Source organism: Zalophus californianus, chromosome 3, assembly GCF_009762305.2.
Source record: "Zalophus californianus isolate mZalCal1 chromosome 3, mZalCal1.pri.v2, whole genome shotgun sequence".
Classification (NCBI taxonomy): Eukaryota; Metazoa; Chordata; class Mammalia; order Carnivora; family Otariidae; genus Zalophus; species Zalophus californianus.
In genome coordinates, this window is record NC_045597.1 from 185,960,733 (window position 1) to 186,102,048 (window position 141,316).

At 44.3% G+C, this 141,316-nt stretch overlaps 3 protein-coding genes and 1 pseudogene across 7 annotated transcripts in view; 1 reads left to right on the plus strand and 3 right to left on the minus strand.

The window, feature by feature from the left end:
* Positions 1–297: 297 nt before the first annotated feature.
* SLC16A14 (solute carrier family 16 member 14) lies at positions 298–29,135 on the minus strand. Its single transcript, XM_027589312.1, has 5 exons — positions 29,006–29,135; positions 22,518–22,789; positions 15,404–15,547; positions 9,108–10,085; positions 298–2,831 (listed from the first exon to the last, which is right to left on the minus strand). Exons 2-5 carry the CDS (start codon positions 22,774–22,776, stop codon positions 2,680–2,682), a joined length of 1,533 nt encoding a protein of 510 aa, XP_027445113.1. The 5' UTR covers positions 22,777–22,789; positions 29,006–29,135; the 3' UTR covers positions 298–2,679.
* LOC113919718 (probable G-protein coupled receptor 148) lies at positions 27,881–82,409 on the plus strand. Of its 5 annotated transcripts, none has more exons than XM_027589314.2 (4): positions 27,881–28,339; positions 74,139–74,381; positions 75,328–75,416; positions 81,051–82,409. In XM_027589314.2, the coding sequence occupies exon 4, from the start codon at positions 81,074–81,076 to the stop codon at positions 81,962–81,964; it is 891 nt and encodes a 296-aa protein (XP_027445115.2). In that variant the 5' UTR covers positions 27,881–28,339; positions 74,139–74,381; positions 75,328–75,416; positions 81,051–81,073; the 3' UTR covers positions 81,965–82,409. The 5 variants fall into 5 exon arrangements, with proteins under 5 accessions (XP_027445115.2, XP_027445114.2, XP_027445116.2 ...); XM_027589313.2 differs by lacking the exon at positions 27,881–28,339 and adding an exon at positions 66,150–66,377; XM_027589315.2 differs by lacking the exons at positions 27,881–28,339; positions 75,328–75,416 and adding an exon at positions 66,150–66,377.
* A 22,784-nt stretch (positions 82,410–105,193) lies between these two features.
* Positions 105,194–141,316, minus strand: part of SP110 (SP110 nuclear body protein) — a 39,033-nt gene continuing 2,910 nt past the window's right edge. Inside the window, 20 exon segments of the mRNA XM_027589262.2 lie at positions 105,194–106,415; positions 107,506–107,646; positions 108,210–108,233; positions 108,235–108,282; positions 108,593–108,701; positions 109,405–109,517; positions 115,049–115,093; positions 115,937–116,079; positions 116,545–116,643; positions 120,501–120,569; positions 123,072–123,215; positions 124,894–124,959; positions 127,116–127,169; positions 128,273–128,353; positions 130,704–130,853; positions 132,757–132,825; positions 134,892–134,969; positions 137,192–137,236; positions 137,597–137,851; positions 139,690–139,858. Coding sequence (XP_027445063.1) covers positions 106,305–106,415; positions 107,506–107,646; positions 108,210–108,233; positions 108,235–108,282; positions 108,593–108,701; positions 109,405–109,517; positions 115,049–115,093; positions 115,937–116,079; positions 116,545–116,643; positions 120,501–120,569; positions 123,072–123,215; positions 124,894–124,959; positions 127,116–127,169; positions 128,273–128,353; positions 130,704–130,853; positions 132,757–132,825; positions 134,892–134,969; positions 137,192–137,236; positions 137,597–137,851; positions 139,690–139,858 — 2,013 coding nt within the window. The 3' untranslated portion in view covers positions 105,194–106,304.
* On the minus strand, positions 121,729–121,855 carry LOC113921066 (annotated as a pseudogene).

Below are 141,316 nucleotides of genomic sequence, written 5' to 3' on the forward strand. Positions count from 1 at the left end.
CTAAAAATCTTTGTTCATTTGTCTCTGTTCATATGCAGGGGAAAATTTTAGAAATGCAGTTGTTGGATGAAAAAGCGTGTACATTTCAAACTTAACAGCTGGACTTAGCACTTCTAACAGCCACCCTACGTGATTCTCTCCAGGTGGTTCAATGACCACATCTGGAAAGAAACTGTTGCAGGGGAAAGAACCACACAGCTAAACATCAGTTATGTCTTAGGACTTTCCCCCCTTAAGGCCAAGAAAATAGAGATTTTACACAAAAACACACTGGCCATCTTTAAAGAGGACAAAATTTATTTCATCATCTATAAATAAAAATGACTTAGATATGCGAGGGGAACACTATAAAGCACATGGTATAAATATACAATTAACCCTTTACAAGACTGCCAAAGAACTGTAAAGAATAACATCGTTTAAACAGAAAGGATTCATATATTTGCTGTAATTCCTCATAGCATTCTCTTTTATTCTATTGTCCACATAAATATTGCAAGCAGGTTTTACTGTTTTTTTTGTTTGTTTGTTTGTTTGTTTTTGTAAAATAGGAACTTCTGATTGGGTAGAAATCACCATTCCGTCAACACAGAGAGTCAACGAACACCTGTATAAACCGCAGATCTACCTTGGGTATAAGGGGAAAAAGTTCCCATTGATGATGCACAGCCAACAGCGTGAGCATCAAAACGCATTGGCTCTATAGCACCGTTCAAAAAATACTTAATTTGATGTTGTCTGAAAATGAGTCATGGAAGTCATGTAGTCAGTTTCAAAACACACATGTTTCCTTGGTCTAAGTCTCTGACTTTACAGTAAACAGAGAGAGAGAGAGAGAGAGAGAGAGAGCACTGCCGCAGGATTTAAGAGTACCTTTATCAAAATAGACATCTGGATTATTAAACAGCCGCCAAAGCTGTAATGATAACAAACAGGTTGTTGTGTTGAACCAAAAGGAGGCTGACATGAAATTTATTATCTATAACAATCTATAGGCGATTCTCGAGTCATTAGAGGTAATATTAGAGTGTGTATACTAACCAGGCTTTTGTTTTTCCTTTCCATTAGCTGCCTTTTATTATTATTGTGATTTTGGTGGCCCCTTTGATTATCTAACCCCTCCCACTAGGCATTAGAGCAGGAAATAATGGAGATGGAAGAAAATGGAGGCTTGTCCTTGTAACCCCTTGTTAACAGCTCCGAAGCATTTGGTGGAGGAGAAGACTGAAACTGTTGGCTAAAACAACGCTTGGGGTAACACTCTGTGATTCCGATCATTAGGACTATTCCTGCCTCTAATTACCAAGGATAATTAAGAATGGTCTGTGCTCACTTTAGATAAATTTGACCCAAGACGTTGGCAATGATATGAAAGGATTTGTGTGCGTGTGATGAACAAATTGTGAGTGGAAATTGAAATAGTTCTAAAATATGTGTAAACAAGTGAGGCAACCAGGAATTTCCAAACGACTCTGGGGAGGAACATTCTGCAGGCTGAAAACTGTTTGGCTTAGAAAAATAGAGATCTCAGATAAAGGAGGAGCATCATTTGATGTCATGGATTACAGTTATCTTGTGGATGAAATCAATCAGGAGACCAATTTTTAAAACTGTGTCAAGCTCCGGCAAACGAGTGGTCTATATAACAAGAGGCCCTGGAGAAGGGCTACCAGTTACCACGTACTCCAACATCAGGTGCCCAGACGTCTAGACTGAGGGCATTCCGTTCCTTATGCTTGCAACTTGATAGTCTCACGTTTTGGATCAGTAACACACTTGACAGATGATTTAACTGCCAACTTTGCACACCAACCAGCAGTTCCTTCTCTGTTTTATTTATTGGGCAGGAGAAACTCAGAAAAAAATTTTATAAACCCCAGATCATGCTCATAAATGAAGAGGCTAATGATATGAATAAAAGGGCTTAAATCATAGCCCTTGATTCAATGTTTTGTGACAAATACGACTTTTTGCTAAGGAAATCAATATTATTTATCTAGGTTTTGAATTAAGATTCAGTTTATAACTAAATAATACTAAATTAGGATTGATGACAGATGCTTTTCTTAGAGGGAGATTGAAAAACTGTACCGCCCAGCTGCAGAATTCTTCCATAAAAATATAAACTGTGTTTCTTTCATTGTACTAAACGTATTACCTTTGAAATCAGAGTCTGCATTTACTTTTTCCACTAGTAGATCAACAGCCCCCTGTAACAAGTTCCGAAGGCTAATGAGATTTTTGTGCTTGAAACCCATTTATCTATAAGCTTTCCAGAAGCATTTAGATAAATTATTTTCACCATACAAAGAGTAGATGAGTTTAAAAGATTTTATTCCTCGTCTTTGTTTCAAAAGCTGTATCTAAAACCTTAGTCCCAGTGGATGACGAGAGAGAGTGGTTTTCATAAGGGCATTTCTACCAATTATTTAACAGGCCGTCTCTGAAGGACATTGTCATCTCTGAAATGTATGGAGTCTTTCATTCCTTCCGGCATTGCTTCTCCCCAAACGGAAAGACAGTGCTGCTTTCAAATGCAGTCATGACCACGGCATTTACAAATGACAGTACAGGTTACCATACAAAGCGCTTCCCCACAATGTCACAGGCTCCTCACAGCAACCATGTGAGGTAGGCATGGGTACCCCACAGAAATCTTACAGGAAACAGAACATGACGCTAAACGTGTGCACCGTCCATGTATTTTTTTCTGGATTGTTCTATCATTTGAATACACGGCTGAATGAGTAAAAAGAGTATCCCTACCATGTAAAGTAAGCCACATATATAGAAGGAAAAATCGTATTTTTCTGTGATGTCATAGATCCAGCCTGCAAAACAAAAAGGAATACATTCAGTGTAACCTAGCTGATAAAAGTCAAGAACACAATTACTGTGAGTGTAAATATTTCTATGAGAATTTATTTACATGTCATGTCATGACCCAAATATTTCAGTTCGCCATTTTTAAGCCCAGGCTATATAAGCCAGAGTTTCTCAGTGCCTGAGAATGGCAGGCATTTATCTTCCAAGCTGCGAGGGTACCTCACAAAGTGCTTAAGGCATGGATAGAGTAGCTGGCCGACCCTTGGGAGGATGTGGCTCCCAGCCCTCAGAGTCTCTCAGGCTGACACAAAGCCAACAGTGAAAAGGGAACCTAATGATTTTCTTTTTTCACAAATATAACCACAAATCTTTTCTAAAAACCTTCATAACTCTTCTGAAGAAGTTTCTAGGGTATATCAAAAGAGGCTGAGCAGAAACCATTTGAACTTTCATTCACTGTGGAATATTTGAGAGTAAACATCTGTTCTAGAAAGAATAAAATTTCCCATGTTTTATAAAATTCACATTTACAGCTATAAAACTTTAATATTTCTATATACAAAGAACTTTAAATTGCCAAGGATATAGCCTTCAATACTGACTAAATTATTAGTTTTTAATACTATAATCTAAAACTTTCATATAGTAATCTTACTAGGCACTCTGGAAGATACTACTATATTTCATGGATTCTAAGATATCATGAATTGCATGATGCCTCATTATCCTATGTAGCAATAAGAAAGAAATATCCTTGTCAATTAAAATATGACTCATTGTTTTCCTGGGGCTTTGTAAAATGCATTCCAATTTCAGAGATGTTAAAATGTGAAAGAAAAGCCTCAGAGACTATGAAATGGATTAGACTTCAGTGATTAAATCTAAGCATCAGTCACACGTCAAGGTCCCCACGTAGCCAAACCATGTGAACTGGGAGGATTAAGCCGTCCACAGGCATTTCATTTATGGTGAAAACACAAATTTTGAACATTCCCTTTTTTTTCATATCAACAAGTACATTCATTAGCAAAGACATAAGGAAAATAGGAATGATTTAAGGACCAACCATAGTTTTTGTGACCACTTTTCAAAAAACATCTTTTTAAAAAATATCTAACTGGTAAACGAATAATGTACAAGCACGACTCAACCTTCTCCCACCAACAAATAGCTACACAAAAGTCAGCACTTTTGTCAAGCAGTACCTCTGACTTCCTGGCAATTGTCTGTCTTCTGCATTTGTGTCTCATGCATAATTAACGCACCTGGGTGAGTCAAAGGTCAACATAAAGAAAAACAAACACTTGACAGCAGGAAACATTTATATATTGTAACCACTCAAAAGCTGGAGACTCCAGATAGCCTTTAAAATTTCACCAACATTTTTGAGTTTGTTTATTGTTTGATACACACAAAAGAAGAAAGCACAGGACTCCTGAGATGTAGCTTTAGTAAAATGCTCTATCAGTTTTTCCCAATCTCCAATTTGAGACAAGAGGAACAAGGGAGATGAATCGTCTAATCCAAAAAACAAAGACTCGGCTTCAGAAATGAAACAGAAAGGTGCTGTGACACTGACATATGAACAAGAACGCACCCAACTTGGCTCAGAGTCACCACGTAACCACTGCACGCCTACCTCTTTCCCCTGCAGCCCCAAGCTTAACCATGAGCACACGCCACAAGTTTTTGGAGTTTCAAACACATTTTCTCTTGGCTCCTTGTCTGCACATATACAGGTCCTCCTTCTGCGGGGGACAGTAATAAACACCATCCCCCTTAGTACACCCTTGCAACCCCTCCCCTCCACCCCATCCCCCCTCTTGCCTCTGCAGACTTTGGAACCTGCTAAGTATATTATACATTGTTACGGTCGTTAGCTGAGTTCATTATATTTTAAAATAGTTTCTTTCCTCTAAAAGTATGTTTGTAAAAGGGTGTCTGTCCTCTCACTCCAGTCTTTAAAAGTAACTCAGGAACTCATGTGTCCATTTTTTAAAAAGTGCCCCCAACTTGACCAATTTCATAGGAAAGAATTGGGGGAAGTAATCTTAAATTTTATGTTAAATTAACCCCATAGGTTTCTCTAGTCTATCTTTCAGATTTATTTTTAAAAGACTCTGGATCCTGCCCCTTTTTCTTTTGGCGCCCGTTTTTAACATTTCTGCCAGTTTGAATTGAATCCATTCCTGCATCAGAGGCAAAGCGGGTCAGGAGAGACAGGACTTCACTCTGTGCTTTGATCCTCAGCGCACATGGATATAACTCTTCAGACAAATGATGTTTCTGACGAGCTACCCACCTCATGCATCTTTCACCACCTCTCCCTACAGATCTGATCTCGGTTCCTTGGTTCAGAGCCTGGCATCCTTGGCAACCCTGATCCAACCATCAATTCAAATCAACAGCTTCCAAATAAAATCTGATTCCCTATTAAATTGCATTCACTTTTCCTTTGAGTCTGTCAAATGAGGAATGATGTCTGTTTTTCTTATTTATTAAATAGGTATTCCCAGCTTTTGATGAAAAACCCTGCAAATTGTTGCTAGGGTGTTATATTTTAGGCAAAGAGAGGAGGTAGGTGTGGATTCTTAGTCAAATCTGGTGGCCACGTTTTGCTATATTTTACACTGGAAACGTCTAGAAAAGTTTGCACCATCATTACATCTTTATAGGAGAAGAACTGAATGCCCAACAATATTACAAATGAACTAGATCAAGAAGTTCATGTTGCTAAATGACACAGCTGCAATATCTGTTCGCTATCTGATTGTATATTCTTCTCCTAAATGGAACTGTGTGATTGTCTAACACGCTAGTAAATGGCACCAGATTTCTTAATGCCAGTAGAAGCCACTTTGAAAAATGGAAAATACATTCATTTCTGAACCCACTAAAAAAGAAAAAGGTAATGTGAACAATAATTTTCCCCGTAGCAAACCCTGCAAGTAATAATTCCTAGACCACCTCGAATTTCTAGCAAGAATGTAATGTGGTAATTCGGTCACTCGTACTGCCCGTCACTTCCGAACTATGAGGCGTAAAAGGCCGGGCCTGTATCTCATTGCAATGTTGGCTCTTTGGCCTGGAAAGTCAATGAATTAAATGCAACGCAGTTAGCCAATAGTGCCGTTCAGCGTTCTTCTGGTGCATGACTTCAGTGCAAGGAGAAGAAACAAACAAACAGAAGGAGAGTCCCCTGAGGTTGCTGGCCTAGAGACGCACAGCACAACATTGATTTTCTAGTCCCCGTGACACCCATTCATAGACGGTTCCTAACTGTTAATACAACGGCATCTACCATCCACGGTGGATGACATTCAGCTCTAGACCCGCTTCGAGGGAGGAAGCTTGAAGCAGGCAGGGGTAACCCCTGATGACTGAGGGCCAGGGATAACTCCCTGCTTCTCGTTCTAATTCCCTTCTCTTCCACTCCAAAACGTGCACTGGAATGCTATCCTGTGAGAAGGATGTGACATGTGAATGAGATAGAGAAGCCATGCTGGCCAACTTTGGTGCCTAACGAACATTGATCGTGAATTGCTTAAGCCGCACCTCACAGCTGTGTTATGATGCTGCTACCGAAATCTGGTAGATCAGTGTAAAAATAACCCCAGGCGGACCATTAGAAGGAGAAAGTACGCCTGGATCACAGAAAGAACCAACAAGGACAGATTCCATTCCCACAGACGATACCTTCAACAAGAACCTTCAACAAGAGAGTGGATGAGCCACTGATAATGTCCGCATCCTCGTAATGGATGTTTCAGTTTAACATCTCTGGAAGGTACCATTGGTTGCCTGACCCAACCCCCAATCTCCATTCTTTTCTCTTTTCCTTCATCTAGTACAGGGGCTAGGAAGCAAAATACAGTTCCCCCTGAAGCTTGAACTAGCTGTGTGACACTGTTCTGGCCAATCAGATGAAAATGGAAGTCGGCTGAAACTGAGCCTTTCTTCCCATTTTCCTTCTTGGTATAAATGAGGATGTAGGGCTGGAGCAGCAGCAGCCATTGTGTGGCCATGAGGCAACTAGCCTGAGGGAAAGGCCAGGAGGATCTTGAAGACACTGTCCCAATACCATCTGGTATCTCTGAATTACAGATTTTGGACTATGTGACACTATTAAATCTCTGCTTAAGCTACCATTGGTGGGGTGTTCTCCTACAGCCAAATGGATCCCTGAGAGAGAATTCTACACGAGACTACTGAGTTCCAACTTTACAGCTGCCAATATAGTTTGCTGCACTGCGATAGTTATTCACTGTCACCTAGAAATGCTGTGCCTGCCTCTCTGTGCACAGGCAGAGAATAGGAGCAGCTTGGCCCAGGAGGGGCCCCATAGGTGACCACTGGGTTTCCTAAAGTGAGTCTTAGTTCTTAATCCTTTAGTCAGCCAACTGCCAGTGTTGTCAGCTGTATAGGCAAAAAACCATGATGTCTTGAACTTCAAATTCTGTGGGGGACTTCAAAGTAAATGTGTTGAAACAAGCCTTCTGTCAGTGGGGTCTTAGGATGGGAGATGATGCTATGATCCCTAGAGAGACCAGGAAGAAAGGGGCGGGGAGGGCTTTGTCCTGCACCCATGGGGTTGCCTAGAGGAGGTATTCCTGCAGAGGATATGAGAGTAAAGGGCCAGGAGGAGCCAGACGAGCAGGGAGTGCGGGCATCTGAACAGATGAGGCTCTGCCGGGTCAGCTTACAACACTGCACAAAACCTGCGTCAGCTGTGACAACAGCCACTGGTCCTGGCCCGGTAGCCCGAATGGCCACCTCGGGACAGCACCTTTGTGTTGATGTTTGGCCCCAGCCCTGGCCACACTATGTGGACTCCTGCCTCCAGTCTTTGGACAGAGGGGGGACCTTGTCACCTTCGCCCAGCACCTGGCCTCTTGGAGATTAAGTCTACCTGCCGATCCTGATGTGTTCTTCCACAAACACCAGGTTCAGAAAGGTTCTGGCTTCCACAGGACGCCTCGGTGCCTGGGATTTCTGGTATGTCCATTGCAAGAAGCAAGTTCTCCACTGAACCGAGGTGAACACTTGTGAGAGAGCTTGCCTGGGATGTTGTCACCTGGTGGGCTCTGGGCCTCTGGTGTGCCGAACGCCCCAACCCTCCCCAGCTGCTCACATCCTAATCCCCAGAACCTGTGAATGTTATGTTACGTGGCAAAGGAGACTCTGCAGGTGTGATTGAGTTAAGGACCTTGCGATGGGGGGTTATCATGGATTGTCCCGCAGACTGAATGTAACCCAGATATCTTTATCAGTGAAAGAAGAAGGTGGGAGTGTCAGAATCAGAGAGGTCTGTGACCACTGCTGTGTCACTGGCTTAGGAGATGCCAGAAGGGGCTAGGAACCACAGAGGCAGGCAGTCTCTAGAAGCTGTAAAAGGCAAATTAATAAACAAACAAACAAACAAATAAAATAAAAAATAATAAATAATAAATAAAAATAATAAATAAATAAATAAATAAATAAATAAATAAGGGATTCCTTCATAGAGCCTCCAGAAAGAACGCAGTTCTGCTGACACCTCGCTTTTAGCCTTTTGTGATCCAATTTAGCCTCCTGACCTCTAGAACTATAAGATTATAAATCTGTATTGTTTTAAGCCACTGCATTTGTGGCAATTACTATAGCAGGGACAAGACATTGCTATGGGGCTAGATCCAGCTCATAGATGTGTTGTGTGGGACCTACACACAGTGTTTTAAAGGTCTGGAAATGTCACGGTTATCAGGGTGAGCAATTCATTATGTACATAATTGTTGAACCACTGTGTTGTACACCTGAAACTAATGTAATGTATGTCAACTATAGTCAATTAAAATTAAATTAAATTAAAAAAAATCTGGAAATGTCCCCGAAGAGCCCAGAGTTCCTGGGTTTTTCGTGGGGGGAAAAAAAAACCCTAATAATAGAAGATCTGGTAAAAATTTTCCATGTTTCTTGGTGACAGAAATCAGTTGGAGGTGGGTAGAAGCTGCCTCCTCCCGATGGGGTAGGGGTTCTGCACTATTCCATTACCCACTTTGCTAACTTCGCCAACTTACCTTGCAGATAGAGATGCAAGGTTCACCTACATTCTGCTTGAAAGAATGACCATTACGTTGCTAACATTTACAAATGAGAGGTTGGGGGGAACAGAATGGGAAGAAAAGGAGCATGTACACGAATGGGAACTTGTTTCTTATTTATCTTGGACTTCAAAATATAAATGAGAACACTACCTCACTCTCCATATGTACTCTAAGCTCTTAAAACCTTGTATGGTTTACCTGCAAAAGGTGGTCCCAGCAGCGCGGAGATGCCATTGGCACAGATGATGATCCCGTAGGCGTTGGCCAGGTGCTCAATCCCCACCAAGTCTTCGGTCACTACGGGCATGAGGGAGAAATAACCGCTAGAAAAGCCTATCAGTGCGCAGATGACCGCCAGGCCAGCATAGGTGTGCATCAGTGGGAGAATAAAAATACTGAGGACAAGGGTGAAGTTGGCCATCAGGAAGACATTCCAAACGCTGATGCAAGGTAAGTCGGCCACAATGCCCAGGATCACTTTTGCAAAGATATGCACTATTGCTATAATCGAAGTCAGAGGGAAAACATCGTTTTGCTCCGATAAATTATACAAATTGACGATTTCCGGGAGGTGGATGAAAGGGATGACAAAGCTGCTGTATGCAAACAGAGCCCAGAAAATAAAGGCGACAAACATTCGATTGGTAAAGAGCGAGGCTGTGCCAAAGTAGCCCGAGTACCAGTCCCGGAAGCCCCTCCTGACTCTCACGGTCAGCTGGCTGGCGGTCTTCAGAACCCGGAGGGCGCACAGGTTCTGTGTGTGCTCGGCCTTCTCCGGGCCCGCCTGGGCGGGGAGGTCACCCACCGGCTCCTCCTCGTTCCCGGGCCCCGCACCCTTCTCTTCTGCTCCGCCCGGCGGCCCACTTGACTTCGAGCCAGGGGAGGGACCCAGCACGACCTGCGGATCTTTCTCTCCCGCGTCGTTCCGGTCCTTCCCAGGAGAGAGGGGCCTCATGAGCGCCCCGCAGACACACAGGTTTAAGGACACGGCGCCTTGGATGAACATCGCATTCCGCCATCCGTACTCCGCGCACAGGTACTTGAGCAACACGGTCATGAGGAAGGTGCCGAACCCCGTCCCAGTGGTGCTGAGGCCCTGGGCAAGGGCGCGTCTCTTCTGGAAGTACCTCCCCACCATGACCACGGCCGGCAGGTAGGCCATGCCGCTTCCAAAGCCTGCGCGAGTTGGATGGGAAGAAAAAGCCCACGGCACAACATAAATGGCCATATCCAGAATTTGCAGCACGTAAAGGTCATCGGCATTTCATTATATTCGTTTCTATGGTTTTTTAAATTTTTATTGTTGTTGTTTTTAACACAAAGAAATAACGTTTGTGAAAAAGCAGCTCGGTGGGTAAGCACCGTCAGGGTTATCCACGGAAGCTTCCAGCCCATCATTTCCCTCCAGCACCGGCTACCGCCAATAATAAAATAAGCCAGTATCCTTACATCATAATATCAGAATGAATGAATGGATGAGAAGGTAGATGAATGGAAGAATGAATGGATGTTGGGGCCCTGCTGTCAGTGCTAATTGCATCGAGTGCCCAGGAAAGTTATTTTTCTACCAGCGGATGGAGAGCAATTCCAGGCAATTTGCAGAAGCCTCAGGAACAAGTCCATTTGTTCACAAATTAATAGGAAGAATAAAAGAAAGGTACCCATAAATATACCCAGCGACTGGATGTCAAAACCACCTAATACTAATTTGTAGCTCTGATTTTCACTTGTATTTTTCTTAGAAAATTGGAACAGTTTGTGATTTCCATCGACAAAATTAAAATGCTGGTGGGGTAGACGGTGTGCGTTGCGGGCAGGGGGCATAACTGAACTCTCTGTACTTGTTCTCAATTTTGCTGTGAACCTAAAACTGCTCTAAAAAACAGGAAACCTATTTTTTAAAAAAGACATGAAATAAAATAAAATAAAAAGCTGCCCAAGAGGTTGTGGGTTGCATTCTCAACTTCTAGGTACAGACAGAGGGAAACCATAAGACCCACTTTAATGATCATGGGGCCCCATATGGTTCTAATACTTAAGACTTCCTGACATTAGGACGGCAGCATGATAGTACAAAAGAGACTTTGACCAATGGTGTTTCCCAGAGCCGAGGCCTCCTTATTTCAGCATCATTGAATAGTTTCAGAAATACTTGATTTTGAAAGGAGACCGGAGTAATCATACATACAATTATAATACTAATTACCATTAATCGAGTACCACTGATGGGCCAGTTGCTTTATAGGCTTTATGTGATTGGGTTTTTCACAGTAACCCGGAAGTTAGCTGTGGCTCTACCTTTTTTTTTTTTAAGTTTTATTTATTTAAATAATCTCTACACCCGACATGGGGCTTGAACTGACAACTCGGGAGATCAAGAGTCGCACGCTCTTCGGACTGAGACAGCCAGGCATCCCTCTGCCTTTTCTCTGAACCTCGTGAAGAGTTAAGTAACTTTCCCAAGACCCTGTTGCAGGACTGGAGAATCCGGGGTGGAACTCAGACCCAACTGCACAGCCTGGGCCTTTTCCACTGCCCACTGCCTCTCACCCTAAACCGCTCATCCCCCTGGCTGCTGGCAGGTAGGATTTTGAAGAAGGATTTTGCTTCAGCCCGGGCTTCTAAAAGAAGCCTCCAGAAGCAACCCGCCTCCTTTATTTACCTGAGAGCAGTGATATTTACAGCAACTGTCAGAAGTCAATGATCCTCAACCAGTCTTCAGGTGGATGCCCTTGTTTTAAGAACAATTAAGCTGGCTTCTAAGTGATTCCCAGCAGAAGTGGGGGCAGGTCCCCAAGCCCCTTTGCAAGCCTCACTGAGGGTAATAATTATTTGCATTAGGGAGAAATGAGCATGAAGAAAACAGCTACCCTTAATTTTGAACTAAACTCTGGCTTAATCTTTATGACGTTTAAGTCCACAAAAAAACAGAATTTCTCATTTCCTAATATTCAAAGAGGCAGAGAAAAATATTTAATAGCCCATAAACACACTCCCTCCTCCCTCTAACTGTAAAGCAGATCTCCTGTACATCATTTCAAGTGCAAATATTTTAGTATAAATCTCTAATAGAAGAATTCTTTAAACAGCATAATGATGATTATATCTTAACTGATAAAATAAACAATTCCTTGATATCATGAAATATCCAGAAGGTGTTCACATTTCTAATTGTCTCATAAATGACTATATTTTTTAAAAACTGTCTCTTTAATCAGGCTCCAAATAAGGCCCACACAGTGCTACTTGTGGATATGAATCTTAAGCTTCTTTAAATTTGTTTTTTTTCCTTGAAATTTCTCTTTTTTTCTTGAAATTTATTTGTTGAGGAAACTGGGTCATTCGTCCTGTGAAATTTGTCATTGTCTGGATTTTGCTGAGAGCACAAGTTTATTTTTTGATTTGTGACTCACAATAACCAACATCCTAAATTTAATGTAGTTATAGATTTCTAAACAACAGCAGAATAAAATGATTAGTAGGAACAGAACCGAGGTACCTAAGCCTAAGAGCAGCACTAATTCTAACTTAGTGTGAATAATAAACAATCCCATGTGTGAGGAAAAAAGAAAGCCATGCCCAATGGTACAAGTATCTATTTCCCTGTTACACTTAGCCATGCCCTTAACAGCATCCCCTCCTTCCTCACATGGCTTTGCTGTCTGTTATAGGCACAATTACTCCACGAGCTTGTAGGACAGGCCTTGGGGATATGTGGTTCGAGCCCAGTGGTCAGTCAAGGCCCTGCTAATGTCCAGCCCTGGGCAGGGCCCTGGAATAATTCTTCACCACATGCCGGTTCAGATGAGGGTTTACAACCCTCCCAACCAGGTGGAGGAAAGAGGCCCCAGATGGGTAGAGGAAATCCGGTGATCCTGGGTCAGTGTGGGTGGGGGAAAAGGTGTCGTCAGGAGACAGGCTTAAGAAAATGCAGCTCTGGTAAGGCTGAAGAAATTTGGTCCAGACTCCCCTGGCTAAGTAAGTTTGCTCAAACAGACATTATTTTTCTGCCTCGTAGGAGGATACTCCTACACAGTTTTAATTGTCTAGGTGTTTAAAAAAAAAAGAGAGAGAGACAGATACAAATAAATCTGTCTCAAATGCTTTTTGGAAGGAAGAAGAATATCAATAAAGTTTTTTTCCAAATGTACATTGTACAGTGAAATGTATCTCTCAAGTGCTTGCTTTTTAGATTTTCCCATCTTTCTTTTCTGTTAAATAAGGGCTAGATTGCAATCAGCTTCCACATGCCTCCGTGATGACAGCCCAGGATTTTGCCTCTATAAGCTAACTGACTTAGCTGGATTTTCCAGTTACATATAGTTGGATATATGTTTGTGGGGGATGTGATACATTTATTTTCCAAGACTTTCTTTGGGTTTTTCCTGTATAAAAAGTGGGAGCAATAAAGTGTCTCAAGACACACTTCCCTTCAGCAGCACCCTGATCTTCCTCCTACTTTCTTGGGTCCAGAAATATTTGTTAAATAAGTGAATGAATATGGAAATAATAAAATGGGGCGCCTGGGTGGCCCAGTCAGTTAAGCATCTGCCTTCAGCTCAGGTTATGATCCCAGAGTTCTGGGATCTAGGCCCGCATCGGGCTCCCTGCTCAGCGGGGAGTCGGCTTCTCCCTCTCCCTCTGCCCCTCCCCCCTGCTTGTGCTCTCTTTCTCTCTCTCTGACAAATAAATAAATAAAATCTTTTTAAAAAAATATGGGAACAATATTAATGGCAGGTCAATAAGCAATTAACTGCAAGAAATAAAGCTCATGTAAACAAAGAATCTAATCACAGAGATCTCTAAATGACGAGAATTAATCTCAAGTCCCAGTTTGTAGGATCAAGTCAGTCTGTATAATCAACCACCACCACATCCAGTTCACAGGTGTGCCACATGTCTGCCTGGGGACCCCAGTGTGGCTCCCTAGGCTTAGTGGGAGTATTTCCTCACCTATAATATAAAAACCCCAGTGCTGGCTCTCTTCATTGGAGTGTTTGGGGGAAAGCTTCTAAAATACTCAGGGGAAACATCTTAAGTTATTCTTGAAGAACTGTTACCAAGTCCTTCAGATCAATGGTTTTCAAACTATGCTTCAAAGGACATAGAAGTGCTTTATGTGTAGATGTGGATCGATGTAAATTACAGAGAACCAACTTGCCAACTTTTTGGAGAGTAGGTGTTTGTGTTCACAGTCTCCTGCTATCATAAAGCATGCACTTAAGCTCATAATAAGAATGTTACATTAATATAACAATTATATATTAGCTAACACGAAGGACTCTATTTTGTGATAAGCATCATGCTAAGTGCTTTATACAGATGATCTCCTAATCATTTCAACAACCCTCTAAACCAAGCATTCTTCATGACCCCATTTTGCAGATAGGGAAACTGAGGCATAAGTAGGTTAAGTAACTTGCCCAAAGTCACACAGATAATAAGTGAAAAAAAAAAAAGGCAAGATTTCCAAATTCTTTTACTTCTTATATCAACACTTCTGTCAATGTGTCATTTATTAGGATGGTAGCTCTGTACTCAAAAAGAAAGTCAGGCTGGATCTGGTTTACTGCAATACAATTGTACAAGTAAGAAACTACTTATCTGTGTGAATTCTGCTTCCTGTTGATAAAGGAAATTATAGCTGGGAATGTATTTTGCAGACTGGATATGTAAACCATGCTGCCTGGTAGCCAATTTTTACTTACTCGCTGGGGGAGTGACATTCTCTGCTCTAGATTTGCTTCTTAAGAGTCTCTCTCTCTCTATATATATGTGTGTGTGTGTGTGTGTGTGTGTGTGTGTGTGTGTGTGTGTGTGTGTGTGTGTGTGTGTGTGTGTGTGGATTTTGCTGCTATTACATTCATTTGAATAGGGCTGAAGGAGAAAATTATTATTCTATGATTCATGCTCCATTCTGCAGTTATTAAATGAGAGAATGTTCTTAGTTTTCTTAATATTCAATCTATTCACCTATGTCTGTATTATTACTTTCCTTTTCCTGTTCTTCATAAGAGAGAAGACTAGCACTTGGAACCAATCATAAAAAATTTAATTAAATTCTAATAGGAAGGCCAAGTACACTTGTTTGTTTTTCCACACTTAAGGCATATATAATATCTTATATTAAAAAGTATTTCCTGGAGTATATGGTGGTGTGGGGTGGAGGAAAAGAAGGACAAACTATGGGGCGCCTGGGTGGCTCCATGGGTTAAGCGTCTGCCTTTAGCTCAGGTCATGATCCCAGGTTCCTGGGATCAGGGCCCGCAGCACTGGGCTCCATGTTCAGCAGGGAGTCTGCTTCTCCCTCTCCCTCTGCACCTCCCTCCCCAAGCCCCCCGCGGCTCGTGCTCTCTCGCACGCTCTCTCAAAAAGAAAATCTTTTAAAAAAAGGACAAAATATTTTAATGGGTTTCTTTTCTCCACAATTACTCATTGTCAAAATGCCCAACAAATACATTTAAAATTAAGATTAAAAAAATCAATATGCTTACCAGCTGTCACTCCAAAGGTAATAAAGAGATAATGCACGTTTGCGGCATAGGCGCTCAGTACCCAGCCGAGCGAGTTCACCAGCCCTCCGATTATTGCGGTTCGGCGACACCCACAGGTGTTAATAAACAAGCCGATGAAAGGTCCTGTCACGGGACATTGAAAAGGGAATTGACTGATGGTGTTTTATTTTCATGCTTTCTTCGCAAATCCTCACATGAAGACAAAGAATAAAACGTTACTAGGGCTATTAAATAAAATGAACCCAAACCCCCATTGCTTTATATGCAAAAAGCTTTTAGCATGCAAAAATGGGTTTCAGTAATTTCACTGGAGAGCACAAAGTTCTAGGTTTTCAAGAAAAGCAGACCTGAAATAAATAGACAAATGAGTTAGTTCGTTCTCTTGTCTACAACACAGGTAGGTCCTGTTTAAACTAGTGGTCTACGGGCTTACTCAGCCTGTGGATGCATTTTGTTTATCCAGAACATAGTTTAAAAGATGTTTTGGGGGGCCAGGGTGGCGCAGTTGGTTGGGTGTCTGCCTTCAGCTCAGGTCATGATCCCGGGGTCTTGGGATGGAGCCCTGTTCAGCAGGGAGCCTGCTTCCCCCTCTCCCTCTGCCTGCCACTCCCCACCATTCCTGCTCTCTCTCCCTCTTTCTGAAATAAATAAATAAAATCTTTAAAAGATGTTTTGAATCAGTTGCCAGCTTTTAAAAATTAAGAGCATTCACAAGAAATCCAATGGCAACACAGAATCCAGCAGCTTCCCACACAGCCACGATGGGCTGGAGCTGTGCTGCGGCTCATTTACATTACTTGTTATTTGAGTTTTTGACTCCAGACCTAAGGGGAGTAAAGAAGGGGGTTCTCAGGACTGCCATGCTTCCAAAGAACTGATAGCTTATTTTCATGAGGACACCTGCATGCAAACCGTGTTGAAAAGAACTTCTCATCACTTCTTATGTACTTCAGCCCCTGCCAACTCTCAGTCCCAAGCCGGCCCCACCAGGCTATGCATTTTATTGACACTGTGGAGATTCAGGAATACGCTCTGGTCTGCAGCGGGTGCCATGCTCACAGCAACATAGTATCATATGACATACATCCTGGCTACTTAACTTTCCTACGACGCTCTGGTTTTTGTCAAACCTCTTTGTTTTCTTCCTGATTATTTATTTATTTATTTATTCTTGCATGCATTCATTCATTCATTCTTTATTTTTTTAGTAGGCTCCATGTCCAGCATGGAGCCCAATGCGGGGACCACCCTGAGATTAAGACCTGAGCTGAGATCAAGAGCAGGATGCTGAACCAGCTGAGCCACCCAGGCGCCCCGCGGTAACTTCTGATGTCAGAGAAGCTTAATGCTTGCCTTGTGATTCCTGATTTCCTGTGCAAAAAGCAATCTGTATTTAGCAGTACAGTAGGAGGCTGTCGTCAATATTCAGTAAGATGGCACATTTTAAAAATCATCTTATTTTTGATCATTGTTACTTTTCATAGTTATGAAACCCTATATTCTGGTGAGACTATTTCAGGTTAAAAATCTGTTAAACTCTAAGGAGCTTCCCCTTTTAGTTCAAACTGAAATTAAAATTTCCTTTAAAGTTCTAACTATATTCATGTACATATTTGGATGTACAGTTTGCTAATGAACTTTCTTCCTTGTCTAATGAATTTGAGCAGGCCTAATCCTAAAAGTTATGAAGTTAATGATTTATTAATTTAACCCTGGTGCATTACAGAAAAGAACTCAGCAGATAAACCTCTTAGAATAGACAATATAGTAAATATATTTTACATAAATATACTGTTATATATTATAAAATAAGCACATGATATAAATAATACACAAACCAAACACATTGATATAAACATCTGAGGGAATTATTGGGGGCAACTGAAATTCTGAAACCGTAAGTTGAAGATGTGTCTTTGATTTCTTCACAAATATTTATTTATTTTTCTTTTATTTATTTATTTTAAAGATTTTATGTATTTATTTGTCAGAGAGAAAGAGAGAGAGAGAGAGAGCATAAGCGGGGGGAGTGGGAGAGGGAGAAGCAGACTCCCCGCCGAGCAGGGAGCCTGATGCGGGGCTCGATCCCAGGACCCTGAGATCATGACGTGAGCTGAAGGCAGACACTTAACTGACTGAGTCACCTAGGTGTCCCACAAATATTTTTTTAAAAAGATTGATTTATTTATTTGATATAGAGAGAGGGCATGTGTGTGAGTGCGGGGAGGGGCAGAGAGAGAGAGAGAGACTCTCAAGCAGACTCCCTGCTGAGCCTGGAGCCTGAGGCTGGGCTCAATCCCAGGACCCTGAGATCATGACCTGAGCCCAAATCAAGAGTCAGATACTTGGGCACCTGGGTGGCTCAGTTGGTTAAGCGACTGCCTTCGGCTCAGGTCATGATCCTGGAGTCCCGGGATCGAGTCCCACATCGGGCTCCCTGCTCAGCGGGGAGTCTGCTTCTCCCTCTGATCCTCCCCCCTCTCATGCTCTCTCTCTCTCTCTCTCTCTCTCAAATAAATAAATAAAATCTTAAAAAAAAAAAGAGTCAGATACTTAACCAACTGAGCCACCCGGGCACCCCGCAAAGATTTTTATTTTCCTAAACCCATAGTCACTTCACTAATCGAATCTCGGATGAGTGGATAAAAAAAGAGTAAAAGGCACGACTCATCGGTCCGCTGTTAATTGGCCCTTTAAGCTATGACAGGTCACCAGATCGCAGTTCAGGAGCATGATCATGTTTTCCATGTAACAAAAAGGGCCCAGAAGCAAGTGTTTCTGTGATACTGTGTATTTCGGAAACACCGCATTCAGGAAACATTTGGGGAGAAAGGAGGGAGGTGGATTTCCCACGAAGAAGCAGATATTCCTGTCTGGAGGGACGCTGTATATCAAAGAGAAAGGATGAATTGCTTTACTGATAGGAAGGTAAGTTGATAACAGTGTCTGGCTTTTCAGTTCATCATCTCTCACGTGGTAGAGCTGCCATCCTTTACGACTCGCAGGTGGGCAAAGCCAGCCCGGGAAATGCTGTGACCCCTCCATGGCCACAAAACACGGATAGGTCAAAATAAAGAAGTCGGACCCAAGCGTTCTGATTCCGCTCCATTTTCTCATCATTGCTGATGTTCAGCTGGCATCTCTGAGACCAAGTTCGCGTTTCGCCAAAATGAAACGAACTCCCCACATGGTCTAAGGACAAGGGGTGAAGGAGGTGAAGGAGGGACAGTTGTCTGGCGATATGATTCCCACTTTTGTGGAGGAATTCAGTGTTCTGGGATGAGACGCACACTTTCTCCTCTGCAGAAGGGATCTGACTCTGGCCCATTTCCCACATAATAAAGGAGTAATAATTTCTTGCCGGTTGCCGCATCTCATTGGTTCACAAAAGCTCAGGTGAGGAGAGAAACTATCTGAGGCGACCTTGGCACACAGTCAAGGATGAAAGAAGGTTCGTTGAACTCCTGGCCTCCTGGGCTAACCCTTCACTGCAATAAGGAGTTCAGAGCCTCTAAATCAATGACTCACTGCCTTGGCTGAGCACTGGAGTCACTTAGGAGCTTAAAAAAAAAAAAAAAATCCTGATGCTCGGATCTCATCCCAAGAGATTTTGATTTGATGGTCTAGGTGCAGCATGAGCAACAGGGTTTTTAAAAGCTCCCCAGGTGGATCTGATGTGTACCCAGGATTGTCAACCACTGTTCTAACTCTACTTAGCAAGACAGTGACCTTTTGCAGCCCGCAGATTCCCCTAACGTAGCTTCCACCAAGAATTTTTCCGAGGGCCGTCACCAAGGCTGCCGTAAATACGACTGAGGCGATTACGTTTTGTTAAAAATTGGGACCTTTGACAGGTAACTGGCAAAGTCCATGCTAGCAAAGAATGAAATTATTGAGTTTCCTACATGCAAGCCACTGCCCAAGAGAGGGATGGCTTTCCACTCTGTAACGTAATTCACGGATTTTTTTTTTTAATTTAAAAGAGAAAACCCAAATAGACTCACAATGATTGGAAAATGAGAACAATTTCTATTTATTCACTTCACACATATTTTCAGTTCTCATCTGAGGTAGTGGCAGGCAGTATGGTACAGTAGACACAATTTTGAGTCCAGTGGACCAGCTTTGAAGCCTCTCTCATGCTTATTGGCTGTTCAACCTCCAACAAGTTACTTAAACTCTGTGAGCATTGCATCCTCTTCCTCAGACAGACAGAGTTCTCCCTGGTGCTAGTGTTGTTGCAGGATCTAAATGAGACTGTGTACATAACATGGCATATAGTAAGTGGCAAATAAAGGAGAGCTGTTCTTGCAGCCTTCTGGCTTGGAAAACACCCAACAGACCTGCAGCCGCCCTGTATCAGGCAGCTTAAGATAATGAACAGCAATTTAGGGTCACGATAAGATAAAAGACCTTTTATTTATATAACTATGAGCCTTGCTGTGTTATGATTCCCAAGACACAAGATATTTAACTAGCAGGTGCCTTTCCTGTTGAAAGGTTAGTCTACAAGCTGAAATGACACTGTCTGGGATTCATGGACTCTGAAACAGAATTCTGAATGTATAGTTACCTCCCAACTAAATTAAAGAGGACACGGGCGCCTGGGTGGCTCAGTTGGTTAAGCGACTGCCTTCGGCTCAGTAAATGGAGTCTCGGGATCGAGTCCCACATCGGGCTCCCTGCTCAGCAGGGAGTCGGCTTCTCCCTCTGACCCTCTTCCCTCTCGTGCTCTCTGTCTCTCATTCTCTCTCTCTCAAATAATAAAATAAATAAAATCTTAAAAACAAATAAAGAGGACAATCACATTTCACCATTGCTATGAGTTAGGTGTTATTTTGGGGGTCATATTCAAAAATCATTGCCAATAATTTCAGGACTGCTTCCCACTGCTTATTTTTGTAGAGCTTGTGAGACACAAAATAACATCTAAGACAACCTCACTGGATGATTTGGAAAGTAATGGGACATTTCCTAACCTGGCCTTTCGCTGAGTCTTTTTTGTGGTAGACACATACTTCCTAGATTGAATCTGTAAGTATTTCGTTCTACCCCTTAAAGATTTTTTTTTTAAGATTTTATTTGTAAGTAATCCCTATACCCCATGTGGGGCTTAAACTCATAACCCCAAGATCAAGAGTTGCATGATCCACGGACTGAACCAGCCAGGCTCCCCTTAAAGATTTGTTTTTAAAAAAGTAAAAATCGGATGCCTGGGTGATTCAGTTGGTTAAGCGTCTGGCTTCCGGCTTGGGTGGTGTTCAACAGAGTCCTGGAGTCGGCTCCTCCCTCTCCCTCCGCCCCTCCCCTGACTTGTGCTCTGCTCTCTCTTGCTCACTCTCTCAAATAAATGAATCAATCTTTAAAAAAAAGGTAAAAACCCTGGATGTTAGGTATTCTAGAAGCACAGTTTTCCTTCACTGACTTATTGAGAAGGTTGAATCACATCCACCATGAAACTAGCACATTGCCTACGCTGAAGTAAACCTTCCTGTGTTTTAACTATGATATCCTAGTTTTAACAAGGCCAATGTAGGGTTGAAGGAGTCAGTTGTTAAATGTTGCAGGGAAGATGATTTACCAGCAGTTCCCTCACACACGCAGTGGTGTCCTTATGGAATTTTAAAACCGATTACTATTAATTCCCTTTGATAAACACACATACTCCACACACATCTTGAGAAATAATACTTTGTCCTTATTTTCGATCATTAGCGCCACCACCATTATTAATGTTGTTTGTATTATCCAAAATAACATTGACTGAATGCCAGCCAAGATCAACAAATCTTGGAATTGGATTCAAGGAGTTAACTGCCAATGTGGAAATCACTGAAAAGGGAGAGACTCCCATCAAACGTACAGATGCCTGTCATACTTAAATTCTCACAGAACTGGAAAAAGATTTGAGGCAATTTATGTTTCCAGTGTAATTTCCTGAATACTTGAAATTTAAAAAAAATTTGATGTAGGGGTGCCTATTTGGCTCAGCCAGTTAGGCGTTGGACTCTTGGTTTTGGCTCAGGTCATGATTTCAGGGTTCTGAGATCCAGCCCTGAGTGGGGCTCTGTGCTGGGCGTGGAGCCTGCTTAAGATTCTCTCTGCCCCTCCCCCACCCCCTGCTTGTGCACGCGCTCTCTCTAAAATAATAAATAAAAATAAATGTAAAAAAAATTCGATGTAAAAGTATGGCTTTTACTTTCAAGACATAATGTGAGGGAAAACACCTGGTGTATAATAGATGCCTATTAAATATTAGTTGACAGTAAAAATTGTTTAGTTCCCAAAAGGAAAAACATAGGCCATATTATGTTTATGATAACTTTATAGCTTGGCATTTCCAACTGCACGAGAACTACTTTCACAGATTGGTGTGTGGTTAGGTTTAACTAGAAAATACATTATTATTCCTTCCTGCTGCTATATCAGTAACTTTTCTAAAAGCAGTTTAATAGATTTTTCAACAGCATATGATCAGTATTTCAAATTAAATCACTGGAACTCTGAAATAAGATTGTTACTTGCCTTTTTGTGGTGTTTTCTCTAATATTTTTATCTTTTACAAATATTCACAAATATTAAATAAACAGATCTGTAATGATAATGATGTATAATGAATTAGAGCAGTCAAGAAAACAGAGTTTGGGGCAAAAGAGAGTTTTTTTTAAATGATCAATTTTTAAGACACTCCAAATTTTTTATAATATTCAAATAGTAATACCACACAAAAGGACACATATTGTATGATTGCACTTATATGAGGTACTTTCATAGAGACTGAAGATAGAGTGGTAGTGGTCAGGGGCGAAGGGGAGGTGGGAACGGAGAGTTATTTCATGGGTGCAGAGTTTCAGTTTGGGATGATGAAAAGGTTCTGGATGGTGGAGATGAATGCACTCAGTGGCAATTAACTGTATACCTGAAAATGGTTAAAATGGTAAATTTGCTCTTACATATATTGTACCATGATAAAAAAAAATAGTACCATCATTAATATCTAGAATCTGTTTCAACAATATAAAACCTTACTTAGAGGAGGGGAATTGTCAACTTATAATAATTCAGTTTTACAACAGGTCACATGCAAACATACCCACAATCAAGGTGATGCCCATGCTGAGGGAGCTGACCCATGCAGTCAGGCCGCGGCTCTGATGGAATTCCTCAAGCCATTCCACGTTGAGGACTCCCAGGGCCATCTGGGAGCCCATGATGAGGATGTGCACAAAGAAGGAGGAAAGAACCACCATCCAAGCCCATCCACTGTCAATGTTTGGGTGGGGCTTAAGTGTCTTCTTATCTTTGGGGTCATCTTCAAAATCATACCCAATATCTTCATGACTTGTATACATTTTCCAAGATTTTCTGAAATACACATGACAAATAATTTCCTTGAATGTCAAACCAAAAGTAGCTTTCTCTTCTTTGGACAGCTCTACCTCCCCATCATAACCAAACTGGCCTTCAGAATCATCTTGTCATCATGCAGATTTGGGAACACTCCTGACTCCTTTACTGCCAAGTGCTTTTGTGAAACCTGTTTCATCTCTACAGGTTTCACATCTGTACATATATACAATCCTATATATGAGTATTATTATTCACATTTTAAAGAAATGGAAATAGACTCAAAGAAAGAAGTGCCTTTCCCAAGTTCTCATGGTCGGGAAGTATGGCTGCCCAGGAGCCTAAGAAATCAAACCCAGCTATTCCTGACTCCAAAGCCCATGCCTTGTGTCCGTTATTGAGATGGATACTGACAGGTGACAACAAAGATGTCACAGAAGGAAGACAGTTGGCTCTAAACAGTCTTTTGGGGTAGCTTTGCCTTGGTAGAGCTCTTTACAGAGCATCTGGTCCTCATTTTGTGGGTCCAAGCATTGAGCTGTTCAGTACAGCAGAGTGGATTTGCCTCAGAAGACCAACTCATATGAACCCAACTCCCAAGAGACTGGTAAACTAGACGGCCAATTTATTTATTTATTTATTTATTTACAATGGGAGCTAGAGCTTTCTAATAATGGTGATACTCAGGTCTGATACACAAGACCACAAAAAAGAGGCTTGGGGGCTGGATGGAGCTGGAGGGGGGTGGTGATGCCAGGTCAGGCGAGGACTCTGGTTTCATTTTTATTTCTTAGGATGAGAATTAAGTACACGTATAAGAACTGAGGATAAGGAGTAAAAGAAGGACAGACAGAGACAGAGACAGTAATCCTGGAGGTGGTGGGACAGGAAGATTGGTCTTGATCAGGAGGAGCAAAGCAGAAGGTGCATGGAGATGATGATGCCAAGGAGTGGGATGAGAAGTTACACCCGATGGTCTAATTCTTGCATGAAGTAGGAAGTGAGGTCACTGGCTGAGAACGAAGAGGGTGGTGGTTATGAAGGGCCCTCAACATTCAGGAAAATGGAAGAGACTGTTGCCCACAATGAGTGGAAATGATTGCCAGGCAGTTCTGAAGGTGGAGCTGAGCCCTGCAAGACAGCACCACAGAGCCACGGGAGTGCAGCACCAAGGACAGAGCGCTGGGAGCCCGAGCATCATCAGCGGAAGAGAACGTTAAAGCAACAAACGACTACAAGTTGGTCTGCTTTTTATTATGATCACTATGTGCCAGCAAATCTAGACAACGTCACTGATAAAATACTCTTCTTCTGAAAAAATCTTTTGCTGCTCTAAGTTGCAGACAATGATGTTTTAATTTCTATCTGTAAGCTTCAAACCAGCGTGGTGCTATCACTTACCCTCTCGTAAACACTGTATTATCCGTGGGAGTTATTGCAGAGAACTCCCGGTTCTACACTTGACCCCGACACCCATGAGGCCCCAGCAACACACATGTGCTTTGAGAGTAAGTTCCCAGGAGTTGAGAATTATTGGAGGTCTCTGTGGCACAATCTGGTCCACAGCCCCCAGGGTGTCACAGGTCCCCACCTTCAGCAGGACGTTCGAGATGGAAGAACAGCATAGTTACTGTAGAGAAGAAGAACCAGAACTTGACTTCTTCCCTTCTGTCACTCTGTATGCCTACCTGGAGATTTTATTTTGTTTAAAATGTAAAACAGCGAAACAGTGCAAGACCGTGAGGTGAAAACATTTCGTTTGGAAAGTGAAGTGTGCAGTTAATACAGGCAATGTTTTACGCAACTGGAATAATGTCTTCAAAATAGAAATCTGTTCTTTTTTCAATTAATTATTTTAAAACAGAAGAAAAAACAAGAAAATACTGATTATTATGAACCCACTACATGGTTGTTACTGAAAATCATGTTGTTGCAATGGAGGAAGGAGGTCTAAAAAATAATCCCAAATACATGAGGACCCCCTCCAATGGTGGGGTTTTTCTCAGAAGTGTTTTGGTGTGGACAGGTTGGGGGATGGGCAGAGAAGCGGATTGTGGTGGACTGCACAGTGCCCACAGCCTCTTTCTGTACCCCCCCCCCGAGCTAAGAATTGTTTTTACCTTTTTTAAAGGCTATGTGGTCCATGAAACTTAAAATGCTTACTCTCTGACCCTTCATAGGAAAAGCTGGCTGATCCCTGGACTGTGCCATTGGTTCTGGTTACGAATTTGTTGGGAAGAAATGGGCACCTGGGACCCAAGGATGCCAGTGGAAGAGCGGTTTAATGGATCTGTCCTGGGGCTCATCCTGACTTTCCCCTTCTCTCATACCTTGTCCTCGTTATTATTTTTATCTTTTAAATGGTTTTATGTCCTAAAGAGCCATCCAGTTCTCAACCACTACACCTCCCGCCCATGTCGCTCCTCTCTGCCTCGGTCCTTTGCCACCTCCCTGTTCTGCAGTCATTTGGGAGGGATAAAATGCTATCTTGCCATGTGATTTATCCACACTGTCAAGATATCTTTAGGATCAAGCCCAAACTCCCCTTTGCCACTGCCAGGTTCTCCACAGATTATCTGCCCCCCTGGTCCCTGTGCTCCAGCCCTGCTAAAGCACTTACAGCTCCTTGACCTTGGCACAGTGTCTTAAGCTTTGGGGCATGACCTTCTCTTCTTCTCTCTTTTGGGAACACACTTCTCTCCTTCTACCCCCCTCCTGCTCTTCCTTCAAGATTCAGCTAAATATAGTAGTGAAACCTTGACACGGTGAGAACCCTCCACACCTGTAAACATCTCTAATCTCCAACAGTAGAGTATGTGTTCAATCAGTCAATCATTGTACAAGGTTGTTTGAACACATGGAAAGAAGGTGTGAATTATGCACGAGAGTGCTACAAAATTAGGTGTGTGCAATCATCCCTTCATTGTTTTTGTTAAAAATAGGTATCCATTCACTCCAAGATGGAAGTGACACAAAAATTGTAAGGGAGATTATTCTTTGGATGATGGTCTTAAAGTAGTTTTCCTCCTTTTAATCTACCTTGTTCATAAAAAAAATCGTAACAAATACGTATTAACTTTATAATAACAAAATAAAACTCCCTCTATCTTTTAAACATCATCTGGATCAGCTTTTTGCCTCTGGTAGATGAGTGGCTGACTTATAAAAAAGAAGGAAGATGATTCAAGAGCCACTTCCCGGAGTAAGTCTAGCCTGCCACTACCCTGCTCTTCCCCAGCAAGAGGACAGCCTGCCTGGGGACAGGAAGTGATGGGGCAGCCCTTGATTTCCAGAGCTCGAAGCCCAGAAAAGAGCCGCACTGGCAGAAGGCCCAGAGGATAAACCTACAGGGAGATCAGAAAGGGTGTTCAGTGGCTGTCTTCCTTCTGTCTCTGCTTCTTGTATGCAGAATTCCAAGAAGCCAGAAAGCGAAGAATCAGGGGAGTGACTGGCCTATATGAGTAATAATAACATCATTTTATTTTATTTTTATTATTTTAAATTAAAAATTTTTTTATTAGTTTCAGAGATTGAATTTAGTGATTCATCAGTTGCATATAATACCCAGTGCAATTGGGTGATGGGCATTAAGGAAGGCACTTGATGTAATAACATCATGCATATTAAATCTGTGGGATAATGCTCAGCTCCGTTTAGTAAGACAACACAACACAACTTGGCGTTTTCCTAAAGCCCACTTACATCAAGGGAAAAGTGAAATAATAATATCAAAAAAGTTACAGTTTTTCAACTCACGATTGAAATAGTGAGCATTTTCCTAAGCAATGTTAAGAACTTGATATTCTCACTGAATTATTTATTTTATGGGTTAAGAGATGCAGGTGTCACTGAACTGCTCTCAACATTTGCATTTTATTTGTTCATAAATAAATGACATCAAATAGCATTTAATTGCCAAGCTTTATCCAAGAGGCGCAAGGGTGCGCGTAACGTACGGTAGCCAATGCAGAGACTGGTGGAGGGTGAGGGTGGCTAAAACGAAGTTCTGTCGCGTCCTCAGGAGGTCCCTGAAGACACACCTGTTAATAGAGCTATCTGCATTTCATACCTAAATCTCTCTATAAGCAATTCACGTTTTGACTAATCACAGTTAACTTACTGCCCAATCAGGTCAACTAAAACAAACAAAAGACAACAGAAAAATGAATTTCTACCCCTTCCACCCCCAAGTTTGCTTTTAGCATTTACATAACCATAAGATACAAAATAACCATTTGAGTATTAAAATCCTAGTCTACACAGCATGAGCAGAGAGAGAGAGAGAGAGAGAGAGAGCACGCAAGTGAACCAGTGATGGTTCTGGACCATCCTGTCCCCAGGCTGTCTTTCTCCACCACATGGCCTTCAAGCTTTCTCACCTTCTCCACATCCTGACACAAGTGTAGAATATTAACACGCATGGGGTACACTGAGGGTAGATGGAGGCACTGAGTGTGGGGCTTCCTCTAAGATCAATATGTAAGAGGGAACCCATTCGAGGCTGGCCTGCTGGAAGCTCAGCATATAACATTAGGGCCTTGCACAGAAGAAGGTGAAGGAAAACGACGGGAAGTTTATGGGACCAACAGTCAACCTTCCATTTGCCCCAAATGTGGGTTCATAAATGGTGGAAGAACCATCATAAATGGAGGGAAATGAAGTAATCCCTGAAAGCTATGAGGTGGAGGCCAGCCACATATTTATGTGCTACCAGTTTGAGGCGAAAATAATTTAGAGCCAGCTGGAGTGTATCAGAGATTAAAACTAAATTAATATTCCACAGCTCTGTTCCCAGAGTAAGTTTTATAAACAAGTCATTCACTTTTAATTTGGCTACTATGATTATGTCGGCATGCGGTGAGTTCTTTATAAATGACAAGCAAAGGGGAAAGCGCCCGGTTAAAACTAAAATTACAACCTTCCCGAAAGGTGGACAAAGTAGGACGGTCACTGGTTCTTCATAAGACGCAGGGGAGTGGTGCGTCCGCCTCCAACTGGGCCGTGGGTTCTTTCGCCCTCTAGACCTGGTGTGCAAGGCAATCTTGGGCCTTAGGGGGCGCACTTGAGCCCAACAGGCTGAAGAGGTTAGAGCCGCGATGGTTGGGGAGCTTAGGGAGTGCGGAGAGGCCAGCGCAGGGGAATCGGAAACTTCCCCTGGGTTCACGCTGTACCGGGGAGAACTAAACATACAAATGCCTTCTATGGGTCAGGGGCTGTGATGAGTGGCTTCTCCACACCTATCCTGTCCAGTTGGCATTAATGTCCCATTTCACAGGCGAGGAAGCTGAGGCTATTGTCGAATGAGGACAGTGAAGCTTGGAGGTCAAACTAGCAGGGAGTGGAGCCAGGCCTGAGGGATTCCAAAGCCTACTTTATCCACCCTCCCCCCATCTCTCTCTCTCTCTCTCTCTCTCACAGACACACACACACACACACACACACACACACACACACACACACGCCAGACAAGGCGAAAAAGGAATCTTTCTAATCCTCAATAATAATCCTCACTCATCCTTGCTAATTAGGCTGAATCAACTTTCCCGCGGAAAGAAAACGACTTAATTGGTAAGCAGAATTCAGTTTCTTTAAAACCTCGCCAATGGCCTTGGCGGCCTCTGGCCGGGTAATGGCCGCCCCGCGTCCCTCGCCCCCGTTAGTTTCCCTTTCCTCCCCCCGGGAGGTGCGGGGGAACCAGCACCTGCATGCCCTGGGCTTGCGCGCGCCCCACTGCCGGGCTCCGCGTTCTGCCCGCTTCCCCGGCACCCCGAGAGCCCCATCCCGCGCACCCGCGTCTCCGGCGGACTCGAAACCCGCCAGCTCCGCAGGGAAGCGGGCCGAGCGCAGTCCCGGCCGCCTGCGCGGGGAGGCTTCCGCACCCCGGAACGTCCCCTAACCGCAGCCCCTGGTCTCCCCCTCTCCGCTCCGCCACTGCGTGGTTCGAGTTTCAAACTGGACTCGCGGAGGCGGGAGCGCGGCCCGGCCGGGGTGCCGCCGGGGGAGCGAGGCGCGCGTCCCCACGCTCCGCCCTGGCCCGAGGTTCCCCGCCCGCCCCGCGGTGGCCTCGCCCGCAGCTGGCGACCCCCGCGCCTCGGGGCGGCCCTGCCCGCCACCGCCCGGCAGCCTTCCCGGCCCTGCCTCCGGCCTGCGCCGCGCCTCGCCGAGGTCCCCGGAGAGCAGCGGCCACCCGCGGTCCAGGGTGCCTCCGGGGCCGCACGGCCTCGGGAGACTCACCGCTCGCGCGCTGCGCGGGGCTTCGGCCTCACTCGGCTCCGGGCCCCGATCCCCGAACTTGCTGTTTGCCTCGGAGCCCCCTGAGCGGCTGGGCGTAGAGAGCTGTTGCAATGTCGCCCAGCATCCTGGATGGAGATGCCGGTGGCTGCGGCTCGGCTCTCCTGCCGCCTCTGTGCGCTCGGTGCGCGGCGCCCGGGCTCCTCTCCGCCGCTCGCTGCCAGGCCAGGTGAGCGTTTCGTGGAGCTTCGAGCTCCAGGCCTCAGTCCGTGTGGCTTTAAAAAGGGTACGTTTGGAGGTGCCCGAACCTAACCTGGGCTTTCTTCCAATTGGTGCAATTTCAAATCTCCACGCTCCTTCATTCCTATACCGGCTAATTCTGGTTTGGCAGGAAAAAATTGCAGTCATCCCACGTGCACACTCTTGTGGCCGGTTGAAGTTTATAGCTTTGGCTGAGGCTCGCTAATGCTCTGCACATTTATAACCGCAGGAAAGGGTTTGAAACCTCGCCCCACATGCGCGTGAGAGAAGTAGCTTCCATTTCACTGAGCTAGCAGGGAAGAGAGGAACCAAACCCTCACCCAAGTCTGGGCCGCCAAATATGGCACCTGGTAGATGGAGGAGAAGGGCGGGGCCTGCAGTCTTCTTGGCCAAAGAGGACTGAGCATCCCTAATTCCTCTTCCCATTCTGGGTCCCACCTCTCATTGCTCTTTTTCCAGTCAGTATCTGCCCGTTGGCTCTTACACATTCAAGGGCACCGGGCACAAATTTCATTTCATGTGTGTGTACCCTGTTCCCAACAAAATTCTTTGCCCATGGAAAGTTCTCAATATTTGTTAAGGCGGGAAGCCTGCTTCTCCCTCTCCCACTCCCCCTGCTTGTGTTCCCTCTCTCGCTGTCTCTCTGTCAAAAAATAAATAAAATCTTAAAAAAAAAATTGTTAAGGGAATGGGCATAAATGAAGCCAGTGCTATTTCACCTCACCCGAAGGCATTTATAGTAGTTTTCTATGGCTGTTGTAGTAAGTTACCACACATTTAGTGGCTGAAAACACAAATTTAGTATCTTCCAGTTCTGGAGGTCAGAGGTCTGGAATGGGTCTTACTGTGCCGAAGTCCAGGTGTTGGTGGGTTGTGTTCCCTCTGGCAGCTCCAGGGAAGAGCCACCAGGTTGAGAGGGTGCCTACGCTCCTTGGCTTGTGGCCACTGCTCCTGTCTTCACAGCTAAGAGCATTGCATCATTCCATGCCTTTCTCTTTGGCTCACATCACCCTCTGTCTCCCTCCTCCACTTTTAAGGGCCCTTGGGATTACATTGGTTTACCCATTGGTAATGGGATTATTGGATAATCAAAACAATCTCCCTGTTTTGAGGTCAGATGATTAATAATCTTAAAGCCACTTGCAACCTTAGTTCTTTTGCCGTGTGACCTATTATATTCACAGGTTCCAGGGCTTAGGATGTGGACATCTCTGGGGGACCATTATGCTCTCTACCACAGATTGCCTTCTTCTTTCCTTGTTTCATTTTCTTTTTTGCAAGAAAGAATATTTACATGGATTTCACATGGCCATTTTTTATATTAGACCCTGATTGAAAAATAATTGAGAACATTGTGAGAAATTATGGCTAACTGAGGACATTTTGATGAGGCACTAGGCTTATGTGTTCCAGATGTTTTAATTTGCTGATCAGAAACATGAGCAAATCGATGGTTAGTAGTCCCTTCTCGGCTGTCCTCAGATATCACTCACTTCAAGCAGGCTTTGACAGCACGTCAAGATTGGGGCAGTGCCTCAAGTGCAGATAGCCCATCTTGTTTGAAAAGAGGTCTGTGAGATTTTTACATTTGTTTTTCCCCTCAGAAACCTTGTACATTTATTGAGGTATAAGTGATGTAGTATGAACCATAAATATTTAAATGTGCATGTTTAAATTTGATGAGTTTTAGCATAAGTCAGGGGAACTGTCACCTCAATCAAATAACTCCAGAATTTTCATGGTACCCTTGGTAATCCATGCCTCACCCCATCCCAAATCCCCATGAAACCTCTCATCTGCTTTCTGAGAAGCTTCTACTCTGGACCATGTGTAATTCACATCTGGAAGGCCCAAAGGGGGTTTTCTTTTCCTTCCCTTTCCAGCTTTATTGAAGTAAATTTGACAAATAAAACTGTATCTATTTAAAGTATACAATGCGATGACTTGATACACAAGTACATTGTGAAATGATTGCCACAATCAAGTTAATTCACAGACTCATCACCTCATACAGTTACCTTTTCCTTTGTGGTGAGAACACTTACGATCTACTCTTTTAGCAAACTTCAGGTATACAATCCAGTATTGTTAACCATAATTACCACACTGTACATTACAGCCTCGGAACATAATCAACTTATAACTGAAAGTTTGTGCCCTTTGACCAGCACCTCCTCACTTCTGCCATCCCCCAGTCCCTGGCAACCAAGCAACCATTCTATCCTGTGTTTCTGTACATTCAATCTTTTTTTTTTTTTTTTTTTTTTAAAGAATCTACCTATGAGTGGGATCATACATTTGTCTTTCTCTGTCTGGCTTATTTCATTTAATATGACGTCTTCCGGGGGCGCCTGGGTGGCTCCGTTGGTTAGGTAACTGCCTTTGGCTCAGGTCATGATCCCAGAGTCCCGGGATCGAGTTCCGCATCGGGCTCCCTGCTCAGCGGGGAGTCTGCTTCTCCCTCTCACCCTGCCCCCTCTTGTGCTCTCTCTCTCTCAAATAAATAAAATAAAATCTTAAAAAATAATGATGTCTTCCAGGTCGGTCTCTGTTGTCACAAATAGCAGGATGTCCTTCTTTTGTTATAGCTGAATAATATTCCATCTTCTTTATCCATTCATCCATCAACAGACACCTAGGCTGTTTCCCTAGCCTGACTACGTGAATAACGTCACAGTGAACACGGACGTGAAGACACCTCTTCAAGATACTGATTTCATTTCCCATAGAAGGCTTTCTGGTAAATTAGTCTCCTTCACAAGTGTCACTGCTCTTACCTGCCTAGGGGTCTCTCGCTGACACAGGTACCTGGAGAGCAGGCCCAGAGCAAAGGGCCTAACTGTGATCCAAGGGTTGGTACATCCAGTTAGAGGACTAGAAATCCACTCTAAATTAGAATGTAAAAGACAAACACTAAACTCTTCTCATGGATCTTCAGTAGAGAAACCTAATGTTATCTCTTGATTTTCAGGCAAATTACACACGGTTCCCATAGTAGTCTTACTTTTCATTGAATTATATCAGGTAATAACCTTGTCCCTTAAGAAAATGAAACATTTCAAGAGCTGCTTCTAGAAGCTGTTTCTCTTAGTGTTATTTATTCATTTATTATTATTTTTATCTCTTAGTTTTAGTCATGCATTCAACTGATTTCATAACTGGAGTTGGGGTGGAACTAAGAATTTGGACAATCTGTGCCTTAATTTTGGGGGTTTAACGGTGTGGATTAGGCATAGATTGGGATAAAATCAGCTTTTGAGGAAGCTGCTAGCACAGAATATTGAAAGGTTTTTTTTTTAAGATTTATTTATTTATTTGAGAGAGAGAGAGAGAGAGAGAGAGAGACTGTGAATGGGGGGAGGGGCAGAGGGAGCTACTCTTCAAGCCGACTCCCTGCTGAGTATGGAGCCCAGCTTGGGGTCAGTCTCACCACCCATGGGACCATGACCTGAGCCAAAACCAAGTGGCAGCTGCTTAACTGACTGAACCACCCAGGCATCTCAGATATTGAAGGTTTTTGAGGAATACCTTAATGTGTTGCCTCGACTACCTCATTTGAGCAGAACCTCTAGGAAGTGAGTCCGGACCCGAAGATGACTCAAAAACTCCATCGTTGTCCCACGGACGCTGTTCTGTCTGTCCCTCAGTGTAGACGGCAGGCCCCGCCAACACCCCTCCATGTTTACTGCAAAGACACTGTGACGGTCAATTCTGTGTCAACCTGACCAATAAGTGTCGGTGAGGATGTGGAGAAATGAGAACCCTCGTGTCCCATTGGCGGGCATGCAAAAGAGCACAGTTGCTGTGGAAAAGTTTGTGGCCCCTCAAAAGATGCAACAAGGAACTACCAAATAACCCTGCAATTCCACTCCTCCGGGTATACCCCTGAGTAAGGAGAACATGAGTCCACACACCAACTTGGCCATGAATGTTCACAGCAACATTATTCATAATAGTCAACAGTGGAAACAACGCAGATGGCGATCACCTGATGAATGGCCGCATGGAATGGGGTCGATCTGTCAGATGGAATGTGGTTCAGTGACAGGAAGAAATGAAGTCCTGGTACATGCTACAACACAGATGAGTCTTGAAAACGTTATGTTAAGTAAAAGAGTTTGGTCACAAAACGTCACATATTGTATGATTGCACTTAGAGGGGACCTCCTGAGTAGGCACAGCTGTAGAGACAGAAAGTGGATTAGTGGTTGCCTAGGGCTGGGGATGTTGGGGAGGCAGGAGAGAGTATCTGCTAATGGGTACAGGGATCCTTGAGGGTCATGAAGACGTTCTAAAAGTGATTTCGGTGATGGTTGTGCAAGATTGTGTATAAACTGGAAACCACTGAATGGCAAAAACACAACAAAACCCAAAACCAATAAAAAAAAAAAATCCCCCCTCCCAAAATTGACTAGAGTGGACCACATATAAATCAGTGTTGCGGAAGGTCATGGAAAAGACGGGACCGTTAGTTGCCCTGAGAGCTGGACCTGGGCACTTGGAGGCTCTTCACCCCTGCCCCTGTCTTTCCCATTCCCAGAAGCTGTTCCAAGGACAGATCCTGGAGATGGTGATGCCGTGTTGAGAACACCTGCATGGTGTATGTGACTGACCCTAGTTAAGGCCTCTATCTAAACTTTTAAGATGCGGTGGATGGTGTGGGGATCCACTCACCATGCTGGTGCCCAAGACAAGCCTCCTCTCTAAGTTCCCTTGCTTATTAAAGCTGCCACCTCCCAACCTGGAGTGGCTTGCCTCTTTGTTTGGTCTCTCTCTGGCCTCCATGCTTTTAGGGGCCAGTTTCAGATTACAGAAAAGCTCTCAGGAGGTTGACTGACCCATAAGCTGTGCTGAGAATGGGTTATGATCTAAGCGTGATGGTGAATCCACTTCTATGTACCTGAAGTCCAAGATACAATTAATTACACAACTCTGTTCTTTCATTTAAATACCTTCCTGGGGCGCCTGGGTGGCTCAGTCATTAAGCATCTGCCTTCGGCTCAGGTCATGATCCCAGGGTCCCGGGATCGAGCCCCGCATCGGGCTCCCTGCTCCGCGAGAGGCCTGCTTCTCCCTTTCCCACTCCCCCTGCTTGTGTTCCCTCTCTCGCTGTGTCTCTCTCTGTCAAATAAATAAATAAAATCTTAAAAAAAAATAAATTCCTTCCTTAGTCTCATCTTAAGCAATAATATCCATAAAATCATGGTCACGATGTACTACTTACATACTTGTCTAACGCATACCAATAGAAAAGCCTAATTATTTTAGAGTTCATCAGCCTGTGTCCTGCTTTGTGGTTCCTGCACCAGCCCCTTTCTCTCACTGCCTGCACACAGCTGTCTGACACACGAGCTGTGACAGAGCCCCAGTGTTTGCCCACAGGTCTGGTTTGTGAGTGAGAGGCCATTTGCTTTTCCTAAGGGGTGTTAGAAGCAACGACATGAAGAGAAATCCCAAGCATTCAGGCTGGAATTTTCTTCCTGGTGTAGGACCTCCTCAGACTTCATCTCAAAGCACCAACAAAACTTTTCCTGCCCCAGGTGGTTGCAAGCTTACATTTTCTATGGATTCAAATTCAAGGACAGATCAAGGGTGAAATACAGCAAAGTCAGCAACATGTTTGCATCTTTACCTTAGTCTTCCAAGTGTCTTACATTTTCCTTTCTGATAGAAATAATCAATATCCTCATGGAGTAGCATGTGACTTCATAAGAGTAGAAGTTCTAAAAATGCCAGTGCTGTCACTAACTTGGAAATTAAAAATTTCCTCATGCATGTGTCTTAAAAGAAGTAATGCTCATTTCGTGGCCATTGTATGATAATTTTGTTGGTTAATATTAAACATGATTTTTAAGGACTTTAAGGAAATCAGTGATGATAGTAAGCAAATCATTAAATATTTTTCTTGCAGCTATAGGTGTTTCTTCTTTTATTCAATACCCATTTTCCCAAGAAGTTGCTTGTAGATCAAATGTTATTTTAAATGCTCTCAGTGTATTCACTAATGGAAATGCCTAATCAATCCTTCTGAGGCCAGAAGAATACCCACATGCCAATATATTTATACACCAACTTCATTATACAACCAAACCTTCATATAGGTTTAGATTTAAATTTTATCACACCCTCTAAAGCACAGTACCCTTGTAACTTACACTATTTTTAAAATATTTTGAGTGTCCAGAAATGGATCGTCGACATGAAAACATTCATGCTCTATGTTCAAAAGTCAACTCCACATCATATTCTTTGAGAAGGTCACTAATGAAGAAGACGAAGTCTGGGGGGGGGGGGGCAAAAGACTAAGTCTGGGACTCCATGAACCGGTTTGAGAAAGATCCAGCGTTTTCTCTGCTCAGTCATGACCTCAGTCTTTATTTGCAGAAGCAAATGTTTCTGATGAATCCAGTTGAAGAGATGAGATGTGGATGCTGTGAACATAAGAGGCAAGGAGTTTGGATGGGGCCCCTTGAGCCAGTCTCTTCTTGTGGGACAAGTGTGCTCTCCAGGAAAATGAATGCAAGCTATTGTAGGACAATGTATCGTTTAAGGGAGAATCAGTAGACAGGCTCTTTTACTTTACATAGGGGGTGGATGGTTCTCTTTTCTATGACTCTGTTTTCTATGATCACTTTTGGTGGAATTCTTATGCTTCTACCCTGTACCTTCTAGTTGGACAGACACCTAGGAAACCGATTAGCAAGAGGTGACAGTGGGCTGCAGCTCTTCAGCCCGTGGCGGCGGTGTTCTTGGGCCTCTTTGTTCTACCCTGCTCTTGGGCCTTCCTCCACTCTGTTTTCTGCCTGACTCTTGCTCATGTTGACTTGACCTTGTGTCTGCGGTTTCCAGTTTTCCTCTTTGTCTTGATGGCAAGTTGGACGCCCAGTGCTCTTTCTGGGACACCAGTGGCTCGTCCAGCCCCAGACGGTTTCTGTAACCTTCCTCACCAGGCAGGTTCCCCAGCCGGGCCTACGTAGGTTCCTCTGCAAGAGAAGATCAGTTGATTTCAATATATTGTGAAGGCCAAAGGCCAGCCTTAAGAAACTCCTAGGACGATGTAAACCAGTGATTATGAAAACCAAAGAGCTGTCCTCTTCCTGGATGCAAAGCAGCAGAGAATGTGTGGCAGAAGCCAAGAGAACACAGTGCTTAGGTATTTAGGTTGTGAGGTCAGTCAGGCCTGAGCTGGACTCCAGTCCTCTCCTCTGTGTTTATGTAGCCTGGGCATTAGCCCTGGAGTAGATGTGATGGAGCAGGACCACATCAAAGGGTTATTGTGAGGGTTAAGTAGGATAATGCACGCAACGCACATGCCTGGCATGTAAGCAGGGGACTTCTTTCTCACGTAGTGAAAATGGTGTCATCTCAACCCATTCTAGTTCAGAGAAAAGATGGCCTGATAGCAGCCCTTTTGAGAGGCAGCACAAATTAGTGGTTAGGAGTATAAACCATGGAGCCTCATCACCTGGATTCAAATCTCAATGTTCACTACTTTTTTCTCCTCTTAATGAGGTTACTTACCTTCTTGACATCTCGGCGTTAACTTCCCTGTACTCTTCAAGAAGGTGTGTGTCAGGGCAACTGGGTGGCTCAGTCAGGTAAGAGTCTGACTTCAGCCCAGGTCATGATCTCCGGGTCCTGGGATCGAGACTCGCATCGGGCTCCCTGCTCAGTGCAGAGTCTGCTTCTCCCTCTGCCCCTCCCCCCCCCGCTCATGTGTGCTCTCTCTCTTCGCTCACTCTCGAATAAATAAATAAAATCTTAAAAAAAAAGGCAAGGGTCATGAAAGACAGACAAAGATCCAGGAACATTCCAGATTAAAAGAGAAGAGAGAGACGTGACATGTAATGCAATGTGGGATCCCAGGTTGTTTTTACCAGTCGTAGTGCTAAATCTGATTCAGTTCCGGAGATTAGGTAACAGTGTTATAACTTTGTTAAATTTTTAATTTTGGAAATTGTGCTTTGGTTACATGAGAGGATGTCCTTGTTTTTAGGAAATGCTCACTGAAGTATTTAGGAGTAAAGAAGAATTTTTAAAGTATGTAAAGTCCTTAGAACAATGCCTGGCACTTAGCAGGACATGAGTGATCCCTGTTATTTGCTAACTGAATTTTTTCCGGTGCCAAATTCCATTTCGTATCAAACAGTGCTATTGTGGCCTTCATTAACAATGTTGCAGGAAACTGGCTAATCTCACTGCTTTTTCTTTTCCTGTTTCTCTGCCTTTGGGTTTTGGATTTTAGGCAGTCCCAGAAAATTCAGAAAAGCTACAAGGAGTTTCCTTTGCAGACTTAACATCTCTCCATTCTTGTTGCCCTCTGTATGGAAATTGGCTTAGGAATGGACTCATGACCCAAACCAAGCTAATCACCCCAATCCCAGAACTTTGGCTTAACTATTGGAAAAGAGGCATTCTCTGTTGGCCTCACTAAGGTTGTGAAACCCAAGCTTCAAACTGCTGGGGGGAGCTTTTGCTACCACATCGGACATGGGGGTGGTGCACAATCGAAGATTAGAGAGAACAGAACCATTAGTTGGAAACACAAAGTAATGATGCCCTCATTTGAGCATCTGGGCCCAGCCATGCTTTCCAGAATCTGTGCTTTTTGTTACATGGACCAATGTGTGCGCTTGAGTCAATTTGGGTTAAGATCCATCCCTTGCAAGGATGAGGATCCTGAATGACATGGGGCCTGGGTGCCTTGTATTTCTGTTGATTCCGTGGCTCCCATGTGATTGATTCTGGATGGCAGGCCCCAGTGCCCTGTGTAACTAGCACTTGGAATGCTTGCATGGGTGACACTTCTTGCCACTGGGTGGGTCGGAGGTCCTACTCTGTTCCTACTGGCCTTGTGGAGAATCCTCTGGTTCACTGCTCTTGTCCTGATAAGGAAAATCTGTGTTCTAAGATGGCCAACCGAGCCGGTGGGAGAGTCCCAGTCCTTGCCCCGGGACTCTTCTGGGTTCTTGTCCCCACTCTGCTTCCCACTCACACCGATTGGGTTCTTCTCCCTGCCCTGCTTCGCGCATGTGCCAAAAGTGCCAAGTATGCAGAAGTAGAAGTGTATAAATTACCCCCTTTGTTTGTGCTTGGGGCTCAGACCTTTGGAGACTCCTCTGAGCCTGCTGGCGTTAAATAAACCTCTTATCCTCCAAGATCTCCGAGCACTGCTTGGTTCTTCCATCGGGCCATCTAGTCCAGGTTCCCTAACATTTGGTTCCCTGACCAGGAAACACAACCGCGCTGGCCCATTGTTGCCCCCGGTTTGGGGGCAACGGCAGGGTGGTGACAGAACGAGGGATTGTAACAGAGAAGGCGCGCCCTGCCTCATTTTCAGCAATCTCCCACCCCGGTCGCCTCGGGCTGGCCCCGCTCCGCTGTTCCCACCGGACTTGAGGAGACTTGGCAGATGAGGACCTGGTCCCGATGTTGGATTCCGGTAAGGCCTGGGGCCCCAGGACCCAGACAGGCCCACCCCCACTGGGGTGGAAGGGGAGCCTGATCACCTCCCAGAGACCTCTTAGAGGTCTCACAGGTAGGGATTCCCAGGGAGGGAATGTAATAACTTCTGGATTGTGAATGTGTGAATGAATGCACTGTCCGACTTGGCTTACTCAAGCAGACTGATTCTGTGACTCCGCAGCGGGCACCCTTAAGTCCCCAGAAGCCTGTGGAGTCTGTGTGGGCCCATCTGCGGTTCCATGGTGAACGGCATACGGTCTATGGTGGCATCGGAATAGTTTCTGACTATAAGTCACAATGCTGAGACTGCTAAGGCTAAGCCTCACCTGAGCTTCTTCAGGACACGGCCGGACGGGCATCTGATTGGTCTCCTCATCTCAGGAGGCACGGCCCCCCCTTCCTCAGGACTCTGTGCCACCACACACGGGGACATCATGCGGTCAGGACAGAGTAAACCTACGGTTCTAGAGACCATGATCAAAAATTTCAAGAAGGTCTGGCCAAAATGCCTAAGCCCGGTCGTGTGTGAAATGCTTCAGAACATTTGATGGAGACAAAGCGGAGCAACCAAAATTGAGATCATGAGACAGGCCTGGGGGTCTGGAATTTGCAGAGGTCAGAGGACCTGGGAGTCAAGTTGGCCTTCTCTAACAAGGCAAGAGCTCCAGCTGTTTAGGTTCTTTAGCTTCACAGAGCACCTTTCCCTGTCATCTCTGGGTGGTGGGAGGTTGGGGCGAGCATCCCCCAGGGATGGGACAGGTTTCAGGTAGGGAGAGGCAAGGAACACTGGCTCTTCTGGAGAAGACTGGGGCAAGGAAGTCAGGGGGAGGAACCGTACTAGAACGAAAACAGAGAAGAGGTCAGATCAAAAGCCAAGCCACTACACTGTTCAAAGGCAGATTCCAGTTGTCTGTCTGGGGTAGGGCTGACATTGGCGATTTAAACAAGACACTCCAGGCCATACAGATCCTGCTGGTCCACTGGCTGCACTCTGAACAGCAAAGCTTAGACATTGTTTCCAAACCTCCTTTGTAAGAGTCACCTGGGAGGACCTTGTTAAAAAGGCAACTATTTGGGGGCTGGGGTAGCCAGGTGATGGGTATTAGGGAGGGCACGTGTTGTGATGAGCACTGGGTGTAATACAATCCCTCCTATGCAAACCCACTGAATCAAAATGGGTGGGATGGGGGTACTATCCCAGAAGCTGTGTGTTTGAAAAAGCAACCCCTGGGATGGGGGGAATATCCCAGAAGCTGTGTGTTATCCCAGAAGCTGTGTGTTTAAAAATCAACCCCCAGGGGCACCTAAGTGGCTCAGAAAAAAAACAAAACCTGTCAGACTCGGGATACCGAGCCTCATGGAAGAAGGCACAAATCTGCCAACAACAGGTCCGATACCTTGGTTTCCTCCTCGCCCAAGGGAAGAGAGAACTAGGGCTGGAGAGGAAAGGGGTCATCATCTCCCTGGGGGAGAATTCCTGGGGGCCCCCAGGAATTCTCGTAGGCCCCCTTTTTGTCTGGGGCGGGCTGTGGCAGGGAGATGATGGCCCTTTTCCTTACCGGAATCCACACGCAGGATTCTGCCGCATCTGTATCCCTGGGCTCTCGGCAATAGCAAGACCCCTTTATGATCTCTTAGGAAGACCAGATCGAGAACCCCCTGCCTGGACTGAAAAGGAAAAAATAGCACTCGGGGTACTCACCCAGACTGTTGGATTCTGGCAACGGCCAGTGGCTTACCTGTCAAAGAAGCTGGGTCCCGTGGCAGCCAGATGGCCACCGTGCCTCAGGGTGCTGGCAGTCACAATCCTACTCATCAAGGAGGTAGACAAACCTACCCTGGGGCAAGAACTTAATGTCAAGGTCCCTCATGCAGCTGTGTTCCTCCTGAACACATAGGGACACCGTTTTCTTCCCCACTCTCGGCTAGCGCAATACCAAGGGCGCCTCTGCAAAAACCTGCAGGTCACCCTTGAAACAGTAAGGACATTAAACCAGCAACCTTTCTCCCCACAGAAGAGGGGGAATCAGACCATGACTGCTCCGAGGTGACTGATGAAATCTACACGAGCCATCCAGATCTGCGGGATCAAACCATAAAGAATCCAGAGCTCACGCTGTTCAGCAATGACAGCAGTTACCTACAAGAGGGTGCCTGGAAAGAGGGTTATGCAGTAACCACAACCACTGAAGTCCTAGAAGCTAAGGCATTACCAGCTGGATGGTCAGCTCAACGGGCTGAATTACATGCCTTAGTCCGACCCCTCACCCTCAGTGAGGGCAAGCGAGTCAACATCTATACTGACTCCCGGTACGCCTTTGCTACTGTACGTATACATGGAGCCATCTACAAGGAAAGGGGCCTCCTAGCCGCAGCAGGAAAATCTATCAAGAACAAGGAGGAGATACTGAGTCTCCTTGAAGCCATCTGGTATCCAAAGGAAGTAGCAATCCTGCACTGTAAGGGACACCAGAAAGGAGTTGACCCCATAGTGCGGGGAAATTGTCTGGCAGATAAGGCAGCCAAGACCGCAGCCAGTGAGGACACAGACAGAGCCCCTTCCCTCACCATGTCCCTGACACTCCCGGAAGAAGTCCCTCCTCCCAGTTACACTAAAAAGGAAAAGGAATGGGCCATGGCTGAGGGAGCCACCTTGACTGAAAAGGGTTGGTGGATGATGCCAGATGGGTACATCTTTGTTCCAACAGCAACTGGAGGGCAACTAGTCAAGGAACACCACCGACTCACTCATCTGGGAAAAACTGCATTAGAGGCCCTTCTCAAGAAGCACTACTACATCAGTCAGCTGCTGGTACTATGCTGAGCAATGAGTGAACGATGTATATAACATGTGCTAAAAACAATGCTCGGTCTGCACCACAGTCCCTGCCGGGTGTCCAGAGGATGGGAGCAACCCCCTTCGAAGATCTAGAGGTAGACTTCACAGATGTGCGGCCGAGCAGGGGGTTCATATATCTCCTAGTAATAGTATGCACATACTCTGGGTGGGTCAAAGCCCTCCCAAGCAGGACGGAGCAAAGCTGGGAAGTAGCTAAAGTCCTCTTGCAGGAGATCGTGCCCTGTTTCGGCCTGCCATTAAAAATCCATAGTGACAATGGACCTGCATTTGTGGCAGACATTGTACGGATCTTGAACAAATCTCTCAACTTCACCTGGAGACTCCACACTACTCACCAGCCCCAAAGTTCAGGGAAAAGGGTTTTCGAGAGACTATGGAGTCAGGATGAACCCCGGCAAGTTGAGAACCCTATGTGAATTGGAATGGCCCACCTTTGATGTCGGGTGGCCTTCAGAAGGGACATTGGATGTCCCAACGATGGTGAGTCGTAACAGGAGAACCAGTGACAAGTCTCACGTGTACATAACACCCCATCCTACTCTGAGAAACCACAGGCCACGGTAGACCTCATAGAATCCCTCTTCCAGACTCATTGGCAAACCTGGGAAGACTGCCAACAGTTACTCCTCACCCTGTTTAACACAGAGGAAAGGAGGAGAATAATGAAAGATGCATGGCAGTACCTGGAAGAACACGCACCAGCGGGAGTCATCAACCCTGCTGCCTGGGCTAATACAGCCGCACCCGAAGAGCGCCCAGCATGGGACTTCATCACAACTGAGGGACAGGCCCACATCTGGGGAATCCGGGTAGGAGCTGAGAAACCCATGAACACAGGATATACACTCCAGTTGACCCCGAGGCACAGGAAAGCCAACGGATGGTAAACACCTCCTTTGTGGCTCAGGCCACCCCAAACATCAGAAAAAAACTTCAGAAACTAGAGCGTTTTGCTGGGATGAAATCACCTAACTAATAGAGATTGCCAATAAGGTCTACATGAACAGGGAGGTCGCAGCCGAACGGGAAGCCGACAAAAAGATGAAAAAGAAAGTCAGCCTCTTTGCCGCCGCCCTGAAAGAAAAGGACAACACAAAGACGGGGAGACCCCAACCACCGAAAGGGGGGAAGCCCAGAACCCCCTTGGCAAAGGATCAATGTGCCTATTGTAGAGAGAAAGGGCACTGGAAAAACGAATGCCCAGCCGCCACGAGGAAGCACCCCGAGAGGAGGACCTCAAAGGCCTTTTGGGAATGGACTCAGACTGAGGGGGACCGGGCTCTTTCCTCCTTGGCCCCCATGAGCCCACGGTCAGAATGAAGGTGGGGGGCCAACCAGTGAATTTTATGGTTGATGCTGGGGCCAAGCACTCTGTTGTCACCTCCCCAGGGGCCCCTTTCGGCAAAAGGACTGCGGCCATCCTTGGGGTCGCCAGGACGTGGGTGATACAACAGCCCTTGTGCCAGGCTCGCCAGTGTGACCTCGGGGGCCACAGGGTCTGACGTGAATTCCTTTATCTGCCTGATTGCCCCATCCCTCTCCTGGGCCGAGACGTACTCTCTAAGTTTAAGGGCCCAGATAACCTTTGAGCCCACTGGACACACTAGGCTCCGATCGAACCAAGGCAAGAGGAGACGGGGTCTCTGAACAGTAGAGTGAGTGAATTGCACCCTCAAGGGAACCTTAGCAAAGTTTTGTCAGGAGACTAACTTTCATGGCCAGATCTGCTACCCCTAGCTCTCCTGCGTGCTCGCTGCACGCCCGGGACATCAGGTTTCTAATTAACATATGGACAGCTTCCCCAGTGCTTGGGAAACTTTCCAGGAAACTTGCACCAGGTTGGAGATAAAGGGATAAAGGAGCAGCTTCAGGCCCTGGGGGCCACCCTATAAAAGTACACCTTTGAGAGGGCCCCAATCTCCTTAGGGTCTCAGGTACACTTCTTCCAGACAGGGGACTCAGTTTGGGTCAAAGATTGGAAGAAAGAAGAAAGCTCATCATTTGGACGAGGAGCTGTGCCAGTGGAGCGTCCAGCCAGACTTCACGAACCCGCTCCAGCTTCACCTTCGACGAGACCCAACTGACTGATGGACATCTGCTCACCGTGGTCCCTGGCTCTCATCGGCGTGATTTCTCTCATCTTGGGAGTTGGACTCTGCACTGTTGCCCCTCCTGACTGGACTGTCCCCCAGAGGCTTCTACCTAAGGTCATAGATCCCACTTTTACTGGCCCTCTGCTGTCTACTCCTGAGCGCATTTCACCACGGTTTTCCTGGCCCCAATCAGTCCTGGTCTTCTGCTACCTGGTGTGCTGTTAAGTTTATGATTAAGTCTGTGTTCGCCCCAAGCCTTGCTGTCAACCTTCAGAGTCAAACAGAATGATGCCCTCTAAACTAGGTGTTTAAAGGGGCATCAAAGGGGGGAATGATAAGGAAAATCTGTGTCCTAGGATGGCTGACCAAGCCAGCAAGAGAGTCCCAGTCCTTGCCCCGGGGCTCTTCCGGGTTCTTCTCCCTGCTCTGCTTCCCACGCACCAATCCGGGTTCTTCTCCCTGCTCTGCTTCCCACGCACCAATCCGGGTTCTTCTCCCTGCCCCGCTTCACGCACGCGCCAAAAGTGCCAAGTATGTGGAAGTAGAAATATATAAATTGCCCCCTTTGTTTGTGTGGGGCTTAGACCTTTGGAGACCACTCTCCTCTGAGCCCGCCGGCCTTAAATAAACCTCCTATCCTCCAAGATCTCCGAGTGCCGCTTGGTTCTTCCATGGGGCCATCCAGTCCAGGTGCCGTAACAAGCCTACTTCCCCCTCTGGATGTCAACTTTCTCTAATTGCCGACAGCAAAATAGTTGCTGTGCGTAAACATCTTTTCCTTTGTTCAGTCCAGGACCATGGCTCATCTGCTCCCTTTTCCTTACAAGAACTCCATTTTGGGGATTAGAAGGGTGCATTCCTGGCTTGAAATTTATTTTGCTTCAGGGCATTTTGTTTATTTTATTTTATTTTATTTTTTGTTTTTAAAGATTTTTATGATATTTATTTGTCAGAGAGAGTGTGAGAGAGAGAGACTGAGCAAGCAGGGGGAGTGGGAGAGGGAGAAGCAGGCTTCCCGGCTGTGCAAGGAGCCCAATGCGGGACTTGATCCCAGGACCCTGGATCATGACCTGAGCCAAAGGCAGATGCTTAACCAACTGAACCACCCACGCATCCTAGCCTCAGGGCATTTTAAATAACACCACAGATCAGCGGTAGATACTCCATGTTTTGTTTAAATTTAACAGAAAACCCAGAGGCCTGAGAGGATCCAAAAGGATGAGATTTGCAGGGAGCTCTTCATGAACTGGGAGGAAGGGGAAAAGAAAGAAAGTCTCAGCACGAAGGCCTGAGGTTCAGGATTTAAATGACATCTATGAACAGGGACGGGCCAGAGCAAAGTTGTCAAACACATTGTCTTTGGAGCCCAACCTGTCCCCAGTTCAGTGGTGCATCTCTCCACTCCACACTGTTCCCTCCAGGTGCCTTCTTGCTCATCAAGCCTCTGACATCGACTGGTCCTCTGATCATTTCCAAGTGGGTTCCCCCCCCACCCTCCCCCCCCCCCCGCCGCCCCGCACCACCTTGACTGCTGGGAATGACATTCTTCATCCTCGGGCCAAATTGCCCACCTCCTGGGTCTCCAGTGTCTTAGTGACCATTATTCCTGGTCGCCAGGCTAGAACAGATAGGCATTTCAAAGGTAAGTTTCAGATCATGTCACCCCCGCTTCCACATGAAGTGCCCACACCCCTCTTCGCCCCCAACGCAGCCTCAGCTTCCACCACTCCGTTCTCTGCCCCTGCAGTCCTGGGCTCCATCTGGACAAACTCCTTTTCTTCCTCGCACCAGTCTCTGAACGTGGCTTCATATTTTTTACTTCTGTGACTTTTGTCATACTATTCCCTTTTTCTGGGATACTTTTCTCCCCATCTTTTCCTGGCAGTCCTCTCCATAACTCAAGGGCACCTGGATCCTATTCTGCCACTCAGTAAGGATATTCTTTTTTTTTTTTTTTTTAAGACTTTATTTATTTGAGGGAGAGAGGGAGGGAAGGAACACAAGCAGGGGGAGCAGGCAGAGGGAGAGGGAGAGGGAGAAGCAGGCTCCGTGCTGAGCAGGGAGCCTGACGTGGGGCTCCATCCCAAGACCCTGAGATCAGGACCTGAGCCAAAGGTAGACCCTTAACTGACTGAACCACCCAGGCATCCCTCAGAAAGGATATTCTTGAGACCCCTTGAACTAACCCATCACCTAGTCTATGGCCTCTCACTGCATTTATCACATTCTAGCTTGTGGGATGACCATTCATCTCCTGTTTCAAGTTCCCCACTAGAATTTTCTCTAAGGGACCAGGTCTGTCTTGCTTCTCTTTGCAGAGCAGTGCAGTGAAGTGGTTATGATCATGGGCTCTGGAGCCAGGTTGCCTGGGCTTGAGGTGTGGTTCTGTCATTCACTAACTGTGTGACCTTGGGCATTTTACTTAACATTTCTGGTTTCAATTTTCTGAGTAAATGGGAATAATAACAGCACCTGCCTCATTGGATTGTGAGGATTAAATAAAATAATATACGTAGAGAAACCAGAACAGCGTGTTGCACAGCATAGCTACTTCCAGGATTGGCTATCATCACCATCATTGTCTCACTCTGATTCATTCAACAAAATACTCACACTGTGCTATTACATGCAGACACTGTTCTAGGCAGTGGGGTTACAGTGATGGGCCAGGTCAGGTCTCTTCTCTTGTGAGGTACATGTTGGGGAAGGTCGGAAAGGATGCAAACAGACAAGTGGACAAATAGATGGCCTAACTTCAGATAGTGATAAAGGCAGATAAGTGATAATTGAAAAGATGACATGATAGAGACTTGGAGGCTTTGGGATGTATTTTTGATCACTGTTAAATGATACAACTGTAGATGTCTTGCATATTCGCAGTGCTCAAAAATGTTTGGGAAAGATGAATAGATGAATAAACACTGAATTATAGTATTTCCCAGGGGCTGTGTTTATTCTCATCAATACTAGAATCTTGAGAAGCTCTTATGATTCAATGGATTGTAGGCATGACAGAAGGTGGGTGTGAAAAAGATTCTGAGACAAGGGCCTGTTCTCTCTCTCCCTCCTCCCATTTCACACACTGTAGCTCCCTTGATCTCAGTCTGATCTAGTCTAATTTATGATGAGGTGGTCCTCAAGTTTAGACCCTTGGCTCTGGCTGAGTCACAGCTCCAGCCAACTGGCTTAGATCTCACAGTTGGGGAGCTAGGGGTGGTAAGGTGCTGCTCTGTGAGTTGTGGAAGGGTCATGGCCAGAGAGAAGCCCTTCTTGTTTATTTACTTAGTTCAACAGAGCATGGTAAGGATGTGTTCCTGGAAATCAGGGCGAACATTATGTAGAATGGATAGAACCAGCCTCCTTCCCCAATTGTGTAGCATACTTTCAACCATCGGCAACTGAATGCAGATGGGTTTCTCAGTTTCTGAGAGAGCAGAGAGCTGAGGGAAAAAGACACAGGGCAGGGCATTTTGATATCGGATGAATGTATCAAGAGCATGAAATGCTCTGGGAGCGTTGGCGGCATGTCAGATAGGGAACATCAGATAGAGCACCCAGGGGTGAAGGAGGCCAAGGCCAGGAAAGAGCAGGTGTGCAAGGAAGGGGGAGATAAAGGAGCAGCTGAGGCAAGCTTAGTTTTTGTCACATCTGGCTTAAGGTTGCCCATGCTGTGAATGCAAGCCCTGAAGTCCCTGTGCTTAGAAGCTCTGTGTGAGCCTCGTACTGAGACTAAAAACAATTTTATATCTTTTACACTTCTGAAGTAGTTCTTCACACAGTGGGAAAACCATATTTATTTGTGAATCCTGATGCCACATTATCTGTTCCAAACTGTCTTCCAGTCCATTCTGGGTACAGCAAGGCTAATATGCAGCTGGTATTCCTAGTTTGGCCATATAGGATATTAAAATGCTGACACATTTGGATTGCTGACACTTTGGGGGAAGATGGTGGAGTAGGAGGGCCCTAAACTCACCCCATCCGTGGATAAAACTAGGTAACATCCACATCCCTATAAATAACCCAGAAAACACCCCGAGGACTGGCAGAACAGACTCTCCACAGCTCAGTGTAGAGAGGAGTCTACATCAACGAGGGTAGAAAGTGTGGAGATGCAGTTGGGAGCAAAATGGATCCTCACATCAAGCACCACAGGCATAGGGAACCCGCATGGGGAAGACAAATCCCCACAACATTTGGTTCTGAAAACCAGAGGGGCATAATTTCACAAATTTTCACAATCAGTGGGGCTTAACACCTGGAACTTCAAAAATCAGCAGGCCCTGCTCTGGGGGAGCTGGAAGAAGAAAGGAAACTGAGTCCCTGTCCTTAAAGAGACAAGACAACAAATAGCTCCACAGAGATACAGCATAGAAGCAGCAGTTTGAAAAACACCTGGGCTATACAGGAGGGAGACTTGTTTACTAATCTCAGAGCTTGTGCTGGACGGGCAGGGATCATTGGAAACAAAGGAGCTGGCTGGCAGCACTTCCCTCCCTTGCTGCACAGCCAAGATACATGGACACCAGCAGGAACCAGTGTAGTGGCAACACTTGCTACCTAACTTGCTAAGAGCACACCCCACCCCTTTGTTCTCCTGCAGACATGCCCCCTCCACCCAGGCCTCGGCTCTAGGTCCTCTCCCACAGCAGACCCTCATAAACGTGCTAACACTGCAAGCCCTGCCTTCTGCATTTTCTGTGGACTTGTCCCCTTCAATAAGTCCTTGCCTGGAGCTGGTCCAGAGTGGTGCCACAAGCCTGGCGGTGTGCAAGCAGTCCTGACAGGGGACAGCACCATTCCAAAGTGACTCTTACCCTGGGCAGAGGGGAAGGTAACCATACACACACCAGTCTGACTGCAGCAATGGGCTGGGGGCAGATATTTGGTCTGACTATAGGCCCTGCCTACCAGCAAAAGTTTTCCAGGGTACAACACAAAGAAAGCATCCTGCAGTTCAGTGCTACTGCATCTTTGATAAACACCCGGTCTGACTCAACTCAAATCTAGGGTGGCCCCAGACTGGCCCACTAAGAACACAGGCATCAAACCTTGCCCACAACAGGCAAAGAGAGCCATTGCAAATGAATGGACTGAAGGCAAAAGCAATTCAGCCACAATAGTAGGGTGCACGAAACACAAAGGAGACACCCCTCAAGTGCCAAGTTCTGATGAACAGAACAGAGGGCACCATAGGAACTCTTCCTCATAAAGTCACTACTTTCAACAGCTGGTGATGCAGCTGACCTTCCTAATACATAGAACCAGACACAGAGAGTTAGACAAGATGAAGAGACAGAGGACTGTGTCCCAAACAAAAGACCAGGACAAAATCACAGCAAAAGAGTTAAATGAGAAGGAGATATGTAATATGCCTGATAGAGAATTTAAAGTAGTGATCATAAAGATGCTCACTGGACTTGAGAAAAGAGTGGAAGGCTTCAGTAAGACCCTTAACAAAGAGACAGAAAACGTAGTAAAGGACCAATCAGAGATGAAGAGCTCAATAATTGAAATTAAAAATATGCTAGATGAAATAAATAGTAAACTACAGGAAGCAGAAGAATGGACCAGTGACCTGGAGGACAGAGTAGTGGAAAGCAATCCAGCTGAGCAGGTGAGAGAAGAAAAGTAATACAAAATGAAAATAGTTTTACGGAATTCAGTGACACCATCACACATAATAACATTCACATTATAGGGACTCAGAAGGAGAAGAGAGAGAAAAGGGGGTGGAAAATTTATTTGAAGAAATAATAGTTGAAAACTTCCTGAATCTGGGGAAGGAAACAGAAATCCAGATCCAGAAGGCACAGAGGGCCCCCAACAAAATCAACCCAAGGAGGTCCACACTAAGACACATAGTAATTAAAATGGCAAAAAGTAGAGACAAAAAGACAATTTTAAAAGCAGTGAGAGAAAAGAAGATGGCATATATAAGGGAAACTCCATAAGGCTATCAGCTGATTTTTCAGCAGAAACTTTACAGACCGAAGGGAGTGGCATGATTCAAAGTGCTAAAAGGAAAAAAATCTGCAGCCAAGAATACTCTATCCAGCAAGGCTATCATTCAGAATAGAAGGAGAGATAAAGAGCTTCCCAGACAAACAAAAGTTAAAGGAATTCATGACCACTAAACCAGCCCCACAAGAAATGTTAAAGGAGACTCTGAGTGGAAAGGAAAGACCCTAAACAGGAGTAAGAAAAATGAGAAGTACAAAAGCAGTAAAATTAAGTGTACCTACAAATACCAGTCAATGGATTCACAAAATAGAAGGATGTAAATTATGACACCATATACCTAAAACGTGGGGGTTGGGGGAGAGGACTAAAGAATGGGTTCAAACTTAAGTGACCATCAACTTAATATAGACTGCTATATGCATAAGATGTTATATACGAACCTAGTGGTAACCACAAATCAAAAACCAGTAGTAGATATGCAAAAAATAAAGAGAAAGGAATCTCAGCAAACTGAGAGAAGAGAGCAAGAGAAGAAAGGAACAGAAAAGGGGTGCCTGGGTGGCTCAGTCAATTAAGTGTCTGCCTTCAGCTCAGGCCATGATCCCAGGGTCCTGTGATAGAGTCCCCTCATCATGTACCCTGCTCAGTGGGGAGTCTGCTTCTCCCTCTGCCTCTGCCCCTCCCTACCACCCCCCCGCTCGCTCTCTCTCTCTCTCTCTCTCAAATAAATAAAAGCTTCAAAAACAGAGAGAAAGGAACAGAGAAGAACTACAAAATAACCATAAAACAAGTATCAAAAAATGGCAATAAGTACATACCTATTAATAATTACTTTGAATGTAAATGGACTAAACACTACAATCAAAAGACATAGGATGACAGAGTAGGGATTCAAAAACAAGACTCATCTATATGCTGCCTATAAGGAACTCATTTCTTACCTAAAGACACATTCAGATTGAAAGTGAAGGGATAGAAAGGCATTTATCATGCAAATTGATGTGAAAAGAAAGCCAGGGTAACAATACTTATATTGGACAAAATAGATTTGAAAACAGACTGTACAAGAAACAAAGAAGGACACTATATAATCAAAAAGGGAACAATCCAACAAGAAGATATAATGATATAAATATCTGCACCTAACATGGGAGCACCCAAATATATAAAGCAGCTAAACACAAACATAAAGGAAGCAATCAATAGTAATAGAATAATAGTAGGAGACTTCAACACTCCACTTACATAAATAGATCATCCAAACAGAGAGTCAACAAGAAAACAGTGGCTTTGAATGACACATTGGACTAGATGGATCTAACAGATATATTCAAAACATTCCATCCTAAAACAGCAGAATGCATATTCACACATTCTTCTCAAGTGCACATGAAACATTATCCAGAGTAGATCACATAATTAGGCCACAAAACCAGTCTCAACAATTCAAAAAGATCAAAGTCATACCATGCATCTTTCCCAACCACAATGCTATGAAACTAGAAATCAACCACAAGAAAAAAATCTGGAAAAAACACACAAATACATGGAAGTTAAATGACATGCTACTAAACAATGAATGGGTCAACCAAGAAATAGAAGAAGAAATTAAAAAAACAAAACAAAACACGGAGACAATAGAAAATGAAAACACAATGGTCCAAAATCTTTGGGATGCAGCAAAAGCTGTTCTAAGAAGGAAATTTATAGCAATATAGGCCTACCTCAGGAAACAAGAAAAATTTCAAGTAAAAACCTAACCTTATACCCAAAGGAGCTAGAAAAAGAACAGAACCCAAAACCAGTAGAAGGAAAGAAATAATAAAGATTAGAGCAGAAATAAAATAGAAACTAAAAAAATCAATAGAACAGATCGGTCAACCCAGGAGCTGATTCTTTGAAAAGATCAATGAAATGGATAAACCTTTAGACTCATTTAAAAAGAGAGAGAGAGTGAGCGGACTCAAACAAAATCAGAAATAAAAGAGGAGAAGTAACAACCAACACCACAGAAATACCAAGGCTAAAATGAGAATATTATGAAAAATTCCATACCAACAAGTTGGACAACCTAGAAGAAATAGATAAATTCCTAGAAATATATAACATCCCAAAACTGAACCAGGAGGAAATAGAAAATGTGAACAAACCAATTATCAGCAATGAAATTGAATCAGTATTCAAAAAACTCCCAACAAACAAAAGTCCAGGACCAGATGGCTTCACAGGTGAATTCTACCATACATTTGAAGAAGAGTTAATACCTATTCTTCTCAAACTACCCCAGGAAATAAAAGAGGAAGGAAAGTTTCTAAATTCATTCTATGATGCCAACATTACCTTGACACCCCAAACCAGATAAAGACACTTCAAAAAAAAAAAAGAGAACTATAGGCCAATATTTCTGATGAATAGAGATGTGAAAATCCTCAACAAAATATTAGCAAAATGGATGAAGGACCTAAATGTGAGACCTGAAAACATAAAATTTCTAAAAGAGAGCACAGGCAGAAATTTCTCTGACATTGGATGTAGCAACATTTTTCTAGCTCTGTCTCCCGAGGCGAGGGAAACAGAAGTAAAAATAAACTATTGGGACTACATTAAAATAAAAAGCTTCTGCACAGCAAAGGAAGCAACAAACAAATCTAAAAAACAACCTACTGAATGGGAGAAGATATTTGCCAATGACATATCCAATAAAGGGTTAGTATTCAGAACATATAAAGAACTTATACAACTCAACACACACACACACACACAAACAAATAATCCAGTGAAAAATGGGCAGAAGACACGAACAGATATTTCTCCAAAGAAGACATTCGGATGGCCAACAGACACATGAAGCGATGCTCAATGTCACTCATCACCAGGAAATGCAAATCAAAACTGCAATGAGATATCACTTCACACCTGTCAGAATGGCTAAAATAAAAAACACAAGAAACAACAAGCGTTGGCCAGGATGTGCATTGTTGGTGGGAATGCAAACTGGTGCAGCCACTGTGGAAAACAGTATGGGGGTTCCTCAAAAAGTTAAAAATAGAAAACTACCTTATGATCCAGTAATTGCACTACTGGGTACTTACCCAAAGAATATGAAAATACTAATCCAAAGGTATACGTGCCCCCCATGTTTATGGCAGCATTATTTACAATAGCCAAATTATGAAAGCAACCCATCAACTGATGGCTGGATAAAGAAGATGTGGTAGATATACAATGGAATATAACTCAGCCATAAAAAAGAATGACATCTTGCCATTTGCAACAACATGGATGGATCTAGAGTGAATGCTAAGCAAAATAAGCCAGTCAGAGAAAAACAAACACCATATGATTTCACTCATATGTGGAATTTAAGAAACAAACAAAATAAGAAAGAGACAAACAAAAAAAACAGACCCTTAACTATAGAGAACAAACTGATGGCCACCAGAGGGGAGATAGTGGGGGGATGGATGAAATAGGTGAAGGGGATTAAGAAGACACGTATCATGATGAATACTGAGTAACGTGAAGAATTGCTGAATCACTGTATTGCACACCTGACAATGATATAACACTGTATGTTAAATGTATGTATGTAATTAAAATTTAAAAAAATTTAAAAATGTTGACATTTCTATCATGGTTGGTAAATAGGAAAATAACTGCTTTCTGGCTGATACCCTTGCTTTACAGATATGAAATGTTTTGACACCTACGAATGCTGCACAAGTTAGCTATTATTCTGTATTATGCATTTAGACATTTATAGGTATTGAGTTAAACCATTTGCTACAAATCCACAATTTTTGAGTGTCTGTTATGTGTAAATGATCAGATAAAGTTTGCATGCTGGGCTAGACAGGGTATAGGAGATACCCATGAGCCCCCACGCTGATACACTTCACTCCACAAAAGCCCAGATGCTTGCATGCCTCAGTCTCCCATTTCCCTTTGTGAGGAGAAACAGGAAGAGGGAAGACCAAAGGAAATACCATAATAACCAAGCCCAGACAAGCTCTCCTCTGCACCCACTCCTTTCAGGACCAAGCAGAGCCCTAGTCCTGCAGAGCCACGTAGCAGCAGCTCAGGGAGCAGGTGCTGTGTGGTTCTCCTAGATCTTGAGGCCTCGGGGTGTCTGAGTGAGTGGAAGAATAAAGCCATCAAAGGAGTTAACCCGTGGTAGAGGGCACTAGGACTGATTTCTCAGGGTCTGAGTGAGGACCAAAGCTTTGGTGGGGGGTGGGGTAGGCTGCGTGGCAGAGCCTTGGTAATGGGTGGCAGTGTCTACAGGGTGGTGGCACCTGTAATGGCAGCAGAAAATGGGCCAGCATGACTCAAGAAGAGCTTCCTAATATCTAGGGCTTTGGGAACAAAATTCTGTCTTAAGTCTTGGATGCTTTCAGAATGACATAAAATAAAGGCAGTGGATGGAATTAATTTTTAAAAGGCAAAGGAAAAAATGCTAAAGTTCTCTTTTTTTCCTTTTACTAACCCCTTGAGGGCTTGTTTTATTCCTTCTCAATGCCTTTTAGAGAACAGGATCTCCTTGTTGAACAGAGGCCCATATTCCGGGGACTGATGGGTGTTGGCTTTTAACCTGTTCACCACTGGGATGATGAAGTGGCCTTTCCTTCACTCTTGCTGTGAACATGCATTGATGTCGTTCATTTCAACATGTGGGTGGTTGAAGCAAGTATCACCCCCCCTTGTTCCTGGTCTCTATCTGCTGGTGGGGGTGTGGGCAGTGGGAGATGACCATGTAGGAACTGTCTCTGATTTCCAGTCATCTACACTCTGAAGACCAACAGGACGACTTTTCCTCAACCCTTTCTCCTCCTCTGCACACTGACCTCTTCCTGACCATCCCTGGGGCCTACCCATGTCCATTCTCATGGGCCTTAATTGAAAACTTATTCCAGGCTCAAGTTCAAACTGTTAAGGGACCACTGTTGGGGGTGTTAGCATTTTAAAAGTTTTAACTTGTCAGAGCATCTGAGGCTTGAACAAGATGTTGGAGATTATCTGAGCCAGGGGTCAGCAAATTGGGCTAAATCTACCTTGACGCCCAGTTTTGGAAATTTAAGTTTTATTGGAATATAATGCCCATGCATTTATACATTTTTTTTTTTGTGCTACAAAATGGCAACAATGGCAGAGTTGAGCAGTTGTGACAGAGACCACATGACTCACAAAGCCAAAGATATTTACTATTTACTCCTTTACAGATAAAGCTTGCTAACACCTGATCCAACCGAGCCCTGTTGACCTCCCTTACATTTGACCAATTCTTGAACATCTTCTGTGACAGCTCACTTCCTAATACTCACCAGCTCTTTAATTCTAGAAGCTTCCTTCTTATGTTAAGCTGCATTAGCTTTCTTGATTTTCTTTTTTCTACTACTTAACTGGAAAACTAAACTGAGATAACCCCAAAGAGCTAACTTCTAATGGTAGAATTACAAACACCCTTACAGATAGTTGGAAGTGAGGAAAAAAGGGGGCTTTAGAAGTAATTATCTTTCAAACTGCATGACATAGGTATTTGCCTCTTTTCTGTCCAACTGCAAGATCCACCCTTGAAAATTTGGGGATTCAGTCTCGTAAGCTGAGTCAAATCAGTTTTTGGTGGTGAAATAAAAACATAGGATGCCCAGTTACATCTGAATTTCAGATAAACAATGCATACTTTTTTACTGTAATTTTGCCCCAAATGTTGCATGGGATATGCTTAACCCAAATAACTATTTGCTTTTTAACTGAAATTCAAATTTAACAGAGCATCCTGTGTTATTATTTACTAAATCTGGCAACCCCATCCCTGAGCCCCATATTTTCTCCCCTCCTGATACTGAATTGAGTGCCCATAACCTGTGTTCCCAGAGTGACTTGTGCATCCATCTTCAACCACCCCCTTACTGAATTGTAAACTCTTTGAGGACAGAGATTATGGCCAGCTCCCCACTGAATCCCCAGTGCATTAGACATGGTCAGACATGTGGTAGACTTCCGCATTTGCTGAATGATTCATGCCTAATTCCCGTTCCTCCCTCTCCCCATTCCCTGCCCCAGGTAGGAAGCCACCCTGAGATCCAACTGAAAACCCAAGTATCTCTAACCTGAACCCCCAAATCCTGGTGTTGGAGAGGGAATGCCTGAATTGGGTCCCAGCAGCACTCCTGGTGTCAAGCTGGTGTCCATGATGGATCTTCAGAGCCAGGGAAACCAGGGTGGGTAGCAGGGGTGAGATGAAGAGCCAGGATCAGGAAGAGAAGGAAGGAAGTAGGTACAGACGGAAGCAGCAGGATGTTGATCTGCATGAAATCTGCAGAAGTTGCATCCCCAGCCAAGGTGATTTCATTCCCTCTATGGTGCACTTCTGTGATTGGGTGGAGCTGTTTTAGGGGACTGGCACTTGGTGGGCATGCTAAATTTTGCCCGAGGTTGGAAAAGGCAGGAACATCCTTCTGAGGCTCTGTGTCCCCCCAGGCTTTGTGGAGCCACTGGAAGACCTTGTGTAGATCTTGAATGTAGCAAATCTCTTTGGTATCCATATATATATATATATATATATGGATATATATGATATATATATATATTTTTTTTTTTCTTTCTTAAAGTAGGCTCCAAACCTGGTGTGGAGCCCAATGCAGGGCTTGAACTCATGACCGTGAAATCAAGACCTGAGCTGAGATCAAGAGTCGGACTCTTAACGGACTAAGCCACCCAGGCACCCCTGGTATCCATATTTGAAATGAGTAAGTAAGTGAAAATAGATATTCATTTCTTTAGGGTTATTTTAATAAGAGCCAATGAAAGCAAACAATACTAGCTGACCGAAGATAAAATCTGATAATTGGCAAGTCTTTTGAGAGTTGATTTCATTACCATTGGTAGTAGAAAGTTGGTAGAATGTGTTTGACATTTGTACTTCACAGAATATGGCTGTGGCTGAGCATTGTTTTCATTGGCTTCAAAGAAGATTTTTGTGTATGTGCCTTAGACATCTTTGTTTAAGGTATAAAAATGGATGAGGGCCCTTACTCACATTTATACTACAGGTAAAGTTATCAAGAAATCCATGCTTTTCAAAGGCTGTCAGCTGTTGGTCTTAAAACAATCAGTAAGACCAAATGAATTTAAACATAACAGTACTGAAGACGGTTTAAAAGAAAAACAAAAAACCACATAAATTGCTTTTGCTTAGTTTGTAAAAGATCTTTTTCAGAGATTTCTCTGGATTCCTTACTGCAGCCACCCAGGTTGGACAGAGGGGAAGCAGGACCCTTAATTTAAGAACAAGTTTCTGTTGAGAGGTTCAGACTGGGTCACTGATGTTCAAAGAACAGAGCATTTCTTTCTTTCTTTCTTTTGAAGATTTTATTTATTTATTTGTCAGAGAGAGAGAGTACAAGCAAGGGGAGGGTCAGGCAGAGGGAGAAGCAGCCTCCCTTGCTGAGCAGGGAGCCTGATGCGGAGGCTCAATCCCAGGACCCCGCGATCATGACCTGAACCGAAGGCAGGCGCTTAACCAACTGAGCCGCCCAGGCGTCCCCCAAAGAGAGCTTTTCTGACATTTCTGTACATGGCTACACTCTGGCAAAGAGGCTAATTGATGCTCTGACCCCTGTATCTCTTTTCAATTCGGTTAAACGACTGGGTAGACCCACTATAAGAAAAGCCCCAGCCTGAGTCCCAGAGGTGTTGACATAATGAAAGGCTTTGGGCTCTCAAGGAGTTGACAACCCAGTTAGTGGAGATTAGTGGGAGTACTAGACAGGCTCCAGAGGGTTCTTTGATTTCTTGTACTCCTTCCACACCTCCCACTGCTCCCCATCAAATCTATTAGCAATTACCCTGAATCTGTCCACTGCTCTTTCTTCACTACCACCATCCTGGTCCAAGATACAGACTTCTTGCCTGGACATGGGCAGTGGCTGCCAATGGTCTTCTCACTTCTACTCTAGGTCCCTGGAGGAAGCTGAATAAGGTTTCCTAAAGACATCAGGTCCTGTTCTTTGGAATCTTTTTTTTAAATTTAATTTTATTATGTTATGTTAGTCACCGTACAATACATCATTAGTTTTGGATGTGGTGATCCACAATGCATTGTTTTCGTAAAACACCCAGTGCTCCATGCAGTACGTGCCCTCCTAATACCCATCACCGGGCTAACCCATCCCCCCCAACCCCCTCCCCTCTAGAACCCTCAGTGTGTTTCTCAGAGTCCATCGTCTCTCGTGGTTCGTCTCCCCCTCCGATTCCCCCCCCTTCATTTTCCCCTTCCTTCTCCTAATGTCCTCCGTGCTATTCCTTATGTGAAGCCATATGATAATTGACTTTCTCTGCTTGACTTATTTCGTTTAGGATAATCTCCTCCAGTCCCATCCATGTTGGTGTAAAAGTTGGGTATTCATCCTTTCTGATGGCTGAGTCATATTCCATTGTATATATGGACCACATCTTCTTTATCTATTCGTCTGTTGAAGGGCATCTCGGCTCTTTCCACAGTTTGGCTATTGTGGACACTGCTGCTATGAACATTGGGGTGCATATGGCCCTTCTTCTCACTACATCTGTGTCTTTGGGGTAAATACCCAGGAGTGCAATTGCTGAGTCATAGGGTAGCTCTATTTTTAATTTTCTGAGGCACCTCCACACTGTTTTCCAAAGTGGCTGTACCAACTTGCATTCCCACCAACAGCGTGAGAGGGTTCCCCTTTCTCCACAACCTCTCCAACAGTTGTTGTTTCTTGCCTTGTCAATTTTTGCCATTCTAACTGGTGTAAGGTGGCATCTCAGTGTGGTTTTGATTTGAATTTCCCTGATGGCTAATGATGATGAACATTTTCTCATGTGTCTGTTAGCCATTTGTAGGTCTTCTTCAGAGAAGTGTCTTTTCATGTCTTCTGCCCATTTTTTGACTTGATTATTTGTTTTTTGGGTGTTGAGTTTGAGAAGCTCTTTATAGATCTTGGATACCAGCCCTTTATCTGTAGTGTCATTTGCAAATATCTTCTCCCATTCTGTGGGTTGCCTCTTTGTTTTGTTGACTGTTTCCTTTGCTGTGCAGAAGCTTTTTATCTTGATGAAGTCCCAAAAGTTCATTTTTGCTTTTGTATCACTAGCCTTTGGAGATGTATCTTGAAAGAAGTTGCTTTGAAATCTGTAAGTGTTACCTTATTTGGAAAATATTTGCAAATATGATTAAGTCAAGAATGCTGAGAGGAGAGATTATCCTGGGCCCTAAATGCAGTCACAAGTGTCCTTGTAAGAGAGAGGTAGAGGGAGCACATGGAGAAGAGAAGAAGGCAATGTGGAGACAGAGGTGGAGGTTGTAAGTGATGCAGCCATAAGCCAAGGAATGCCTGAGACCACCAGAAGCTGCTACAAGGCAGCTGATTTTGGGCCCAGCGCTACTGATTTCCTTCTTCTGGCCTCCACAACCATGGGAAAATAAATTCTTATTTGTGATAAATAAATAAATAAATAAAAATACATTCAAGTTTGCATTGTATAATTTACTGTAGCAGCCCCAGGAAACAAACTTAGCCCCTCAAATCGGTTCTCTACACAGAAGTTAGACTGAACTTTTGAAGATGCAAATCAGATCATGCCAATCTCTTGTTTAAGACCTATTCATGAATTATCATCACAAGTAAAATGGGTCCAAAGTCCCAGAGAGATATTTGTTGGACAACTGGAAAATCTGAATATGGACTGGATGTTAGATGATATTGTGGAATTATTGTTAATTTTTTATTTTTTATTTATTTATTTATTTTTTTAAAGATTTTATTTATTTATTGAGAGAGAGAGAGAATGGTAGAGAGCATGAGAGAGAGGAAGGTCAGAGGGAGGAGCAGACCCCCCGCTGAGAAGGGAACCCGATGCGGGACCCGATCCCGGGACTCCAGGATCATGACCTGAGCTGAAGGCAGTCGCTTAACCAACTGAGCCACCCAGGCGCCCTATTGTTAATTTTTTAAATGTAGTAATGTTAATTGTGGTTATGTAGCAGAGGTTCTCTAGTATCGGGGGATACATGTTGAAGTATTTAGGGGTGAAGTATCCTGCAAATTACTTTCAAGCTGTTCATGAAAAAAGCATGTATTTTTGGGGTAGCCTGGTTGGGTGGTCCTAGCTCAGAGTCTGTCAGTCAGATGTTGCCTGGGGCTACGGTTTGTTCCTCTCCTCATGGGCCTCTCCATGAGACTGTTCCAGTGTCCTTACAATATGGTGGCTAGCTTCCCCCAAAGCTGTTCCAAAGACAAAGGCAGAAACTGCACTGTCTTTATGACCTACCCTTAGAAGTCATGTACCAGCCACCACTTCTGCTTTATTCTATTGTTCATACAGGCCAGCCCCAGGTCACTGTGGGAGGGGCTTATTCATGGGTGTGAATACCAGGAGGTTAAGATCATTGGAATCCATATTGGATGTTGGCTACCAAATTGGGGGAAAAAAATCAAACTAAATTAAGTTTTAACCAAACTCTTTACTCTAGCTTATAAAGTCCTACATGATCTGACTCCTCTGCCGTAACTTTTCAAATAATTCTTCTCCTTATCCATTCTGTTGTAAGGACACTGATCTTTCAGTTCCCTGAAATTGCCAAGTATATTCATGCCTCAGGGCCTTTGCACTACCTGTTCCTTTCATCAGCTGTGTTCTTTCTCCTTATTACCTACCTGAAGTTGGTCAAATCTTGGTTTAAATATCACCTCCTCAGAGAGATCCTGTGGTACAGACTAAATGTTTATGTCTCCCCCAAATCATATGTTGAACCTATTCTCCCAGTGTGCTGGTATTTGGAGGTGGGGGACTCTGGAAAATGATTAGGTTTTGAGAGCAAAGCCCTCATGCGTGGGATTAGTACCCTTATGAAAGAGACCCCAGAGAGCCTCCTTGTCCCTTCTGCTATGTAAAGACACAGCAAGAAGATGGCTTTCTATGAACCAGGAAGCTGGCTCTCACCAGACACTGAATCTGCTGGAGCCTTGATCTTGGACTTCCCAGCCTCCAGAACTGTGAGCAATATATTTCTCTTGTTTAGAAGCTCCCGCAGCCTGTGGTATTTTGTTATACTGGCCTGACTGGGCTAAGACATCCTCCCTCACCATTCATTCCGAAGTAGCTACCAAGTCTCTTGCTTTGACTCCACCTCTTTTTAATTCTCTACTTGGCAGTTATTTGATATATTTTGTATGTATTTGTTGCTGTGCTTATCATTTATGTTTCCCACTTATCGTATAAATTCTGTGAACGCTTTTCTGTGTTGATTATCCTTGGATCCCAGTGTCTAAAATACGGCCTGAATCATGTTGGCACCTAGTGAATATTTATTGAATGACAACTGAGGGGAGAAGTAAGTGTTCTAGCAGTAGTTTTACAGTGTTATGGGAGCCAGAGGAGAGGACGTTTTCCAGCCTCATAACCTTGACACGTTATCAGGTAATCGCTTCCTGGGCTGTCATATGGACTAGCCTGATGAACAGCCCTTTTGTGCTCTGTGACATGGTCTAACAAAGCAATCTTCTGACAGAGCCTAAAGGCACACCAGTCTTCCGGCCAACAATCATTCTTTCCTTTTTTTAAAAAAAATTTTGAAATGGTCTAAAACCCACCTCGGCTCCCCTGCTGTCAGGCACAACTGTATCCTTCACATCCTCACTGTGTGCTCATAGCCCCCAATTTCCCTTGCGCACTGCCCCTTCCCCGCTGCTCAAAGACAGGGTGCAGCTCACTGCCTCTGAGTGGTCAGAGGGGCAGAAATTTCTTATGCCTTTCAGCCCACAAATACACCTCTACTATAGGAATGTCAGCTGAATTCCTAAATCCTGGTATGTTTCTGGAAATTCTGGAGAGGAGCCCTTCTATAGCCTGCCTATGGATCCACATCTTATCCATCATCTCTTATCCACATTTTTTCCCCGGGGCATTTCCTCTTGCTCAAATACACCAACATGTGTAGATGCCTATTGTTTTTGGCTAGATCCCATAGGGAGCTGGGACAAGAGACCCTTGCTGCTTAAAGTGGATCTGCGGATGGCAACATTGCGTCACCCAGGAGCTTGTTGGAACTGGAGCTTCAAAGACCTCCTGCATCAGAACCTGCATTTGAACTCAATCCCCAGCCAATTCATACAAGCATAAAAGTATGAGAAGCGCTGGTGTAAAATTACCTTGGAGTTGTCTTCATCAGGTGCAAAGGAGCTGAGGTAGTTAGACTATCTGCCAGTCATTAGTTAGGGGCCGCTGCCGGGGGGGGGGTGGTGGTGGTGGTGGTGGTGAATTTCTTCCCAGGATGACCGGTTTACCAAATGCAGCAGGCAGGTGCATCTGGGCCTGAGGGTGGTCCTCCAGCAGAGAAAGGCAGATGATGGCTGCTGGGAGGGAAAGCATACAACCAGGGGGAATGGGAAAGAGACCCTAGTGGGTATGGGCAGCGTGCGGATCCTGCCCACCGCACCTCCCATGTGGGCAGATTGGATCCAATTTTATCACTCTCTATTTTATTCACTGTTGCCCACAGTAACCTCCTTTCAGAGGAAGTGAAAACACTTGAAACCAAACATCCTCCCAACTGGCAGCCAGGTTGCCGGTTGAAAACAAGTGTGACCAGGGTGGAGGGACGGGGAGTGACAGTCTTGGCCAAGCTGATTTCTTTCTCAAAAAAGTGAGTAGTCCACTGTTGAAAGTTTTTACAAAGCTGGTGATGTATGGATATTCATAGGTGTTTGTGTTTTGGAAAATGGAGGCTGTACACTTTTGAGGAAGTAAATGTACTTGGCTTTCCTTCCTCTTTATAGGGCTCTCCCCACATTTAAAAAAACAAGTTCCTGAATATAAATATGTATTTATATCTTCTATACATATATATATAAATTATAAATTATATTATATATAAATATATATTTTTTTGTAGAGAGAAGGTGGATTAGGATAATGTGGTTTATTTTTAATTGGATTTATTGGGGTATAATTTACATACAGTAAAAAGTCACCCTTTGAATCCTATAGTTGTTTGAGGGTTTGTTTTTTGTTTTTTGTTTTTGTTTGTTTGTTTGTTTTTTGTTTTTGAGAGAGAGAGAGAGAGCAAAGGGAGGGGCAAAAGGAGAGGGAGAGAGAGAATCTTAAGCAGGCTCCATGATCAGCATAGAGCCTAACATGGGGCTCAATCTCACAACCCTGGGATATGACCTGAGCTGAAATCAAGGGTCGGAGCCTTAACCGACCGAAGGCACCCCTGTCCTTGGAGTTTTAACAAATGCTTACCATTGTATCATTCAAGACAGAACAATTCCATCAAAACAACAAAGTTCCCTTCTGCCCCCCTATAGCCATCTCTTCTTCTACCCCTAACTCGGGGCAACCACTGATCTGGTTTCTGTCTCTATAGTTTTGGCTTTTCCAGATAGCATATAAAAATGAATTATGCATTTGATATCTTTTTGTGTTTGGTTTCTTTCCCTTGGCATAATGCTTTTGAGGTTTACCCATATTGTGTGTGTCAGTGTGTATTAGTGCAGCTTAACTATTTCTTTTCATTGCTGAACAGTGTTCTTGGCGTAAATATACCAAGATTTGTTGATCTATTCACCAGTTAATGGGCATTTGGATCGTTTCCACCTTTTGGCTATTGTGCATAACTCCGCTGTGAACATTTGACAGACAAATAGAGGGTTTTGTGTGAGCGTATGTTGTCATTTCTCTTGGGTAAATACCTAGGAGTGGAATGGCTGGGTCATGTGGTAACTATATAAACTTTTTAAGAAACTGCCAAACTGTTTTCCAAAGTTGTGCAGCCACCAACACTAACCAAATCCAGAACATTTTCATCTCCCCAAAAAGAAACTCCATACCCATTAGCAGTCATACCCCATTCTCTCCTCCCCTGAGGCCCTGGTAAACACTCACCTACTTTGTGTCTCTACAGATTTGCCTATTCTGGACATTTCATGTAAATGGAATTATATAATATGTAGGATTGTTTGGTTTCTGGTTTTTTTCACTTAACATAATGTACTCATGCAGGTTGTAGCATGTGTCATTCCTTTTCATGGCTGAATAATGTTCCACTGTGTGGATAAACCCCACTTTATCTGTTTATCAGTTGATGGACACTTGGGTTATTTTCACTTTTTGGCTATGGAGCACAATGCTGCTCTGAACATTTTGTACACGTTTTTGTATGGACTTGCTTTCATTTTGGAGGGTATATACCTGGCATGAAATTGCTGGGACATATGGTGAGTCTATGTTTATGTTTTTAGGAACTACCAATTGTTTTCCAAAGCAGCTATATCATTTTACATCCCCACCAGCAATGTATGAGGGTTCCAGTTTCTCCACATCATCTCCAGCCCTAGTTATGGCCTGTTCTGTTGATGCTAACTCTTTTAGTGGATATGAAGTGGTATTTCATTGTGGCTTTAATTTATGTCTCCCTAATGACTAGTGATAATAAGCATCTTTTCATGTCTTCTTGGTAATTTGTATGTCTTTTTTGGAGAAATGTCTATTCAAACCCTGTGCTCTTTAAATATCTGTGTTATTTATCTTTTAATTAAGTTAAAAGAGTTCAAAAGCAGAAGTTTTAAATGTGGAAAAAAATATACACTTTTTATTTTGCGGTTTGAACTTTTTGTGCCCTATATAGTCAGTATCTGCTTAACCTAAGGTTGCAAAGATTTTTCTCCTGTTTTTTTTCCCTAAAAGTTGTATAGTTGTTGGTTTTACACTCAGGTCTATGATCCGTTCAAGTTGAGTTTTGTGTATGACTCAAGGTACAGTTCAGGGTTCATTTTTTAAAATATATAAATAATATGTATATAATTGCTGCAGCACTATTTGTTGAAAATACTATCCATTTTACTATTGCTTTATCTTGACATCTTTGGCAGTAATCCAATGATGATACACACACGAGTCTTTTTCTGGACACTATCTTGTTCCATTGACCTATCTATCATTGGTGTAGGTCTCTCCATGCACCAATATCACACTGTCTTAATTAGTGTAGTTCTTATAGTAAATCTTAAAATTTGGTAGTGTTCCTCTTTTGCAGAGTTGTTTTGTTTATTCTAGGTCCTCTGTTTTTCTGTACAATTTTTAGAATCAAGTTGTTAATTCCTATTTTTTTTAAAAAAGACCTCCTAGGGTTTTGCACTGAACGTAGAGATCAACTTGGAGAGAATTGACAATGTAACAATATTGAGTTTTCTGATTTATGCATATAATCATGAAAAGATAATGTTTAGGAAGGTTCATTGCTTTGCTCAGTTCCTGTATGTTTATCTGTCATTGTTGACAGCTAGTCTAAGTCAAAAGTGACAATTTCCCTTCTCTTGCCAAGGTTGGTTCAGGAAGGGGCTTGTGACTCAGTTCTCCAATGAGGCCGGAGGGAAGTCGACCCTGAGAGCTCTGGGAAAGGTGTTTCTGTCCTAGGAAGACTCAGGAAGAGAGGCCCAAAGAAAGAAAATTTTCTTTGCATGTCGTAATGTAGACACCAGGAATTGCTGCGGTCATCTGTGAGGGGAATCAGAATGAGGGCAAACAGCCAACATGAAGATGACAAATCAAAAAGACAGAAAGACCCTGGGCCTTGACGACCACTCAAAGCGAGGAAAATAATCGACCTTGGAGCCTACACGACCTTGTTTGTTATGTGAGAAAAAGACTTTCCTGATGGCTCAAGTCTACATGAGTTGGGGTTTTCTACATTCCTGAAAAATCACAAGCTATAGATTCTTCACTTAAAGAATATTTTTAGTTTATTTTCCCACTGTTTATTTAAAATTTGTATGTTGTTTTTTAAATCTATGAATTCAATATTCAGTCTCATTGTAAAGATACAAACAACACAAACCTGATAAACTCAACACTGAATTGTTTACATAATATGGAAAAACCCAGAAACAATGTAAATGCCCCACAAAAAGGAATTGGGTAAGTAATTTAATGTCTGTCCATATAATGGGCTACTCTGAAGCAATTAATAATTTTGTAGAAGTATATTTATCTTAAAAAGGAAGGATGGTTATTATGTATTTTTAAGCAGGAAGTTATAAACAATGTGTGCAATATGGCCCCGTTTTAATAAAAATGTCTCCATGAGTCATTTAAGATGCAAGTTACAAGTAATAGAAAATTCAATTTAAACGCACGTCAACAAGCAAATGTATTCGTTCATATAAGCAGAAACTCCAGAAGTAAGATAGGTTTTGGTGTTAGCTTAATTTAGCAGCCCTGAAAGTTCCTTAAAAGCCTAATTTCTTTTTATATCTGTTTTCTGCCTTCTGCAACATCCGTCTCAGCTGAAAGCGTGTTTGGGTTGTGGTGGCAAGCTGGCCGCCAACAGCTTCCGGTTGTCCAAACACAGAGAAGCAAGGAGGGTCTCTACCCAGGCCTCCAGTGGGAGTCCTAGGCTTTGCTCTGATTGGACCATCTTGATCACGTGCCTACCCGGTGGCCAGAGGAATGCTTTGTATTGATTGGCTTGGGTCTGCATTGGGTGCTGGTTCTTAAAACAAACAGCGTGGCAGGAGCCTAAGATTATTGTAATTTGGTTTAGCCAAACCAGGCTCCGTAATGGAGGTGGACATGGGGTAAATCCCAAGAAATTGGCAAGAATGTTCTACAATGGTGTAGGGTAGAATGGATGTTGAGAAGCTCATCCTCACCACAAAAGAAAGACCGGAAGGATGTACACCGACGTGCCAACAGTGCTTATCTTCAGGTGGAATTATGGGGAATTTTGATTTTTCTTATTTATGCCTATCTGTTACTTTACATTTTTGACAACAAACATATTACTTGAATAACTTTAAAAAGAAATGAGGGCTATAAATATGAGGAAACATTGGTGTATAACACTCGCAGTATAATTAGCAGCTTGAGAGACTTAAAGCAGACATGTTGGCAAACAGGAAATATGAATTTTCGGAGTGGCACCAACTGTGCCTCGCAGAAGCTTCTAGCTGCCTTTCTCTTGCCTCTGTTGTGATATCGTGGTCATTTCTATAGATGTAACATGAGATTTTTGAAGGCTAGTCTGGTTTAAAACCACGGGTTCCAGTGGCTTGAATGTTTCCCTTATGCTGGGGTGGGGAAACTTTTTAGCTTTCTCTAGAAACCTTTTCTCTTGTCACCGTTAAACACCATGAAGTGGGCCCCAACTGCAGAAGGGGCGTAAAAGGGGAGGCACTGTCCCTGGGTTCCTCTACTTCCTTCTTGGGCAGAAGGTGCTGAGTGTTCTTTCGGGTAGTGGCTACCACAAAAAAAATCCCCGCTTTCTCTGAGGTCTTGCAGCTCTCTGCACTGGGAATCAGAGGGTGACACTAGTTGCAGCCAGCACGGAAGGGGCCCTAGGTCTAAAGACTCAGGGGCCTGAGAGAATGTGAAGTGAGGCACTTGGCTTGATTCACTTCTGTTAGATGCTGGGTATTGGGAATTCTTCATAGGATTCTTGGAGAAACTCCTGTTGCTCTTCCACATACTTTTTTCCTGGAAAAGAGAACCCATTTTTCCACTGGCAGAAAAGACCTCCACTGGTAATGTAAGGTAAGGAGTACGCATGTCAGGCTGGGCACCCTGTTTCCCACTTTTATTTCTGCTTGAAATTGATCCTCAGTTCTGCATTTTCAGAAACCTGATTTTATCCGATCATGCCCTTCTGGAATTATCCCACTGTGATGGTAAACAATCAATTGGCATTTTGGTTTCATGATGAGAACTATGCTTAATCGAAAGGATGGAAATGTACCAGTTTAAGTGGTCAAGGCACTCTGATCTCAGTAGGAAAATACCTGGGGGAGAAGAAATGAGGCCCGAGGGTGGATATTGGATGGTCTTAAGGAGCCATTCTGTGTTTCTCCTGGTAATGTCATCTGCCCCCCGCCAGAATGTCAACTTCACTCAAGGAAGGACTTTGTTTGTCTTGTTCAGTGGTGCATCTACAGCATCTAGAACAGTCAGAGGTACTCAACACATACCTAATAAATGGATGAATAGGACGCTGGCTAGCTGGATAGATGAATGTTTCTTATTTTTTAGAGTCACTGTCCCATGAGAAGTTGTCCCTGACTCTTCTAAGAAGATTAGAGTCCCTTCTCTGATTTCCATTGCATTTTGAATCAGAGCACTTAAATCATAAAATTGAAACTATTTGCTTATACATCTATCTTCCCTAAAATATTTTGAGCTCCACAAATGCAGGGATTTTGCCTTACTTTTCCATTTAACTACCCATAGAGTACTTCACAGTACTCTAGCACATAGCAGAATAAAACAGTAATACTGTGGAAATCTCATGAGTATCTCTCAGCTTGTGAGATATGCTTATTAAGTAGATCAGGATATTACATTAATAGGGACCTCTTTGCTTCTTCAGTGGTGATGCATTATTAACTTCTTACTCTTTGCTTTTCATTGCTTCCAAGGGAACAAGAATCCTTCTATTTTCAGCAGTTATTTCAATACTTTTCTGCTGAACCTGTAAGTACACTGAATGGTGTCCATAGATTACACTTACAGGATCAACTTAGTCACCTCCCGATGTTGTACAAAGAGACATCTTAATCTCACAAGCAAACCATCTCCAAGTGTTAAAACAGAATGCATTATTTCTGGGAGGACCGCCGAGAGATAGCACATCCCTTTTTGGTTATGTGGGTTATTGCTGCTCTGGTCACACAAACTGAAGTCTCCTGACTGGTCCCCACTCACTTTTCACTCATCCCTTTTATCACCAGTGGCCGTCCATCTGGAGACTGCCCTTCCTCCAGTAACAACACTTGCCTTCTGACCAGGTCACATTTCCTTGGGGCCCAGGTAGGGATTTGCATGGTACCACTCTGACAACTCTGAAAGAGCAGATGTCCTTATTGTGGCTTCAGTCCTGGGTCATCCAGAAATAATATTCAATGTTTTGAGACCAGACATTCAGGAAGTCAAGACATAGACTAAGTGGCAACCACATATTTAAGATCAGGGCAGGCTGAAAGTCTGAAACAAGGTAGATGCTCAGGTTAGGTAACATTGGCAATAAGCATGGCAATAACCATGATGTAAGCCTGATTCTTTGGTGGACTTTGTGGGAGACTGAGTCCATGGATGTGGATAGTTTAAGTGGCCAAGGGGTGGTGAAAAGGAAGGTAGGAAATTTATAATTTTATCGGAAGGTTCTCTGAGTATTGGACCAAGTCTCACAAGATCAGAGTGACACAGATATAAATTTGTGGGGTACATACCACTGGGATATATACATCAACCATTGTCCCCCTATCTCCCACCCTGGTTTTACATTCATGAAAAAGAATAACTTCCCCAGCGCTGTGAATTGTGTAAGACTGTTGAATCACAGACCTGTACCTCTGAAACAAATAATATGTTATATGTTAAAAAAAAAAAAAGAAGATAGCAGGAAGGGAAAAATGAGGGGGGGGAATTGGAGGGGGAGATGAACCATGAGAGACTATGGACTCTGAGAAACAAACTGAGGGTTCTAGAGGGGAAGGGGGTAGGGGGATGGGTTAGCCTGGTGATGGGTATTAAAGAGGGCATATACTGAATGGAGCACTGGGTGTTATATGCGAACAATGAATCATGGAACACTACATCAAAAACTAATGATGTAATGTATGGCGATTAACATAACATAAAAAAAAAAAAAAAAAGGAATAACTTCCCCAGATCCTCTTCTTGGGAAAAGGAGAAAAAAAATCGCTTTTGTCTAACCCTTTAATATTCCTTGCAGGGCTGGCTTAGTGATCACAAATTCTTTTAGTTTCTGTTTGTCTTGGAAGCTCTTTAATCTCTCCTTCCATTCTGAATGACTGCCTTGCTGAATAAAGTATCCTTGGCTGCATATTTTTGTCATTTAGCACCCTGAATATACGATGCCAGTCTTTTCAGGCCTGCCAGGTCTCTGTGGATAGGTCTGCTGCCAGTCTGATGTTTTTATCCTTCTAGGTTAAGGACCTCTTGTTCTGAGCTGCTTTTAGGATTTTCTCTTTGTCTCTGAGATTTGCAATCTTCACTATTATATGTCAAGGTGTTGACCTATTTTTATTGCTTTTGAGGGGGGTTCTCTGTGCCTCCTGGACTTGAGTGCCTGTTTCCTTCCCCAGATTAGGGAAGTTCTCCACTGTAATTTGCTCCAATATACCTTCTGCCCCACCCCCTTTCCTCTTCCTCTGGCACCCCAATTATTCTAATACTGTTTTGCTTTATAGTATCACTTATCTCTCGAATTCTCCCCTTATGATCCAATAGCTGTTTATCTCTCTTTTTCTGAGCTTTTTTATTCTCCATCATTTTGTCTTCTATCTCACTAATTCTCTGTTCTGCCTCATTTATCATAGTAGTTAGAGCCTCCATTTTTTATTGCATCTCATTAATAGCCTTTTTATTTTGACTTGATTAGATCTTCATTTTTTTTATTTCTCCAGAAAGGGATTCTCTAGTGTCTTCTATGCTTTTTTCAGGCCCAGCTGGTATCTTCATAATCATTATTCTGAACTCGTAGTTCCAACCTCTTACTTATATCCATACTAATTAGGTTCCTGGCAATCAGTATTGCTTCTTGTTCTATATTTTGGGGTGAGTTTTTCCATCTTGTCATTCTGTCCAGAGAAGAATAAATGAATGAGAGAACAAAATACTAAAATAGCAACAACAACCCCAGAGAAATATACACTAAACAAATCTGAAGAGACCAGAAACAGAAAAGAAAAAAAAGAGAGAGAGAGAATATAATCAGACAGGTGAATAGAACAGAGCAATACACTAGATCCTGGATTTTTTTGGTCTAGTGGTTAGAAGAAACTAGCTCCCAAAATTGTAAAGAGAAACTTATATATAAACATATATAATTAAAAACAATGAAAGGATTGAATGTAATTGTAAAAATGAAAATTAAAAAAGACTTGCAAAAAGTGGTTGCTTTTCTATTTGTAGAATTACAGCAATTCTTTTCTTAGATCTCTGGTTGAGTTCACAGGTATTCAGAATGATTGATAGCTCCAGGGACCAGACAAAACTAGGGTCCCCTACTCCTCTGCCATCTTCCTCCCTCCTCCAGTGAAATAAGTTTCTTAAGGACAGAGACCATATCTCATTCTTCTCTGTAGGCTCAGCATTTAGCACAGTGCCTGACACAAGATGGGTACACAATACATGTTTATTGAATGAATGAATGAATGAATGAGTGAATGTATGAATGGAGGAAATGGGATATGGGCATGAATTTTAAAATTCTGATTATACATTTTTTTTGATCATTCAAAAGTGGTTGAATGATAACACAGCTGAGGTTTTCAACATTAATAATTTTTTGTCACCAATACTTACAATGTAATTTCTATTGAGAAATACAAAATATAGTTACAAATAATGTTTGCCAAATAGCATTAATAACAATAATATGCTTTTTATTTGGGAATAAGTTTATTAAATAAACAGATAAATATAATGCTCATATTTTAAGATTATCACAAGGATAAATATTGAAATAACCACATGCTCTATAAATATGATTCAAAATTCTATGCCATTTCTAAAAGACAAATATAAATGCTAATGAAAATAACCAAGAACTTTAATAACTTGGTATAAGTGGACTTTGCTATGGAAAAATGCAAGTCTATCCATATGGTAATAGACTCTGCTGTGGTCAGGGAGCTTATATCCCTGCCAAAGCAACTTTGAAAATATACAGGATTCTGAAAACTGAGAGAAATCAATTATATAATAGTTAAGTAAAAGTTCAAGTTAATAATCAACTATGTGCTAAGTAAAATTTACAGAGAAGGCAAAAGTTAAGGCATTCCACGGGTTTTACTTTCAATTATAAATCATACAGTATTCAGGTAAAGAGAATCGACTTTGCATGACATATGTAATCAAGTATAATATATATTACTCAAAGATACCTACTGCAGATAAGAGTATTTCACAAGCAATGTGTGTTATATGCGGATTTCAAAACTAAGGGGGTTCTATTGCATCAGTGAAACAAATCACAGCCTGTAAAAAAGGTTAGTAAGAATAGCGATAATTACATTATACCTTAATTGGGAGAAGTAGAATTAAACCTGACAGAAAGTTTACAATAATCCCCAGTGCTGAGTCAGAGAGAGAAAGCTAAAGAGCTTCATGGAATCTGCTGATTTCAGGTCTGCCAAGAATGCACTGATAAAACATCTGGTTTATGGCTAAAGCCAGGTGTGGTCTGCTGAGACAGAAAGGGTGTGTGTTGTTGCTTAGGCTTGGCCGACTATTTTAACTGTGCAAGAAAGAAAGCCATTGACTATGGTATAGACAATTTCCTATCAGCAAAACACACAATTCACTATCTAGGCAGCTATTGTTGATTTATAAGCTTTAATAATGTTAAATGATACATAGGTAAATTAATTTTTGAAAAGCTTAATAATTTCAATAATGAAACATTAAAATAGCTCCAGGGATGCCTGGGTGGCTCTCTCTCATTCTCTCTCTCTGACAAATAAATAAATAAATAAATAAATAAATAAATAAATAAATAAACCTTAAAAAATAAAATAAAATAAAATAGTTTCAGCATATTTCAAAAATAAATGCAAAACCAGGAGACCAAAGACAAAATCCTCTCAGATTCTGGGAAATAGTATTGGAAATTAATCACATGCTTAGCAACATACAGATTGCTGTTTGCTTTTTGTGGTTTTTAGACATCATATTGACCTTTGGCATCTTGAGAGATAAGGAGGAAAGGAGAAAAATACTATCTGTTTATTGAATGCTAGGTTAGTGTCAGGGGCTCAGGACCGTGTAGGTTCCATGATGTCAGAGACTTGGTGTGTTTTGGTTACTGAGGTATCTCCAACTCTTGGATTCACACTGGTGGGCACACATGTGCAGGTTTTTCCTACTATATGAAAGTACAGTGTTCCCATGAAAGCTTTTTTTTTTATTTAAGATTTTATTTGTTTATTTGTTGACAGAGAAAGAGCGCACAAGCAGGGGGGAGCGGAAGGCAGAGGGAGAAGCTGGCTCCCCACTGAGCAAGGTGCCTGATGTGGGACCCGATCCCAGGACCCTGGGATCATGACCTGAGCCAAAGAGAGACACTTAACCGATTGAGCCACCCACTTTTTTTTAAAAAAGATTTTATTTACTTATTAGAAAGAGAGAGAGAGAGCAAGCAGGGGAAGGAGCAGAGGGAGAGGGAGAGAGAAAGAATCTCAAGCAGACCTTGCACTGAGCATGGAGCCCAATGAGGGGCTGGATCTCATGACCCTGAGATCATGACCTGGGCCAAAATCAAGTTGGCTGCTTAACTGACTGAGCCACCTAGGCACCCCACCCATGAAACCTTTTGTAAGCCAAAAGGGCAAAAGGGCATAAAGCAAAGAAGCAATTACCATTAATTTATATGGAGAAATTTGTGAACATTCCCAGACCCAAAAAAAATCACTTCCCATCGACTCCTCTCATATCATAGGACATATCTTGCTAATGGATGCCCAAAATAAATCGAGGTGAAGCTCAGAGACATAGTTTAAAACTCTGGCAGCCTGAAGCTGAGTTGCTGAGCATGGTCCTGGGGAAGGACGTGGTGGTGGTGGGGCTCTCCATGCTTGGGGTGCGTGCTGCCTCTATAATGGCTCCAACAACTGTGGAATGCTATTGTGGATTTTTTGCCTTTTTTTCAGTTCGTGAAAACAGGAACCAATGTTGGTCTTTCGCAAAAGTGAAGTGGAGAAACATGAACTTTCGAAAATTGGATGATACCTCTAGCTGAAATTCACCAACTGAGTGAATACATGTCTATGTGTCGAGATGGCTACTTTTGTTCTTAGTCCATGCCAATGCAGAGAGCTCCATCTAAGCAGAATTGAATGACTCTTATTCTAGCCAGTGCACTGTAATTGCATATAAATTCCTTATTTAAACTTATATGAAGATTCGTGGAAAATGTTTGTTACGTATGATACTATTATAGTTAGCATTATTGTACGATCTTTTTCTGAAATCCTGGGATGGCTCCTTTGTCTATTTCTATCTGCAGATATATCTAGGACAGTGAAAAGAGCTTTGTCAATGTTCTTATGAACTACCTTCTTGTCAATACTTCCTCCTTGAATATTTATTTATATTCCAGGTTTGGGAATTTGTTTCACCTTACCCTTGTTCGTGGGCAGCCTGGTGTTTCAAAATCTCAAGTAAACATGCACAAATGCATTGTTTTTTAAGAAACACATTGTTTTTAACGTGTTTTTACACATTAAGTAGTTCAGAAAAGGCCAAGCTCCTATTAAAGCAAGGTGGCAGGTCTCTGGATTAATGAATCTTATGAGTACCTAGAAGAATATCTGTAGATCGAAATTTTGTCAGAACAAAATGGGGGAAGGAAGATGGAGAATTTCCCTTTATAAATACAAAGGCAAGTTCAAACTCAAAAAGTTAACTGCCTGAAAAAGCACTCAGAAAAATGTGTGATTTTTTTTGTCTTCAGGATTCACAGGACACACCTACAGAGGCTTTGTGATTTCATCCAGTTCCCACGTCACCTCTGTGAGCTGTTCTCAGATGGTCAACAATCACAGCTAATATTTACTAAGTGCCTGTTCTTGATGTCGAGTGACTGGTGCTCAGTAGACACCAGCTTCCTCCCTTTCTTCCTGCCTGCTTTGAGGAGAATAACAGAGGAGATCACCAAAGCTTCCCAGACGGGAGTGACTTTTAAAATACCAAAGAAGTAAGGCCACAATTAAGAGCAGAGGAGAGGACATGTTTAAAGTGAGGAGGGCATGTTTATCGTGGGAGAAGAGAAGGTCTCATCATTCGGGGAGGGTTTTAAGAGTTATTCTGGAAGTATCCACTTCTCATTGGCCTTCTGCCGGCAGCCACAGAACATTTGAAATCATTTCTGAGGTTTGTTTTCAGCTGATGGTCCTTTCCACTGGCGGTAAGTCAGATACTGGCCCTAAGCCTGGCCGGCGCCACCCGACTGACCGTGAGCACCCAAGAAGGAAAGGCCCTCCTCCCTCTCAGACATCTTTCCTCCTTCAGAAATTCCCAGGTGGAGGTTCTGGGGAGAGGCAGAATGGACCCACGGGAAGCCCTGCTCAGCTAGCTGGAAGTAAGGTGGTAGCTAGGAGCTGCTTTTCCCCGCTGGATCAGTCTGCTCGGGCTGTCGAAACAAAATACCACAGACTGGGTGGCTTAAACCACAGAAATGTAGTTCCTCACAGTTTTGGAGGCCGGGAGTCCAAGATTGAGGGACCAGCAGGGTTGGTTTTCTCTGAGGTCTCTCCTTGGCTGGCAGATGATCATCCGCTTGCTGTCTCTTTACATGTCTTTTCTCTGTGCACACACATCTTTAGGGTCTATGTGTGTCCACATCTCCTTTTCTTACAAGGATGCAAGGGCACCAGTCCGATGAAATTACAGCCCACCCTAATGGCCCCATTCTAACTTAATTACCTCTTTAAAGACTCTGTCTCCAAATACAGTCACGTTCTGAAGTTCTGGGGGTTAGGGCTTTGACATATGAATTTTGGGGAGGACACAATTCAGACCATAACGCCTGCTAAGTCTTTTTTTTTTTTTCCCCCTTTTTAAAGAAGAATTCAATTCACCTGCACCAGTACGGTCCTGTTAGGAAAAAAAACTCAACAAACAATAACCAAATGTCATTTCAGAAATCAGAAGAATTGGGTTGGAAGCCAGACTTCACCATTAACCAGCGACACCCTGAGAGGAAGTGTGGGGAGTCCGTCACAACCTTTAGGTATCACCCTTCCCTGACGTGGGGCATGTGGCCCGGGGGGTTTAGAGATTGTACCCTGCAGGTGGACGGCCTTGTCCAAGCTCCAGTATCACTGTCACCAGCTAATTAACCCTGAAGGAGTTCCTTCCTGCCTCTATCTCTCAGTTTTCTTTTCGGAAAAATGCGAAAAATGATTGTGCCTTCTCCCTGGGCTTGGTGTGCTGATTAAGAAGTCAGCTCCCCGGGGCAGAGCCGTCTCATACTGAGCAATCAGCACGAATATCCACTGTTATATTTTGTTTGTGTCATTACCCTCTTCCTATCTCCCTTCCAGCCCCTTCCCTCACGTTAGCACATATCCAACGGTCCCTTGGTTTCCTTCGGAAGTAGGGTGTCTGTTTGGGAATGGTTGCCCTCAGAGGTAAGAGAAGGGGGAGATCCTCCAGCTCAGTGACCCAGAGTTCATGGTGAGGACAAGGTAGGCAGTGCCCCTCTGTGGGAGGAATCTGTCTCCCTCGACCCCGACCAGGATAGGGGCACAAGCTGGGGAGGAAGAATGTGCTACCACCTATTCATTACCTCCTTGGAGAAATGGCTCCAAGTACACGTGCTGTTGCGGGGCCCCTAGCACCATCTTTTCGTGTCGATATGAAGATGAACAAAGACCAACCAGATGAGCAAACCAAGGCCACATATTCAGAGGTTGCTAGAGCAAGGGAGTCAGCCCCAGTCACTCGCTTTATAGCAGAGCCTCAGAGGCAGGTAGAGGAGCGAGAGAGCTTAGGGAGGACATGGGGAGGCTTCAGGCGTGCCCTGATGGGAGCCTGGGGCCTGGGGAAATGGCAGGCGGGCTAACTGGAAGTGAGGTGTCTATGTGACTGGGTGGGGGGACATATTTGACTCTCTCTGGTTGGTCCTAAGTTGGAAGCAGGGACAAAAATTAGGGAAGCTGCCCATCATTAATCAAGTCCCGGCTGTTTGGGGCCAGTTGTTACAGAGATTGTTGTCTGGCTGCCTGGACGGTCAGACGAGACACTGGTTACTCTGGACGAGGGCTTGGTTTCCTGGCAGGTTGCTACAGGTTGTGGACCAGAGTTTAATTTTTATTTATGGGTTGGCCATATGTGTTTGTATATTCAGTTTCCCACCAAGGGTAACATGTTGCCCCTTAGGGATTTGCCCTAAGCCAGGCTCTTCGGAAGGATGAGACAAGTTGCTTCACTGATTTTGCTGGGCACCCATCCCGCCCTCCCCACATAGATGCTTCCAGCAGGGTTTTTGTAGGGAGAGGTGGTGGTGGTGGGTTCTGATTTCATCAGGGCAGTTGTGGAACAAATGGGAATCTTTAGCTCCAGGGTTTTATTTCAGAGCTGAAGCCAAAGGAACATTTTGGGCTGGAGGAAAACAGGTATTTTCACTTTAGAATTTCCAAAGAAAAAGGCTCTAGGAATGAACCATAAGTGCAGGTAATATGTATAGAAGGGGACTTCTTACATGGCTTTTGTTGCCATGAGCTCTTGATAGGCAAATATACCTCTGAGAAAGAATATGAATTTGTAGGCTGGGAGATTCTGTCTGGCTGCATGGTCCTGAATAAATTACTCATCTTTCTGAGTTCTCATAAATAAATTAAAGGTGATAAAACCCTCATTGATTTTGCAGATTTGCAACCCTCCCGGAGATTTTGTGTCTACAAGAAGAATTCTAAGCCACTTGCTTTGATAGTAGTGTCTTCACCGTGTACGTTTGTCCCCTGCCAGGCTGCCTGCTCTGCAGAGCGCCTCTCAGACACCACTGTGCAAGCAGCGGTGGGCATCTCATGTGGCCTCTTAACCTGTGGCAGGCGCTGCTCCTGATTTTGATCATGCCAGGTTCCTTCTTGCCTGCGGAGTGAATTTTAACTCTTGGAATGGAATCAAGGCCCTCAAAATCTGGTCCCGGACTTTGTCCGTCCTTAGTCCTCTGAATGAGCCCTCAGTCCACCCAACTGGATCTGCTCATTGTCCCCGGAACCTCCCAGGTTTTGCCTTACCTTGGCTCTTGGCATTTTCTATTGCCTGCAATCTGCACCTCTCCTCCTCTCTATCCACCTCACCTTTGACCCTGCCTTGCTCTAGTTTTCAACCTTGAAAGGCTGGATTTGAGTCTCAGCTCTTCCAAGAAGCTTTCGCTCACTGACTCTGTGACCCTTTCTATTCTGAACACCCACCCAACCCCAACCCTGCCAGGGACACCCAACTTTCTTACTCATTTGGCAGATGTTTCTGGTTATTATTACCTAGTTATATCGTATTCTGCTTCCACTGGGCGAGAGGCTTCTGTGAGTCAGTGCCTGTGTTTTACCACCTGGTAACCTCACTGCTTAGGATATACATTGTATGTTTCAGTGTGGAGTGAAGATTGGTGGAGTAGAATGATGCAGTGATGTGCCTCATCAATCAGTGTGTTAAACTTATTAGAAAGCTACAGAAACTTGTTGCCTGAAACCGTATTAGATCTGGAGGGAGAGAGATTTATTATAGTTGTAGCTACAGTAATTCGGGGGGAGAAAAGAAGCTTGTTAAATTTTTTTGCAAAGGAAGCACAATGGTCGTCACCGATGCTCTGTGTAGGGTTTCAAGTCTTAGAACACAGCGAGGCCAAGCCCCGCTCATTGCTGTTGGGATGTGCTGTAAAATAAACCAGACATGTGTGTAGGGGCTGGTGGGGGGTGGGGGACATGCAGGTGCAAGGAAGCCCTGCTGAGCAGAAATGAGGAATCCAGCAGGGAAGCTACAGACATGACTGGGATTCTGGGCAGAATGGGGGATGGGGAGCAAGACTGGATGATAGGGGAGTTCAGCCCATCAGCTAGGTCAAACCCAGCGACAGTGAGCCCAGGAGTGGGCCCAGGCAGACAGGGAGGTTGTCACCATTGTGGAGGCTGCCAGCAGTGACCCCTTCATTCTGGGACTCAGAGGTTGGGTTTTAGGTCCTGGGAGGGGGCCTAGCAGGACAAGGCAGGCCCTGTTCTAGAGAGCCAGCAGTTCTGTTCAAGACTCAGCCACGGGGAATAAGATGAGGACATTCCAGATCAAAGGCGGGGCCAGTCTTGTCTCAAGAATAAGGAAAGGGGCGCCTGGGTGGCTCAGTTGGTTAAGCGACTGCCTTCGGCTCAGTTCATGATCCTGGAGTCCCGGGATCGAGTCCCGCATCGGGCTCCCTGCTCAGCAGGGAGTCTGCTTCTCCCTCTGACCCTCTCCCTTCTCGTGTGCTCTCTCTCTCTCTCTCTCTCTCTCATTCTCTCTCTCAAATAAATAAATAAAATCTTTAAAAAAAAGAAAAAAAAAGAATAAGGAAAAAGCCTGGATACTCCTGGCCTCAGTTAAGATTTGGCTCTTTAGGATGTGAGTGAGGATGACTCTGTAGCTAGAGAGAAAAGATGTGGAGCTTGCAATCCTGCATGGCTGTGATGTCAGGAACCAAGGGCCAGAGAAGTGAAGTGGGCGCAGTATCCAGTGGAGTCACATTCCTCATTGGCGGCAGACCTAGGCTTAAAGCCCAGTTCTTGTGACTCCCCCAGGCAGGGCAGAGTTCTAACTTACCAGGGTCTGCGTGCCATCTTCATTGGGGCCCTCATTGTCTATGGTGGTGCCTTGAGGACAGTTAAGGAGTGTGCTCTGGGGATGAGCGATGAGGAGGCATTTAATGTGGGCAGATAATGCATTTTTCTCTTGATTATTGAAGGGTTCTGGTATAAGATTTTGACCAAAAAGTCTGCAGCTAAAAGAAAACCTAATGATGAGTTTGGCAATGACAATGACCATTCCATTTCTATTCCTCTCTGGGGGCTGAAAAGAGAGGAATAAATGCCTAGAGTTTGACTGCACGATAATGGCACAAAAATCCATGTGAACCGGAGAAATTCCCCACAAAGGGTGACAAGACAATATGCAGGGGAGAATAGATGCCTTGGGCAAGGGATTTCATAAGGAGCTGTGACATCTTGGATTCTCAGCAAGTTGCAGTAGCTGTCTCCACAGTGACACGCTCTTTAGGAAATCCATATAATATACTGTGTCCCTTCAGGGTCCACTTTATATACTTTGAACGCTAGGGGTCGACATAAAGGAACAGAAGGAAACCCATTTAAGCTAGCTCAAATAATAGAAGGGTGTGTTATATTTTTAGAACCCAAGGACAGAAAATGCAGAGCATCTCAGCAGAATCAGAAATTCAGGAGCCCAGGTTGTTCTCTCTCTGTCTTGCAAGGGCTTTTGGAGCCTTGCAGGGACTTTGTGGCTACCTCTGCTTCTCTCTTACCTCTCTCGGTCACTTTCTTCTTCTCTCTTACCTCTCTCGGTCACTTTCTTCTACTCACCTGTGCGCCAACCTGACTGGCGGGCCAATCACATGACATCACACTCAGACTCCATTCTCTGTGAGAATTCTTCAGTCGGATGTTTAAGAAGCAGACACTGGTGGTGCCTAGAATAATTCTCCATGAGTCAGATGTCTACCCCTAGTTCCAATCAACTCTGATGAGAGAGGCAATGCAATAGGTGGTGAGGAAGTGAGTAAAGCCATAGTGGGGAGGCAAATGTTGGCATCTCTACAGTAGACTTTTGGAGACAGTGATCCTGAAATTTGGGGGATCCCCAGGCTGCAGCATGGTGAGCCATTCACTGCTGTGCATGCTTGAGAAGATCTGAGGCTACTACCATTTCAGTGGTCACAGTCCCTCGGTAATCCTAAGATCTCAACACCTTCCTGGACATGCAGTCTTCCAACTTAACAACAGAAACGGTATTTCTACAAATGGCGTTCAGTTGGCATTGGGGGGCCAATGACATTGGCCAAAGAAGAACTCAGAGCATGCATTTATTTGACCTTGCATTTGACATGAATATCCCTGTAGTGGTTGAGAGGGTGGGCTCAGGAGTTGTACTCTGAAATGCATATCCTGGCCCCTCTACACAATAACCCTATGGCCCTGAGCAGGTTACTTAGCCTCTTTAAGTCTGTTTCGCCATTTGTGAAAAGTGCATAAAAAACCACTTAGTGGAAAATAAAACGTACCCCAGGATTGGTGAAGAATATTCTCTAAAAATAGTTTTGATCCCTAGAAAGTACTGGGTAAATGTCACCCGTGACTGCTGTCATTTTGTAAATATCCTTGTCATGTCTTATGGACCCAAATGAATTCAGGACTCTGCATCAGTGGCTTCCCCACATTCCTTACAGTTCTTGCCCTAAAGTCTTCCCCAGACCTTTGCATGTGCTAAGTGTTAACAAGTGCTTGGTGGTTCATCATCTGAGTTTTACAATGTTGTGCTTTGTGGCTCCAAATTGAAAAAGTTCTCACAATCAAAGATGAAAAAGGACGCACAAAGAATAAAACCTTGACCTGATTTTGAGCAATTTGCTGACTCTTGAGAGTCCGTCTTTCAAACTTTCCTTTTGGATGGTTTGAGTATGTGCCCCTCTCTTGAAACAAAGTGAAGACCCCAGATGATTTGTCCAGTTTCTTTGATCCATGTCAGTGCTATCTAAAGTTGTTGTTCTCTCTACAGAAAAACATGTAACATATTCCTTGAGATGTATGCAAGATCACAGAGCTGGAAAACCACACCTGAAGCTTTAAGAGTCACTCTTTCTTGTTCTTTAATCCTGCAGGAGCCAAGTTGCCCTGAAAGATCATGAACTTGTCTTCTGAACACTGCAACATATCAGATTGGCTGAGGCTGGAGGCAACAGTGAAGGCCTCTGTATACACAGTTGCCTTCTTCTTTGCCACATTTGTCACTGTCATCATCATCACGATAGTGTCACAGAATTCGAAGCTGAAGAAAGAGGTCCGATACATCCTCCTGTGCCACCATCTGCTGTGCATCTCCTCCTACTGCGGCCTGGGGGTGGTTTTCCAAGGGATGCGGGCTCTGCTGGCCAACAGTCCTATGCTGGTGTGCTGGGTGGTATTTGGAGTCCAGCTAAGTGTTGGAGAAGGGATCCTCTTCACCCTGGCCTTGATGGCTGTCAACACGTACCTGGCCATTTGCTGGCCTTTGAAATCTCTGTCCTTTGTAGATTCAGTTAAGTATAGGATTCTGGCTGGGTCTTGGGCAATCATTATATTCAAGAATGTTTGCTTATTCCTCATAGAGGGCACTAACCCCACTCAGGGTGCTGTTTTTAAATCTGAACCCCTTTGCCCTGTGATCTTGAATGGCTCTGCTGCCAGAGCTATTGGCATGGTTTTCCTTTTCCTTCTTCTGTCCATCATTCTTATAAGTTACTCTCTGATCTACCAAGAAGGGAAACGGGCTGGCCATTTTAATAGATCAAATATCAAAGCAAGGAAAACAGTCCTTATTCATTTAGTGCAGATGGGTTTACATGTAATACCAACCCTGATATTCATAGGCTTGGGAAAGATGTGTGGGGTGTTTTTCTTTGCTTTAAATCTGGTGCTTTTTGGAGTCTTTGCATTTGCCCAGTGTCTTAACCCTCTGATCTATGGGCTCTGGAATAGAGAGCTGCAAAGCAGATTGCACCGTTGGATGTGCTGTCAGCGTGGTGTGGTCACATGATGACCAACAGAGAGCCAGTTTAACCTGAAACACAGCCATTTTGAATCAATAACTCTAGCCCTAATGGATCATCAGCTGGGCTTGAGGACTTGCCTTCTACTCAACCTAAAATTGGTGCCTTGGTTTGATGTTGAAAGCAATACGAATAAGTCAGAGTTATTAATCTGGCTTGCAAACTTCGCTGCTGTGTACACTGAATTGGCCTCTGTGAGATCATTTTATGTCTTTAATTCTAAACCCAGATCAACATTCTTAGCAGCATGTCCTACTGTGTTTCAATAATGAGGCAGCTTTTGAGAATGCACTTGAGAATGTTTTTAAAAATTGACAAACAGTCCATGGTTGATATGAAGAGAAGAAGTTAACTTGGCTTTTCCTCTTATATTAATTAAGCATAGGATTGGCTATATGTAACAGCAAAACAGAAACAAAATAACAATGATTTTTTAAGGTTTGAGATTGTCTGTCTATTTTTTTTTTCTGTTGTAAAAGAAATCTGGAGGTAAAAAATCCAGTCCTATACAGCAGCTCTGTAGGCAACAGGTTCATGCTCTTCTATTCTGCCATGATTACTATACTACCTCATGACCCAAGATGGCTGTTAGTGGTCCTGTCATCACATTCATACTCCAGCCAACAGGAAGGAGGAAGGGGCAAAGGAGGGTTTATACCCTCCTTCTAAAGACACTTTTTAGAAATTACACAAAACACTTTTTCTTCTATTTAACTGGCTAAAACTTAGTCATATGACGATGCCTGGCTTTAAGGGAGAGCAGGAATAAATTTTAGCTGGGTGGTAGTGTCACCAGCTAAAAATTGGGGTTCTTGTTACTAAGAAAGGAAGGAAGAATGGATATTAGGAAGCAAACTTATTTCAGGGGCCATTTTCCTCTCAACCAAATAAAGTATAAAGAAAGACAATGGATGGGTTATAATCACAAAAATATACTCTGCCTCTTTCAATATGATACTTGGAGTTAACTTTTCAAGATCCCAGAACACTTTAATTGTATTATGTTAACAGTTCTCAAAGAGAATGGCATCAAGAAGAACAATGAACTGGTTTAAACATGGGAATTAACTCATGATTTAAATCTAAGCCATTTTGAGACAGTAGTACAAAATAAAGTCTTTCACGGGAATTTACATATGAGATTTCTTTAGATGAAACATCCACTTCTAAGTTAGTCAGGATTCAGTTCTAGAAACAGGAATCATCACTCCAGGTACTTTAGACACATGGGATTTAATATGGGACTTAGATGCTTACAAAGACGCTGGCAGGGCTGGAGGAGCGGAAATCAGGAGCCACCATTTGTTGGTGTCAAGATTCCACTGCAGCTGGGATCTGGTGGTCCAGCAGCTGCTTCCACCATTGCCCCCCATGCCTCAGGCCCCTCTTAATGTAGTAAGTTTGCAAAAGAAAGAGCAACCGGAAGATGGCCTCCACTTCCTTCCATCTTCCAAATCTCAAGTGATTGCTTCTAACTGGTGGAACCTATCTGGCATCCAGACCCTAAGAAAAAGGAGTCTGGGAAATGTAGTTACTAGTTTCACAGGAAGAGGAAGTTATCCCCAAATGGGGGTGAAATGAGGATTGAGAGAGCCAATCCATGGGATCCACCATTATGACATTTAGTTTTATTTACAGGTGATAACAACAACAGAAGCATAATAGTTGCTCAACACATGAGCAACTATTATGCTTCTGACACCATGCAAGTCATTTCATATACACAAAACCAAATCCCCACAACAGGTATATAATGTACGTATTATTATTCCTGATTTACAAATGAGAAAAGCTGAGGCTTAGAAAGGCCTTACAGGAGCTTAGGAGGACAGGACCTTCCCTTTCAGATTTTCCATTCACATGACTTGGCCAAAGGTGACCATTTCATCACCCTTGAGAGCTGGACCAATTGCTTAGGAAATTTGGGCTTCAGTTTTCCACTTTGCTTTGGGTGTGGACACCTGCCTTGTGGAAAAGAGCCTCTTTTTCACCCACTGCTTTGATTACACCCTCCCATCCTTAGGCCCCCACCTTGTTTTCAGATTCTAGTGGCTTCCATATCATGTCTGGACCCCATTTTGGCTCCAAGTCCTTCTTGCCTCTTCTCTGGGTGTTCAGTGTGTCTTCTCTCTTCCTCCATTCTCAACTCTGAGATTTCAAAGCATGACCTTCTATTCTGCAATATGTACGTCTCTCCAAGGCAGGAGAGACTGCCAGGGCTGATTACCTTTGTGTCTTGGCACGTGACACAGTGCCTGTGGATGGCAGGCACTCTACAAATGATGTAGTGGACTCACTGGTCAGTAAGACATGCCCTTTTTACAAATTCCATCCCCACAAAACCCAAGCTGTCTCTTTGTTTTTGTTGAAATATAAAATAATCTGAGAGCCAAGAGTAGAATAAAAACTCAAAAAATCTACCAAAGTTAACTCAATTATAAGCCCTAGATCTAAAATACACAATTCAATTTATCCTTAAAGTTTTCTTTTTTTTTTCTCTTTTTTGGGGGGGGTGTTAAATTTTTTTTATTGAAGTATAGTTAACATACAATGTTATATTATTTTCAAATGTACAATATATTGATTTGCCAATTTTATGCATTACTTAATGCTCACCACGATAAGTATAGTTACCATCTGTCACCATACAATATTGAAATATGATTGACTATATTCCCTATGCTGTACTTTTCATCTCTGTGTCTTACTTATTTTATAACTGAAAGTTTGTACCTTTTAATGCCCTTTATCTTTCACTCATCCCCCTACTAACCTCCCCTCTGGCAACCCCCAGTTTGTTCTCTGTATTTAAGAGTCTATTTGTTTTGTTTGTTTGTATGCTTATTTGTTTTGTTTTTTAGAGTCCACATATAAATGAAATCACATTAATCTTAAAACTTTTAAAATATTTTCTTATGTAAAAAGGTGACTTTTACTTGTAATATTGATTGTTAGAATGGTAGTTTTATACCTTCAAATGCGAACTGTTATTTTTAAAATTAAAACAACTTTTGAATTGGGAAGATACAGTATAAAATTCAAAAGGTTAAAAATGATACTTAGTAAAAAGTAAGCCCTTCCCCCTCTTTTTCCAGGTCCCCAGTTCTTGTCTAAGAGTGAACAACTGTGATTAGCTTCTCGTGTTTTCCTTAAGAGATGATCTACAAAGAGCAAATTATTAAAAATCTATAAGGTCATTTTGGTCTTGATATCCTGGTCTTGGATTGGAAAGTTGTCTCAGTTGGTATTTAGAATGTTTGTTCATATCCTAAATGACATTAACAATAATCTTTCTCATGATGTGTAAATCCTTTGCACCCCTTAGAGAACCTTAAGCCTGGGCAAGATGTGGAAGGGAGAGAGGAAGTGGTGGATAAAGCCACTTGTAATTTGTTGAGGGTTCCTATAAAGTGTTTCTTTGGTCTCTAGAAATGGTGCAATGATATTGAATTTAAAGTCAGAAGGGGTATATAGGTTTGGGAGAAATGTTCAGAGAACACACACTTTGCAAATAACTCTGAAAATACATTACTTAAGGAAAAAATGTGAATTATCTCAAGATTCCTAAGTTCTTATGAACATTGCATTTTACCATAATAGCAACCATATTATTACTGCATGAAACTATTTCTGGCTTGTCCATAGATATGCTATATAAACATATATTGGCTAACTAAGAATGAACTTGGGCAAAGTCCCTAAAAGCAAGAACAGAAAAGTGGTTCATAATACTCATCATAAGAAAATGTTGGAAGAATCCAGGCCATTGTTCAGAAGAAGTTCAAGACTGTAAAATCAGCCCCATTAATGAATTTTAAGCATTTTTTTTTCTTTGAGAAGATCAAGGGCTATGGCTGGAACTGCCCTACTGATGACCAAGCAAAGATACACAAGCAATGGGAGAAAACCACACATTTACCCCTGATGGAAGAGGGGAAAGGATGCCAGAGTATTCTTATGAGCCAAGAGGAATTGTGGAATGATCTGACCTTGGGGTTGTTGGAAAAGACCTGTCTTTAAAGGCTTCTTGCCAAAGGAGAGAGGTCATCAGCAAAAAGAGGCTGGAAGGTACCACAGGCTACAGAAGATGAAGATGGGATGAGCAGCACCTGGCCAGAGACAAGGATTGCCCAAGGGCCCAGAAGGGGTAACTTTGATTACCTCCACAAAGCACTATTGAAGAGAAAGAATTATCACTTGGAGACTGCCCCACCCAGAAGATGTAAACATCATCCTATATCTGCCTTTGGAAGGATGGTCTCTCCTGCCCCTTATATCTCCTCCCAGCTTCTACCTCTGCTAACCTTGCAGGAGTCACAGGCCACCTGGGGGCTTGGGGGGAAGATGACTAGAAACCTTAATTCCCCCTTGAAATGTAGCAAAACACATCCACAAGTTCCAGGGATTAAGGCATCTTTGTGGGAATAGTGGATGTTATTCTGCCTATCACATTTGCTAAAATGAGATTGTTCTTTGGACCTCAAAAAGACCAAAGAATTTTTTCTTATTTAAGAATGATCAAACAAAATGCTAATCCAAACCACAATGAAATCACACCTCACACCCATTTGGATCGCTACTATCAAAAAACACAGAAAATAACAAATGTTCGCAAAGGTGTAGAGACATCGGAACCCTTGGGCACTGTTGGTGATTGTTAAATGGTGCAACCACAACAGAAAACAGATTGAAGTTTCCTCAGAAAATTAAAAATGGAGCCACTGGATTGACCCAGCAATTCCACTGGATCCCACACTTTTAAAAGCAGAGTCTAGAGGAGATGTTTGCACAGCCATGGACATAGCACTATTCACAATAGCCCAGAGGTTGGAACAATCCAGTTGCCCATTGATGGATGAATTGATAAACAAAATGTCATCTATGCATATGTTGGAATATCATTCAGCCTTCAAAAGAAGGAAATCCCATCACACACTGCAACATGAATGAACCTTGAGGACATTGTGCTAAGTGAAATAAGCCAATTACAAAAAGATAAATGCTGTTTGATTCTACTTATGCGATGTATCTAAAGCAGTCAAATTCATAGAAAGAGAGTACAGTGGTGATTAGTGGGGCGGAGCTGGGGCTGGGAAGAGGGGGGAAATGGGAGTTGTTTGATGGGCATGAAGTTTGAAATGAACTTTTTTTCAGATTAAAAACTTCTGGAGATCTGCTTTACAGTAATGTGAATATACTTGATGTTATCAAACTCTACACTTAAATTTCATTATACCTATAGTTTATGTTGCATTAATGTTTTTTAAAATTCAGAAATATTGCTGAAATACTATTGGCTGAATGTTTGTGTCTCCTCAAAATTCCTGTGTTGAATCCTAACCCCCAGTGTGTGGTATTTGGAGGTGGGGCCTTGGCAGGTGCTTAGGTCATGAGGGTGGAGCCCTCATGAATGGGATTAGCCCTTATAAAAGAGACCTCAGGGAGCTCCCTTGCCACTTCTGCCATATGAAGGCACAGCAAGAAAAGGGCCCTCACCCAACCATGCTGGCACCCTGATTTCAGATCCCAGCCTCCAGATTTGTGAGCAGTAAATTTCTGTTGTTCAGCAGCCTCCCAGCCTGTGCTGTCTTGTTCCAGCAGCCTGAACAGAGTAAGACACCTAGCTTTGAAAGTCACACAGCACAACCCCTGCAACATTCCCTGTGTTAGCACTGAGGCACCTAGTCTAGTCACTTGCAAAGGAAGGGGAGTTAGACTCCACCTTTTGGAGGTGACAATGTCAATGAGTTTATAGATATATTTAAAAACCACCATGCCATGTGATTGGTTTTGCCAGTGAAAAGCAAAACATGCCACTCCCGGAGGAAAACCTCTTAAGAGCTGAGATGTGATTTTCCACATTCTTGTCCCTTGACAATATTGAGGGGACATGTGTTTATATGGGGTAAAGCTGAGTCATTGCATGGGGGACAGCAGCCCTAGAAAGTAGCCCTGACCTTTAGGGTACCTTACATGAGTGATAAATAAACCTTTGTTGTTTTGAGCCACTGAGATTTTATTTTATTCATTTTATTTTGGGGGGTTTCTTTTTTTTTTTTTAATTTAGGCAACCCACAGAACGGGAGAAGATATTTGCAAATGGCACTACAGATAAAGGGCTGGTACCCAAGCTCTATAAAGAACTTCTCAAACTCAACACCCAAAAAACAAATAATCAAGTCAAAAAATGGGCAAAAGACATGAAAAGACACTTCTCTGAAGAAGACCTGCAAATGGCTAACAGACACATGAGAAAATGTTCATCATCATTAGCCATCAGGGAAATTCAAATCAAAACCACACTGAGATGCCTCCTTACACCAGTTAGAATGGCAGAAATTGACAAGGCAAGAAACAACAAATGTTGGAGGGGTTGTGGAGAAAGGGGAACCCTCTTATGCTGTTGGTGGGAATACAAGTTGGTACAGCCACTTTGGAAAACAGTGTGGAGGTGCCTCAAAAAACTAAAAATAGAGCTACCCTATGACCCAGCAATTGCACTCCTGGGTCTTTACCCCAAAGACACAGCTGTAGTGAAAAGAAGGGCCATATGCACCCCAGTGTTCATAGCAGCAATGTCCACAATAGCCAAACTGTGGAAAGAGCCGAGATGCCCTTCAACAGACGAATGGATAAAGAAGATGTGGTCCATATATACAATGGAATATGACTCAGCCACCAGAAAGGATGAATACCCAACTTTTACACCAACATGGATGGGACTGGAGGAGATCATGCTAAGTGAAATAAGTCAAGCAGAGAGAGTCAATTATCATATGGTTTCACTTATTTGTGGAACATAAGGAATAGCGTGGAGGACATTAGAAGAAGGAAGGGAAGAATGAAGGGGGGGAATCGGAGGGGGAGATGAACCATGAGAGACTATGGACTCTGGGAAACAAAAAGGGTTTTAGAGGGGAGGGGGGTGGGGGGATGGGCTAGCCTGGTGATGGGTATTAGGAGGGCACGTACTGCATGGAGCACTGGGTGTTATACGAAAACAATGGATTGTGGATCACCACATCAAAAACCAATGATGTACTGTGTGGTGACTAACATAACATAATAAAATGAAAAAAAAAATAAATTCAATTAATTAACATATGGTGTATTATTAGTTTCAGAGGTAGAGTTCAGTGATTCATCAGTCTTATATAACACCCAGTGCTCATTACATCACATGCCCTCCTTAATGTCCATCACCCAGTTACCCCATACCCCACCCCAGTTTGTTTCCTCTCCAGCAACCCTCAGTTTGTTTCCTATGATTAAGAGTCTCTTATGGTTTGTCTCCCTCTCTGATTTCATCTTGTTTTATTTTTCCCAGAGTTTGTTTCTTTAAGTAACTAGAATCATGCTATATGTATTGTTCTTCGATGTACTTGTTAGTGTTCTCAGCCTAGCACACTCCTTTTACCCATTATGTATTCCACAGAATTAGTGTCACTATTTGGATTGCTTCAGGCTGCTCTTATAATTATGCCCACTTCTGTGCACAAACCTGAGCACAGGGCTGGAATTTGAGGGGAAGAGTGTCAGTTTGAGCCCTTGTTGATCTGAGGTGAAAGCATGTTGACTTGGCATTGAGCAAGTGGCAGGCAGTGCATGCTGACACTGCAGGGGGGTGGCAGGATTATGGATTTTGGACCCACAGGCTGATGGCATCGTTTGTGATGGGGGCATGCCTGGTTTTGCTCCTGTTCATGAATTCCTTTAACTTTTGCTTTTCTGGAAAACTCTCTCTCTCCTTCTATTCTGAATGAAAGCCTTGCTGGATAGACTATTCTTGGCTGCAGATTTTTTCCTTTTAGCACTTTGAATACATCATGCCACTCCTTTCTGGCCTGCAAGGTTTCTGCTGAAAAATCCCCTGATAGCTTTACGGGGTTTCTCTTATATGTAACTGCTCTCCTTTCTCTTTCTGAAGTTAAAATTCTCTCTTTATCACTACTTTTGGCCATCTTATTTATTTTGTGTCTTGGTGGAAACCTCTTTGGGTTGGTTTTGTTGGGGGCTCTCTGTGCATCCTGGATCTGGATTTGTTTCCTTCTCCAGATTCAGGAAGTTTTCAGCTATATTTCTCCAAATAAATGTTCTGCCCCCTTTGCTCTCTCTTTTCCTTCTAGAATCCCTATCATGCAACTGTTATGCTTGATAGCGTCGCTGAGTTTTCTGGGTCTATTCTCGTTCTGTGTATTTTTTTTCCCTCTCACCTGCTCAGCTTGATTACTTTCCATTACTCTGTCCTCCAGGTTGCTTATCTGTTCTTCTATTTCCTCTTGTTTGTTATTTATTCCAGGTGGTCTATTTTTAATTTCATTTAGTGAGTTCATTATCTCTAATTGGTTCTTTTTTAGGTCTCCTATCTCTTTGTGGAGGGTCTCATGGAAGTCCTATTCTCCTTTCTCAATTCTAGCGAGTATCTTTATGAGCATTACTTTAAATTCACTATCAGACATAATACTTCTCTTCATTTTGTTTAGGTCTCTTGCTATGATTTTGTCCCACTCTTTCATTTGGGACATATTCCTCTGTCTCTTCATTTTGTCTATTGCTGTGTTGGTTTCTATGTGTTCGGAAAGTCAGCTATGTCTCCCACACTTGAAAGTAGTGGCTTTATGAAGAAGAGGTCCTGTAGTGCCCCAAAGTGCAATGTCTTCTTTTCACCAGAAAATTGTGCTTCAGGGGTGTCTCCTACGTGTGTTGCTACAGGGGTGTCCTACCGTTGTGGTGGAGCTGTGTTTGCCTTCAGTCCAGCCTGCTATGGCTCTCTGCCTGTTGTGGGCAAAGTCTGGTGTCTGTGGTGTTAGTGGGCCGATCTGGGGCTGCCTTGGACTTGAGTAAGACCAGGTGTTTGCCAGAGATGAAGTAGCAACAAACTGTAGGACACTTTCCCTGTGTTGTCCCCTGAGAAGCTTTTGTTGGTGGGTGGGGCCTGCAGTCAGACCAGCTGCCTGCCCCCAGCCCACTGCTGAGGTCACACCAGTCAGACTGGTGTGTGGTTACCTTCCCCTCTCCGTGGAGCAGGACTCACTTTGGTGTGGTGTTGGCCCTTGTCTTGGCTGCTTGCACACTGTCAGGCTTGTGGCATGGCACTGATGGGATCTTGTCAAGAGCGTTTCGGAGTGGGTGCATACACTTTGCTGTGGCCTCTTGTCTACCTCCAGCAGCAGAGAGTGTTCTGCCAGTCTTCAGGTCGCTTTCTGAGTTATTTATGCCAGTGTGGGTGTTCTCTAGGTGGCCACACTGCACGAGGCGAGCCCAGGGTCCTCCTACTCCGCCATCTTCCCAGCAGTCTCCGAGCCACTGAGATTTTACTGCGTCATAACCCAGTCTACCCTGACCAATGTTTCCCAGCATCCAAATTTGCAAAATGGATTGTTTCAGGACAATCCTGGAGATTACAGTGTATGATTCAAAAAGATAGACTGCATTACCAATGCTCCTGATGGTACAGAACAGGGGTTGGCAAACTATGGTCCACAGACCAAATCTGGCCCACCCTCTGCTATTGCATAGCCTGTATATGACATTCAAATTCCTGTGCCCATGAAGATTTTTTGGACCATGCCCACTGATTTAAGTACCACTGATGGCTGTTTCTTGTCACAGCAGTGTCAAGTAGGCGCATGGACCCCACAGCCCAAATTAGTTACCATCTGACCCTTTGTAGAAAACGTTTGCTAACGTTGGCCTAGAAAGACAGTCTGGCAAAACACAGAATTTGATGACTTTGATTTGTGAAATGTGGTTCAAGAAAATTGGACTGAATAGATTTAAGAAACACCTTAACCAAATAATTTTCTCTGCATCTATATTTTTGTTGGCTCATAGGTGATATGGGATAAAAAATCTGTCTAAATAAGTTTAAAAGCTCATTGAATAAGTACACGGTGCAATTCCGAAGAAATAAAAAATAATTGTGGCATAGTTTAATTTGCAACTTTTCCCCCCTTCCTTACAATCTGTAGTGTTCTAGACTCCGTAAAATATGGTAGCATAAAAGATAAAAAGTGAAAGAGTTCTCTGGAAAAGTCTTTGAAAGCCTCATTATGATTAGCTGACTGACTCAGCATCTCTTTCTTGCACTTACTCTGCCCCTGGCGGTTGGCCCAGTACACATAATACAGTAGGTTGTGACTTACCATTGCTTTGATATCTAGGTAGAACATCAGGATTGAAGAGCCTTAAATCTAGGGAGTTTTCTGAATTTCACTGAGCTGTGTGGGAGACCTGGAATGGTAAACTGCAGCAGGAATGCCCTAGGGCAGCTGCTGTTCCCAGCCTTACTGAGTAGTTCTCATCTCCACACCAAGGGTAACTGCTGCCAGAGAGGTCTGGGATGAGTGTTGATTTGTTTTCTGTGGTCTCTGTTGTCAGCACTTCTGACGGCAGCCTGCATGTCCTTACTTTAGAGAATTCAACCATTGTTTTCTGGTAAAATACAGGGAAGCTGAAGATCTAATATGGGACAGGCTGTGCTCTTTTCTTTTTAAATATCTTATTATTATTATTATTATTTTTAATCCTCACCTAATCTGGAGATCAACTGTTAGCCGGGGTGAGGCAATTCATTCTAAATCATTATCCTAAGTTGTAGGGATCATAAAGGCACAGAGCCTTCTTCTGGGCATTGTGCCTTTAAATGGGTCTTCTACTGCGGAGGTCTCGGCAGAAAAAGTCTAGAAAATACATCTGTTGCTGTCAAAAGTGTAAGTAACAAGAATGATCAAATTTAGGGGACGCATGTGGACCAAGTGGGACCAAAAGGGGGGGGGTCTGACTTTGGGTGTAGTTCTTTTGAAGTCAGGTTTATTGAGGCATAATTTACATACAGTAAAATTCACCCCTTTTAGATGTAGATTCAATGAGTCTTGACGACTGTAGAGAATCTCGTGACACCAGTACAATCCAAACAGAGAACAGTTTCTGCACCCCAGGAAGTTCCTTCCGGCAGTCAACTCCCTCCCACCCCAGGGCAACTATCAATTTGTGTTTTGTTCCTCTCACTTTTCCTTCTCTAGATGATCATACTACTGGCATCTTGTAAATGAAATTATCCCATTACCAGCTATTATGGACTAAATTGTGTTTTTTCCCCCCAAATTCATATATTGAAATCTTAACCCTGAGTACCTTAAAATATGACCATATTTGGAGATAGGGCCTCTGACAAGATAATTAATGTTAAATGAGGTCATATGAGTGGGCCCTAACCCAGTAAGACTAGGGTCCTTATAAGAAGAGACAACAGAAATCTCTCTCCACACACAGAGAGAGAAAAGGCCATGTAAAGACACACCCAGAAGGTGGCTGTCAGCAGGCCAGGATGAGAACTCTCCCCAGAAACCAACCTTGCTGACACCCTGATCTTAGACTTCCAGCCTCCAGAACTGTGAGAAAATAAATAAATTTCTCTTGTCTAGGCCACCCAGTCTGTGATATTTTGTTATGGCAACCCTGGAAAACTAATGCACCAGCCTTTTGAGTCTGGCTTTCTTCAGTTAGTAGAATGCTTTTGGTATTCATGTTGTTGTTGTGTGTAAATACTTTGTTATTCTTTATTGCTGAGTAGTATCCCATTGCATGAATGTACCACAATTTTTTACCAATTCACTGGTTGATGGACATTTAGGATATTTCCTAAATTTAGTTTTTGGCCATTACAAATAACGTTGCTATGAACGTCCATGTACATACAGGTCTTTATGTAGGCCTGTGTTTTCATTTCAATACCAACGGGGGGTATTGTTGGATCAAATGATAAGCACATGTTTAATTTTATAAAAACTACCAAGCTGTTTTCCAATATGGCTGTACCATTTTGTGTTCCCATCAGTCATGCATGTGATTTCTATTTGTTCTGCATCCTTACTTACTCTTGGTATTGTCAGTCTTTTAAATTTTAGCCATGCTGACACGTATGTAATGCTATCTTGCTGGGGCTTTAATTTGCATTTCCCTAATGGCCAGTGATGTTGATCATCTTTTCACGTGCTTAATTTGCCATTTATCTATCTTCTTTGATAAAGCATCTGTTCAAATCTTCTGTCCTCCTGACTGAAAAGAAATTGAGTGTTTTGTCTTTTTAATTACTGAGTTGTAAGATTTCTTTGTATATTCTGGGTTCAGGTCCTTCATCGGATACATGTTTTGTAAATTTTCTTCTGGTCTTGGCTTGGTTGTTTGTTGTTATTTTCCTAAAAGTATCTTTCAAAGAACAGAAGGTTTTCACTGTGATGAAGTTCAATATATACATTTTTTCCTCTTATGATTCATGTGTTTTTTTTAAAGATTTTATTTATTTATTTGAGAGAGAGAGAGAGAGAGAGAGAGAGGATGAGTGGGGGAGATGGGCAAAGGAAGACGGGGAAGCAGACACCATCCCTGAGCAGGGACCCCCCATGCAAGCTTGATCCCAGGACCCTGAGATCACGACCTGAGCCAAAGGCAGACACTTAGCCAACTGAGCCACACAGGTGTCCCCGGTTCATGTTTTTTATGTCCTACCTAAAATCTTACTGCTGTAACAAATTACCACAAATTGAGTGGCATAAGACAACATGAATTTCTTTAAAAAAAAGTATATATATATATATATATATATATATATACTTTTTTTTTTTTTTTTTTTTGCAGCAGGCAGAGGGAGAAGCACACTCTCTGCTGAGCAAGGAGCCTGATATGGGACCGAGGACCCTGGGATCATGACCTGAGCCGAAGGCAGACGTTTAACCGAATGAGCCATCCAGGCGTCCCAGGACAACATGAATTTCTTTTCTCACAGTTCTAGAGGTCAGAAGTGTGGGCTCCTTGGCTGGTTTCTCTGTTCTGGGTTTCACAAGGCCAAAACCAAGATGCTGGTTTGCTGGGCTCATGCTGAGAGGCTCAGAAAGAATCCATTTCCTTGGAAGAATCCAAGTTCATCGAGGTTGTTGGTAGAATCTAGTTCCATAAGGTTATAGGACCAGGGTCCCCATTTCCTTGCTGGTATCAGCCAGGGCTGCCCTTAGCTCCTAGAGGCCTTTCTCTGATACTCGCACATGAGAGCCTAACTCTCAGAACCAGTAAAAGCACGTGGAATCCTTCTCATAGTTAGAATCTCTAATTTTCCCTTCTGCTTCAGCTGGAGAAAGTTCTTTGTGTTTAAAGGATCTTGTGATTAGATTAGGCCTACTTGGATATGCTCCCTATTTTAAAGTCTGTAACCTTAATTACATCTGCAAAGTCCCTCTGCCATATAACTTAACATATTCCAGGTTCTAGGGTTAGGGAATGGACATCTATGGGAAGTCATCCTGCTGACCACAGGCTCAAATATTTTCTCCCATATTTCTTCTGGAAGCTTTACCAGGTTACCTGTTACAATTTAATGTATGATCCATTTTAAATTAATTTTTGTATGTGATATGAGATTATGAGGTTGAGTTCCTTTTTTTTTTCTTTTTAATTTTTTTGCATGTGGATATCCAATTGTTCTAAAACTATTCACTGTACAAGTTAGGGTTTTTATTTCTATCATCATGAAAAATTATGATTTTTATAGTTTTAGAATAAACAGAACCATGATTCATGTTAGCTGATTCCATGAACAGTCGTATCATATTTTCAGCATTTACAAAAAATATTTTTCTCTGGGAATTTTTAGGAGTGGAGGCATATGGAACCCTATTCCCCTTCTCACTTTCTACACATACTCAGCATTCCAGATGGCCATGGACTCCATGGCTTAGTGGGCTCAGGGGTGCTCTACAATTCTGAACTGAAGGAAACCATAAAAAGATTCCTGGTTTCTCCTTCTTGCTTCTTTGGGGTGAGGTGGGCATTTCCTTGGGAGCAGTTAAGAGGAAGACATATTGAGGAGCGGCAACAACCCATGACCAGACTGTAAAGGTCAGAAATTGGAGGCAGGACGGGAAAGGGTGGGTTAATTCCAGACAGTTGCAATGCAGGGGTAGGAGAGTTGGAGGCGGGGCACAGATAAGACTGGCACCTGACTGGTACGCAGGCAAGGAATAAGCTAAAAGGTAGAGTGTCAGACAGATCACAGGCCATGCCACTTAAAATGAGAATTTGCCCATCTTGAGGCCACATCCCCCACTTGTTTCTCTCCCAGTGGTGTTGGTACTTAAAGAGATCCATTAAGAGCCTGGGACCTCATGGAAAATATCCAGCACGGCTCATAGACCTATCTTGTCTTTGAAATCAAAGAGAAGACACAGCTCAGTCGATGGAGTGAGGAGTCTTAAATTTTTTATTGTTATGTTAATCACCATACATTACACCATTAGTTTTTGATGTAGTGTTCCATGATTCATTGTTTGTGCATAACACCCAGGGCTCCACGCAGAACATGCCCTCTTTGAGGAGTCTTGAATTCTTAATCCATTCCTTTCCTAAGTAAAAATGAGAGTCACAGTAACTAAGCTTACTGAGTTTAAAGCCTCTTGTTCTTTCTTCAAAATCTGTGGGTGAAACAGCCTGAGACTCTAACAGCCTGAGACTCTGTCTCTAAACTGGGGTGGGAACTGAAGGTGGCGTCAGAAGGGACCTGAGGTGGCCTGAGATTTTGTCTGTGGCCTGAAGAACTGGCAAGTCTCTCAAAGATGAAGCATTTTGCGAGGTACCTGGGCTTGCCCATCTGTCCCACTCTGGGAAACTTTTTGCAGGGGAAATCTTGGGGCAAACCCAGCTTACCACAAGAAGGTTTGGCCCTGGTGCTCAGGAGTGAGACCCCCACTAATGAACAAGGAAAGGGGACAGGGAGGCAGGATGCTGCTCAGGGAAGCTCTGGAACGCACAGGCCAGTTGGCCCAGGCTAACTGGGAGAACAGAGTCATTCATTCATTCTACAAATATTTACGAGGCACTTCTAAGCTTGACAGAGGTATACTGGCAAACAAAGTAGACAAAAAATTGTGTCCTCGAGGAGCTTACATCATAGTGGCAAGAGACAGACACGGAACACAATAAACAAAGGACAGCATGTGTTGGAACATGATCAATGGGCCCCTGCAGGGAAACGGAGGAAGCCGGTGAAGAGAGAGTGAGAAAGGTCAGGTGAGGCAGGGGGTGCAGGGGTAGGGGCAAGTCGGGGTAAACTTCCCCAAGAAGGAAAGATTTGAGTAAAATGCCTTAAGGATGAGAGAGTGAACCATGGGCGTTTCTAGGGGGAGGAATCTTCCAGGCACAAGGAACTGCTGCTGGAAAGGCCTTGAGCAGGAGCCCCTGGTGCTCTGAGAACAGTGAGGGGAAGAGTGCGGGGCAGAGGATCCAGCAAAGGGGAGAGGAATTGAGGGGGTTCCATCAGGTGGGACCCTGGGCTTTCACCGTGAGGGTGGAGTCAGTAGGATCCGAAGGGTCTAACAGGCACAGCAGGGCTGCTGAGCAGGGAAGAGGGTCTAGGATGGGGTTGGAGGGCAGTTGGGATGGGGGTTGGCAAGATAGAAGTGGGGACACCAGGGAAGCTACGGCAAAACCTGGGCAACGATTGTTTTCCAGCGGAGGTGAGGACACGCAGCCCCGGACTGCACTCACGCCACCTAAAGGCAGAACCAATAAATTGTGGGCCCGCTCTTTGGAGGGCTGCAGCTGTGTGCCAACTTCCCGCCTCTTCTCTGGAATGTCACTGGGGCTGGACCTTGGGCTAGATCAGGAATTTCCACCCCAGGGAGCTCATGATTTGCTGTGAGTTTCTTTGAGAAAAGAATTCCCTCTCCTTTTAAAAAAGGTTTCCCACAATGAAAATACATCCAGAGAAACGAGGAACAGGAGGAGGCTGGGTCTCGGGAACCGCGCCCTCACAGCTTCCCTCTGTCCCCATGTCCCCATCGTCTACCTCTCTAGGCACATAGTCTCTCTGGGCGGGGCTGGGGTCACGTTCTCTTTGGGGATCCCCCTGCCTGACCTTAGTCAGGTGGTGGCTTCTGGCCAGCTTGACGGAAGCTGGTTGTCTGCGCTGTGTCCAGGCTGAAGCATGAAGCATGACGGGACCTCAGCTCCATGGACGACCGACGGGCAGGGTGGTGAGGGGGGACCTGGGACAATGCAGGTCAAGGGCTAGGAACACTCGCTAATCTCAGGCAACGGCAATGAGTTTGCTTTATTGAGTGGCCACTGTGTGCCAGGCACAGAGCACATGTGGTTGGATCAAATGACACTTCCTGCTAAGGAATTAGAATGACTAATTTGGGGCTGGTCACCTTCCATCACCTGCCAGGGAAAGAAAAGTTTTATATACTCCGGGGCTGAGGGCAGGCGTTCTTTCAGCAGCAATGAAGCCCAACCCAGACTTACTAGTTCTCAGGAAATGACTTCTGTGAAATAACCACATGTGCCAGCTCAGTAGGACTTTGACTCTTTCCTGGGGATCAGGAGCGGATGTAATTCTTCAGTGTGGTGGGGGGAGCAGAGGGCGGGCTGGGGACAGGGCACAAGCTGACACCCCGCAGACCACCCCCCCCCCCGGCCGCCGTGGGGTGTGTGTGGCATTCCTCGGGCACTCCTGGCTGCCCTGGAGCTGGAGGTAGGAAGATCGGGTGGTTGGCTTGTGGAGATCGCAGTCCTGCAGGACATGGATCTCCCTCGGTCTGCAGGTGTCTTGGTGATTTGCACGAAGGGGGCATTCTTGTCAATGACCTAACTTCCAGAGGAAAATGTACCTAAAATTCACTGTCCTTGTAACCTGCAGCCCACTGACAAACACTTGAGGCAGGCCGAGTATAATGTTCCTCCCGGAAGCTCCTGTCTTAATGTTAATGCCTTGCTGGAGAGAAAAACTACCTTAGCTCGACAACAGCCAGGCAGGCCTGCAGTATCCTGTAAATCTTCTTCAGCATATGAAAATCCTTTCGGAAGTTCCCTTGGTCTTGACTTCCCCCAACCCCAAAGGATATAATCGGTTGTCCCTCACAGTCCCGGACCAGCAGCTCTCTCTGCCCGCCGGTCCTGTACCCGTGCTTTAATAAAACCGCCTTTTTTGAACCAAACACGTCTCAAGAATTCTTTCTTGGCCTCCGGCTCTGCACCTCACCAACATCCCAAAACTACATCAAGTGTAAGGTGTGTTTTAATTTTAGGTATCTCAGGACAGAAGCTGGAGCCTGGAGGAGAGACTCCCCTGACCCCCGTCCATATTGTCTGCCCCTCCTGCCTTGGCACAGTGGTCCTTCTTCATTACCCCCCACTGCAGGTCACCCCATGAAAAGCCCTGGACAGTGGGAACTCGATGCTTGGAAGCACTAAGAGCGGAGGGGGTGGCCGTACAAAGGGCTCGCCCCCAGCCACCTCCCCTACTTCCCATCCTCTACCTCCACCTAGACGGTGGGTGACCACAGTGCCTCTTTCAAGATGTGGGTGTTCCGTGCCTCCTTGGGGCCTCTGGTCCTTCGCTTTGGGCCCCCTCCTGCCTTCACTTCCTGCGTTTCCCTGCAGCCATTGCAACGAAGCATTTCTACCCGGGACCGGCACTGTCCTGGATTCCCTGTTCTTCACAACTGCCTGTAGCCCAGATACAACGTCGGGGGGCGGGGGGGCGGTGGGAGGGGGGGTTGGGGGCAGGGGGATGTGATTTCACAACTAACATCCAAAGAAGCTTCAAAACGAATGTAGACATCTCAGGTCTCTCAAGATAGACCCCCCAGCAAAGCATCTTAAAGCAGGTCTCCACTCGCCCCTCTCTCCGAGGCCCTGTGGACAGCCGTGCAGTGACAACCTGTTTCCTCTCTCACCTGCTTGTCCTCCCCCAGCCCCCAGCCCCACCCTGCCCCTCAGCAGCCTCCCTGCCCCCACTCCCAACTGCTGTCTCCCCCTGGTTTCATTTTTCCTTCTGGAAACACCTTCTTTCCTTTCTCATCCTTGTTTCTGAAAACTGGTTCTATTTGAATAAATGTTTAAATAAACTAGAACACACAAAACACCCAAACAAAAACAACCCGGAAGTCAAGCAAACCACAAATGTGCGCTGTCTCACCCTGCAGGGTCAGGGAAGTTCTAGCTTTTAAGTTGCAGGCTTCACCGCATTAGTTAGACTGGTTCCTTTGTCAGAAGATAAAAGTGAGTCCTGTCAAAGGGCAGTGGATGTCAGACTTCATTGTGGCAAAAAAGTGTCACCTCAAAAACTTGGTAAGCTTGTTAAATGCACCACTTTCTGGGCATCCGTCCTAGAGATTGCTATCTAGGGCCAGGGACCCTGGAATTTGCATTTTAACAAGCTTCCTGGTGATTCCGAAGCTGTGGGCCATGGACCATGTCAGCAGGAAGGGGCCCCACGTACAGCCATCTTGGAGGACCCTTCTCTGAACACCATCTGGTCAAACATACTTCACCGGGACCAAAGACCCCTCTCGTGGTGCAGCTTCCCACAGAGCAGGTTGTGGGCATTCTTGCAAACGGGAGATTCCAGAATCCAGGTCCGAGGATGCTGTTGGCCATCTCCAGGCTGGGCCGACCACTAGACCCCAAACCGTTTCAGTGAAAAACAGACTACATAGCCCTCTTTTAGCCTGCATCCCCAGTATGGCTCCTAGGGCGCCTACACTAGCCTTGAGATCTTAAACCTGTGATAAGAACAGAAGGGACCTGTCTCGTGTTACCTTCAGGCAACCCTCAGTCACTGCAGAAGTCGGGAGTGCCGGGCACTCAGAGCTGGGTTTGGAGCCTGCCCTGGGACAGGAGAAAGAGCTCTTCTTTGGCTCAGGTCTGCCCAAATGTTCCAAAGAGCTCAGAACCAGGGCCAGAGGTCCAGGGTAAACCGTTCTGAGGACCCGGGGAAAGATGGTTTTGATACGAGGCTCTGGCTATGCATGTAAATCAGGCGTGGTCCAGATATGGAAATAGCCAAATTTGCCCCCTGGCTTCTGGCCCGGGGCATTGGTATTTGTAGGTGCTGAGGGGTGGTCTGACTGCCTGTTAGGACCAATCCTCTGCCTTACTTCTCAGGAGGACGTGCCTCTCCCAGGGGATACTCCTTCCTGCGGGATGCCAGTATGTGCTAGAACATCTATGGTGTTTCCTGCTGGTGAGTATTCACACATGCCCATTAGCCTCCACCTTTCACCGGAGGCCAGAACCCTCCTGCCTGAGGGCAGAAAGACCAGGCTTTCATACCCCTAGGGCACTTCCGTGGGCCTAGCAATCAGTTCAGACCCTAGGCATGGGGTCCGCAGAGCCAGCCCCTTGGTCTGGGCCTTGAGAGCTGGGCATCACTGCAGCCCCGGGTCTGAGCCCACAGTCCCAGGGCCCGGCCATCTGCCTGGAGGGCTGCCGAGGTCTAAGGCTGGAAATCTTAGTGTTGCCCCTGGGAAACACGGACATGTCTGCCTCATCTCGTTCCCGAGACTCTCCAGCATTGAGGGCCAAACCGTCCCTCCACCTTGAACAAGTTCTGTCCCAGGGCGATGGGACTGATGAGTTCTGGTGGCAGCTGACATCCTGGACCTGCAGCCACCCCTTCCTACTGACACTCAGGCCTTGTGTCCAGGCCTGGGTCCCTGGCCTCCCTGCTGAGTCCCCCCCCGCTCGAGGGCCTCGTGCTGTCTTCTGGCAAATTGGCCTCCATGTCACATCTGGATCAACGGAGGAGAGGGTTCCCACAGGGATGTCACTCGCTCTAAAGAGATGTCAATGGTTGCTCTTGGGGCAAGGTGTCCCCAGTGCCAAGCATCTCCATTCTGGTCTTGTCCGATGGACACGCCTGCTGCCACACTGCCCAAAGGGATCCTCTGCTGGGAGGGTCTTTACTTTACTTTAGCTCTGGAGATGCAGGTGGCCCCCTTGAGACCAGGGGAAAAATGAGTAAGACAATGGCTTCTCGGATTTCGTTAGCTCGTGTGTCACTTCTCAGTGGCATGGCTGTTAAAAGGAATAGGGTCTGTGCTTTTCTTTCTTTCTTTCTTTTTTTCAGGGACAAGGGCAGAAGGGAGAGCCTGGAATCCTGTAGCCCACACACCCGATTCCAGGAGGCGAGGAACTCAGGAGCATCTTCAGGAGGAAAGAAGCAGTCAGGCTTCTCAGACAAGGAAGGAGAGAGGCCAAGGCTCCCAGCAGGACTGACCAGGCCAGCTGGAGGCAGAGCTCCCAGCCACCCGCGGGACGGGAGCTAGCTCTGCCAGAGCGTGGAAAGCATCTGAGAAAGGGACTCAGGCCAGATGCTGATTGCCAGTTAAGTCTACCTCCCCTGAGGGCAGGTGTACTTGACCAGGAGACCATGCCTTCCCAGCTCCTCAGAATGAATTTTCCAAGGTTGAATTTCTTTTCCTTTTTTTTTTTTTTTTAAGTAAGCTCCACGCTGGGTGTGGAGCCTAACGCAGGGCTTGAACTCATGACCCTGAGATCAAGACCTGAGCTGAGATCAAGAGTCAGACACTTAACCGACTGAGCCACCCAGGCGTCCCTCCAAGGTTGAATTTCTAGTATCAGCTGGAGGGGGGAGCATATTCTTACATATAATTCCTCCAGTCACTCCAATAGAAAGCTTTTCCGTGTTTCATTTTTGTAGCCTCAGCCTGCCCAGCTTCAAGGGGACCACTGTAGAGTCATTTATAACCTCCGATGTCACAACTTGGCGGGGGGGCAGTCCTGGGCTGACCTGGACTCTCAGCGGCCCTGGCCAGCGGGGGAGGCGAAGAATGGAACCAAGCTGTACCAGGAAGGGAGAAACAGCCTGGGGGCAGAACTAGAAGGGGTCCCTGGGAGGAGGCAATTGGCCCGTGTGCAGGGGTGTCATGGACGCCAGAGGGTGGGCCTGGGAGCGGGAAGTCAAGAGAAGAGCAGGTGGGAGCCTACCTCCCGGAGGGCCTGGGGGAGAATGAAGGTCAGCTGAGTGGACCAGAATAATCCAGACCCGGCTCTTACGGGTGGAAATAGTGTGGAAACCAGAGGAGCGACAGGACAACCAAAGGGAGCCGGAGGGGGAGACGGCTCCTGGGACGGGGTCTTGGTTGTCATGGCAACTAAACTGATAGCTGTTGAAACTTTCAAAGGAATAAATGACTCTTTCAGTGTTGTTGGGTTTCTTTTTCCTGTTATAGAGCAAGCCAGAGCTGTGCTAGGAGAAAGAGAGACGTGGTTCAGCTTGCCAGGGCCAGAATGGGAGAGAGGGTCACAAATGGATGCGCTATCATTTGATACACAACGATCCTGGCTGCTGGTAAACACTGGGGCGGGGGCGGGAAGATCTTTTATCCTGATGCACTGACAGCGAGCTGGGAGGAGAGATCCGCACCGCAGGGACGGCCATCTCCACCCCCCCCCCGCCACCCCCCGCCCCATCTTCCCTTCCAGAACGACATCAGGAGCGGGAGTCTTTATGGTCTTGTTTGTCCCCTTCCCACATCATAAAACAAATTCTATTTCTTTACCTGCTTCTCTTAAGTCAGGGTTCCAGCTGCTTCCACTCTTTGCTGGATCATAGGTGGTCAGTCTGTATCATAGTTCACCCTGCTGTGGAAACACCGGGGGACTCTCTCTCCATGGTGACACCAGGTACTGGAATGGAGGCTCCCACACACTCCTGCCCGAGTCCCTGGTGGGGGAGGACAGCGGGGTCCCAAGGTGCCACTCACTTCTTGTGTCAGTCGGCCCGGGCTGCCGCAACAAAACCTCCAGCTTGGGCAGCTTAGACGACCGGTATTTATTTCCCACAGCTCTGGCGGTTGAAAGTTCTGGATGGAGGTGTCAGCTGATTGATTCCCTCCGGGCGAGAGCTGGATCCTGGCGTGGAGGGGGCCTCCGTCTTGCTGCCTCTTCACCTGCTCCTTCCTCTGTGTGCATGGGCAAAGCCATCACGAGGTCTCTTCCTCTTTTTATAGGGACAATCATCCTATCTCATTAAGGCCTTATGCTTGTGACCTCATTGAACCATTAACCCCTTCTTACAGACCCTGTCTCAGAGTACAGGAGGTGCAAATTCAACATATGGATCTGTTGGGGGACACAAGTCAGTCCATAACGCTCTTCCATTTGACACTACATAAGAAGGAAAAAATCAGAATCACAGGTGAGGACAACTTGGTAGTGGCAGTAACTTTTTATTTTCGTCTCGAGAAAAGAAAAGTATTGTGGTAAGAAAAATGTGCTTGGTTGATAGAGAGCAATGAGCATTATTAAAGTGATAAAAAAAAATATTGACCATAGAATTGCAATTGTTTTGAGTTAGTATATTTAAGTCTTAGACTAATGACCTCAGAAGAGGAGTGCTTCCCAGAACTTGTTTTTTCTTTTTTTTAAATGATAAATAGGGAGGCCAGAGAGTGGCTAGCCAGCATATGGATAATAGATGTTCTTGAAAGAGAGCCCAGAACAAAAGGATCAGAAAGATTTAATGCAGCTGCTGAAAACAGAACTGGATATGTATATTGAAAGGGCAGAGTGCCAGGCAAGATCAATGATAAGAATATTACACTGAATCCTGTCCCGTCAAAAATATGTAACTATAAAGAGAACAAGGGAAACCTGCTATGTGTCTACCACTAACAAAGAAACAGAATTCTGTCTGAACACAGACTTCACGGGTGTGGGACGAAAATGCCCAAACCACAGTGGACCAAAGTCTAAGTTGATTTTGAAGGTGAGAAGTTGTGATAAAACACATATTATAGCCCAACAGTGAGTTTATGAAAACAAAGAAGACATTCAGAGCTGTGCAAAGGCTCAGAAAACATGTCACCTGTGTAATCTTCTTTTAAAATTACCTAAAGACACACTGACTGAAAGAAGGAGCAAAAAAAGAAGGAAGGCTAAGTCACTGCAAGAAAAGACCAGCAACATTGATTCACAGCATTAATGTTGCTCTCATGAAAATAGGTAATGTAGTTTCAACTTTTGCTTTTCAATTTAGTAGATATTTGAAGTAACAATTTATGTCATGTAAAAATAACAAAATAATGGCTTATATAATATAATTGAATAAAATTAAAATAATGAATACAAAGTAAAAGTAAGCATTTAATAACGTTAATAAATAGCCATATTATAGTGAATTCCTCCCCATTTCAATTAGGAAGCCGAGGGGCACAAAAAGTGACAAACACCTTGGCTTAAATATGTGGCTCATTAAAGATACTTTATTTTTGGCTCTGAATTTATTTATTTGTTTTTAAAGATTTATTTATTTATTTGAGAGAGAGAGAGCACGAGCTGGGGAAGGGGCAGAGGGGGAGGGAGAACCTCAGGCAGACTCCCCGCTGAGCTCAGAACCTGATGTGCAGGGCTCTATCTCAGGACCCTGAGATCATGACCTGAGCTGAAATCAAGAGTCAGATGCTCAACAGCCTGGGCCACCCAGGCGCCCCTGGCTCTGACATTTAAAAAATAAGTAAAAAACACGTTTGGAAAACTCGCAGGTAAATATTAGAATTAAAAACTCTCACAAATGCCTTCCAGAATAGAAGGTAAAAACAAAGAAAATGTAGACAAAAATCACATGAAAGTATTCCAAAGAGAAGGAATAAAATAATATGGCAGAAATAAGGCCAAGTATAAACAATACACGCAATGAATGACTTCTTAGAAAACTGTAAAAGTGGAACTGATTCAAAAAGCAAAAGAATATCTGAATAGTTTAATGACCCCGTAAAAGCAGAGAACATGGTCAATATTAGCTCTACAAAGAATGGTAGGCTATATAATTTTATGAATTGGTTCATTTAAAACATTATAAACTATTCCAGAGCATATAAAGGGTAGAAAATTTTAGGCATTCTTGTGCCAAGCTGGGATAGCCCTGCCATCTGATTTTGACAGTACACAGAAGCTTACGGACCAACCTCATTCATAAACACAGGAGCAAAATTCTGAAAAATACTCTCTGCAATGATATATGAAATATATAATATATATATATATATACACACACACATATATATAACAGAAACACTATATAACAGAATATACATATAGAACAGGAGCAAAATAATTTCCACACAATTTAGGATTCAGCTTAATTTCTTTTTCATAGTGGTAGGACTGTAGAGATTCTGAAGCTATTATCCTCGTAGTTTAGTTGAGCAAATGAGAATAGATAACTGTGGGAGAAGAGAGTTGGACATATTGACAAGGAAGAGGCCTGTGGTGTTGGCTGGGGATTAGAGATGTAGTTTAAACACACACACACACACACACACACACACACACACACACACACACACATTCTTTTAGGTGTAGAAAGAAACAACAACAAAAAAGAAGGTAGGATGATGGTATGAAGGCTCTGGATTTGAGTCAAGAGGGCTACCAATAGCATCCCAGACTCACTGACTGTCTAAAGATGGCCAGGGTCACGTCATCTGGATCCGGAAGTTGCGGTGCCTTAGTCTTTCTAGAACAGGGTCAAAGAGTCTGGAAGCTGTTCTCCTTGGCTTTGCAAAAAATAAACACCTCTTTGAGGTCCTTTTCAAATTCTGCCTCCAAGTCCAGTCCTATCTGACCAAAGTCGGAAGCCTGAAAGAGAAATAAAAGCAAACAGATGTCTTAGGACAAAGAATTAGGACCATCAAATCACTTGCATTTTTGCATTTTTGGGGGGGAGCCCCTCCCTGCCTGTCCCGAATGCTGTGCTTCCCCAGCAGCCAGGCAGACTGCGCAGGGCAGGGGGAGATGCTGAATGCCACAAATATTGAAATGAACGAGCCTCTGCCCGATTCCTAACTTGGACCTGACCGGTGGTCAGGACTGGAGAGCTGATTTTGATCACTGCAAAGCCTGAGCTTGGGGTAAAATAGATAGAGATAAAGCATTTCTTGAAAGCCCACCCTCTGAAGGAAAGATGAGCCTTCCACTCTCTGAGGCTGAGACTGGGCCAGGCCTGGAGGGAGCTCCCTGGGTAGACTCTCCTTCCAGCTCCACATGCAGACACCAGTTAAAAAATTTCTGGTTCATGAACATGCCAATTTGTGCCATGGAGGAAGGGAAGGAGGCTGGGTGGAGATGGAAATCTTCCTTAGATATCTCCCAAGAAATACCTACCCAAATGATAGTATAAATCAGGATAAACTCAAGAGACCAAAGTTAACAACCCGTTGGCTTGCAAGATAACTCAACTCTCGCTACTGACAAATGACAAAGCCAACAACATCTGAGGACAATTCTGGAGGTTTGGGTCCCCTGGGGAATTTAGGAGTAAAAAAATCCAAGCATGAGCAACCTGGGAGTTTAAGGTATTTCATAAAGTTTAATTCCTTCACTTATTTCTGTATTTCTGAGGCATGGAAAACAATGCAACCATGAACTACCTTTCCTCCCCGTTTGAACAAGGAGGCAGGATGAGATGGACTGTTCTCAGTGCCACTATCCCGCCCATCCTAGAGTTGGGGACGGATTGTTTTCAGGCCCCATTTACAAGGATTCTTCCCTGTCCTGCTTGCTGAATTCCTCTCCGCCCCTGGAATTTAGAGGCCGCTTTCTTTTGTAATCCCACTCCTTTTGAGCTCTCTCCAGGACGAGACTTGTACAATTCTCTCAACGTTCTGCTGCCCCAGAAATTAGCGAAAAGCAGAAAGGGGGTGCAGAGGAAACAGGAGACACCCCTTACCTTGTAAAATGTTTTATGGTTGCGAAAGATCAGGCGCATGTCGCGAACAAACCACGCCACTGTGTACACTTTCTCTGTCAACCTTTCCTTAACCAGGTCCAACCACATGGCTTCCTTAAAGGGCTCTCCATAATCTCGAATCTAGGGACAAGGCCACCAAAAGGGTGATATTAACACAGCCATTATTCCTGGAAGGGATCCAACTGAAATACAACAGAAGCGATGATATTAGCATCGGACTTGTCTACGCCAGACACCGCTCCGAATACCGCCACTAGGTTAACGTATGATCCTACAACAACCCTTTGAGATACGTCCTATAATTACCCCCATTTTCTAGACGAGGGAACCAAGGGAGAGAGATGTTAAACAACCTACCCAGGATTTCACAGCTAAAAAATGGTAGAGGCGGGACTTGAAGTCTCCTGAGAAGGTGCCCTAAACCCTCTGCTGTCTGTAAGAAAGATATCCCCACCAAAGAGAAGGCAAAACTGAGGTGCCCGGGAGGTGGAGCAAGTTGCCCGGGGTTCCCAGAACCAGGACACGGTGGGTGGAGTTTGAACCGGGTCGTCCCCCTCCAGACTCTGCAACGAAACCTGCTCTCGGCAAACAGCAGTGCCCTTCGGAGGCACACTCCCAAATTCCAGAATGAGCTTTACAAAAAAGAGATGCCCGGAGGACAAGAATCATAAAATGTCACTTACATTAGGTGGGGTTTCTGCAAAAAAAGGAGCTTTGTGGATGACAGTAGGCCTTCAAGAGGAGGAACTCACATTTCTGTAAAATGTGAAGAAAGCTTTAAAGGGAAATGGAGCTCGGAGAAAGCAAAGCCGGACCGGTGCCCAGACAGACGGGCACAAGCAGGAAGAACCAGACACAGCCAGCCGTCCAAACCACATTTGCCAAAGAGCCGTGCGGTGCGTCGAACTCTGTTTGGACTCTGTTTGGGCATCGAATCGCCATCCTCGGAAGCGAGACACTGCAGGCTCCCTCAGGTACCCATGAGCGCCCTTCCCCTCCCCCTCTACCTATTGACTTCTCCCATGTCTGGGGTAGGGAGAAGGCTTGGGCTTGGCAACCGACTCACCAACTGCTCCTCAGGCTGCATCTGCCTCTCCAGGACCTCAGATTCCCCGTGACACTGCTGCCTTCCCGAAGACTCCTTTATCTTGCAGAAGGTGCAACTCCATGGGCTCCTGAGAGGTCGAGCATAAGTAAGGGCCAGGCCCCTGGAAACAGCCCCTCTTCCTACGGCTGCCACCATCCTCCTTTCAGGCATGGCCGACGGACACAGCTGGGAGATGAAGGGGACACCTCCCAGAGTCTCCAAGACCCCACGTGGGGCCTGAGCCCATGACCCTCCTCCCATGGAGGGTGGCAACAGGGGGCTCAGCTCGTGCCGGGCGGTGTCAGGGTGAGTGGTGGGCTCTCCTCTCCCCAGCTGAGCTGCTGGGAGCACAAGGCACCCTGCCTGTCACACCCAAGTGTCAAAACTGGGCCTTAACCCCTGGGGACCCAGGCCTCTATCAGCCCGTCGAGCCCGTGGTAAAATGCATGAAACCAGGCCACATGTCCTGCCTTTTCTGAAAAAGCACAGAACATAAACAGCTGGTGTTTCCCATCCTCAATTCCCAGGGACAGGAGTCAGGGTCGTAAAACTAGGAGAGGACACTATCCGGGGGCAGTGGCAAGGTAGAGTCAAGGTGGCTCAGTCACAGACTCAGAGCCAGAGGCTGTCATGATGCCACATGGAACATAGGCTGCTGCCCCATCCCAAGGCTCTGGGTCACACCTGAGCCACGACGCTCACGGGTCCTACCCTTCCGCCTGGAGCTGAGCCACCAAAGGCAGAGCCCGGGCAGAGTCTGTGTGCAAAAGGCAAGGCTGGGTTTCACTAACCTCTCCTCTGCAGACGGGATGTGACAGTCTTCATGAAAGGCTCTTGGACAAGTGTCACAGCAGACGAGTGGTCCCCCTCTACAGCACACCTCACATTCCTTGGAGTTTTCCCACTGGAAGGGGAGATAATGCAGCAGTGCTGGGATCAGCACTGACACCAAGGGGCTTTGGAACACACCATCCCTGTGTGTTCCAGAGTGGATGTTTCCAACCCGCCTGACCGTGGCGCTCCGGGAGAGTGCTGAGATGGAGGGCGAGCCTGGCTTTTCCAATCGCAGAAGGGCTAATGGCAAGAATCATCAAGCTGCCCCTTGAACCACACCTGTCAGAGCTGGAAGGGATGGAAGGTCCTTTAAGCCCTTTCTACACAAAGTGTGGTCTGAGGACCAGCTGCATCAGCATCACCTGGGAGACATGCAGACTTACTGAATTGAAATCCATTTTAACAGGATCCCAGATGGCTTGGAAGTACATGAAAATTTGAGAAGACAAAGCTTTAGGCAACCTCCTCATTTTACAAGTCTGGAAAGACGAGGTGCTTTTTTTTTTTTTTTTTCTGCAGAGTCAACACAACTTAGTACCTGAGCCAGACTGGCACCCAGGCTGCCTGTGCCTGGGTTCAGAGCTGTTCCGTCCACTGTGTGTCATCCCAGGCAAGAATGCTGGGCAGACCCAGAACAGTTCCTGACATTATGGCCAACAAACAGAAACATAAAGACAGAGAGCAGCTGTATAAATGGGTCGTTTTGTGGGCCTTTGAAATCACTGTCTTTCTCATGGCCTTAAATTGGGAACGAGTAAATTCTACAAGTGATCTTTACTGCTGGATAAAGACCTACAGGCAGGAGCCCCTGGTTCCACTCCTGACCCTGCAAGATGGACAGTGGGGCTCCACACACAAGGACATGTTTTCTCTGCACTTAAAGGGAGGAGTCAGGAAGAGGCACCTTTCTAGGTGGTAAAAAGGTGGGAAATAGAACATCAGGAGCTGGAGCAAAGGACTGAATGAGCTGGGGATCAGTCATACCTAAGGAGAGAAATCCTGCCACTACCCTCAACTGTCCACAACAGAAGTACAAGGACCTGGGTGAGGGCATAAGGGATGGAAATGTTTTGTGCATTCTCAAAACTAGCCACTCAGAGGGGCGCGGGGGTGGCTCAGTCAGTTAAGCATTTGCTTTTGGCTCAGGTCACGATCTTGGGGTCCTGGGATCGAGCCTTGTGTCGGGCTCCCTACTCAGTGGGGAGTCTACTTGTCCCTCTCCCTGCTCATGCTCGCTCTCTCAAATAAATAAATAAAATCTAGCCACTCAGCCAGAGTAAAAATCCCTCTTGATTTGGGGATGAGTTCATCCCTGTCTTAATTGGGGAGGCTTCCTGAGCAAATTCCTCTACTTACAGGGGCCCCAGGACTCCATAAAGAGGGCTCCCCACCAGCCCTGAAGTTCAGGTGACCTTTCTGGATTTCCTCTCCTGAACTTCCCAGTCTGCTTTTCTTTGTCCCTGGAGTTGACACTCTATGGCCATTCTTGCCCTCTGACTCGCCTGCCCAGGTCCAGGGTGCAGACCCCAGTTCCCCAAGCAGCCCATACCTACCCACTCCTCCTAGCTGAGACCCCAGTTGGATCCAGAGCCCCAGCCCCTCTGTAGTGTGAGCACTGATAGTTTTTTTTCACTTTTTTTTGTAATGTGAGTGCCTAACTGAAGCCTTGATTGCTCCAGCACCCCGATAAACACAGCTATCTTGCTATTTCTCAAGTAAACATTTCCAGCCACACAACTAGATAAAGAGCCAGGCCACCAATCCCCACTGAGGCTCCTTTGTTTTAGGGATCTCGGTTCATTTCAATAACTGACTATTTGGGCCACTTGTTTGTTTTTAAAAATTTTTTTAAGATTTTGATTTATTTGAGAGAGAGAGAGAGCGAGAGAGAGAGAGCAGGGGGAGGGGCAGAGGCAGAGGGAGAAGCGGACTCCCCACTGAGCAGGGAGCCCAACACTGGGCCGATCCCAGGACCCAGAGATCATGACTTGAGCTGAAGACAGATACTTAAACGACTGAACCACCCAGGTGCCCCTGGGCCACCTTCCCCCCACCCCTTCCCACACTTTAAATTCTAGCTCTTATGTTTTAAACTCACCAATAAAGATTGAACCAGAGAAACCCTAGGGCCCCACCCTCTACCCCAATTAAAGGCAGAACCTCACACCTACATGCTCATTCCCTCTCTCTCTCTACCTCTTTTTCTACCTCTGTCTCTCCATCTGTCTCTCCACAGCCTCACTGTATGGCCCCAGATGCACTTTGTAATTTCCAGGTCCTGTAAATAATAAACTTTTTTTTTTTTTTCCAGTTTCCTGATGCTTAGTGCTGGAGGGCATCTAGTGATTATAATAAGAACCACAAAGGCCGGTCCAACCACAACATTGGTTATTGATAGGCTGTGACCAACACAAAACACCCCCTTCCCTAGGCTCTGGAGTGGAACAGTTTCCAACACACATGATATGACAGAGAAAGAGACAAAGGGCTTACAGCTCCACGGCCGCGTTCTGACTCTGGCTTTTATGTTTGATGGCTGACAGCTTCAAGTCCTACTCCTCCCTCTTTCCCTTTTGCCACATCAGGGTGGCAACTGGCTAAGGCAGCTCATGGGCTCCCCCTCTTGGCCCCAGTGAGAAGTTCAAACCAGACAAGCTCTGCCCCCGCAAGGGAATTCTCACCCTGCTTCCCCTCCCCCCATCATAATAAAACCTTGGGCTACTCCCCCTCACTACTCAGGCCATTTTCACAGCAGCTTGGGAGACGGCCCTGGTCTCCCTAGAAAGCCTCAGTACGTGAGTAATAAATCATTTCGTACTCTCTTGGTGCATGTAGTGCATCATCAGTTTTGATATCCGGACCCAGTTTTTGGTGGAGGGCTGATCCCGCTTCCTTGCCGGCAATCAGAAGACAACTGGCTCAACAAGCAAGGAGTCTCAGGGACTGGGGTCTGTCTTCTCTTGCTCTGGCTTGCTGACTGGTTCCACTAACTGGCTTATGCTTTAGTGTTCCTGCCTGCTGGTCCATGGCACTGAGGTTGCCGTCATCCACCATGAGGCACCATTCATTCTTCCCAAGTTTAACAACAGACCAAATGCGCAGTCAAATAGAGAAACAGTAGAGGTAATCACTCCTGTGTGAAGTAGATCTTGTATCATGAGTTTTGATGCTTGAAGTTTATACTGGATTCTACTAACTATTTTAAGAGAGGGGAGGCCCATGGGTTCCTTTTTTTTTTTTTTTTTTAAGACTGATTCAACTTCATTATTCATTGGGTAAGAACATCCATGCCCACTGTGGGATATTTTAGAGCTATGAGTATTATGACCATGGGGCATTTAGGCAAGGCAACAGTTTTGATGGTTAAAGTGAGGTATACCTGTTTGTCCTCTATTTTATCTTTGGTAATGCCCCTAGAAGTACAGCGGGTAACTTGTTTAAATTTAGTGGGATATAATTCCTTGCAAAGGAGCTCCACCCATTAAGGTCCTTATACCCAGTATTAGTGAAAATTACTGACACCAACTGCTTGGCAACTGGCAAGTGTTTCGCTGTCCCAGATTTGGCTAGGAAGTTCTGCTTTGTGCCTCTTTCAACAGCATCTCAGCTGCAGCTTGCCTTCACCTCTGTAGGGATATAGCATTACTTTTACATGGTTGCCTACAGTACCTCAACAGCTTTACCATCACATACAACCTCTGCAGGCAAGATCTTAACTACATCCCACTTTCCCCAGGAGCACAAATATAACACCACATTGATGACATCCTTTTCATTTGACATACTCGTTCAGAATGTCTAATTATTCACAAAGGAGCTCACAAAAAGGGGCAGGCCATCATCTACACACAGTACAAGGCCCCATCAGCTCAGCAAACTTCTGGGCATTATTTGGTCATTTGAAGGTTGCTCCATCCCTGAAACTGCCAAGAAACAATTGTTGAAAAACCCTCTCAGTACCCAAGACTATTGCCCAACATCTTTTAGGCCTTTGGATCCAGGGTAACATATTCCTCATTTATAGATTTTACTTATGTCCAGGTATGCTTGCTTGTAAATTGGCCCACTTTGAAGAGAATCCCTTTAATCAAAGGCTCTAGAATCTGTCCAAAAAAAGAAAAAAGGCAAAAAACCCGTTCTCCTTAGTTCCCACTATACAACATTAGAGTAACCACTGCTGTCTTCATACTGGGCCCTTCTAGAGACGGAGGGTCTCACAGGCCCTGAGCCTATGACTTTGTACCAGCTGCTCATTTTGCCTTGGGTTATGGGAGCAGCGTCCCCCAGGGAAGTCACAAAACATATGTTTGGAGTATCAGCATCAGGTTTCTTGAAAGTACACAGAGACAAAGATAGACACCAATGGAGACTGGGCATGTTGCTGAGCAACAGTGATGTATTAGATAATGTGGCTGAAGAAAAGGCCTGCATTCGTCCATTTGTAGTCATTACAGATTATCTCATTATCCCAATGTGGCTACTGATAGGCAGGACCAAAATGTCAGGTCAAGTGTATTTCTGACTATAATGTGCTGACATGTGGCATTATGAGTGAGAAGGAACTATAATATTGGGGCCATTAATTAATGCTCTGGATTTAAAATATCTTTATTGTTTTGTTTCCTGGTTACAAAAGTAATAAACGGTCATTATAAAAATTTTACCTGTACAGAAATGTATAATATGGACGACAAATGTCCCATATAATCTTATCCCAAAATAACCAATTCATTCAGATATATTTTCAATCATAGACCTACAAACTATACCCATGCATTTTTTTTTAAACACCACTCAGTAGATATGTCAGTTTATTTTATAATTATGATGGGCATTTGTATTCTTCCCTAATTTTTGGTTATTACAAGGAGCACCCCTGTACACATTAAGGTATTTCAAATCAGCATGGAAAGGATGTTTTATACAATAAACAGCTTTGGGGGCCCCTTGTCTTTTTGAACTTTGAATGAATCCAGCCAAGTGTCAGGCCAGCCTCCAGGGTAACATGCAAAAGGCAACCATGGGAAGTTCATGAATGAGATTTGTATTTGGAGGACATATTTAAGCAAATGAAGAAGGCTGAGGAGGAGCAACTGGTGCAGACAACGATGACTGCCATTTTCACCTGGAGGGATGCTCTGCCGAGACAAAGCTCAGTTCAAACACTATTCCATTTTGGTGCTACTGATAATGAGCACGTTGAATTGAGGAATAGTTGTGTTCAATCAAGGATGGTCGTCTTGCTCTTTCACATACGGTTCTTGTCTACCTCCATTTCATAATTACTTTTCAAACTAGAGCAATCTATTTCTGACACCCTTTATTTGTATTCATCCAAATATCTAAAACACATGTAAATCATCAGTTTTTGCCCTAGTCCTTATTTTAAGAGTTATTTGTGTCCCCATCTCAAATTAACTATGAAATTATGATGGCACGTACATGTATCAATGTGCCAATGCCATTGTCATGGAGACGCAATGCCTGAAAGTAAAGGTGACCCAGGGCTGGGGAACTTGAGGACTCGAAGGTGAGCCTTTGGATGCAGAGAGTCTGCAACATGGTGACTGAAAATGTGGTAGAAATTCACCTGCTCTTTACCTCTCTCTTGACACTTATTCTTGGAGGACAGAGTAAAAGTCCTTTCTGAAAGAGAGAAGGGGTCAGTGAATGAGGTTATTCTAGAGGCTCTTCTTTTGTCCATATCGAAGTTCCCACTTCCTAGTGAATATTTGTCCCTGGACATCCTACTGGGTCTCAAACCCAAGGTGTATGAAAGAAACATCAGCTCCATCCTCCAATCAGTTCTTCTTCTGGACTTCACTCGATAAAATCATTTTTTTTTTTTTCCCATTACTCAAACCCAAGATCCATTAGTCCTTCTTTCCCAGGTCTTTTCTCACCCACTTTTTCCCCTCTCCATTTCTCCTTCTGTAGGTAAAGTCCTTATGATTCCATCACAGTGATAACTTTTTGAGTGTTTTGGGGGAGGCTTTGTGTCAGGTTCTGGGATCCCAACCAACAAAGACCAATAGCCTTGTTTGTTGCTCACAGGATAGTGTGTGAGCTGGGGAGGTACAGAGGAGAGACTGCCCACAGACAGGGTGGTCCTTAAAAGTGTCACCCCGGCGTCCAGATGGAGCAGGGTCTGGAAGGGGCCTTTACTGGGCAGAGGATGCAAGGCTGCTCTCTGAGGTCTGTGTCTCCATCTGGCTTCCTCCAGCTCACCCCATCCAATATCCCCAGGCTAAGCTTCTTAAAACTCTCCTGACCTCACAACCCTTTGCTCACATTTAAAGTTCTCCACTGCGGGTACCACCAATCTGCGTTCCTAACTTTATCACCCACAACTTTTTTCTGTGAAAAATCTAGCTCTTTCTCAATCATGCTGTGGAATCCCAGTGGAAATTCCTTCACATTTCCGTTATTGAAATTCCACTTATCCTTCAAGGAATTAAAACCATCACCCATCTGTTCCCTGTCAAATACCTTCAGCAGCTCTTCTAAGGTCTTTCCTCTGCAATGCACAGACTGCTTCCATTTCCTTGTATTTGCCCGTTTTCCTTCGATTTCAAATTCTTTTGGTGTGAACCAGACCCCCGCCTCATTCCGAATGCACTTCTCTGAGGATCCTGTAAGATAAAGACGGCCCATTCCCAGATCCAATTTCATTCTCTGTGAATTCACCCTAAACCTCAAATCCTTAACTGTGGTTGTTCCACCTGCCTGGGTCCAGAGAGACTCCCTGTGGGGAGAGAGCAGTAGCAAGGGAGTCTGGACTCCTCCTTTCTCAGACTGAAGGAAGCCCTGAAGCCTGCAGGAGTGGTGTGGGAGTGGGAGAGGATTTGCATCTTATGTGACATCTACACGTGGCAAGTAGAGCCACTGGGTCCAGGGATGACTTCCACGTGGGAGTGGAGTGGCTCAGCTGCCAGGTTTACCGTGATACAGAAAAGTGAAAATTCTTTCTTAATAAGCACTTCTTTCTCTGCAGCCTAGCTTGCAGGGTTTATTTCCTGGATGATTAAACACATGGGTATTTCCCTCTCTTCTGGTGGTTCTAGGGGTTCCAAAGAGGAGAAGACTGAGAAACCCACCTTGTTTCAATTTCTCCTTATATAAAATGCCTTTGGCTTTACCACAAGTCACAGGAAGTTCAGGAGAGAGAAAATCCACAGTTTCATCTTTGGCTTTTTCTGAAAGTAGAAGAGTGTAGTGTTGCTCATTCTTCATTCTATCTCCTTCGTGGATTTTCCTTTCCCTAAGTTCTGATAACAGTAATAACAGTAATCATGTAAATGGTACTGGAGGGCAGCCTCTGGTTAACTGGCAGAAGGTCTTCCATTTTGAATGGCAGATTAGCTAACATGGACAGAGCAGTTTCCGATCAACAAAACCATCACCACCAACACCACATCAAACAAAATGTTTAGTAAAACATATGGGGCTTCTTTGGTGAGTGGGTTTTAATTCATAAGCTAATTGGCCGTCACCTAAGTTTCTTTATTCCATAAGCAACCTGCTTATCTCTCTGTGCTGATAGAAGTTGCCTGCTCAAAATATTTTGGGGTGCTCATGTAGCTGGAGGAAAGGTTTTTGTCTATAATCTTATCTCCTGATTTAAACCAAGGCAGGATGAGTGAGGTGCTTAGTGCTGAAGTATTAGTGTCAGTCTTCATTTTTTGCTGTCCTTTTTCATTTTATTGCTTTTCCGTTTCTTCCTCTATGAGTAAAAAAGAAAAACCTCAAGAACTCTAGACTAATCTGCGAATTGCTCATGGAGAGATTTGGCAACTGTGAACCCCTGAGTCGGGATGTGGGATATTGATTCAGGAGAAGCAGTTGTAAAAGAGTTTAAAATAAATATCAGCAATTCCTGCTTCTTTTTGCTCTAGCCTTACTGTGGGTGGATTCATTCCAGATAGACTGCAGGAGCTGTCTCTAGGGGGAAGGAGAAAACTCTGCCCATGGCTTATGTTGCACTATACAGGATGTTACTTGTAGAATAAGGCTAGGTGAATAACTAGTCCAACTTTCTCTCTTGCCTCAGATACTTATTAAAAGAGCCAAAAGGAGGGGTGCCTGGGTGGCTCAGTCAGCTAAGTGTCTGCCTTCGGCTCAGGTCATGATCCCAGGGTCCTGGGATCAAGGCTTGTGTCCAGTTCTCTGCTTGGCAGGGAGCCTGCTTCTCCCTCTCCCTCTGCTGCTCCGTCTGCTTGTTCTCTCTCTCTCTCTCTTTCTGTCAAATAAATAAATAAAATCTTTAAAAAAATAAAAAAAAAAAGAGCCAAAAGGAAGTGTATGAGAAAGCAAGAGCACCATTGGAAAGAGAACAGAGCAGCATGAATGGTGAAGAAATCATTAGTTACTTTGGAAAGATGTGAACTAGAGTCAGATAAGAAAGCAGAGATTCCCGAGAAGTGAGGGGATTTCTCCCCTGAACAGAACGCTAGAAGATGCCCAGCCTTGGAGGGGCAGGGGCTATAGCAAGCCTGGGTAGGAAGGAGGGGTGGGAAGAACTTAGTTTCAAGAGCCAGCCAGCATTCTTGCATGGAATGGCTGGCTCCACTACTTGTCTCCAGACTCTGCCCATTTAAATAAATATGGCCCAGGGGATGACAGCTCAGCCTCAGGAGCCAGACTGGCTGGGCTTATAATCTTGGCTGTGCAGTTTACTAGCAAGATTATGTAAGTGCATATTACTGTCAAAGTTGAGTGGAAGATTTGCCACTGGGGGTTCCTAATGAGGGTGACAAGGCAGAGCCACAGGTAACTTTGGACTATTGCAAACCCCAAGGTGGATTAGCAGGGCATTGGGGACCTTGTATGGTTTTCTGTCTCATGGAACTAATTCCTGAATTCCCTATGGTAAATACAGGTCCCAAAACACAGATGTCCCAGACATGGTTGCAAGCAGATGCGGGAACAGTGGGTGGCACTGGCAGTTCTGGGCAGCAAGCCAGGGTGCAGAGTTGTGGTACCAGCAGAACTCCCTCCTTTACTCGGTGCAGGCAGCCTACCAAGTCAGGCAGGACCTTGTGTCCTGAGTATTTCCAAAGCCACCACCGTGTACCTAAGTAGGGACAGCTTTCTGATCTGTTCCCAGTCATCCTGCATTTGGCTTAGTCTCGCCTGCTCCTCTTGCAAACAGGCTTGAAGGCTGGAAACCTGAGGGGAAGGCCTGCCTGCCACTCTCCCACCCTATGAGATCACCATTCATAGGTGTGAGTAAACAATGAGGAGCCTGCTATGAAAAGTAAGCAATTAACAAAGAGAGTTCATGGAAATGAAGAGCATGGTGGAGGAAACAAAAAGAAAGCCTAACAGAGACAAGGAAAAGCAGAATGGAAAGAAAGTTAATTACTGATTGGATAGATGAACATATAGGGAAAAGGCACAAGATGGAAATCATTCGTGGACAGATGTGGCCTGGGGAAAGATCTGGAGCTCCATGGTAGTAGTCACTGGAGCTCATACTGCATCGTATGAGGAAATGGAGGCTCTGATATTGGCATTCATACTTTGTAAAGAAGAATAGATGATGTATTGATCTGATAGTTATTTAAGCATAAACTGTGTGAGGCACAGAGAAGTTGGACATAGAGCAATGAGCAAGACTGACTGCTTACTGATCGCATTTGACTTTCACACAGTGAACAGTTAATTATAGTTGTGACAAGGGCCATGAGAAAAAAAAAAAACAGTAGGCTCTATGAAGCCGTGTCGGGGAGACCTACCCTTGCCTGCTGGGACGGAGAGTTCTTGATTCAAGGTGAGGCCTGAGGGTGTGAAGCAAAAGGAAGGAGAGCAAGGGGGGATTAGCTTTGGGGAGGAAGTGTGTGAGGGGACACACTGAGGAAGTCCTGAGCAGGAAAGGGGGGCATAGCATCCGGTGTCAAAGTGGCCTAGGCTCTCAGAAATCGGGCTGGTGGGGACACTCGGGGTGTGGGTAGGGGTTGGATTGTGGGTGTGGGTTAGGTTGTGTTTCTTGACCTAGGTGCCAGGTACATATGAGCTTTTCCTTTGTGTTAATTCCTCTAGGTGTACATTTATGGTATGTGCATTTTTTCTTAGGCACATTACACCAGTGCTACTCAACATGTTAGCGTGTGATGAGACAGCAGCTTGATCCAAGTAGAATCAAGGCTCTCAGGGTCGTGGGATCGAGCCCCAAGTTGGGCTCCATGCTGGGTGTGGACCCTGCTTGGGATTCTCTCTCTCCCTCTCCTTCTGCCGGTGCCACCCCCGGGAGGCGCATTCACTTTCTGTCGCGCTCTCTCTCAAGAAAGGAAAAAGAAGAAGAAAAAAAAAATAGAAATCAAGGCATCTCCACTGAGGAGGTCTTGCTGTAAAGACAATTTGTCCAGTGTCACAGTTAATTTATAAGCTCCTTCTTTTTGCAGACCTGCCACAAACGGACAAATTCATGGGGAAAAAAAGACCAATGTCACTGGAGCATAGAGGGAAGGGAGAGGGAGAGGGGATGATGTTGAAGATGTGTCACAAAAGCAGAAGAGAAATGTGAGCAAGCAGAAGAAGAGGAGGAAGAGAGGAGAACAGGGACCCCAAGAGGCCTCAGGGTGCAGGGGGCAGAAGCAAGCCAAGGGGCTGACCCACAGAGACCAGGCTCGCACCCTTGTCTATCTCAGGAAGAGAAAGTTCAGCTCTCTGCAGATAGGAACGCCAACAGGGCCTTGCTTCCATAAGGGTTCTCACCCTATGGAAGGAAGGAAGTAGCGGTTGATGTTAGAACTTGACTCATGGGTTCAGTCATTCTCTCTTGAACATTTTGGGTCTTTGTTGGTGGGTTCTCTGTTGAAGAATCCATCCTAGTGCCGAAGCAGGTGATTGGGTAGGCGGCACAAGGTATGCACTGACATTCACCTGGAGTGTCAGGTGTGACGCCTTGTTAGAGCGGAGAAGAATGCGGGTGAAGGAGACCTAGGCAGTGGGCAAGAATGGGAGGGGAAGAGGAGGAAGACGGGGAGACAAGCAATTCGCCTCTGGCCAGGGCGCCAGGCGGCCCGACCGGCCCTGCTTCTGGATTACTTACCCTTTGGAAGAATATTTTTCTGACACCTTCTTGTTGAACTTGGACTGACATTTTTTTCCCTTTTCTTTTCTAAAAAAAATGAAAAAAGTAGTGTCATCTATAATTTGAAACATAGATGTATATGCTTTATATATCAACTATTTTAAAGTAATTTTTTTCTGTCTTTCTACCGCTTTGGAGAAACAAGACAGGTATGAGTCTTGTGAAATGAATATTATAGCATTGATCACGGAAAACTAGCAAGCTCATGTTGGCAGGGAGGAAGGTTAAAAATATTATAGATGCTGTACATTAATAAATTAAGGTATATTAATATAATGTATAATAATCAATATAGTGTTTTTAATACACACTTATATCCATAATATATATGTATTTAATACAAACAATAGAAGTAGATAAAGGATATAACCTTATAAACATAACACAGAAAGGGTTTTCTAAGGAAGAAATATAGGGCATAAAGCCATGGTTCTCAATGTGGGGTGATTTAGGTCCCCTGGGGGATATTTGACAATGTTGGGAAATCTTTTTGTTTCTCACGGCTGAGAGGAAGATGCCACCGGCATCTAATGGCTGGGTTGGTGCCAAACTTCTCATAATGCACGGGACAGCACTCATGACAAAGAATTCTTCAGTTCCAAATGCCAGTCAGTGTCAAGTTGAGAAACTCTGGCATAAACCATCTTGGAAAAGATAAACTGATTTGTCTAAATATAAAAAAAAGTTTCCACAACCCAAAATTTCTCAAGTTAAAAGACACAAATAAAATAAGAAAAATTGCAATAACGAAGTGTTCATTTCTGTAGCAGACTAAACAAAACAAAATGAAGCATCTTATACAAAAATGGGCAAACGTGAACAGGTGATCCTGAAAAGAAAAAAATTCTAATAACAAAATTTATTTAAAAAACCAGGTATCTTAGTGGAGATAGGCTAGATGATGTTATGGTAAATTGTGATCCTCCCAAATCTCGGTGGTTGATTACCGGTATCGGCAAATGACAGCCTGATGGCCAAATTGGCTCAATACCTGTTTTTAAAAATAAAGTTTTGGGGTACCTGGTGGCTCAGTTGGTTAAACGTCTGCCTTCAGCTCAGGTCATGATCCCGGAGTCCTGGGATCGAGTCCTGCATCGGGCTCCCTGCTCAGCAGGGAGTCTGTTTCTCCCTCTGCCCCTCACCTCGCTCATGCTCTCTCTCTCTCTCTCTCTCTCACTCTCTCTCTTTGTCTCTCTCTCAAATAAACAAATAAAATCTAACAAAGTTAAAAAAATAAAAATAAAGTTTTCAATTAGCAGTAGTCGCGCCTCGGATAAACCTCACTGGCTACGAAACGGCCACTGCGCATTGGAACACAGCCAGGTGTATTTGCTTATATATTTGTCTCTGGCTGCTTTCATGCTACAATGGCAGTGTAGAGTTAAGTAGTGGCAATAGAGACTGTATGGCCAGCAGAGCTTGAACTATTATCTGGCCCCTTTTAGAAAAAGTTTGCCAAGTGCTGGTTGAGAACAACCCAGTTGTACTTCTCCTTCACGTTAACTCATTCATCACAAGTTAGATGAAGTTCCATGTCACTGACATACATGGCCTGGGGACAGAGCAACCTCTCTCTAGAACACCGTTGTTCCTATGGCAGAGAAAAAGATGATACACAGGATCTTAAGGCTTTGGCCTTGAAGGGACCCTCACATCTCTGCCCACATTTCTTTGGCCAAGTCAGGTGACATGGCCACGCCGGGGTCCACAGGGCAAGGGTATATAACTTTCAGAGATATCAGTGACCACTAATACAACCTATCACATGCAAAATGCAAGAAAATTCAAAGGAAAACATGGGTGGAATAGCATTTTTTTTTAAGATTTTATTTATTTATTTGACAGAGGGAGACACGGCAAGAGGGAACACAAGCAGGGGGAGTGGGAGAGGGAGAAGCAGCCTCCCCGCGAAGCAGGGAGCCTGGGATCACGACCTGAGCCGAAGACAGACGCTTAACGACTGAGCCACCCAGGCGCCCCTCATTCTTTGTTTTTAATCTGTCAAAACAGAAAAGTCTTACTATTTCTAGTTTTGGTGGAGCTGGAGGACAAAGAGCATCCATATGATGTTAATGGGAGACTAAACTGATAACAATTTGATCATCAGGATGTGCTAATTTTAAATATTGACTAAGCCACTTCACTTCTAGAAATAAGCCATTAAGAAATATTCTTAAGAGTGTGTCCACTTTGAGGATTGGTGCCACTCCTCCCAGGGAGCGAGCTTTGGATCCGACAGGAGCCCCCAGACTCGGTGGAGCAGTGGTGACTCTACTAAGAGAAATGTTAAACAGTAGACACCGGGACACGGTCACGTTGAGCCCACGTGGCACAGCTGAGCTGACCTGCATGTTGGGAGCCCTGCACTGACTTCTTCCCACAACCACTCTCAGTCCAGCAGCTCCTTGCTGTCCTGTCTGCACTGCTCCCTTCTACTGTTTCCTTCACACAATACCCAACTCTGTGCCTGCCCCATGAGAGACCCTCCCACACCGAGCATTCGAATGGCAGAGTCAGTCCTCAGCTTACCCTTTGGTCCAGAGGTTTGGACACATTCAGTCCTTGCCTTTTGAGCCCTTGTCATGATCTTTGAGTTCCTGGTGGAATCATCCTTCCTTTCAGTTGTTTGATCCACCACATGGAGCTTCTTTTGGATTCTGTGCCGAGGTGAGGCTGCCCGTGGGACAGTGATTTGTGAACAGTTTAAATTGGGGTCCCCGGTGAACTCCCTCCTCCCCCTGTTAGTGACTTCCCCTCTCATACCCGAGTCCTCCACCTTTCAGGAAATCCCTGTACTCTTACACCTCTCTTTTATGTTATTTTCTTATAGTTATTCCTCTTCTTTTTTGTGTCTCTCTTTTTTTTTCTTCCCCAAACTCACAATTCTTCATCCCGTTTCTCTTTCTCCTCTTCAACCTCTCTTTTTGTCTGTTAACTACACGTGCATTAACTAGAACGTAAGCTCCCACTTATGCCATATTTTCACATGAATAACCAGTTTTTCAAGAGTAGAAGAAAAATAGAGACATCATTATAAGCCACATATAAGAGATTTACTTAGCTAAAACTCAAAGGTGTTTGTGATTTGCTCACTGCTGAACCCGTAGGACCTGGCACATGTACCTAACACATACCTCACACTCCAGTTGCCTTTGTTGACTGAATATATATATGAGCACATTTGTGAAAATATTAAAATGATGTATTTTTTCATCCTTATAAATCACAATGGCCCAGGGTTCCCTAATTATTAAATCAATAAGTATCTGGGAAAGGACAGATGCTGGCCAGAACTGAGACGTCACTGCTCCGTTGAGACTGTTTTGGAGAGCTTACACAAAATCTCGAAACACAGAACTTGCTGAGAGCCCACGGGATTTCTAAATTCCCAAAATTACCTTTATATGCTAACAGTACAAGTTGGGAGGTCTAAATGTGAAGTTTTCCGAGAAGAGGAAAACTCAGCATATGACAAAGACTAAGTTTCTCCGGCCGAGGGAGACGATGGGGTTGGAAATCAGGAGGAAGAGACAGGAAGAAAAAGAGGGCAAGCGCGTAGATCTGAGTCCCCTCCTAGGTTAAAACCCTGAGACTGAGAGGCACTGGAAACAAGCAGGAAAGTGCGGAGCATGTCCAAAGCAGTGACGCTCATGTCATGATGCATGCTGGGAGCTGAGGGGAAATGCCCTCCCAGGGCGCTCACAGAATGGCCCAGAATCCAAGGGAATCCTTACTGACTGGCACACCTTGGGTACGTGGTTTTGAGTAAAAGAATGAAGGAAAAGGGAAGGAGGAAAGCAGGAGGGAGAGAGTTCAGGGTGACAAAGACAGCAGAGAGAGAAAGCAGAGGAACCGGAAAATGCAGTTTCGCACATTTTTGTTTCCTAAGCTGCAAATAATGCAATTTTCATGCATGGAGTAGACACAAGATAAGCAGGCACGAGGCAATTCAGGTGATTTTGAATGCTCCATGACTCCAAATCTAACTCCAGTCTGATATTGGGAGTCTGAATCCTGCCTGCCTATTAAGACTTGCTTTGTCTATTCATCCTGGCTCGGAGCCAGACTAGACACGGTCCTAATCTCAAAACTGCCTGACACCTTCTGTCCAGTTCCACCCTATCGCTCCCATTGATAAGAGAAAAGAGGTCTGCTGGAACCAACATGGTGTCTGGGTTCTCCTTCTTTTGTGAGGAGAGGGCCTTTAACAGGGTAGGCTAGGGGGCAAGGATGGGACTGGCTGTGCTCCAGGGATACCCAGATAGCCATGTAGCAGGAGAGGAGGCCGTGCGGGTCATCCGGTAAGGGCCGTGATGAACAAGGGAATAGCAATTGCATTTTTCTTGCTTACTTCTTGGGAGCTTGTTTTCCTGTCTTCTTTTTGAAGATGGCAGGTTGTATTTTTCTGTCCTCTTTCCTAAAACAGAAAAAAAAATCATCTCTTATGGCTATAAATATTGATCTTCAAGCTTGAAATGTCAATACTTTATAAATAAATTTATGTAAAAAAAGTACTGCATTTTACTCGGAAATAAAAAAAGATTGAACAAAGAAGTAATAGATACACCAAATCATCAACATTTAAAATGTGCCCTTTAAAAATAAAATATGCCATTTTTTTCACATTAATAACCAGTTTTTCAAGAGTAGAAGAAAAATAGAGACATCATTATAAGCCACATATAAGAGATTTACTTAGCTAAAACTCAAGAGCAAAATCATAAAAGTAAAAGATGAACAGATTTGACTGTTTAACAAGTAAAAAATCCTCACACTTTAAAAAACATCCTTATAATATTGAGACAAAAAAATGAGGAAAACTGCAGCAGATGTAAAATAGAGAGGGTTAATATCCTTGCTAGATAAAACAAAAGAGGAATAGAACACTAGGAAAATGGGAGAGAACATAAGTTGAAAATACTCAAAGAGGAAAGACAAATGACACATTTATTTAAAATTGTCTTTAAACAACTAATCATAAAAAAACTATTGTTTGGTTTTAAGAATTCCCATCTCTTAAAAGGTTTTAGCCTACCCAGTGTGGATGAGGACGTAGAAAATGAGCACTTATGAGCACTCATATTATCAAAGAGAATGTAAGTCATCCCATTTTTCTGAAGAACGATTTGCTGACAGACAAAATCAAAGATGTGCAGACTCTAACCAAGTAATCTCACACTTAGAAATTAATTCGGAGGAAATTATTGGACATGTGTGCAAAGGTACAAACACACACAAACATGATTTCTATTTTCATATAAAAATTGGAGATAGCCTAACTGTCCATCATATAGGCTACTATTTAAACTAAATTGCTAATTATACAATAATGTGCTGTATAAAAGAAAGAAAAACGGGTAACATTGATATCCAGATATGTGTATTAAATACACAATGAAAAAATTGTTTATAGACCCTATAGTATGAGCTTCTATGTGTATAGAATGAGATAAATGTATGCATATTTCTAACGTGTAGAAAGAAAGTGGGGAAAGCAGATATGAAATAGGAGTTTCACTTCCTGATTAATAACTTCCCATACAGATTCTGTGGATTTTACTGGGAACATTGTATCACACAGGCCACATTTTGGTGGTTTTCATGTTCATAGTGTATGTCTAAGTCACACAGAGTCCCTTGCGAGACTTGGAGTCCCCCAGCAGCCTTTGCGGTGGTGCTGAGACTCTTGCTGCCTTGGCCTGCTGGCACCTCCCTCTTTCACACACTTCTGCAATCAGGGGAAAGGGGTGCAGAGATCTGCACAGTACTCTCCTGTGTTTTGACTCAGAAGTGACACTCATTCCAGCTCATTGGCCAGACCCGTGATCCCGGCTCTGTCTCCTGCAACGAGCTGAGAAATGCAGCATCCAGGGCAGGGAGGAGAACTGGAAATAGTGGAGAGCACTAGCAATGCTCACCACCACGGTGTGCGGGGCAGGGACTGCTGATTATTTGGCTTTCTCCAGTCTCGCTTTTCTTTGCTAATCAAGCGGTTTGATTTCGAGCTGGATACCTGTCCTTCGAGAAAAAAAATGACATTTCCCAGCCTCCTTTGCAGTCAGGTGTAGTCAGGTCACTCGAAGCAAAGAAATGGTAACAGAATGTCTAAAGGCAACCTCCTTCAGTGGAGGAGACATGCCCTCCTAGACCTTGCCTCTTCCCTTTGGTGGGAATGTAAACTCCCTGGCTGGACCCCAGTGAGGGGAGGCCACACTCTGAGGTTGGTGGTGCAATGACTAATGAGTTTGAGATTCTAGGTGCATGACGTCAGCCCTGAACCGCCTACCTCCGCATAGGAGAGAGAAAGAAGCTTTCTTATTTCAGCCACTGGTTTTTGAGGGGAAGGGCGGTTCTTGTCCCACACAGCAAGCTAATCCTAATGGCGGCTGAATATTGCTTTTGTAGTGTGGAAAATTTTCTAGGTTGAAAAAAATAAATAAATCACTGTTCCAAAAAGCACAAATCTTTTTATGGCCTAGGATGTCTTTTGTAGCATCGAAGAGGGTTTAACAACCCACAAAAAGTAACATCAAATCCACCCTAACAGAGACCAAATAGGTTCTTTACACTTACGCTTTTCCCCAGGAGATTTTCCCAAAGATGGTTTATTTCCATCATTTGTTGGATCTAGAAAATAGTGAGAAAGAAAGTCATTTTAAGCAGGCTTTAAACTTTGTGACCACCTCATTTCAGACAATATTGAGTTGGCAAAGCTTTGGCAGTATTATTTCTGTCCCTTCCTTTATAATGGGGAATGATGGGATCTGAAGAGAGTCCTAGGGGACCAAGGTGCTTGTCCTGTGCCACCGCCCTTTACCCACAGGATCTTGGAAAAACCCACTCATCCTTTACATGTCTCAGTCTCCTCATCAGTAAAATCTGAATTCATTATTCAACCTTCTCCAGACTGTTGTACAAATACAATGAAATTATCCATGAGAAAATTTGCAAGATTACTGTATAAGTTAGTGCGATGTGGGAGAAACTGTTAAAATGATCATTTGTATTTCAAGGTGGTCAAACTTAACTCATTCTTTCTGACAATAGATACTTGTCATTTGAGAGTTGCATTCTGTGAAATTAGTGACGCAACGACCACATTGCCAGCAAACAGAAGAATGTTCGTATTTTTTTCCCTTCTGAGGAGAGTGGTAGCAAATGCACAATGGTAGTGGTGGGGAGGGCGGATGTACCTCACTGTCTGTCAGCTCGTGCCCACAATGGGATCAGCTGCCACTGCTCAGTTGATTACAGTACTACACTTGTGTTTCTGATGAATTGTTCTCTTCTCAATTCGCCCAAAAAGGTCGAGTGAGAAACAAGGAAATTCAGATCTTAGGAAAAATTTTGTTCCATGACTTTGGCACTTTCAGTAGAGCACCATGAATGTATTTAGAACACCTTCAGCAGCAGTGGTATTGCCCCAAGGTAGAAAAAATTGGTTTGGGGATTGGGGTGGGAAATCTTATTCTTTTTCTGTATGATGTATATAGATAGATATTTATTCCTCCTCAAGATAATTATCTATCTAAACATAAATGGATATATAATATATTTGTGGTATTAAAATATCATAGGTTGTGTTCATGGTTAGGAAAAAATATCTGAGAGGGCTCCCTTAGGGCAGTGACAATGGAAAAAGGGCTGAGGAACACTGGTTTAGGATCAAAGAGGTCTGATTTGGGCTCCTGGGGACGGCCCGCTGAGACTTTGCAGTCCCTCCTCTTTACCACGCAGGACGCTTGGTGGTGTGCTGGGTGGCTCCTGGGGCCTCTTTTCTTCATTCATTGCTGAAGAGTCATCACTGGTTTCTGAAAAAAGGAAAGACATTTCTTTCAGATCTCAGAAAATGCCCCGGAAAGCTCCATAGGAGTCTCCTGAAGTCCCAGGAGAGACCTTTTGCCGTGAAGGCTGGAGGTTCCAGGTCTTGCTTGAACCTCCATAACCCTTCCTGAGAGTGATTCTACCACCGAGTCCACCTGCCACTGTGGGGAGGAGCAGAGCAAGCCTGGGCAGCAGAGCATCCTCTACCAAGGGAGATGTCCAGTGAGGTGCAGTCATCTGAGTCCCTGGATCAGAGGCTCAAAGTGAGGTTGTGAATCCCTGGGATATCCCAGAAACCCTTTCAGGAGATCTTTGAGGTCAAAATTGGTTCCATACTAAGATGCTCTTCGCCTTTTCACTATGTTGACATGTGCTCACATGGAGCAAAAGTCATGGCAGGTAAAGCTGCTGGTGCCCTAGTACAAATCAAAGCAGTGCCCTTAAACCTTATGCAGTCTTCCCTGTCACAGACCATTAAAAGTAAAAAAGTCAGTTTCACTTAAGCATGTTTAAAAAAATGTTCTTAATGAAGCAATTAAAATTATTAACTTTAGGGCGCCTGGGTGGCTCAGTTGGTTAAGCGACTGCCTTCGGCTCAGGTCATGATCCTGGAGTCCCGGGATCGAGTCCCGCATCGGGCTCCCTGCTCAGCAGGGAGTCTGCTTCTCCCTCTGACCCTCTTCCCTCTCGTGCTCTCTGTCTCTCATTCTCTCTCTCTCAAATAAATAAATAAAATCTTTAAAAAAATAAAATTATTAACTTTAACTTTATTAAATTTATTAAATTCCTACCCTTGAGTATAAGGATTTTATTTATTTATTTGAGAGAGTGAGTGAGTGGGAAGGAGAGGGAGAGAGAAGCTGAAGCAGACTCCCCGCTGAGCACAGAGGTGGATGCGGAGCTGGATCACACGACCGCAAGATCTCAACCTGAGCTGCAACCAAGAGTCAAGAGTCGGATGCTTAACCAACTGAGCCACCCAGGCGCCCCTGAGTATGCATCTTTTTTTTTAAAAAAACATTTTTATTTATTTATTAGAGAGAGAGAGAGAGAGCACAAGCAGGGGGAGCAGCAGAGGCAGAGGGAGAAGCAGGCTCCCTGCCGAGCAGGGAGCCCGATGTGGGACTCGATCCCAGGACCCTGGGATTGTGACCTGAGCGAAGGCAGACGCTTAACGGACTGAGCCCCCCAGGCGCCCAGTATACATCTTTTTAATACATCTTTTTAATAGTCTATGTGGAAAACCGAGGAGTTCATATAAAACAGTTCACTACATCTTGAAGCATGAATGTCTTGAGAAAAATACTTGTGTGATTGAGCTGCAAGCTCACTGTAGAATTCAGTGAACCAACATTTTCCAAATGTCCAAGATGTTATAAAATCCTGCATAAGTAGAAGATCCATTTAAAATGCAAGACAGCATAATGCATTGTATTGCAAGAGTATAAAAAGTTAGGTTTTAAAAAAATTTTAATTTTATTTTGTTTAAATTCAGTTAATTATCATGTAATGTATTATTAGCTTCAGAGGTGTATAAGAAGTTAGTTGATGTGGTTTCAGATGCTACATCTCAACTAACCTTTATGAAACCATCCCTTCTTGACTTTGGGTGCAATATCAGAGATGAACACAAAAACATAAAACATAAAAACATTTAAAAACATAAAAACATAAAAAAAAACTGTTAAAATACTCCACCCTTTTAAACTATGGATCCTCGTGAAGCTGGATTATCTTCCTGTCTTTCCACCAAAGCAATGTATCCCAATCAATCAAACACAGAAGCAGCTATACGAATCCAACTGTCTCTGATTCCGCTAGACATTAAGAGGTTTATAAAAATGTAAAATGGTGCCAGTCTTCTCACCAATTTTTGTATTTGGAAAATATATTTGTTTTTCATAAAAATATGTTATTTATGTTAACAGGTAGTTGGTATATTACTGTTACTTTTAAAGGAATTAACACATAAATATTTTTGAACGATAGGTTTTAATTCCTAATGAAGTACACATAGATAAATATAAACAACAGAAACAAAAGGTCTTTAGGGTCCTCCATAATTTTGAAGAGTGTAAAGAAGTCTTGGGACCAAAGAGTTTGAGAGCTGCTGCCTAAGGTCACAGCTGAGGTCAGCTGTACCGTGTGGACAGAGCTATTTCTGCACAAAATCTCCTCACGTGCAACACATCTTTGTTCCCTCTTGTCACACACAGCTCACCAACTTTCTTGGCGCTTCTCCTATTACCTTTACACATCCCTCTAGTGCTGTGCCTGCTCTGTGAGAGACCCTCCCACACTGAGCATTCAAATGGAAGATTCTGTCACCAGCCTTACCCTCCGGTCCAGAGGTTTGGGCACATTCGGTGCTTGCCTTTTGGACACTTGTCATGACATTTGACTTGCTGGGTGAATCATCCTTCCTTTGAGTTGCCTGATCCACCTCTTGGAGCTTCTCTTGGCTTCTGTGCCGCGGTGAGGTTCTCCCTGGGTCAAATAGTGAATAGTCTGTGAAGAGTTTTCATTGGGGTGTCCAGTAAAGCTCCTCCTCCCCCTCCTGTGTCCCCAGCCCCCACACTTTGAGATCTCTGTGCTCCTGTGCCTTGTTTTTCTTCTGCTATTTCTCTGTAATTATATATTTTTCCTTGTGTGCACCTTTCTTTCTCCCTTAGACTCACCATCTGCTCTCACCCCTGCACAACCTGTTGAAATTAACCAGACTCCCAGAGCAGTGGAATTTCTTTCCTGGGCCCTGTTGTATGACATCTTCATTCTGGAGGTGGCCACATCCGAGTGAAAATGGCTAAGTGGTCCGTTTTGGCACTGGAGGAGGTTCCTGAGGGCCTAGGTGTGGATCAGGAGGGATCTAAGGGTCCCTAGGTTCCTCTAGTGGAGAGAGTGCAAGGTATCAAAGAATTGAGGGGCCTTGTGATAGAGTGAAAGTCTGGAACAGAGAGGATTTGCAAGGGGTTGTCAAGGTTAGGGTTCTCTTTCCCGCGGTCCTGGATGCCTTCATTTTGCCAAGGACTTATATTTATATCTTTGGATCTGATTTTTTTATTGAGTGCCGGAGTGGCATATTGTGGGGGAAATTAAACTCCCTTGATTTCTCAGTGCTTCTGTAAAAAGCCCTAGCCTCCAGAGACATGGAAATAAATACAGAATAAAGATAGGGAATGCTTACTTTCACTTCCCTGGAAATATTTCGCTTTTCACATACGATGAGAATGAGATCTGTATCTAGTAAATTGCTGTCTGATCCAAAAAGATAATAAAACTTCTCATCTCCTGAGATTGCCAAATGCCTACAGCAGGGCTAGCTTCCTAGGTTAAGTCCCAAAGACGCAGGATTACTGAAGCCCTCCCTCCATAGGTATTGACACATCAAAAGGAGTGAAGCCCAGAACTTGGAGACATCCTGAGTAAAAGCTGGAAGCACCTGGGCTTTCTCGGCCTCTTGGAAAGAGGCATTTAAATTCCAAAAGATTAGGGTGAGGACTCAGGATTGTTTCAATCTAATCCTAAAGCAGCAAAGTTTGTTTGTTTTTTTTTTTTTTTCCTTCTCCTTTCAGGAGGGCAAGAGGATGACTGTCCTTGTTCTGTCTGTAAACAGAAAACCCATCATTCTCTGTCCCTTGTCTCTGGGATATCATCTGCCTCTCAGAAAGATTCCATCAGCTCTCTTCTTGTCGCCTATGGGTCTGCATGTGGGAGGTAGATGCTGCAATGTTACTCTGGCTGTTGAGCTGGTTGTGAATATCAACAAAGAATTCTTTCCCCTGATCCAGGCGCCTGGGTTCCTGCAGTGGTCATACACGTAAAGAATGTGCCTATTCCAGTAGGGCACCCTCTCAGACCCTTCACAGTTTTTGACAAAGCACTTACCTGGCATGGCACAAGGGCATAGACAGCTAGCACAAATCTTGAAATTGGCAGGTCAAAAATTGAAAATTCTAAAATTTCGCCCCCATTATTTGCATCTTCTCTAAGGAACACATTCACCCGGCCGTTCAAGCCAGGTACTGAAGAGCAAGCCTTGCTGTCTCTCTCTTCCCCAGCTTCCAATTTATTAAGGTCTATCTCCTCTGCCTCCAAGTTGGTCTTGAACTGGCATCTCCACTGCCAGACCTGAATGCAGAGTTCTAATGACTTGCATGACATCTGCCCCCGCAAATGGTAGCCCTGCTTCCATTCTTTTCTGTTTCCAATTCATGCTTTACACAACCCCAAAATTGTTCTTGTCAAACGTAAAATGGGATCCTGTCACTTCATTGATTAGATCTCTTCAATGTCTCCTCATTTCATTAGAATAAAATTCAACTTCCCACACCTTGACCCACGAGCATGAGCTGTCTGCAGCCTCTGACCTCTTCTTGTTCTCTCATCTTACCTTTTGGGAGCCTTTTTTTCTGGTGTCTCTTTTTTGGAGTTGACCAGATACTTCTTTTTCTTTTCTTTCCTAAACAGAAAGGGTACAGATCATTTTCCCATGGCCACAAACATAGACCTGCCAACTTTACGTGTCAACAGGTCTCAGCTTTAACTTTCGGTCTTCAAACCATAGTGGTGAGGAGGTCATTGGTGACCTTCGTTGACGCTGCTTCCTGGAGTAATGAGGGAGAAAAAGAGTGACGTGAAGAGATGGGGACAATGAGTTTAGCTAAATCATTTCTAGCAGTTTGGTTGTGAAATGGAGGAGAGAGCTATGGAAACAGGTGAGGTGAGCTGAGGATCAAGAGGAAGCTCTTTTTATGAGCTATGATAAACTTGGGCAGTGGCTGAATGCAGATCCTGTGACAGGGAGATGCTGAATTCTCAGGAGAAAGAAGGGATCATGGACCCCATCAGGTGCGATGGAAGGATTGCTGTAGAGAGAAAGAGGGAACAAGAGAGGAGGGGACAGATGCAGTTAGAGTTTGCTGGTTGGTGGCAGGAACTGAGGAGATTCCTATCTGATGCCTTTCTATGAAGTAGGAGGGAAAGTAATCTGTTAAAGAAAAAGGAAGTGGCGAGGGGGTCGGCAGCTTGAAGAAAAAGCTCAGGATTGGGAAGGATCATTGCAAGAAGTGGAATTGTCATGCAGAGTGGGAGGATCATTTACGCCGGACTCATGAAGACGCAGGCCCTGTGCTCTGCCCAGCTGTGTGGCTCTCCCCAGAGGTGTCTGCCTTCAGGCACAGGGTGCAGAAAGCAGATAATGGGTCCCTCCAAGACCTGCCAGAGGGTTCTAGGAAAAGACTGAGAGAGGCAAGGCAGATTAAGATATCAGCAAAGAGGTTACTGAAGCCTTGGTCTGTGCACTCTAACCTGGTATGAAGGGGCGTGAAGAGAGGCAAAGGATGAACCAGAAAAGAGAAGGGCCAGTGGACTGGTCATCCAAGTGACATTGAAGGAAAGCTCCAGGAGGAACAAATTGTAAGGAAGAAATCAGGCAGGGAAACTTTCAAATTAATTTTTTAAAAAGATTTTATTTATTTATTTGAGAGAGAGAACACACATGTGTGAGCTGGGGGAGGACCAGAGAGAGAGGGACGAGCAGACTCTGCACTGAGTGTGGAGCCTGACACAGGCCTTGATACCACAACCCTAAGATCATGCCCTGAGTCAAAATCAAGAGTTGGAGGCTTAACTGACTGAGCCACCCAGGCGCCCCTTGGATTAATTTTTTAAGAACGTTCAGAATTTTTAAGAATTTTAAGTTTTAAGAATTGTTCAATTGAACAATGGCTGTAGAAGGAGCAGACTTCAAGGATTAGATGTCAAAAAAGAGGATTCTGAAATTAATTATTGGGAGGTCGAGCCAGGCTTCAGTGATGAGAAGGCCGATCGGTTGCCTTTGGGTGCAGGAGGCCAAGAATCAGTGCAGAAAAATATCACTGGAAAAGAGCCACGGAAGGCTCCGAGGGGCCTCTTATCCCTGTGTACCTTGGAAGGTGTCCAGGATGGTGGCAGGACTTGAACTGACAGAAAAATTCTAAGTCAGCCTTTGAGGTGTGCTGAGGAATTGGGGGCAAATCAAGGATGATAGTGATGAAGAGCAACGGAACAGTTCATTTGAATGGTCAAGCCTCAAAATAGAGGATGGAGGAGGAAGGAGTTGGCCAGGGACGGGGGATAGCAAGCAGGGGGGCACCCACCCTGCCTTCCACAATGAGTGAGCGTGGAGAGTATGCATTCCTGTTTTAAAAAAGAAAGCAGTGGGTCCTCTTGTGGGAACCCATTTCAGTTAAAGAGGGAGGTACAACTAACCCTCTAAGAAGTTGTGGGTAAAGGAGACTTTGATGATTTCAGAGCAGGTGATTGTACTGGGTACATATTTCAGTGGCCTTCAATGCCTTCTGGCTTCCCTACAATCTTCATGAAGGCTTTCAAGGAAGAGGCAGTGAATGGGAGAAACAAGCTGTAATGAGCATCATGAGAACAATCACATGGTGGGTGCTTCTGACCACACAGGATCCAAAAAGCCGAAAGCACCCCCAAATTCATGCTCCCGACATCTACAGGAGAAAGGCAACCTTTCCTTACCTTTCTTGTTGGGAGGTATGCTGGATGCCTCCTGGAGCTCTTTGGGGTCATTTGGTTCAGGAGAGTCATCTGTTATCACTAACAGAGGAAAGAGAAATCGGTTCAGAGCTTGGAATAGGCTGAAGGAAAAGTCCTAAGGGAGCTGAGGGCAGAACAGGAGGGTGCAGAGCGCGTGTCACCTGGGGTGGGGGTGGGGGTTCTACCAGCCCTCAGGCTCCCTGCCTCTGCCTTGATTTGATCAGCCGGTGGTTAGAATTACCTGTGTGGTCATCCCTGTGAAGCAGGGAACAATTGCCCCACAGAGGAGGGCTCAGTTTGACCCGTTTCGAGAGGCTCCCCTTATGCAGTAGAAGGGAGGAACACCAGCTCTCAGCCACCCTCACGCAAGGAATGAGGCTGCGAGTAGGGTGAGTGCTGACCTTGACTTCTGGTGGCTTCAATGAAGGGGAATGTCTTCGCCATAGGAAAAATACACGTTATTGCTTAGAGGTCTGTGAACGGATATTTTTGAACCGCTCTCTTTGTCATTATTTCACCTTGAAAAATGGTGAAGGAAGCTAAGTGCCTTATATATTTCTATGTACAAGGACCAAGAAAGCGGGAGCTAGCCTCGACTGGGCTAGCACGTGTTAATAGCAAATAAATACAAAGTTCTAGTTTTTGCTGCACGAGGAAGACAGAAGGGGCTGGAAGCCATAATAAATCTCAAGTAAGACTGCCACCTTCCCCTTGTTTACATGGTACTATGAGATCAATCTCAAATTTTGGCCTGCTTAAGAATAGGTCATTGAGGCAGAGGTCAAGCAGTCCTGCGACATTTTAAATAATTTGTTGCATTTCAAATTATTTTAATCCTATCAACTCTTAAAAATCGAAACGATATAGTAATGACTAGGCTTGAAGATGAAACTTCCCCACAGTCAGGGTGGGGGCTGGGAAAAAGAACCATCCACACCTGGGCCCCACAGTGTTTTTGTTTGCTTCGCATTTGGACGGAGCAGTTTTGAGCTTTACCTTGTTGCAGGGACCTCAGAGCATGGGTGAGTTACACAGTTCTGCTCTGACTTAGTCCCCTGTCCTTTCCCCAGGGTTCCTGCCACCAGCCTTAGCAGACCTTCTAGTGATGTTTGCAGCACGAAGATGGTGGTCCAGGGTGGCGAGGAGAGCCCTGTCTCAAGAAGATCCGAACGGGCTCTCCTCTTGGTAGATATGGAAAGTGAGGCAAGCTAAACTTGTCTACATGAAAATTAGCTGGCATGGGGCCTGGTGGGACATCTTTTGAGCGTTTTGTTATCTCTTAATCTCAGGTTGTTACCGGACACTGAGCAGAGGAAGAAGAGGAATTTCAGGTCCCAGGACCAACGAACAGGGACCAGAGGGGGAGGAACAACACCAATCTATTCCAGCCAGTAAAAACAGTGGGGCCAACTGAACACCAAGGCCCGGCACGGGTGGGTTAGAGGGGGAGAGTCAGCCATCATTTCCTTTCAACTAGCTACTTACTAATTTTTTTCTACTTTATTATTATTTTTTAAATTTTAATTCTAATGTAGTTAACATACAGTGTTATATTACTTTCAGGTGTAGGATACAGTGATTCATTACTTACTAATTTCACAATTTCTTTCTTTCTTTTGGTAACCTAGAAGATGGAATCTTCCATTGTTACTGGCTTCATGATTATGTTATTTGGATGGTGTGTCTTAGAGGAGTGAAGGAAACATTTGGACCAAACGGGGCCCTTTATGCTCAGTTTTGGAGAATCCACGATACCATTTTTGACAGAGCCCGATAATACTCCATGGTTATATGTAATGTAATCAAAGTCCTTAATAATGATGGTTGGGAGCGATAAGAAACACAATTTTGGAAGCTAAATCTTTCAATGTTTTAGCAGATCTTGCAATCAGCAGATCCTTCAATGTTTTATCATCTTTTTTATTAATTTCAATAACATTACTCTTAGAGTCCAAACCACATAAAAATGAGTATGATTGAAAGGCCCCTGTAATCAGAGGGTGAGCGACTGAGTTAGGGTCACAGAGGGATGTATTGCACAAGTTACGTGTCAGTTCAGAACACTGTTATTAGTTGGACATCATGGCATCAAACTGGCTGTGGAGACATCCCTGACAAGTAGTCCTGTGCTGAGCTGGGGCATCAATCTCCCTGTTTCTTTTTCTTTGTCACACCCAGTTCTTTTCCCTTAGGCTTCCGTCACAAGCCTCTGGGTTGGCAGGTGCATGTTTGTCTCTCAAACCCGCTCTGAACTAAACAAAGTCAGCCCCAAGCAATATTACCTTGCACAGTGTCGGGGGCAGTGCCGGGTATCTCTTGTGAGTCTTCTTCACCATTTATTTGGGATGTTAAGTTGTCATCGGGCATTGAAGAGAGGAAGAAAAATCATTACAGGGTACAGAGACAGAGTGTCAGGGAGGAAAGCAAACAGTAAAAACACCCAAGACAGAAGCCCCAATGCCCCAGGGCAAGAGTTGGCCTGCTCCAGGGGTGGGGAGCTGGTGTTTGGCCTCTAGGCTTTCCCCAAGGCCCTGGCAGTGCCCATAGTCCTTGGAGAAGGCTGTGTGTGGTAGGTAGGCCCATGGGATGGACCAGATTAACAAAAAGGTGGGACCCTGGGCTTCTAGACATGACCACAGTACCCTAGGCTAGGGAGGCACAGGTGTCGGACAAAGTCTTCCCCTCACCTGGAGTGATCCTTCCTTCCTGGGTGGTTCTGGGGAGAGCCACGGCAGGGTCAGAAGGGCTGGATGGTTCGCCCGTGATCTCAGCGCTGTGCTGTGTGGATGCGCTGGGCTCAGTGACACTGGGAGCATGGGGTGGGTGGCTCTGGGGTGGGGGCAGCGGCAGCAGCGTCTGGAGGGAGCGCCCTCCTCCTGGGTTGGCTGGAGTTTCGAGGAGGGTCAGCGCAGCTCTGTTCCATCCTCCGTAGGAATTGACAACTGGGATTGGTGAAGGAACACACATCAACACCCTGGCTACTCAGAATGATTAGGGAATTTCTTTGTACAAGACTTCCGGAGGGTTGGGGGCATGGAGCGATTCACCTCCTTCCAAGTGCGGAGAACTGATTCATCGCCAGCATCCACTGTTTGTGGCCCCTTTCTATTCTAGGTGTTTGATTTGGGCATTAGACCTCTGGTCTAATACTAAGGTTGTTTCACCCATAAAGCTGAGTTTGACTTTGTACTCAGGGATTTAATTTTCTTTAGTCTTTCTTTAATTTTGGTTTCGGAATTTAGACAATTTTCTATGACGTTATAATTTTAATACATGTTCCTGTTTTAATAAATAAACACATCACATCCCCTGTAGCAAATAAGATAAAATGTAAATTCCTTCACATGGTGCATCCTTTCTACTCTGGTTTCTGCTCATTTCTTCAGAACTAGCTTCTGTGTTTCCCTGCCTCACACCCTACGATGAGCCACACCTGTCTTCCACCCCGTCCTCGATACTCCAGGCCCTTGGCTTTCTGCATGTGATTCCTTCCGTGGCCAGGTTTCCCTTATGATTCTTCTCCATCATTTATTTCAGGAGTTGAGTTGTCTCAACCAGTGAACAGAAAAAGGAATTAAGGTGGGATTTTGGAGAAGGGCCTGGAAGAAAAGCACAGATTTGCAGATCCAGAAAGACGTATGAGCTCGGCTAGGTTGGGGAGCGCTGCAGTGTGTGGTGCCTCTGGCTCTCAGACTGACTTAGCGTGGCTTCTGAGAACCCAGTCCTCCCCGTGCCGCCCTGATGCTGCCAGGAGCACGGGCTCAAGTGCACCAGTGCCAGCCGGGAGGGGCGCTTTTCTCTTTCCCTGCCTCTTTAGCTCAAGGAGGCGTTTCTCCTTTGGGGGAAGAACTTCTTGCTGTCCACAGTGGTTACCCCACTAACAAAATGGCACGATGCAGTGTGATCTGCTGGTCATCTTTCTGTTGTTCTCAGCTAAGTGAACCATGCGCTTTGGCCAAAGTGTTTGTCCTTAAACCTAAAATGATCGTGTGTCACCTCTTTCTCTTGCCCTGGCTTCTTCCTTCCCAGCTCTGTCCTTGCTCTTTCTCCTGCTTTTTATTTATCCAGCTCGTACTCCTTCCCAGTGTGCGTCACATTCTGCTTCCTTCTTCTACCCTCTCTCTGTCTTCAGCTCCTTCTCCTCTCTCCTCCAGCCTCACACTCTGCCTTCCACCTGTCCTTGTTTAAAAGAGGGATTGAAATCTCAGGCCCCGGTGCTAGGAAACCCAAGTAGGACAGCTGGCTCTGCTCTTAGCAGACAAGTAACTTTGGGAAAGTTATTCTGAGCTTTAATTTCTTCATATGTCAGATGGGGATAATAGCGACTTCACAGGATTGTTTTAAAGATGATATGAGATAATCATATAAAGTGCTTGGGAAGATGCCTGGTACATAGTAAGTACTAAAAAAAAAAAAAAAAGATACTTACTGTCCATCCATATTCATTTCTCTTCCCCTCTGGTTCTCCTCATCCTTCTGTCAGACTGAGTCTCTGCAACTGCATTTCCCTACAGACTGCCCAGTGAGGTATACTGGACAACTTTCCCCCCACTTCATAGAACAGGTGAGACAGAAATGTGTCCTCTAGAAATTCATCTTAGAGAGCTGGGGCCAGAGGCTGCTCGTCCTGGCACACCAGGGAGAGAATACGCTCCCCATCTCCCCAGAGAACCCAGCACTCAAGTGCCTAATTCCACGGGGCTGAAAGCCAACCCAAACTTTGAGGGTAGCAGCTTCTGGCATGCTTTTATAGCCCAAGGATATTCAAGAAGCCTCATACCACTTCTGAAGCCCTTGAGAATCATCATCAGGTTGGGGTATTCACGCAGGTTAATTCGGCTGAACAGCATCTCCAGAAATGACAGATTGGAGGTCTTTTCCAGGTGGGTGAGGATGTTGTACACCACTCTGGGTACAGGGACCTGGTTTCTACAGGCTTCCATGGATTCCTTAAAAAATGGAATCGAGGATTATTATAAATGATTATAAAATGGAATGGAAGTTTATTATACATTTGTGGTTTTCTAAGTCGTAGGAATGGTATTTTGTTCTGTTAAGAAGGAATTTAACACAAATGTACAGTCAAACTCTAACGTAGAAAAGTCACAGTTCCGCATGTTTATTTTTAGAACTTCACATATATTTGGATTGTTAGTCACAGGAATAAATAACAGCCTTCTTTAAAATAAGTCTGCTTTGTGAACCTTATTTTAGGTACATTTGAAGGAAGAGAGAAATTTTAGGGAAGGAAAAGGGGAGTCAAAGGTTTTTGCTGTGTAATTAATTTCTCTAAGGCTCTGAGCAGAACTCTGTGGCAATGGACCAAGGAGTGGGTCACAAGTGGCAATTCTGCAATTGCTTATTAGCCTCTGCTCTTTCTCTCTCGGACTTGGGATGGCCTGAATGGGTTCTAGCCACAGGGAAATCATCCAGCAAACTCCTCTTCATGAAAGGCTGGCCAGAAGGAGAAACATGGCAAGAGAGAATTGACTGCATAACACTTACTGAGCACCTACTAGGCTAGTCCTTGCGTACATAGCAATGGATAAGATCGCCATGGTGTTACCCATACTGGGGGAGGGACTCTGTCAGGTGCAGAAGATGGGCATTAAATAATAAACAAATTAAAGAAATGCTCAGTTGCTACTGAGAGAAGCGTTATGAAAGGAAAGCATAAGTTTCTCTGAGAAATCGGTTAGATGAGTGGGTTAAGGAAGCCTCTCTGAGTAGTGACATCTGGGCTGTGACGTGAAGAGTGGTTGGAGCCAACCAGGCCGAGACTGGGAGAAGATCGTTCAACCACCGCTGCACTTCCCTGGGCCTGGGACTCAGGAAATACATTAAAAAACCCCAAAATTATAAAAGAATGCCATTTTTGTCCACACAGCTGTATCTTCCAATGCCTGCCTTGCTTCACATCTGAATGGACTATGCCCAACAAATTCTTGGGAATTGGGAGTGTACCCTTAGTGGGTTGAATGGTGTCACCGCTCCAAAAAGGTATGTCCACTTGAACCCTGTGAATGTGACCTCATTTGGAAAAAGGGGACATTGGAAAAATTACATTTGCAGATGTAATTAAGTTGGGCTCTTGAGATGACATTACCCTGGATTAAGGTGGGCTCTAAATCCCAATGACCAGTGTCCTTATAAAAGAAGAGAAGGAGAAAAGACAAGGAAAGGAAAAGGTGATGTGGAGATCGAAACAGTGATTGTAAGTGATTTTTCTACAAGCCCAGGAACACAAAGTGTTGCTGGTACCACCAGAAGTTAGGAGAGTCAGGGAATGGATTCTCCCTCAGAGCCTCGAGAAGGAACCAACCCTGCCAATATCTTGATTTTGTACTTCTGGCTTTCAAAACTGTGAGACAATGCATTTCTCTTATTTTAAGCCACCGGGGTTGAGG

Coding starts and splice junctions, on each gene's coding strand:
- LOC113919718 (XM_027589314.2), top strand. CDS start 81,074: ATGAACTTGTCTTCTGAACACTGCAACATATCAGATTGGCTGAGGCTG.
- SLC16A14 (XM_027589312.1), bottom strand. CDS start 22,776: ATGTATACAAGTCATGAAGATATTGGGTATGATTTTGAAGATGACCCC. Junction 10,086..15,403: donor TACCTTTGGAGTGACAGCTG/GTAAGCATATTG, acceptor CAACTCGCGCAG/GCTTTGGAAGCGGCATGGCC. Junction 2,832..9,107: donor GCTGGGACCACCTTTTGCAG/GTAAACCATACA, acceptor TTTGTTTTGCAG/GCTGGATCTATGACATCACA.